Source organism: Lupinus angustifolius, chromosome LG08 (genome assembly GCF_001865875.1).
Source record: "Lupinus angustifolius cultivar Tanjil chromosome LG08, LupAngTanjil_v1.0, whole genome shotgun sequence".
In the NCBI taxonomy this organism is placed as follows: domain Eukaryota; kingdom Viridiplantae; phylum Streptophyta; class Magnoliopsida; order Fabales; family Fabaceae; genus Lupinus; species Lupinus angustifolius.
In genome coordinates, this window is record NC_032016.1 from 87448 (window position 1) to 223676 (window position 136229).

At 31.9% G+C, this 136229-nt stretch overlaps 16 protein-coding genes across 24 annotated transcripts in view; 5 read left to right on the top strand and 11 right to left on the bottom strand.

Moving 5' to 3' along the window:
* On the bottom strand, positions 15843-20630 carry LOC109353527. The gene is made up of 10 exons (XM_019595842.1): positions 20478-20630; positions 20001-20096; positions 18254-18338; positions 17758-17879; positions 17621-17645; positions 17443-17526; positions 17298-17327; positions 17101-17203; positions 16574-16638; positions 15843-16072 (listed from the first exon to the last, which is right to left on the bottom strand). The coding sequence occupies exons 1-9, from the start codon at positions 20565-20567 to the stop codon at positions 16575-16577; spliced, it is 699 nt and encodes a 232-aa protein (XP_019451387.1). The 5' UTR covers positions 20568-20630; the 3' UTR covers positions 15843-16072; position 16574.
* On the bottom strand, positions 22339-24358 carry LOC109353442 (pentatricopeptide repeat-containing protein At3g53700, chloroplastic-like). Its single transcript, XM_019595722.1, has one exon. It carries the CDS (start codon positions 24214-24216, stop codon positions 22495-22497), a length of 1722 nt encoding a protein of 573 aa, XP_019451267.1. The 5' UTR covers positions 24217-24358; the 3' UTR covers positions 22339-22494.
* LOC109354133 lies at positions 26069-27091 on the top strand. Its single transcript, XM_019596486.1, has one exon. It carries the CDS (start codon positions 26128-26130, stop codon positions 26890-26892), a length of 765 nt encoding a protein of 254 aa, XP_019452031.1. The 5' UTR covers positions 26069-26127; the 3' UTR covers positions 26893-27091.
* LOC109354048 lies at positions 28969-29661 on the bottom strand. The gene has a single exon (XM_019596401.1). It carries the CDS (start codon positions 29565-29567, stop codon positions 29058-29060), a length of 510 nt encoding a protein of 169 aa, XP_019451946.1. The 5' UTR covers positions 29568-29661; the 3' UTR covers positions 28969-29057.
* LOC109354372 (dihydrofolate synthetase) lies at positions 30781-37749 on the bottom strand. Of its 3 annotated transcripts, XM_019596833.1 has the most exons (10): positions 37373-37746; positions 36167-36264; positions 35884-36034; positions 35547-35609; positions 35280-35441; positions 33922-34113; positions 33282-33381; positions 32535-32666; positions 32097-32228; positions 30781-31420 (listed from the first exon to the last, which is right to left on the bottom strand). In XM_019596833.1, exons 1-10 carry the CDS (start codon positions 37622-37624, stop codon positions 31062-31064), a joined length of 1641 nt encoding a protein of 546 aa, XP_019452378.1. In that variant the 5' UTR covers positions 37625-37746; the 3' UTR covers positions 30781-31061. The 3 variants fall into 3 exon arrangements, with proteins under 3 accessions (XP_019452378.1, XP_019452379.1, XP_019452380.1); XM_019596834.1 differs by lacking the exon at positions 33922-34113 and having other exon boundaries at positions 37373-37748; XM_019596835.1 differs by lacking the exons at positions 32097-32228; positions 32535-32666 and having other exon boundaries at positions 37373-37749.
* On the bottom strand, positions 41428-42064 carry LOC109354373. The gene has a single exon (XM_019596837.1). It carries the CDS (start codon positions 41940-41942, stop codon positions 41505-41507), a length of 438 nt encoding a protein of 145 aa, XP_019452382.1. The 5' UTR covers positions 41943-42064; the 3' UTR covers positions 41428-41504.
* Positions 44922-61871, top strand: LOC109354273. 2 transcript variants are annotated; one of them, XM_019596647.1, is made up of 37 exons: positions 44922-45434; positions 45539-45571; positions 46599-46685; positions 46763-46818; positions 47119-47202; positions 47498-47570; positions 47847-47902; positions 48007-48112; positions 48231-48299; positions 48505-48591; positions 49187-49237; positions 49539-49674; positions 49764-49825; positions 49903-50031; positions 50266-50356; positions 50441-50475; positions 51009-51084; positions 51180-51362; positions 51457-51615; positions 51859-51880; positions 52148-52262; positions 52342-52458; positions 52886-53200; positions 53295-53404; positions 53482-53659; positions 53746-53854; positions 53961-54055; positions 54704-54802; positions 55096-55162; positions 55473-55624; positions 55725-55868; positions 56130-56232; positions 56577-56787; positions 56913-57104; positions 57215-57535; positions 58003-58267; positions 61861-61871. In XM_019596647.1, exons 1-36 carry the CDS (start codon positions 45087-45089, stop codon positions 58259-58261), a joined length of 4530 nt encoding a protein of 1509 aa, XP_019452192.1. In that variant the 5' UTR covers positions 44922-45086; the 3' UTR covers positions 58262-58267; positions 61861-61871. The 2 variants fall into 2 exon arrangements, with proteins under 2 accessions (XP_019452192.1, XP_019452193.1); XM_019596648.1 differs by lacking the exon at positions 61861-61871 and having other exon boundaries at positions 58003-58271.
* Positions 58744-62792, bottom strand: LOC109354274 (LEAF RUST 10 DISEASE-RESISTANCE LOCUS RECEPTOR-LIKE PROTEIN KINASE-like 2.1). Its single transcript, XM_019596650.1, has 5 exons — positions 62149-62792; positions 61119-61405; positions 60952-60993; positions 60695-60718; positions 58744-60075 (listed from the first exon to the last, which is right to left on the bottom strand). The coding sequence occupies exons 1-5, from the start codon at positions 62715-62717 to the stop codon at positions 58865-58867; spliced, it is 2133 nt and encodes a 710-aa protein (XP_019452195.1). The 5' UTR covers positions 62718-62792; the 3' UTR covers positions 58744-58864.
* Positions 64239-69378, bottom strand: LOC109353264 (LEAF RUST 10 DISEASE-RESISTANCE LOCUS RECEPTOR-LIKE PROTEIN KINASE-like 1.4). 5 transcript variants are annotated; one of them, XM_019595468.1, is made up of 6 exons: positions 68655-69378; positions 66763-66795; positions 66186-66512; positions 65044-65942; positions 64419-64486; positions 64340-64360 (listed from the first exon to the last, which is right to left on the bottom strand). In XM_019595468.1, the coding sequence occupies exons 1-5, from the start codon at positions 69340-69342 to the stop codon at positions 64463-64465; spliced, it is 1971 nt and encodes a 656-aa protein (XP_019451013.1). In that variant the 5' UTR covers positions 69343-69378; the 3' UTR covers positions 64340-64360; positions 64419-64462. The 5 variants fall into 5 exon arrangements, with proteins under 5 accessions (XP_019451012.1, XP_019451009.1, XP_019451014.1 ...); XM_019595466.1 differs by having other exon boundaries at positions 64419-64489; positions 68655-69377; XM_019595467.1 differs by having other exon boundaries at positions 64239-64486.
* Positions 71066-72994, bottom strand: LOC109353670 (pentatricopeptide repeat-containing protein At2g37320-like). The gene is given in 2 exon segments (XM_019596019.1): positions 71066-71463; positions 71465-72994. Coding segments are annotated over 2 exon segments (1515 nt in total). The 5' UTR covers positions 72952-72994; the 3' UTR covers positions 71066-71435.
* Positions 75727-78401, bottom strand: LOC109353702 (protein NtpR-like). The gene is made up of 4 exons (XM_019596057.1): positions 78191-78401; positions 76997-77727; positions 76452-76652; positions 75727-75995 (listed from the first exon to the last, which is right to left on the bottom strand). The coding sequence occupies exons 1-4, from the start codon at positions 78279-78281 to the stop codon at positions 75759-75761; spliced, it is 1260 nt and encodes a 419-aa protein (XP_019451602.1). The 5' UTR covers positions 78282-78401; the 3' UTR covers positions 75727-75758.
* Positions 101552-113328, bottom strand: LOC109354206 (lisH domain and HEAT repeat-containing protein KIAA1468). The gene is made up of 20 exons (XM_019596545.1): positions 113060-113328; positions 110198-110347; positions 108255-108439; positions 107325-107432; positions 106944-107114; positions 106294-106860; positions 105790-105864; positions 105588-105716; positions 105440-105514; positions 105146-105355; positions 104786-104938; positions 104476-104690; positions 104159-104276; positions 103915-104047; positions 103638-103839; positions 103457-103562; positions 103236-103376; positions 102985-103108; positions 102721-102837; positions 101552-102231 (listed from the first exon to the last, which is right to left on the bottom strand). Exons 1-20 carry the CDS (start codon positions 113265-113267, stop codon positions 101858-101860), a joined length of 3561 nt encoding a protein of 1186 aa, XP_019452090.1. The 5' UTR covers positions 113268-113328; the 3' UTR covers positions 101552-101857.
* On the top strand, positions 115016-121807 carry LOC109354821 (protein PLASTID MOVEMENT IMPAIRED 2-like). Its single transcript, XM_019597567.1, has 9 exons — positions 115016-115319; positions 115800-117509; positions 119343-119567; positions 119678-119765; positions 119876-119985; positions 120138-120228; positions 120425-120613; positions 120754-120813; positions 121444-121807. Exons 1-9 carry the CDS (start codon positions 115191-115193, stop codon positions 121638-121640), a joined length of 2799 nt encoding a protein of 932 aa, XP_019453112.1. The 5' UTR covers positions 115016-115190; the 3' UTR covers positions 121641-121807.
* On the bottom strand, positions 124365-128808 carry LOC109354846 (protein DETOXIFICATION 9-like). Of its 2 annotated transcripts, none has more exons than XM_019597624.1 (8): positions 128719-128808; positions 126994-127101; positions 126825-126908; positions 126354-126440; positions 126218-126274; positions 125744-125982; positions 125458-125663; positions 124365-124787 (listed from the first exon to the last, which is right to left on the bottom strand). In XM_019597624.1, exons 2-8 carry the CDS (start codon positions 127056-127058, stop codon positions 124722-124724), a joined length of 804 nt encoding a protein of 267 aa, XP_019453169.1. In that variant the 5' UTR covers positions 127059-127101; positions 128719-128808; the 3' UTR covers positions 124365-124721. The 2 variants fall into 2 exon arrangements, with proteins under 2 accessions (XP_019453169.1, XP_019453168.1); XM_019597623.1 differs by having other exon boundaries at positions 126557-126908.
* The window catches only part of LOC109354848 (proteasome subunit beta type-7-B-like), a 7930-nt gene continuing 7322 nt past the window's right edge, over positions 135622-136229 (top strand). The window contains exons 1-2 of the mRNA XM_019597626.1: positions 135622-135633; positions 136201-136207. The gene's annotated coding sequence lies outside the window, so the exon portion shown is untranslated. The remainder of the gene's footprint in view (positions 135634-136200; positions 136208-136229) is intronic.
* The window catches only part of LOC109354847, a 4163-nt gene continuing 3835 nt past the window's right edge, over positions 135902-136229 (top strand). The window contains exon 1 of the mRNA XM_019597625.1: positions 135902-135989. The gene's annotated coding sequence lies outside the window, so the exon portion shown is untranslated. The remainder of the gene's footprint in view (positions 135990-136229) is intronic.

Here is a 136229-nt window from a genome sequence, read left to right on the forward strand (position 1 = left end):
CTTTCACAAAATTACTAAAATCATGCAGGTTTCTAAATCCATGACAGTGCTCAAAGATGGGGAAAGAATCATATCAAATCAGGATGAATTAGCAACTCACACTCTGGACTACTTTACCAATCAGTTTTCCACCCTTAATGAGCTCAATCCTAATCCTTTGATTCAGAATGTCATCCCTCACATGGTGCTCCACAAAGAAAACACTGACCTTATTAGCTTACCTTCTGATGAGGAGATAAGATCTGCTGTTTTTTCTCTCAATGGGGATGGGGCCCCTGGCCCTGATGGTTTTGGAGGAAATTTCTATCAAAACTATTGGAGCATAGTGAGTAAGGATGTTACTGCCTCTGTCCATTAATTCTTTGCTCAGAGTTGGCTTCTGCCTAACATGAACTCCAACAATGTGATATTGATCCCCAAGTCTTCCAATGCTGACAAAATTGAAGATTTTAGGCCAATTGCCCTTGCAAACTACCACTTCAAGATCATCACTAAGGTTTTAGCTGATAGACTGTCTCTCATTGCCTCTAGGATTATATCTCCTCAGCAAAATGGATTTATAAGGGATAGAAGCATTGTTGAGTGTATATGCACTGCTTCTGAAGCTATCAACCTTCTGGAACACAAGAGTTTTGGTGGGAATTTAGCAATCAAGTTGGATGTTAGGAAAGCTTTTGATACCATGGACTGGACATTCTTGCTACAAACACTTCAGGCTTTTGGTTTTCATGATAAATTCATCAATTGGGTTAATATCATCCTCCACTCAGCTAGACTAACAATCAATGTTAATGGCCAAAATGTTGGCTTCTTTAAGTGCACTAGGGGGTGAGGCAGGGGGACCCTCTTTCCCCTTTGCTTTTCTGCTTAGCAGAAGATGTGTTGAGTAGGGGCATAACTAGCCTAGTGGTTTCTAAAAAGCTTAGCACCATTTCTGGTCCTAATGGCATTGCCACTCCCAGCCATGTTTTGTATGCTGATGATATCCTTATATTTTGCAAAGGGGCCAAAAGAGATTTGCTTCATTTGAGACAATTACTTGATGACTATGGTCAAGCTTCTGGCCAAATCATAAATCCAAGCAAGTGCAAATTTTACTCTAATGCTACTCCTAGGAAAACTGCAAACATTTCATCCTATCTGGGTTTTCATGCTGGTTCTCTTCCTTTCACCTACTTGGGGGTACCTCTTTTCAAAGGGAAGCCTAGAAAGATTCACCTCCAGCCTATTGCTGACAGAATTCTTGGTAAGCTAGCCAAGTGGAAAGGTCACTCTTTGTCCATCATGGGCAGAGTGGAGCTGGTCAAGTCAGTGGTTACTAGTATGTTAATCTACAGCTTTCATATCTATTCTTGGCCTTCTCAATTGATCAAGAGCCTTGACTCTTCTATAAGAAACTTTATTTGGTCAGGGGACATAAACACAAAGAAAATGGTCACTGTTGCTTGGTCTCAATTGTGTTCCCCAACTAAGGATGGTGGTCTTGGCATTAGATCTCTAAAGAAGCTAAACCAGGCTGCTCTCACTAAGCTTGCTTGGGAAATGAGGCACTCGAGCAGGGAGTGGGCTGTCCTGTGCAGGACCAGATTTGGCATTCATAATAGCCAATCTAATAGATATTTCAAGTCTTCAATTTGGCCAGGAATTAAGTTGAATTGGCATGCTGCTACCCAGAACTCCATTTGGTTTATAGGTAATGGGAAAAACATCAGCTTCTGGAAGGATAACTGGCTTGGTATACCTTTGGTGGACCTTCTAAGCATTCCTCAAAATTTGCAGGGTCTCTTAAAGGCAAATATTTCTGACTACATCCAAAACTCTACCTGGTCTATCCCGAAAGTGTTGGTGGACCACTTTGTTTCTCTGATTGACAAAATTGCAGCCATTGATTTCTCTGGTGGGAAGGACTTGTTATGCTGGGAGAAATCCTCTGATGGAATGCTTACTTTAAAACTAGCTTACAACTCTCTTGCCCCTGCATCCAATAATCAAATCTGGTTCTCCAAAATTTGGTCTAAGGCAATACCTCCATCCCAATCTTTTATAACTTGGAGATTAATCAACAGCAAAATGCCTTGTGATGACAACTTGCAAAGAAGAGGATACAACATGGTTTCAATATGTAATCTGTGCAGAGCTCATTCTGAAACTTCTTCACATCTCTTTTTCGGTTGTCCCTTGGCCATTCACATATAGAACTGGATAAAGGAAATTTTCAATTTAACTCTGGACATCTCCTCTATCAAGCCAATCCTGCAGGCAACTAAAAATTATTGGAGTGACCAAGTCAAGGATTTGTTCATGGCTTGCATTATTCATGCAGTAGGCACAATCTGGTGGTGCAGGAATCAAATGCGTTTTGAAAATAAACACCAAAACCTGGGATATGTTATAAACAGAATCAAAATGACTACTTCTCTTTCGGGTATCTCCTCTAAAGGCACAGGGAAACCTTCTTTGAATGATCTTTGCATCATCAAGTATTTCAAGACTACAATCATCCTTCCTAAGGCTCCTTCTATATTGGAAGTTGTTTGGTATCCTCCAATGAAGCATAGGATGAGAATTAATTCAGATGGAGCAGTCAGAGGATACCCTAGCCCTGCTGGAGGTGGTGCAATCTTCAGAGACAACAGTGGACAATGCCTGGCCTGCACTACTGATTTTTATGGAATTCATGAGGTTATCTTTGCTGAACTTAAGGCTGCAATTTCAGCAATCCACTTTGCCAAATCTAAGGGTTGGATGAAGATTTGGTTCGAATGTGATTCTTCTTTGGTGGTTGATATTTTTAAAGGTAATCATAATCCTCCTTGGAAGCTCCTCAACAATTGGCTCAAGTGCAAAGCTATAATGGAAGATATGGATTGTATTGTTTCTCATATTTATAGAGAAGGTAACTCTTGTGCTGATAAATAAGCTAATTATGGCATCAACTCCAAAACTAGCTCTTGCTGGAATTCTACGCCTAATTTCATTGTCATGGACTGTTTTCGCAATAGGAATCAACTTCCTAGTTATAGATTCACTACTTGATCTTCTTGTAACTTCGCCCTTCATCAATATATTCATGGTGTAGTTGCACCTTTGCCTTAAAAAAAAGCTATGAAAATGCTCTTTTGTAATTCTTTTAAGTATGATTTCAAGAAAGTAATTCACATGTGTAGGATTTAAATTATTAAATAAATTAGGCCTAAAATTAACAGAGAGAAAAGCTAAAATAATTAATATGTTTCCTTTTCTTTTTGTCATGAATTACATGTTTATTTCAGGAGACAATTAATCTTACTCAAATTGTGTAACATTATTGTTGATGATAAATCTTTCTAAAAACTACTATTTTATTTTGTGAGAAAAGAGATAGAGTAGATAGCTATATATATATATATAATCTAAAAAGTGTTTTTCTTCATATTTTTTCTTTAATTTAATATAAAAATTAAAATTGCAATGAGAAGCAAATATGTAAGAATAATAGCAAAACAAGTGACTCATAAAATCAAAGTTAGATATGAAATGAGATTTCCACAACCAAAGTGAAGGGAAGTTGGGTAAAAGATTGATAGCAAATGAGTGGTTATTTCCTCCTACCCAAAAGACACTTCTTTTAAGTTTAGATAGGAAATGAGGGTACATATTTATTGTCTCGCGTTTTGTGTCACTTTTTTTTGTGGGCATATGATTGGTCAGAAAAATATATTTAAGTTAAAATTTAATTATTAAATATTTTTTTGCTCAATCATAAGCTCATGGTACATTGAGTGACACAAAATGTGAAACAACAGATATACTCCCAGAAATGAGTGGTTATGTTTAAGTCAATGTCAATGCCACTCCACTACCTTTTCAATAACCGTTGTTTTTTAGTTGTTACTCAAATTCTAGGAATAATACTTTCTAAAAACAATTCTAGGATTATTAATTAAAATACATAACCACAATATATTTGTGAAATACTTTTTAAAATAAAATATAAATTATTTAATCATTTTATTTTCCCATTAAGTATGATTTCCTGAAATTAATTCACCTATTACCATGGAATTGTCATAAAAAAATTATTCAATATTTTTGGATTAAAATTTACAGAAATAAATAACAAAGATGAAGAAAGACAAAGATTAACTTCTTTCCTTTCTTTTATGTCTCCATTATGTGTGAACTCCATTATTGAAAAGAATTGTACTATACTCAAATTAACAATATAACTCTCTAATAAAGATAATTATAATCTTATTCAATAACTTCATTTTTTAGAAACATTGCATCATTTTTAATTGAGAAGGGTCAACTTCCTCTAGGAATAAGTTAAACAAGTTCTTGTCACATATTTATCATTCGTTCTATGAAAATCTAATAATTCACATGTTTTGAATTAGTTATTAGATCTGAATTAATAGATTTTTGTAGAATAGATAACTATGATGTGGAGCATGTATTTTTTAACTTACTATCCAAGAAAGTGAATTCTCTCTCTTTCAAATTACTCTCTTCAAATACTTTTCTGGATATCACAATTTAAATTATCCTGAATATTCAATTATTTTCAAACACTTTTCTATATACTACTATGTAATAACATAACTCAACTTTTGTTATGATGTCACGTATTAAAAATCACACTAAGATGTGAAATGAAATTTATACTAGCAAAACCTAATTCATTCAAAAGGGATAGAGAGCTCACTAATATGAAGTAAATAAAAGATGCTTTATCAAGAACTTAGATATACAAAACACAAAACATGTAAGAACATAAGCGAAAGAGGCTACTCTAAAATTGAGGTTTCAACAAAACAAGCCACTCTCACCAACCCAAGATGGCGAATATACATTTTTTGGGTTCGTTTTGTTCATAACTCAATCTTTGGTTTCAAAAGATCAATTTCAGATTCTAACCACATTCAGAAATAGGATAGAAGAAATCAACAATAAAGAAACCGAAAATGCATTAATAACAAAACCTCAAGAGTTGTTAAACATTAGTCTAAAATTTTACCCATACATGAAGTTGAAGAAGCAAACCGAAAATGGAGAAGAAGTGAAAAAGAAACCCTAGGAGAACTCGAAAGAAGGAAAACGAATTTTGCAATGTTTCAAAAGTAATAGAATGTAAAGTGTAAGTGAATAGAATGGGGAGTCCGAATTTTAACCCTTCTAAAATGCAGAAAACGGGAATGGGCTTAAAATAATGGGTCCAAAACTAAAAATAAATTTACAAATAAAAATTTCTAAATTAAAAATACAATCTTTACTTCAACATATCTCCTCCATTTTTATAATGCCTGAAATGCTCTTGGTGTCAATTATGATCTGAAAATGATAATAGATTTAATCAGACTAAATAATCTTAAATTAACTCATTTTAGGAATAATAGTCTAATAAATTCTAAAATACTAAACAATGTCAAACAAAGTCAATAAGGCACCAAAAATCATCAATCATGATAAAATAAGGTTATGAACATGTGTAATATATTGTTCATCATGGGATTAGTATAATTTATCATCAAAATCCTAACAATGATTACATAAATTAAGTATTTAAAATCAGAAAGTGTTAAATTAACCTTATAAATTAAGATAATTTTGACACTTAACAATAGCTTAAGTAAGGAGAAGAAATAGAAAAGGAAATAAATTGAGATGAAGAAATATAGAAAGAAATGAAATCATTAAGCACATGTGTTTCAAATGAATGAAAGAAGTTGAAGAGTCTTTTTATCAAAAAAACCTAAAAAATAACAGTTAAACAATATGGATAAAAATGACATTTTTTCATTGAGTAAATTATATTGACACTCCTTCAGTTTTGGAGAAATTACATAAATTATTCCATTTTTTAAAACTGCATAAATCACCCTTAATTTTATACATGTTGACTATCCATGTGAGAGATATAAGCATAAATTCTTAAACAAAAAAGAGTGATAATTGTAATTAAGTTCAACAAAATATGATATATTATGGTGACAAATCCAAATAGTATAAATATTAATGTTTATTCATTATTTTTTGTTTGTTAGATACTACATCAATAATTCTAAATATGTGCTTAAATCACTCTTATATTGTATTGTAAAGAAACAAAATTCATGAAGAGATATTGACTCTTATACTATTTGGACTTGCCTCCAAAAACTATCATATTTTGTTTAACTTAATTAACCTTATCACTTTTTTTTTAAGAGTTTAAATTTATATCTCCTCCAATGGTAGTAAGTGTAATGTATGTATAGAATTAGGGGTTGTTTATGTAGGTTTAAAAGATGGAAGAGCATTTTATGTAATTTCATTAAAATTTGCAGTGTCAGAGTAATTTACTTTTTTTCATTTAAAAATAGAGTTTTACTTCCTTCAACCTGTAGCAATCTTTGGACTGCGAAATGGAGCACAACCTTCATGACACCGCTTATGTGTGTGATTGACTATACAGTTTGGATGATTACAACAACAACCAAATCTCAATTCCATTATGTTAGGTCAACTAACTATATAGATCTAACAATATTTATAATAAATCATACTCACTAATAAAACATTGATTTCTAAATATTTCATAATCATTTAACAAGATAAAAATGAGAGGTGAAACACATGAAAAAGAATTCTAAGGCTTCGTTTGGTCCATTTACTACATTAACTTCTGCTCTTGCATCTTCTGGATATATGCGCACGTGTGTGGGAAGTAGAGTTTGAGAACCATACATATTACCATCAAAGAAAGGAAGATGGAGCTTAGAAAGATTAGCTATGGTAGCCAAATGTAGGGTTAGATCAACATTCCCTCTTAAATCTAACATCTCCAATGATGAGATGTGGCCAATATCTTCATGGAGTGATTTGAGGTTACAATGACTTAAATCTAAGATAGTTAATGAGGAAAGATTGGAGATGAAACGAGCTATAAGGATTATGTATTAATAATTCGATACATTTCACTCCAACACTTCCACATAGGTGTTCAAAGTTTGCCTTGAGATTTGAATGTTGGCCCACTACATCCATGAAAAAGAAGCCTTTTGAGATTTTCCAAATGAAATAGAGAAGAGTTCACTTCTCTTATTGATGTATAGCTCATATCAAGATCCTCCAAAGCCTTGTTTTCATTTATATTGTTTGGAAGTCTTTCAACTTTTCATCATCTGTATATGTTGAGAATTTTCAAAGTCTTCAAATTGCTAATTGTATTTGGAATCGAAAGAAGATTTTTACAATTTCATAAATATATTTCTGAAACACATTTCATTTTTTCATCAAAATCAGGAAGTCTCCTAAGCTTTGAGAAGTTACTAAGCCCAAGCAACTCCGGAGAACACATTTCCATTTTACTTGGCAAAGTTTCAAGGTTTATGCATCTAGAAAAGGTCATTTTCTCAAGCTTCTTGTGTAGTCCAACAGAGTAGTGAACTTTAACAAGCTTAGTACAACCATTAAGAAAGAGCTCTTTAAGATTTGGTGCACCAGAAATATCTGGAGTTTCAATTAGGTCCTCAGAAAATGATAAGTTGATGTGTTTTAGATTCCAAAAAAACTGCTCGAAACAAATAAAACAAAAGGAAAGAGGAATTATGTTAGAAAATTTGAAATCCTTACATGTATAATTATATTAAAGTTTTATAATAAGAATTCTTACATGAGTTCCATTCCAAAGCTTTTCTATTTTGCTGAAGCACATCTCCAAGTAAACAAGTTCATCTACTTGCATATCAAGTGGCAAGCTTTCAAAGGATATCTATTCCAAATAACAACATTTAAAGAACTAGAAAGACATTTCATACCAAACTGAAGGTTCAAATCACAATATATGATGAGTAATCTAATGTTAAACATTTTAGATAATGCATTGGGTAGCCAATGTGCATCACATGACATTCATTGGTTCAAAACTATTCCTTGGACTTTCTCAGTTTCCTAATTTAAAAGAATGATAAATTAACATAATATATGAGAAGCATTTCAACAAATCAATTAATCGTGATTAAAAAATGAAAATCAATACTTTTTGTATTTGTTCTCAATACTTTATCAACATCTTCAAGAGTCCATAACCATCAACGTGGAGATTCTTGGAAAACAATATTTTTACCCATTTCCTCAAGTAAATCATGCATTCTTAGTTGATGTTTTGCATCACAAGTTATGAATGATTTTTTTCAATTATAGCCTTTATTCATATTGTTGGATGCATGCTACATATGTCTAATATTATTGTCACGTACTCTTTTTTCCCATCCATTAAAAAGACAAGCAATATTCCAAAATATAGTCTTGTACTCATCTTCCAACATATCATAACTTATTTTAATTTTGTTACTGATATCTTTAGGTGGAACTCTAAGTATCTTAATCAAAGTGTCTTCCCAATCTTGCATAATTCTTCCATGAAGTAATGAACCATACACTTGAAGTGCCAGAGGAAGCCCTCCAGTGTATTCAACTACTTTTTTAAACAACTCCAAATAATTAGTCAGTGATTGATTTCCATTAAATGCTTTTTCACAGAAGTGAAGAAGATACTCTTGATCATTTAAGAGTCTCGTCTCATATATAGCAAGCAATAGTCCATGTGAAGTGAGCAAGTGTTTATCCCTTGTTGTCACTATTATTCTACTCCCTCCACCAAACCAGTTTTTGTTTCCAGCCAAATATTCAAGCTGAATTTCAGCATTCACATCATCAAGTACTAGAAGAACTTTTTTGTTGTGTAGAAGGTTTTTTATCATGCCTTTTCCTTGTCTTAAAGTATCAATTATCATGCTCTTTGGTTTCAATTGTAAAAGAAGTTTATCTTGTAATTTAACCAGACATTGACCCCCTTAATTAGAAGCCTCTCTAACATTTTCAAGAAAGCAACTAAAATCAAATTTGCTTTTAATTCTATTGAAAACAACAACAACTAATGTTGTTTTTCTAACGCCAGCCATACCCCATATTCCTATAAGGTGAGTATCTTCAACCCCAAACTTAAATGTGAAATCAAATCATTTAATTTTGTTTCTATTGAAATCAATCCATCTGTATTTATTGCTAACTTCGTTTCAGCTACATCAAGTCATGACACTATTTTAGCATCATAAGTCCCTTCTTTTTTTATCCTCTCATAAATTTTATTTTCAGGCACAACTTTCCTAGTTTTAGAGGCCTCTTCATTCTTTCCCTTCCTAGGGCACAATTTTATCAATTTTAGGAGAATAACACAACAACTCAATAACATAACCAAGTTTTAAAAGATATGGGCAAAGCACCTAATAACCAACCATCAAAAACGGGTCCAGTGCATACAAATAACATAGGAATCACATAAAACTGATTCATTTTCTATAAATTTCTGAATTTCTTTGACTAATTTAATTGCATTAGGCTTCAAAATTTGTTTATGTTTGATCTACAATACCTTAAGTACAATAGTACTGAAAGGAAAGTTTTGTATGAGTACTATGATTATATCTATTAAATTGATATAATTTTTTTACATAAATTATTGCAAAACCAACTACTACTAATACTTCATGGTGAGATATAGTTGAAAATTGTACATTTGAATTTATAATATTCACAAATTCGTTGAAGGTTTGGTCAAACTTTCAAGCCTAAAATCTTCCTTACCTAATTGTTGCCACCAACATTTTCGCATCTTTCTTCCTTCCAATGCAACTTCAATCTTTAACTGAGTATTATCAACTATATCCCATAAATAGGAAAAATGGTTCGATTCATTATTGTGATGGTAACCACTTTGATGTCGTTGAATGTATGTAACACCATCGTTCATTATGATTGTTATCACGTAGTGATTACTATTTGCAGTGGTTGACGTGATAAAGCAGAGGGGGGTTCTACCATCTTCATTGAGTGATTGAAATGCCCATGTAAGGTACATGGAATTTGTCATCAAAGGCATAGATAAAGAAATCTCAGGCTCTAAAACAATAAATAAGACAACTCCAAACCATGTACGCATACCACAATCCTTCTGAATGTATCCACTTGAATCTTGTCTTGACAAAACTGGCCCAACAATCATATAGTAAGTTGAAATGTTCACATTGTTAATATTCCTTGGAATGCCAAACAAAGAAAATGGCAAACAATCCTGCACATTTGGATAATAGATTTAAAGCAATGAATTCAATAATTCTAGACAAAATAAGAGTTCTATTATTTTAGCATTCAACATATGAAATTGAAATGATAATAATTACTATATAATATTATAAAAATGACCCTAATGAGAATTAACAATGTGCTATACTTTAAAACTTCATTCAAGAATAGATTTAAGTAGTTAAAGATATTTAAAAGTATATTTGGATTTTTTTAATTCACAAATTTTAAAATATTAATAAGAAAATGAACTCAGATAATACAAAAAATTTTAGCAATCTAGCTATTTTATGTATTGAGAATGATATAATATAAAATATTATGATTTTACATAAAACAAAAATACTAAATGCAATGTTTTAAATGATCATGCATGTACACAGTGTTTATTTGCTTTGTAGGTAATTGATAGTTGATGATGAATGGCTTGACTCAAGGACTATTTCTGCATGATGGAAGGCTACCATTGTTCAATAACCTTATTTTGTTTCATAAATTAAATATCCTTATTTCTGTTTGATAGGGTTTCATATAAAAGAAAATAATTACTTGCTCAAGAGGTTACCCATCATTTAAACATGTTTTTGAACCCCATATGAAAAAAGACAATTGTTTATAAAGCTAAAAATATTGTGTGTTTTTTATAAACTCGAAAGGGAAACTAATTATTTTTTTCCTAAAATTATAATATAAATTTAGAAGCTCTACCAAACTACATATTTAGTGCGTTATACAACAAAAACAATATTGTATGAAAAATACTATGTATAAAAAGATTTAATTATGCTAATAAGCATACCTCAATGTACTCATCCTCATTGCAACATGACCTGAACATCTGCCACAACTTTGGTCCATTTACTACATTAACTTCTGCTCTTGCATCTTGTGGATATATGCGCACGTGTGTGGGAAGTAGAGTTCTAGAACCATACATATTACCGTCAAAGAAAAGAAGACGAAGCTTAGAAAGATTAGCTATGGTAGCCAAATGTAGGGTTAGATCAACATTCCCTCTTAAATCTAACATCTCCAATGATGAGAAGTGGCCAATATCTTCAGGGAGTGATTTGAGGTTACAATCTTTTAAATTTAAAAGAATTAATGAGGAAAGATTGGAGATGGAACGAGGCAATATTAATGATTCTGTATTAATAATTCGATACCTTTCCCTCCAACACTTCCAAAAAGGTGTTAAAAGTTTGCCTTGATATTTGAATATTGGTCCACTACACCCACGAAAAAGAAGCCTTTTGAGATTTTCCAAATGACATAGAGAAGAGCTCACTTCTCTTATAGATGTATAGCTCATATCAAGATCCTCCAAAGCCTTGTTTTCATTTATATTGTTTGGAAGTCTTTCAACTTTTGAGCATCCGTATATGTTGAGAATTTTCAAAGTCTTCAAATTGCTAATTGTATTTGGAATTGAAAGAAGATTTTTACAATTGCGTAAATATATTTCTGAAACACATTTCATTTTCTCATCAAAATCAGGAAGTCTCCTAAGCTTTGAGCAGTTATTAAGCCCAAGGAACTTCAGAGAACACATTTCAATTTTACTTGGCAAAGTTCCAAGGTTTATGCATCTAGAAAAGCTCATTTTCTCAAGCTTCTTGTGTACTCCAACAGAGTAGTGAACTTTAACAAGCTTAGTACAACCATTAAAAAAGAGCTCTTTAAGATTTGGTGCACCTGAAATATCTGGAGTTTCAATTAGGTCCTCAGAATATGATAAGTTGATGTGTTTTAGATTCCAAAAAAACTGCTCGAAACAAATAAAACAAAAGGAAAGAGGAATTATGTTAGAACATTTGAAATCCTTACATTTATACTTATATTAAAGTTTTCTAATAAGAATTCTTACGTGAGTTCCATTCCAAAGCTTTTCTATTTTGCTGTGGCGCAATTCCAAGTAAACAAGTTCATCTAGTTGCACATTAAGTGGTAGAGCTTTCAAAGGAAATCGAGACCAAATAACAACATTTAACGAACTAGAAAGAAATTTGATACGCATTCTTCGGTTCAAAACTATTCCTTGGATTTTCTCACTTCCCTAATATAAAACAATGAAAAATTAGCATAATATATGAGAAAATTCCAGCAAATCAATTAATTTTGATTAGAAAAATGAAAATCAATGCTTACTGTATTTGTTGTCAATACTTTGTCAACATCCTCAAGAGACCATAATAGTTGACGTCTACCAGGATCAAGAGGAGATTCTTGGATAACAATTTTTTGACCCATTTCTTCAACCAAATCATGCATTCCTAGACAAAGTTCTGCATTAAAAGTTATCAATGATTTTTCAATAAGAACTTTTATTCCTATTGTCGGATGCAAGCCACAGTTGTCTAATATTTGTGTCACATATTTTTTTTCCCATCCATTGAAGAAACATACAATATTCAAAAATATAGTCTTGTACTCATCTTCCAACATATCATAACTTATTTTAAGTTTGTTAATGATATCTTCAGGTGGAACTCTGCGTATCTTAATCAAAGTGTCTTCCCATTCTTGTATACTTCTTCCATGAAGTAATGAACCATACACTTTAAGTGCCAAAGGAAGCCCTCCAGTGTATTCAACTACTTTTTTAGACAACTCCAAATAACTTATCAATGGTTGATTTCCATTAAAAGCTTTTTCACAGAAGAGAAGAAGAGATTCTTGATCATTTAAGAGTCTCATCTCATATATAGCAAGCAATAATCCATGTGAAGTCAACAAATGTTTATCCCTTGTTGTCACTATTATTCTACTCCCTCCACCAAACCAGTTTTGGTTTCCAACCAGATATTCAAGTTGAATTTCAGCATTCACATCATCAAGTACCAGAAGAACTTTTTTGTTTTGTAGAAGATTTTTTATCATCTCTTTTCCTTGTCTTAAAGTATCAATTATGATACTCTTTGGTTTCAACTGTGAAAGAAGTTTATCTTGTAATTTAATCAGACCTTGATCCCCTTCATTAGAAGCCTCTCTAACATTTGCAAGAAAGCAAGTAAAATCAAATTTGCTTTTGATTCTGTTGAAAACAACTTCAGCTAATGTTGTTTTTCCAATGCCACCCATACCCCATATTCCTATAAGGTGAGTATCTTGCAACCCCAACCTTAAATGTGAAATAAAATCATTTGCTTTTGTTTCTATTGAAATCAATCCATTTGTATTTATTACCAACTTGGGTTCCAACTTTGTCCATAATTGTTCAACTATTTCTTCAATAAGTTTTGATTCATGCCTAGAGAAATAGATCAAAACAACAAAACAATGACAAAACTAATATGGGTCTTAATGAATTTTGATTGTAAATATATTTGAGTTCATAATATGGCATATAAATGTCATGATGAATTTATCTAACAAATTAAACGAAATGAAGTATTTTTAATCAACTTTCTAGTTTCAACTAATTTGTAAGTATGAATATAAAGTTTGAAATTTATATACTAGATTTGGATCTATTATTCAAAGAAGAATTGTGTATGAAAACTAAATTAAGTAAAAAAAAAGAATCTCAATTAGAGTAAGTAGATTTAGTATGATACCAAAAGATAAATGATAAACTTACTTATTTTTAGAGTCCCAACCAGATAATTTGGCAACATATTTGAGTACATCTCTCCATTTTTGCACCTTCTCTTTGTTTCCTTCAAATTTATGTTCATGATCCTTGAAAACTTGTTCAAAACTTTCCCTTTGATATCCTACATGAGATGGATCTACACCATAGAAAATTGGGAACACTTGTAGTCCCAAACATTGTTTGCAATCAACAATTTTTTGTAGCTCATCCAAACACCAAGTTGAAGAAGCATAATTTTTGGAGATTATAACAATTGCAATAAGAGATTCCTCAATTGCATCAAGGAGATTTTGTGAGATACTTTCACCTCTTTCAAGTTCTTCATCATCTCTAAAAGTTATGATACCTTTCCTCCTTAAGGCTTCATATAAGTGATCAGTGAAATTTAAACGAGTGTCTTCTCCTCTAAAACTCAAAAACACATGATACTTCCCTTTTAATTTTATAGAAACTTCATCTAGTGCCATCATTTATGAATATCTATGTAATAAAAAATAGTAGCATAGTCAAATTCAATCAAAAAAACAAGACAGTTCTATAATAACATACAAAATATGCTTAATTACTCAAGAAGCTAGTTACCTATGAACACAAAACATGCATGTAAGAACAAAAACAAAAGAGGCTACTCCAAAATTGAGATTTCAACAAAACAAGCCACTCTCACCAACCCAAAATACACTTCTTTAAGGTTATATAGCAAATGGGTAGTTTTATTGAAGTCAATGTCAACGCCACTTATCTATTTAAAAATGGCAGTGATGAAGAAATACACTTGTGAGAGGGTTGAACCCTTCTTTTGTCATTTATCCCCTCGAAACTTAACTCGCAAACAAACACTTATGGTCAATGAATCATCATATTACACTTTCCTAGAAAATGAGAAAATTCTATATTGTAGGGTCCATATGTTGTAGTGAAAATGGAGAAAGTTGCTAAATTTAATAGAAAGTGTGTTAATTATAAAATAAGTGTTGATGCTGATTTAAGGACAATAACAATGTTGCCTGAGACGTGGGTGCTCTTACAAGTTACAACAATAACATCACTTAAAATAAAGACAACAACAAGGACCTTAAACATTTCCATTTTTCATTCACATTCAAAGACCCTTGACCTTGAACATTTTCTAAGGAAGAAAAAAGGAGACAAAATTAGATGACTCATTTCATATATGGCTCCACGTATTAATAATTTATGATCCATCATTGTTATTTTTTAAATTATTAATTAAGTATTTGTACTTTGACTAATTAAAAAATGTGGCACTTAGAGTAATACTTGCTAAAGATTTATTTCATAAAGAATATTCATTATTTAAGGCAATACCTTGGTGGTTGCTAGGCACCACCCTATTAAATTCTAGGAACAAGACTTTTTTAAAATAATTATAGGATTAATGATTAATATATATTTTACAATATATTTGCGAAATATTATTAATTAAGTATATTGTACAATAATTATAGGATTAATGATTATAGGAAAGATTCAACAAAAGATCTCTCTCTCCTCTGTCAAATCTCAACCCCACTCATATATAAATGATAGAGGATCTCGACGCCTAGCTGGCTACTAATCATTGTGACTCATTTACATTTTTGGAAGAGAAAAGTAGTGGAGGATGGTTTTGGAAAGTCTCGCCGAGGAAGGAAAGAGAAATATTTTGGAGAGTTTCTTAAACCTTCTAAAATTCTTTTTGATTATTCTTATAGTTTCCATAATTTGTGTTTTTTTGGAGACAAAATATCAAAATACTTCAATATTTTTGATAAAATTATATAATTATATATTATTGTTCATTTCTCATTAATATTTATATTTTTAAAGGAAAAATAAAAAATATTCTTACATTATCATTAGTTTACTCTCCTCGGCAAAATTTCATACTCCCGAAAGGAGAAGATTACATTCATTTCCCCTTCTCCCTCCCTCTTCCTAGTCTCCTTCCATTTCTGTCAAAACTCTAAAACATAGCATAAAACTCAAATGACTATAAAGAACAAAAATGTTAGCAACTAGAAGAGCAAAATAGTTCCAATGATTGGCCTGCATTATCACTTGACATTTTCAAATTTTATAAGCTACAAGTAGCTGAAATTTAAAAAAAAATACTTCAACTATATTCTGTTTTTGGTTTCCAAACAGAGGCAATTATGTAACTGTATTCCGTTTAAATATATAGTAAGTTGGACCATGACACCAATAATGATTGGTTACATAAACACAAATTTCCTATACAAAATCAAACCCCTAAATAGGCTACAAAGAATAAACCATGGGAGTAACATGAAGAGTGAAAACTCCCAGCAGAAAAAATATCTAGAACACCAATCATTCATATACAAACCATCAAATTTCTCAACAAACCTGTAAACAAAAAGCACAAGTCATATTAAAATAAGGTCAAGTTGAGAATGCATGCATTGCCTACACTAATTTTTTAATTATAGGACGTTGAAATTTAGAGGGTGGTCCTCGATGCAATGGGAAAGTTGTTTGTTTCATGACTTGGTGGTCATGGGTTCAAATTTTGGAAACAAACTCTTCGCTCTTGTGAGGGTAAGACTGTGTGGGAGTCTCGTGTATTGGGCCGCCCAACATGACACCAAAATGGGGTGCCTTTACATTATAGGTATTTACAAATTCGACATAAATTATGAAATAACTATGAAGTGTTAAGTAAAAGTCAATTCATCATGTAAAGTAAGAGTAACTTTAACCTCGTACCATTCCACTGAAACCATCTAACATTTTTATAGTTTCTACATTAAATCTAATCTTTATTTTTTGCACCCACCCATGTTGATTCAACCATAGGCAAATGTGGGACTTTTTCCTTAAAAATAATGTGTATTACTTGTAACATACCTCATGATAATATGACAAGTCCAAGGTACAAAGATCCGCAAAGAAATGCAAATGATATCATACCCCTGAAAGTCGAATTCATTACAGAATAGGAATATTAATCACGAGTAAGGAAAAAAAACAAAGACATAACTTCAGTTTTTTTGTTTCGTAACATCGCACTAGAGGCAATTCTGTCCGAGCCGGGAACATTCACAGGTATATGGGGCTAACTCTCCCAGCGGGTATGTTTTTCATCCACAAGACTCGAACCCGAGAACTTGCTTAAGGGAATCAAGCATAGCATTCCCCCATATGCTATGCTGTTATTATGTACCCATCTCAATAATTAGTTTCTGTAAAGCTTAAGAAATTTATTAATCTTTGGTCAAATCTAACAAAAACAAAGCAACATTGGCAAAATGAACTCAAGCTTAGTAGAGAAAGGGTTATATATTTATTCAATAACATTCCAATTTCAATATAATAAACTAAGTTTCAGCCAATAATAAAGGGATTCGAGTGAATTTCCGCATAAGAAAACTCACCAAATAACTCCCCATCCTATACCGTTACAGCATGGGCAAACTTCTGCAAACTTCTCAGCATCACTAGAGTTAACTCTTCGAGATATTAAATCATCGTAAATATCTGCATCGTATGAATTTAAATGATCTAAGTGATGTCATGAGATTTATAATCTGAGGTGACGCGAAAAATCAAATAAAGGTGTTTCGAAGTATACCGTAAACTGAAAACAAACTGTTCATAACACCTGAAAACCAAATGATAATTAGTCACATGTATATATCACAAGAAATGGCACAAATTTCTACCAGAAACAAGTTCTAATCATTTACAGGAGACAAATGAAAATGAGAAGAACATACCGATAAAGAGAATGACATAGCGAAGGATACGGACAGTTGTTTTCTCTTGAAGAACCCAAATTACAGCAATGAAAACAATAAAACCTGATTCCATTGGTCAAGAAGAATACTGTGAGAAATCTTGCCAATATCTTCTTTCCTCTCTTTTTTTAACGGACAAGATCATAAAATTACTCACCAATACAAAGTCCCCTGAGTGTCCACTTTTTGGACAGAGAGTAACAAGACACAATGAAAAGGAAGACGGGTCAGACATGAATTTTTTTAACAGATTCGATGAAAACATTTGCATTTCTACATCTAGCACCATCTTACGTTTTTAGCAATAAAGAGCACAATAATCAGAGCAACGATAAAGCAACCAGCAGCAATTCTTGCAGTGAGAAGATTTGTGGAAGCAAGTATCAAAGCCATTCCCCAAAACGACGAACCAAGATCTAGAGGCAAGACCAAGCAGAAAATCCGTAAATGCGACAAGTACTCTTATCAAATCAAAATCATATGCATAGCAAGCTTTACGTGCATATGTATCCATTCAAGAATTAGAATATCTGCATACTTTTAAATGGCATCATTCGCTAGCACTTTTCATTTATGCAATTTCATATCTGAATCATAACATGTGGTGCATTTTCTTTGCTATTAGTTTCATCCGACTGCTATATGCAAGACCCTCGTTCTAAATTAACTTCATAAGATTTACACAAATTATACCGCGTTCATATATCATAATCATAGTATTAACAGTGTCGTGTGGCATGAAGATAAATATTAATCATGTTCACTGAAAATGGTGAGAAAAGTGCATTACATCCGGCCGGCAAGATCACCCAGTATATACCGCCACGTGTCTGTGTTACCCCGCCCTCATTTGCATGAACCTGGATTCCCTCCACCTATTGGCAACAGATTAAAAATGATTCAGATGCAGAAGACAGAAGTAACTATAAAGAAGCTTAAAGCTTAATCAATCTTCTAAAATTTCTCAGCCTTAACAATAAGGCCACGTGTGACTCTGCCTTATGTCAAAAACAACATGATGTTAATCCATACTTTAATGTATTGTTATTAGTAACAAAAATGGTATGCAACTTAACTTCATGGAAACATGCAGCATTGATGAACTAGGAACTCAGGGGTCAGTAAGAATCGATTCAATATGAATATGTTGTCCCACATCTTAACTTAAAAACAATTGAAACCACGAACATTATCCTCAAAAACCATAAATGTGAAATCTAATGAATCCATAATTTTAAGCAAGTCAGGTAGAACAGTGAAATTGCTAGTGCTGTAATATCCACAATAGAACTAAAAAGAGACGATGACAAAAGAATGTAAAATATTCTTGAGAAACTTGTAGCATTAGCTTCTTGTCATGGAATACAACTGAGTTTATTTTGTATCTTTTCTTTTCATTTATTCGTTTGTAAAAGTATTATGATTCAAGGCATAACCTTAAGAATATCAGAAGTATGCCTTCCTATCCGTGGTTGTCAAATCGAAACTTTTAAAAGCCTCAGTTAGAGCATCACTGTCTAAGTTAAAAGGATTAAATACTTACTCCTTTAACCTCTCTTTCAAAAAAAAAATTATGTTCGGATCCTACTTGACACAAATGCAACCACGTTGAAGAAAGTTTAATTATTTATTGCTGTGTTTAATGCCTCTATTATACCATAAGAGTGACAGTACAATCACACTATGAGAATGGGAATGCTGTGATTCCTCGGTTTTTCTTTTTCTACCTAAGAGCATTAAAGTGAAACACTAGGATCGTCATTGATAAGCATTTCATATGATGAACTGAATTTACAACCTTAAATTCACCTGTGCCTTTCTAATAACTTAGTTAGTGAAATGAAACATCTTCTCAGTTAGAACTGTGACAAAGTAAAATAGATCATAACAACTTCCAAAACTCAAAGTATGTTGCTAGTGCCTCCATATTTGATGATACATAGTCCTAAAAAGGCATTATTTGATCCCAGAAATTCTTGGATTTCTGACAAAATGATATCGGAAGTGATAACACATAACTGTATCTGAAGATTATTCCGGGGTTGGAATACAGAATAAACCCTGCAACACATCATAATGGCAAAAATGTTCTGAAAAAGCAATCTACTTGTCGAAAGAAGAGATGATGTAGAGAAGAGAAACACCATCACTCTTTAAAACCTCACTTTACTTGACATTGTTGGATTTACTCTTTGCTTTTGGCTTTCACTTGCGTACTCGTAACTTAATCGTTTTTCTATATTGGCCTTCACTTCGCTCTACCTTTTTTTTCTCTTGACATTCATGAACATCACAACTACACGAGTATCCGTAAGTGCACATGATACCTTTTGATGACTACCCTTACAGTGAACTTAAACTTAGCCCCAAACACGAATAGTCCTCTTTACCGAGTCCATGTCTAGTTGAATGCTTAGAACCTATAAATCCATGAATGTGCTTATACATGATCACCCTAATCCGTAAATACTAATTAATCAAATGCATATACCAAGAAGTTTAACTTCGAAACAAGAATCCAACATTCGCATTTTTACCTGGCCACATGTGAGCTTGCAAGCAATTGCGTGACTCGCTTCGTGCAGAAACACGGTAATGAGCTTAAAAGGTGTAAGTAGAAAAGTCCTCCACAGCTATTATAATCACCACAACAAAGTAATAATTGCATTAGGGACAAATTGTTCAACAACAATAACACATAGGTACATTGTGATTGTAGCCAAAAACAAAATCTATATGATCTAAACACCTAAAAAGGGTGGCCCAGTCCACGAGACTCACATCACGGCCCAGTCCATCAGACTGGCGGCACAATCTTACCAGCAAACAAATAGACTGTTTTCAGGATTTGAACTCATGACTTCATGGTCAGTAAGCAACAACCTTAATAATGTTGCGCTAAGACTGACCATGTTTAATAAAAAATATGAAGTGAACATAGTAGATGTTATGATATGGTAATAGAAATAGATCTAAGTAAAAAAGAGAAAAGAGAAGAGGGAGAAGAAAGGAACCAAGAGGATAAGAACAGTGAAAGCAGCAACACAAGCAATGAAGACTTTCTGGTCATAGTCACAACAATTTTTGAGTTCCCAGTTAGGCATTTTGATTATTATTATTATTAATAATAATATTATGAAACAGAATAAGAAGAAGAAGAAGAAGAAAGGGTTGAAGTATTTCAAAGAATAGAGATTGAAGAATGGTATTGTGTTTGATTAGGTGGGTGGGTGGGAAAGTTGAAAGAAAGAACTAAGAAAGAGAATTATTAATTTATTATTAAAATTGAAAAGTAAAATATAAGAAAATGGGATGGGGTGACTTGGCCGTTTGTCAAATAACTTCACTCCATCATGGCTCTTCTCCTTTTTCAAACAACGTGACTTTATGTTTGCCCAACCCAATTTTTTAATATTTTTTTGGTATTATAAATGATATTTTCTCACTTTTTGTATGTAAGAAACTAATATTTTTTAGATTTGTAGTTTTTCATTCTATAACAATTGTCGTTCTCAGGAATCGATATGATCAATACGGATCAAATAAAAACTGGTTGATATGATTAGTTTTAACTGGTATGATTACATGACCAGTATTAAAATTGGTTTAACGGTTGAACCGGGATGGTACGAATCAGTTTTTATAACACTGATTATATTTGGTGATAAGATTTTTTTATTTTTTATTGACATATTTGAAAATATTTTTTTCTCACAAAATTTTACTTTCTTGACAAATTTAATTTGCTGAATAGGTAGAAAATGATAATGTTGGATTATCACATTTAGAAGATGAAAAATGTTGTATTATCACTTTTAGAAGAAGAATTTTTAGTTGAAATGAGTCTTTTCTTTTTATACTATTAATGGTAGTTTCTTTATTTATTTATTTTTGTTAAGGAACTAATATTTTTTTGGTGTGTGATTGCTCACCCTAAAATGTGTCACTCATTAGAAATCTAGCAACGTCTTATACCATTATATCAACATCTTATTGGTATGAAATGACTCTCTTATACTCTTTTTAACCTCTAATTTTTTTTATATTTTAGGGAAATCGATTATACTTTTAGGAATGTTTTACACCAACCAAAAATAGAGCAAAAATATGGAAATGTAACTTTATCAAACATCACATACTTAAGAATCACATCCCAAATAATATATGCTAAAAAATATTCTTTATATCAAACACCACCAAAATATTAAAATCTTTTTGTGTTTAGTTTTCCAACTTTTATATCTTTTCTTCTTTTCCAAGAAGTAGTAGCTCTACCATCACATTTTTAATTAGCATCATTTCTCATATATCACTTAATCTAGTTGATTTAATCAAATTGATGGTACCTTTTTCAAATTTGTTGTTAATACCACTTTAACATTGAAATTAAGAGAAGTTGTTACAAGCAGGAACACATAGAGTGACACACTATTTTGGGACAATAGATGTCTACCCGATAATAGTGCATGGTCTCAACATAGAAGTGAAGGGTTCTTTCATATGGGATTCATAGATTTCCTATGTTGACTTGAGGAAAGATAGATTAGTGTCCCAATATCATCATTAAGAGACAACAAATATTGTCAAACCAAAGTAGATTCAATACTTTCTATTAAATACATTTATAATAGCTTAGTAATTTAACAGAAATCATGGGTAAGTGAAAAGTTGAAGAGAAAAATAAGTTGGAAAAATGAACTTGCATAAGGAAGATTCTAGAAATTCAAGGTTATGTGACCTTTCTTTCCTTGATTTTATTAACTGTAGTAGACTTTGAAGACTTCATAAGGATTAATGACTAGAAAAATTAAGACTTTAGACCATATAGTAAAAACCAGTGATTTAAATTGTGGACCGCATCACCTAACGCGGCCGTAATATTGTAGTTGTGGTGACCAACACAACCGCATCACATTTTAATTGCAGCATGACTCTGAATCACAATGATGCAACTACATCGAGCCGCAACACAACCGCATTGGACTGCATTTGGATCGTATCGGATTCAAAAACTCATGCTTAAATGTGTCTCTAGTAACTCCTCAGGCTAGTCACTCTTTCAGTCTTCTCAAGTAACTCATGTGCTACTCTAAACTTGCCACACTTCTCAAACACATTCTTAAATGTGTCTCTAGCATAAGGTGACAAATGAATACCCTTTTCGATCATCGATTTTGCTTTCTCGTAAGCAGCATCTAGTTCACCTTCCTTACAGAGCTTCTGTAACTTCTGGTTTTCGAATTTTCTATCCACTTTAAGACATAGATCAAGCTGATCATGTTCTCTCAAAAGACTGTCTACTAAATTGTAAGTATGAAAATGTGGAATCAAACCGAAACCCAACATTTCCATTAGTAAGTCGTAGGCGGCTTTCCAGTTCTTCCCCTCACCATGAGCATGGATCAAGGCCGTGTATGTTAAATTATCGGGAACACATCTGTACTTGTTCATTATTTCAAAGACCCTAGTAGCATCATTCAATTTTCCCAATTTACATAACATTGATATAACAGAATTGTAAACAAGTAGCTTTGGCTTTAAGCCGCGATCTAACATCCTCCCGAATAATTTACCAGCTTCCTCTACTTGGCGGTGTTCGCACAATGCCTTGATGACAATTGAGTATCCCTCTTCCACACAAGTTAGCTTCCTTTTCTCAACAATACTTAACACTTCAACAGCTTCTTCGTTTTTACCTAAACGACAAAGCTCCGAAATAAGCTTGACTATGACAAAAGTGCTAGGTAATAAGCTGGAATCATAAGCTGCCGAAAATACCGCAACTGCAGGTTGAATTGCATCACTATTTCCTCCCATGTTAGGAACTAATATAGTATACGGCCTGCGAGTATTCCTCACTCTTACCTTCTCAACAGACCCTTCTTTTGCACTTATTAAACACAACTCCCCAATAAGCACATTCAGCGCAGAACGAGTCGGAAGTACACCAATCTTGTTCATTTGGCCGAAAATCTCGAGAGCTGTCTCTAACCTACCAAGTTTAGACAATCCAACAATCATGTTACTACAGGAATAAGTATCAGGACACTCAATCTTCCGAAAAACCGTGAGCGCGAGTTCAATCATCTCGTCAGACGATTGCTTCTTGCAGAGCACATAAAGCATATTATTAAACACATGATTATCAGGCTTACACCTAAACATAGTTCCAATTCCCTCAAACAATGACAATGCTTCCTTAACCCTCCCATCCCTACCCAAAAACCTTATACAAATCGACAAAGCCCGAGACGAAACTCGACCCTCATTATGCAATGAAACTGTCATCAACAAACACTTCATATCATCAAAAAGCTTCCTCCTACACAAGAAATCAGCCATGTACTCAACCACAGAATCATTGAACTGAAACCCCATGTGGGTCCCAGCCCATGAGAAAAATTGAAGGGTTTTAACCCTACCCAATTGCTTATAACTCATTAAAACTTCAAGGACAAGGTTAGAACTTAACTCACCCTTGTAACAATTCAGAACAGTGTCAACACTATCATTTGTTGAATTACAAAGCATTGAAACAAAAAGATGAGAACTTTGTGGGATTAAGGAGGAATTGTTTGTGGGTTTGGTGGGGATGATGGAATTGGAAGAAATGGTTTGTGGGTTTGTGAAATTGGAGTGAGGTTTAGAAGATGAAGGTTGAGATTGAGAAGAATAAAGAGTGAGGTTGAAAAGAAGAGAAGAAATAGAAAAAGGAGAAACATGATGAAGAAGTGTAGTAGTTCTAGAAAGCATGATTATGAATAAAGAGAAGTTGTTAGTTAATTAATCAAACATTTGGAAGAGGGAACAATGAATATAGTGTTTCTCAAACTATGAATGTTGTTCCTGTTCTCTGATGAAGTATTGTCAACTATGTTGCAAAAGAAAGAGAAAATCTGTGAATATTTTTGGGCCAAAAAAATAAAGAGACTTAGAAAATACTGTTTTTTTTAAATCAATATTTTTAGTTAAATTTTTTTAAGAAAAATGATATATTCTTACAAAATATGTGTTACAAAGTAATATTTTGTTTATTTTTAGTATTAATTAGTTTATAAGTGATACATGTCTAAAAATTAATCTGAAATCAGCTAGAGATCTTTAATGATCAATTTAAGTTTCAATTCTTCAATGATCAAAAATCTGTAAATACATGAGTGAGATATGTTTGTTCTACATCAATTTAAAAGTTTCAATTATTAAAAGTGGGTTTAAAAACTGAAATTAGAATAAGGATATGAGATAATCATAATTCTCATTGCCTTAGCTATGATTGTGAAGCATATCATATCAACCGGATAAACATATGTTCTCTTATAAATTGTCCTACTACCACAATCCTGTGATTTGTTGAAAAAATATTTTGAAGTTACAAAATTAATAATTAACTACTTTTCTGAGATTTTGAGAAGAGTTGCTCTTTGGGGAACACAGTACGATGAAAGTTGTAAATTGTGTTCGGGGGTATTATCTATCGTTGGTCTACACAGCTAATAGACAATGACACAATTTATGAGACATCAGATATGCATATGATACCAACCATGATTGTTCTGCATCATTATATATGGAAATGCAATTATGACATCAATGTAACTAGAAGAAGCTCAATTTAAAACTCAATTTCTACAAGTTAGGTGAATAATTTACTCTTGGTAGTTAAATTCAACTTCTGAAAATTGTTAACTACTTCCACCCAACCCAGCTTTTAGGTCCTTCTAATATGTTAATTTCTCTCAACAATAACACTCTATGCATGTCCCTTTACTAGACCAAGTTATGATCAATGAACCAATTCTGCCACGAGCCACTAGGCCGAATGATCAAGCCATTCATGAATATCGTGACCGAGACACTGGGCCAACTTACCGAGTCATCCATAGACACCATGACTGAGAAACCAAGACATTTGATCGTGTATCGCCCAAAGTCTATGACTGAGGAGACAAGCCAAATGACCAAGAAACTCACACGCCACGATTAAGGAAGTCTGATCGAGAAATCAAACCATGACTGAGGAAGTCTGACTAAGAAAGCAAGTCACAACCGAAGAAGTCTGACCGAGAAGGCATGTATCATGATCAAAGGACACACGAGCCATGACTGAGGACACCTGACCGGGGGAGTATGCACTCTAGCCAAGAGTGCCATAAACCACGACCCACACATCACGTGCACCAAACAGTCAACCATGGCGCATCAGGAAAGGCCATGGGTGATAGAAATGGCGCACCAGGGCGCACTACTAGCGTATCACACGCCAACATTCCAGGCGCATCACCATGCCACTTGGACACATCAAGGCTGCAACTTGGGCCAATTACTTCATGCACAAGTTACTTAGGACTTTCATGATATTTCATTGTAAAAGTCTATTGAGTTAGTTATGTTAGTTAGGAAATTAGTTTGATTAAGTATAATGCTTTGATTAGTATAAATAAGAGCCTATAGTCACCATATTGTATCATCTTAATATTCATTCAATATTTTCATCAATAATAAGAGAGTTATTATTCAAAGTTTCTACTCATCTTCTTCATTGATACCCTTCATAATCTCTTTTCCTAACCAAACAACAAAGTCACCTTCTCTTGTTGGAATCTCGAAAGAGATTAGTTCCTTACCAAAAGCTGAGGGATATTTGTGTATTGTGCTTTGAATGAAATGATGGAAGTTGAATTATTTTCAGAAAGTTGTGAGATTTCTTCTGTGAGTCCAAGAATCTCATTCTCACATGATATTTCTAAATCTGATTCCATGCCTATAGAGCAACACCATGATATTTCTTGTTTGAATCCAAGCATGGAATTTGATTTTTGTGTTAGTGAAAGCTTTGAGATAGAGTCATGTTCAGCAGAAGAACTTTTCTCAGATGGAATGATCCTTCCCACAGAACTCAAAAACAGAAAGAATGCACCTTTGAAGAAAAATGATGATTTAGCACCATACCCTCCATTGCATCCTTCAAATGCTACATGTACCAATTGTTGTTCTTCTTCTTCTAGTAGTAAAAACTTGAAGAAAGAGTGTCATAAGGAAAGAAAGTATTTGAATGATGAACATGAAGTGTGTGACAAGAAAAGTTCTTCAAAGTCTTTTTGGAGCTTCAAGAGAAGTAGTAGTAGCATTGGTAATGTTAGTAGTAGATATGGAAGTAGTTTATGCTCTTTTCCACTTTTACTTAGAAGCAATTCAAGTGGGTCTAACACAAGTGTTAAGAGGAATGCAATATCAAAAGAGGGTACTAACATTAAGCAAAATTCTCAGAAACATTCTTCTACAAGGTTTTCTCCTACTATGCCAAACAATTTTCATGGATATTATGGTAACAAAGTTAGGGTCAGTCCTGTTTTGAATGTTCCTTCTGCAAATCTATTTGGTTTGGGTTCAATCTTCTCTAGCAATAGAGATAAGAGCAAGAAGAAGTAGTTTACATGTTCATTTTTTATGTTTATTGTAAATTGTAGATTCTTGTTATGGTTGTGTTACATCATGTTTAATGTAATTAAAGATATTGGTTGGATTATGCAAATACTAAAGATTAAAAATAACTGTAATATTTACCACAATGTAAAATATTGAATTTGGTGACTTTGAAACTTTACCACCTTGGTGAATTTTGACCAATCTGAATTTACCACTGCCTCACTATACTGAGTTTTGAGTTTTGTGATGTGCAAAACTCTAAATAAATAAAATGTGTGCTCTTTGTTTTGGATAAAAGGGTTGGAAAAAGCAAAACAGATCAAAGGGTGTTTATCCTTTCGCTTCTGCTATTGATCTGAATGTGTTGTATATGTGTTGACATGTTTAGATCAAGACTTCATATTTTAAATGGTTTAAACAGTCAAAATCGGGCACTTGATTATGTTGATAGATTACTTATAACCTGTCTAACACAATAATATTTGATATGCAGAACATCGAATGGATAGAAGTTGGCCTAGCGGCCCTGCATTGGTTATGGATGAGCTACACCAGATGAAATGTATTCTTCATGATAGAATCATTGTGTTCGTAGAGTTACAGTTAGAATGCTCATTTTTCGGCATGTGATAATTCTCAACTTAACTACCAAAATAGATGCATAGAGTGTTTGCTATTGAAAGTTAACAAACACCAAAGTTGATTTTTCATAACTCTTACACATGATACCATTTCATGGATAATTAGTGTCTTTCTGCTGCAAATTTCCACATTTGTAGCTGACTAGCATTGTTTACCTATACAAAATGAAATAGTATTTCCTGAAACCTGTGTATATGATTAGATCTTTTGAGCTTTGTTTTTACTCAGTTTGAGCATGATCTATATTATATACTAAGACTTCGTGTATACCAAGTGAAATGTATTCTTGATATAACCATGGCGTCCGTAGAGCCCACCAATATCTTGCATGAGCCTTACAGTTAGAATGTTCATTTTTTCGGCATGCGATGATTTCTGGCATGAGCCTTACCGGGTGATAGCTGCGACACACGTTGATGAATTGTTACACATGTTATATTAATGGAAAACTCCACCACAAACACCTTAAGAATAGAGCCTATATTTTGTCCTTTGTTTAACTGTTCTGTTCTTCAGGCCAAATTCTCATGTTGATGCCTGCGATCCTTGATTTAATCATAGGGCATCGCTTTCACCCTCACTCCACAAATTACTCATATGATGGACTGGATTGTTTGGAATATGATTATGATATTTTAGATTTTGCAATTGGCAAAGGGAGGATATGTTTTGAGAAACTAACTGATCTTGTCAACCAAATTCCGAAGATACTACAAAGTTTATATTCTTTCTGGACAAGTTCGACAACAAACAAGCTCACTCATATGAAACATGTTATCTTGAATGATGAATTGGTGCTTGGATTATCCACAAACCACAGTGAGGATTAAGTGCCACGACTTCTAATTTCTCGGCTTCTCTTCGATAAAATGGATGCCATGTGGACAGGTTTTGATGTCTTCGTTGGTTGCGAGGATTCTAGACAGAGAGGAACTCAAGGGATTTCTCTTTGACTGTGCTGTAGAATATCTAGAATCTAACTGCCGCTGCGCACAAAATCCGAGATATTAGCTTAAGAGGTCATGTATGGTTGCAATGGTACCAGATGAAATAATAGAATGGGAGATGAGCCACTCTATAGGGAAATGGACCAACTTTGATATGGAAGAATTTGAGGCTAGTGTTGATATAGAAACAAGAATTTAGGGACAAGAAGTTAGTTGAATTTGTTTCCATCTCAGTTAAACAAATTACTTCACATCTCAGTTACACAAGTGTGGATATGTATTAAGGTATGACATGTTACAAAATAAACTATACAAATATATGTAAATGTGATTTATTCAAACATGATAGCTGAATACAAAATGTTTCAAATTGTAGATCACATCACGTGCAGCGACCACAGCGCAACTACATTGAACCATATTTGGACTGCAATTCGTATTGCAACGACCGCAATCACAGTAACTGCAATTGCAAACGCGAAAACCAAGTAGAAAGAATGAAAAAGCATACTATAATAGCTATAAACCCAACCAACAATGAAAAAAAATCAAACTTGAAGAAATTCAATCTCCACAAATTCAAAACTGTCTATACCCAAAACCAGTTCTACTCATCACTCTACTACTACTCCTTCCCATTACTCTACTTTCACCATTAATAGCATTTTCAGTAGCCTTAGAAAAACTCTTGAGTTCATCAATACTAGCATAACTCTTCCTTGCCATGAAAACCTTCCTCTTCTCACCACTTCTACTTGCTGAAACACTTCCTTTCTTCAATGATGGAGGTGTTAACTCCATCACTGAAGGTATCATATTCACCATTGGCTTTCTATTTTCCTTCCTCAAAACTGCACTGAAATCTGGCACTGATTGAGCAAGAACTGAATTTGAACAAGACCCTTTTCTTCCTGAAGCTAAATCACCTTGGAATCTTACTTGTTTCCTTGGTGGAGTTGGTATTTTTGGTTCCACCATTTTCTCATATTCTTTTTCTTCTTGTTGTTGTTGCCTTAGGTACTTCATTAGAAGCTTTTTCTCTCTCAACTCAGAATATGCTTCGTATCTTGATCCTCTTTCAATATCCATAGTAAAGTTTTGATTTTGATTTTGGGTTTGGAAGAGAGAATGCAATGAAGAGAAGGGTTTTGTGGTTGTTGAAGAGAGACGTTGGTGTCTGTTATTGACATCATGTGTTTTTGTTTTTGTGGCATTTTATAAAGTTTTGTATTAAAATATTTGATATTGCAACGGTCGAATTAATGTAAGTAGGAGAAAATCCATGTTTTCTGTTCTAACGTTTCTAATGGAATGGGTCCCATTTGAATTTAACAATGGCTAATTGATTAGTCCTATATCATTCATAAATACATGATTGATTGTTACGTAATAATGAAGGATTAATTGAAGAACAAGAAAAAAAACAATGCAGTATTTTTATCTAGCTAAAGTATCACAATATGACCCAACAAAGGATTGTAAAGGAAGGTACAACCCAAAAATGTCACCCATAATTAACATAACCAATTGGCAAAAAGTGTCTCAATGGTTTGAAATTCATCTTAACTTAGCCATTAACATTGTTCATGACACAAAATATTATCCTATGTTTAAGAAATATTGTCTCCCAAGATGCTATAGTGATGAACATTATATACCAACACTTGTGCATATGATGTACCCTCAATTGAACTCTAATAGAACTATTACTTGGGTAGATTGGTCAATTAGGGGTCCACATCCAAGAAGATATGTGTGGGGTGATATAAATGATGAGATTATGAACAAAATAAGATTTGGATCAAAATGTGATTATAATGGTAAAACTACTAACATATGTTTCCTTTTTGGTAGAAAGTTTCATCCAAATACATTGGAGCCTTTATTGCATGTGTCTCCTTCTTTGCTTGGTGATTATTATCCTTAGATCTTAGTAGGTTTAGATTGTTTTCAGTTTTGTTAGGAATCTATTAAGCTCTCATTCATAAATTTGTGTAGAATTGTTCATGTCATTTTTGCAAGACCTTACATAAGAATAATATGAACATTGTATATGTTGAATTTTCTACTAACATGAGAATAATGAAATTTTGTTTTATTAATGAGATATTAGTGGCATAATAAGTAAATAGGTCATTAGGTAAGGACAAATTTTCTGTCAATGAAGATAATAACGAAATTGAGACTTAGCACAAGAAATGAGATTCAAATTAATTCATACAAAAAAATATAATAATTCAAATACAAATATGTTATACATGACATAAACAACAAAGCCTAAGCATAACACTTAGCAAATGTGAACAAGTACAAAACTTGTAATGCAATATAAAGTTAAATTTTAATTTGTAACAAGAAGCTTCACGCTTATGTTTACTAATACTAACTACAAGAGTACCTTTGCATTTTCTATTTTTATATTTGCTCGTTACATGTAGGAGTAATAAAAAAGGCTGCTTAATGCACGAGGTTCCATCTAGCAGGATTCGGGAATGGTTGATGTACGTAGCTTGACCTTTGGTCATTAAGCAGCAGCCTTACCATTGTGTCGAGACTTATCCTTCCATGCCGGACTAATATAAGTTAACCATTGAGGGAAGTTAAAACTGAGGATACAATATGCAGAGATCCCGTGACCACAATAACACCAATTTCATCTCCTCTTCTTCTGTTGAGAACCTCATTTGCAGTTCTTAAACAACCCTTTAAAGAGGACTCAGTAGCCAATATAGTCTTACCATCATTACCCAAATTGCTTTCATAACTGAGTGTCTGAGTCTTTAGTAATTCTCTGTATTCTGCCATTCCATCATGAATAATCTCAATTCCAAGCTCTTCATAAGCTTTGATCCAAGAGTTTCTTAACAAAGAAGCTGGAGTTGTTCGAGTTACGCCTCCAGCAATAGCAGCTTCAGTCAAAAGAACAATATCCACATGTGCCCCTGGACAAATGTATGACCATCATATTAGAACTGATATATTCCACAATGATACTAGTTTTATAGGTCTAGCAACAATTTGCATTTTAGAATATTTCAAGTCCCAAGATCAACAACTTCAAACAGCATTAATATTCGTCCGGAAAAAAAATAGAAATTACTCTATAGGTCCCCGTACTTTCTAGGGGAAACTCATTTAGGTCTCTGAAATAAGAAAGTTTGAAATCTGGTTCACAGACGCAAAGAAAATTTGTAATTGGACCCTTTACTTTTCTGTTAAGGTTATGTTAATTTCCATTAGGAGTCTGTTAAGTAGTTCATCCACTCGGTATGTGTGTGTCCCTGAATATTTTGGAAAAGTTCAAATAGGTCACTATAGTTTTTGGAAACACTAAAACTATGAGGGACCCAATTACAGATTTTCTATGCATTTAGGGGCCCAGTTACAAGCTTTTTTAATTCAGGGACCTATTTCAAATTCCTCAAAATAGTACCGGATCTACTACCAAAATAAAACCTTCAGGCAATTGGGTATAAACCATTTTCTCAATAATGGCATTATAGGCATGCTCACCAATTTAGGGTTCTGATAGGATGAAACCAATTGCTTGATATTTATGTCATGGAATTAACTTAACACTAATAGTTTAATAAAATCATTGCGCAAAATTCAGTTTACCTGAGAGAATCTCTCTAGCAAAACCCACATGGTCTTTGTCATTCGCCATTGCAACAACAAAAGCCAATCGAGCCTCTGGAAATGCCATTCTTATTGAGTTCACCAGTGCATTGGCAGATTCTTTGGTGTGGGCTACAGCATATATACACAAAACTAATAAGAACTGGTATTCTTATTATTTGTTGCACCAAGCAAAAAAAAAAACTCTTATATCATCCCAAAGTACCATAAAAAATATATACATATTCTAGACTCTAGAAGGACCATATGAAATATTAAGAATAAGGCTTGATTGTTGAAGTTTATGCCTTTCTTTCCCAGATAAATTCATAGGAATTATACAAATTCTATCAGAACAAATGAAGCCAATTTTGTTTAACAAAAATCAAGTCACCGGTTAATCCCATGGTAATAAAAAGTAAAGTCACAGGTTCAAACCTCCATCAAGCAGTATTGTTGCTCCAGTGAGTCCTAATGCATCAGCTTCTTCAGATGTTAGGAATTGACTCCTTCCAAGAAGGTATGTCTGCTCTAAACCAGCCCTTATAGATTCATCAGAAACTTTCCATCCTAATCATCCAATAAACAAGGATAAAGTGCCGGGGAAGTCATATTATGAATAAAACAAAAGCTTTTAGAGAGAGTCAATATGAAAAACCCAAGAGTCTGATTTGATTTGACATGGTTATAATAAGAAAGAAAATGGATCAAGAGGAGAAACTAAAACAGTTATATTAGAGCAATAAAAATACTTTATGTGAGGGTGAGCATCAGCGCAACTTTAAGGTTACTTGTCTTGTGAACTAGAGGCCATGGGTTCAAATCCTGGCAACAATGTCTTTGCTTGGGAGGGTAAGGCTGCATACATCTACCCTCCCAATACCCCACTAGGTGGGAGCCTCAAGCAATGGGCTTCTCTTTTTTAATAAAACTATGTATGTCTTCTCAAAACGCAAGAGGCATTATACCACATAGTACAAATATTTAATAGAAGGTTTGGCAAGGATGAAGGCTTTTAACTTTCACTTAAATCCTTAGTAAATGTAATCCACACATCTGAACCCCGGGTAACTTATGAACTAGAGTAGCAATGTATTACAAGAAGACTAAGAAAAGACAAAAAAACTAAGAAAAGAAAAGGCACATGTTTAAGGTAAGGCCAAGTAGAAGGTAGAGAAGTTATACCTAAATAACGAAGACAAAGTGCAACACAAGTAGCAGTTGCTGCATTTTGAAGTTGGTGACTTCCGAGCATTTGCAGCTTCACATCAATTAACTTACAGGACTACATGAATAGCAATACTATTAAGCTGCTTTTCACATGATCAAAAATAAAAAAATAGATGGAATCTGGTAGAAAAGCATAGTGAGGGGCTAGAGAAATGGAGTGCACAAATACTTTGGACATTTAGAAGATGTAATGCAATACAAGACATGAGATAACATGACATACAATGTTACATTCCAAACAGAATGGAGAGCAAAAGAATTAGGACGGCACATGGGAAAGGATGAGAATGTGGGATTAGAGTTTAAAATCAAGAGGTTTTTTCTACTAGGTTATACTTTTAGACTCCCAAACTATTATGTTAGATTGTCGTATTCTTTTCAACTCTTATTCACAATAAAAGATGTTATGCCAAACATAACATGCTGCTATATTTAGACTGTATTAAATCCATAATTGGACACCATTCCTAACATGCATCCTAAAACACTCAGTTCTTGCAGGTAGCCAAAAGCTGCCACCTCCAAGGTATGTCCCTATACAGTATAGACTGCATTGTCTAAATAAACACAGAATCTAAATAGTACAACTTCATACCAGTTTCAAATCTTTCACAAGTTGTATCTCTATATCACAAATTTGACTAGGTCTGCCGTTGAGTATGCTGAGACTTTTTACAGTAGAACTATTCCCAGTATCAGATGCTAATATTACAGGTGAATCCATGGCTTCTGCTTTATCTCGAATAATGCGCTCAATATGAGGAAGAAATGGACCACCCAGCACCAGCTGCAATGTATGTGTTTAGTCAGCATAAATTGAAGGAAAATTTAAATGGAGTCTCTAGTGGAGTAATAACATTTCAAAAACCAAGTTATGCACTAAAAGAAAAGGAACAAAGGTATTGTTTGATTTTATTTCTTTTGTTATTTATTTGATGAATGAAAGTTCAAAATATGGTTACACATTAACAACAATGATAAATCAATAGAAAACATATTTGACTTCATCATAGAAAAAGGAAACTGGCAAAGCACTAAAACATGCACACATCGTCACAGCCTACATTTTTAGGATATCTTTGTCTTATAATGCAGACTGCAGAGACTCAAAGGTCGAATACAAGGGCATATCAAACCAACTGATAGTACATTTCTTTCAAATATTGGCTTTATGTAATAATCCAACTTTTGCTTTACAGTTTTGACTCATTGTGTACGGATGTTCTTTGTTTTGATGATGATTGGGTATGCTGCAGCTGTGTACCCAAAATAGAGGGTCAAGTTGTAGTCATGCTAATTACGTATTTAGTGTATGTTGCTACTTCAAGGTAATATAAGTACATTTTACCTATAAAAAACAGCAAATAAAGAATATTTCAATCAATCACTATTTTGCTTGCTTACATTTATTAAAAAGCACTAGAACTATACATGCAAAACATATGACAGTTTTCTTTTTGCAAAAAGAGACCACATTCTCTCTTGCTAGTAAAAAACAAGCTTATTTTACTTAAAATTAAGTGAAGGCTAAAGCAGTATTTCAAATTGTGAACTACATCAAACCACAACACACCACAATTGCGGTGTGACACCGAATCACAATGATGCGACCGCAACAGGCCACAATGCAACCGCATTTGGACCGCAACTGCATTACTCACAAAATAGTTCACACTGCAACAGCCGCAATCCGCATCGCTACGGCCACAATGATCATAATCACAGTCGCTGCAACCGCAATTTAAAACACTGGGCTAAAGGACAAGATAATAGGAATGCAGCTACTGCTTTATCTTGTCATATGAATCAAAGTTGGATCATATCTTTCTCATTATACTCAATTTTTTTAATTTATAAAATGTAACCGTTTTCATAAAAAAATGGATCATATCTTGCCAATTTCAGTATATCACAGTAATGTATGCAAATGAGATCTAGAGAGAAACACCTAACTGGGCGGCTTTGTTTTATGATTCCTGCCTTTGCCATTGCGATAGTTTCCAAGGAGCCCCCAAGAGCTGCCAAATGTTCCTCACCTACAGTGGTGATGACTGATGCAGCAAGTCCAGAGCTGGATATAATATTTGTTGCATCCCGTGAACCCCCCAACCCAGCCTGTAGAATTGAAAATATATAAAGATGATATAATTTTTGCAATATTGAAATTTTTTAAATAATAAAATAAGGAAGTTGCTGGATTAAGTGAAATAGATTATTAACCTCAATGACGGCAATGTCAATGTTCTCTTCAGCAAATAGGATGAATGCCATGGTGGTGAAAACCTGAAACATCTCCATACGTGATTAAAGTTATCAAATACAAAAGCTAGTTATGTACATGATTTCTAGCATATTAAATAGCCATATAAAAGTCATGCAGCAATATTTGATAGTAACAATGGTGACAATAACAGAGAAGTGAAAGTGATCAGAGAAATTGTCTATTGTAATTACCAAACTCTGAATTGGTCAATATGGAATCTCATCAAAATAACACCTTAAATTGGCACAACTTATAAAAAATAATTCAAAATGTTGATGAATCTTAATTCAATACCTCAAAATGGCTTATGCGACCATTTTCCTCTCTCATTGCTTGGTCAAGATTCTGCTTGATCCTGTGAAAAAGATTATTCAACACTTTTGCTGACACAGGATTACCAGATCTTCCTAGTAAAATGCGTTCCCTGATAGTCTGGATATGTGGACTGCTTGAGAAAAATAAAGCTTGTTATTGTCAATGATACAAAAATTGTAATGAAACTAGAGCTGAAGTTGAACTTGCAAGCTGCTGCAAATATATAAAATTCAAACCTAAAAAAGTGATAAATAAACTTTACCTAGTATAACAACCAACGGAATAACCTTCTGTCCTCAGAATATTAGATATAAATGCAGCCGTTGATCCCTTTCCCTTTGTCCCGGCAATATGAACAACCTACATCAGAAGGTACTTAAAAAATTATCATTTATTTCAACATGCATAAAATTGACTCTAATGCTACGAATGTCTTTAAAACACAAAATGTGCTCATTTTAACATGGAACAGTAGTTGGTTTCTCCTTAAAAACAAGTTAAAATTAAATCATAAACTTTAAACAAAAAATGTAGTAAAGAGTTGCACATGAATTTTTCGCCACAATTTTAAAGGCAACCTGACTTGTAGATTCAAAATTGATCGGAATATAAAATTTCCAACTATGTTAAAGCAGGAACTCACACTAGCCCTTGATAGTAAAAGTTCCAACCTCCAAAGCTATAAACATGGAAACCAATCAAAAGAAATCAAATTTTTCTAACTCAACATTTCTCTTTACTCCATTTCACATAAATGCACATATTACACTGTTATTATACTACATCTTTTAATAGTACAATAATACACTTATTTTTGTATCCTATAGTATCCTCCCACTTGATAGGTAAGAGACTAATTACAGTCAGGCGCCTAAACCGGAAATCATCCCAAAAATGTTTTCTTTCTACACACATTGCCTATGTGGAGTCCTGCACAGCCAGTCCCAAGGTAGAGGAGGCTTGTGTTACAGTTAACCACTATCAAATCTTCATAACATAGACCCTACTATGATAATTATACAACAATCACCATGCCTTTCCCCATAGATTAGGTCAACCACATGGATCAAACAATGCAATAACATTGTATTGTAAATAATGTTATCGGCATCTAAAACCTTATTAATGCTTTTGCCTATATAGTTTTTTGGAACTTCTAAAGTTCTTCTGGCACATGCCCAAACCATTTAAGTAAGATTCTACCATTTTTATCTAACAACTTTCTTTTTTTTTGTACTACCACCCCTCACCTTAGTAAGCAACAAATCTCTTTGGGATGTATGGCTGCTCCTCCAACAAGTGTCGCTCCCATGAATGACTGTTTGGTCATCGTGGGATCTAACAGGTCTTACACGATTACACGACTAGACCAACGCCTTTTTTTATTATTAAGAACTTTCTATTTAATGCATATTTACAAAAATTCTAAATACATAAGATAAATAAAAGAGTAAGAGAAAAAATAAACCTTGAATTTGGAGTGAGGATTACCAAAACGGTTCATGAGTCGTTCCATCCTACCAAGATCAAAGCCTTGGTTGGAATCGGTGCCAGCAGCAGTAGGTACCCCTGATTTCTCATAGTTTTTGAGGGAATCAATGTAATCAAGAAATTCTTTCAATTCTGGTTCTGGATGCGAAGACAAGGTTCTCATTTGCGTAATGAATGTGATTCTTCTTCCTCTCTGCAAGGACAGAAACTTTCTGCAATGGAGAAGCATTGAGTTTGTTCTAGGAAAAGTTCAAACTGCGCCGCCGGAAATGATGGTGGGAGTGATTGTCGACGCCGGGAAGGAACGGCGGTTGCTGTTTTTGAATTTGAGCACCCAGCGTGGCTGCGCAACCGCGACTAAGACTAAGTGCATTGAGTAGTCACAAGTTTTATTTTGACATGTGTGTATTTTATTTTGATTAAATACTCATTAGTTCTCTTATTTTTTGAACTTAACAATTTAGTTCTTCAAAAAAGAAAAATATAAAATAGTAAATATAGGTTAAATTAATCCATTTAAAGTCAAATTAGTCTATAAAACATGTTAAAACTAATAATTTGACTTACGTCTCAACTTTTTGTAGATCATTTTAGGTTTTTTCTATTTTGAAATATCAAACTGATAAAGTCGAAAAATAAGAGGGATTAAAATAAATATTTACTCTTTTATTTTTAATTTGGTGTTATGACCCAAATATTATATTAGAATTAGTAGATATTGTTGATTTATATCAAAAATATTATTTACTTTAATAATATATTGAATCATACACATCATAAAACCTCAAATATCAAATTTTGATTCATTGGAGTCCACTTGTTACCATGGGTGTAATTGGGTATTTCATAAGAGATTAAATTCTTATTTTTAATTAATATCAAAAAAATTAGGTAATACCACAAAATTGACTTATTTAACCATTTTCCTCTTTTTAATTACTTCATCAAGATTTTTGGTATCTCATAAGTTGATGTATATAGTTTTAGAGAAGTATGTTGTTGATCGGATAATTCAAAGAAGTATATTATTGACATGCCTAAATCCAAGTGATAGTATAGGGGATGACCACTTTTGCCGCATGAACAACTTGCATTTCATCTACACATTGACCCAACTTTCTACCCGACAACAAAGACATATCTAGAATATAACTATTAAGTCTATTACATGTTATAAGTCAACTATTCATAGAGTATGGATTTGTCAGAGCCGCCCAACATGGATAAAGCAACCTCTACTTGTCTACAGGAGATCCGACATGATAAAATGTTCGATCATACCAACAGCATCTACCAGAAAATATTTCATGCACATCTTCATTATAAATAGGGACTCTCCTTAAGATATATGAACTATCTAATTTACTCTTGCATATTATTATCTATATTCATATCTCTCTCATATACTAACTTGGTTGTAGGAGAACTTTTTTAGATACATTCATAAACACTCCCAGACCGACCTCAAGTAATACCTAAAAGATTTCTTATCCAACAACCATGTATGCTCCAATATCTTTAGGAACATGTTTATAATAATCTAGAGGGTAAAAAGATTCCTCCTAACGTGTCTAAAAGAATTTAACACAAATAGTAGACTTAAAGTTGAAGGCAAATCAATATGCGAAGCTCCATGTATCTCTTTCTATTATTAGAATAATCCAACAGACAAGACCCTTTAAAGTGTATAAAAAAAAGTCTATTAGGTATCCTCAATAATGCACATGGTGGGTCTCTTAAGATATTTAATTGGATTTTATAGGGCACAACAATATAAAATATATAGCCTTTAAAGGCAACCATCATAGCTAGATCCCTAAGAAAATAAGAAAGATTATGAGTTCGATTCTTGAGAACGATATTTATAAAATGTGGCAGTCACACACCCTAAAATAAATTAAGTCCTTATTTAAAAGGATGAAGGGATATCCATAGTAATATGACAACCTTCGTATAAGAATACAAACAAAATTGCAGAATTGCTAATATTGATATGAAATATTTATAAATCTTGTATTTTCTAATATTTGTTAGACAATACAGAAAATAACTCAATCTACAATCTCTTTAATTTGTTTTTATTTTTCCCCAATCAATATGATATAAATTTGATGCTAATTATTTTATATATGCAAATGTTATAACTCTTTAACTTTGCAAATATAAGATTGCACTTAGGTGGCAAATCTGATCCTGTCCCCTATGCGGCAAAGACAAGATAAACAACTAGCAATTAAAATTTAAGACTTAAATATGAATTTTAATAATTTAAAATATCACTTTTCAGTTTGAGTATTTCATGTTTAACCTTAATCATAAAGGTCAAATAGTTCAAAGTAATTTCCTTTTACTAGTGACCTTGTGTTCACCATTATAATTAGACATTATATTCAAATTATTAGCATTGAGAATTAGATGTACAAAAACATATTTTGACATTAATTTATCAAATAATAAGTGATTTTAAGAAAATATGAGGAAATGTATTATTCTCTTTCCAAAAATAGTTTTGTTATTAGACAAGATGAGAAAGGGGTGGGAGGGCATTAATATTATCATTATTTGCCAACATTGTGCTCAACATCATAATTTAAGAAACCCATATTATAGTTTATAAAGTTTCTAAAACTACACCCAATGAAGACCTATAAGAGCCAAAGAATGTTCATTATCTTTCTATAATTCTATAGCTATAATATAGTTCCATGCTTTATATTAATTTAAGTCAAACAAATGAGAATGTTGCCACCCACATTATACACATCTAACATGAGCTTTTATCTAAAGTAAGAAAGCCATGACAAGTCCACTTTTTAATTCTATAAATGCATAAAAATCTTAACTCCTTCAATGATCTAAGAATAACATACATCATAAAGTGAAGTAAAGTAAAATGAACATCCAACAAATTTGTATATTTCACAACAATAAAATATACCAATAATATTGCTATATAAGGGGGAAATGTAATGTAACAGTATTAGAGAATCAATGATAATTAATATATAAATGACAGATAATATATCAATAGTATAAAAATACTTATAAAGTCGGTGTATAGATATTAAATCGAGAATATATTTAGAAGCAATGGGTAGGACAAAAAATAGAAGAAGGAAGATAGTAAATAAGAAGAAAAGATATATGAGCAAAGACACATGTAAAATGCAAATAGAGACAGATTTATAGAAAAGCATCATAGTTACAACTCATTCACTATGTCTCATCCTTGTCCCATTTCAAATCCATAGTACATTCCAAGATTATCACATCCTATGCTATTCATCATTGATAAACAATAAATAAGAAGAAACAGACAAGTTACAATGTTTAATTAGTTTGAAGAGATTATCAAAAACACTTCTTGTCACAACTACATGGTTATATTTATGAATCGTCACACAATAAATCAATATATTATTTATTATTTATTTGTATTACTTATATTTAAAAATTAATAAATTAATGATTAAATATAAATGGTATATAACTCTTTTAATATTTTTTGGTATTACAAATGATATCTCTTACTCTTTGGATAATAAGGAACTAATCTCTTTTGGAGTGTGTGATTGTTCATCCCTATAAGTGTTGCTCCTAGAAATCAAACCCTTAATATTTTGGTCATCCTGGAGATCTAGCAAAGTCTCAATAAACCAACATTTCTTTCAGTATAATTGCATACATTTTTTTCCTTAATTTAAAAGACCAATTACCATTTGCACTATCAATTGTATCATTTACACTAAATTATTTATTCTTCATTATTCGATCTTAGTTATCCATCTTAAATAAAATTAGAGAGAAAAAATAGTTATCCTTTTGAAGTATTTTTGTGAGGAATTGATGATGATTGAAAATAAAAATGGACAATGCAATTTTTTTCTCATAAATCTTTATATATATATATATATATATATATATATATGTTAGAGTCATAAAATTATTATTACACATAAAACAACTTTACATAAATAGTGAACTCTATTATTAATATTATTATTACTACGTTTTTGTTCATCCAAAACCAAATAATAAAACAATAAAATTCGTGAATGTAACTCATCCTTACACTTACGGTAGTAGAGAAATGAAGAGAGTGAGAAAAGCTACTCAGGGATTGTTAGCAGCATCGGTCGCCAAGCTCTTCTAATTAACCTGTATCTGAACGCCGATGACACCGGCCGGAGAGAGGTGGCGCCGCCGCGCCTGAACGGTGATCCGGAGCGGAAGCGTGGGAGGAGAATCTCCTGCTCTTCCTGCTGCTGTTGTTGTTGTTGTCGGTAGCTTTTGTCGTCGTCTTGAAGCGGCGATGGCGGCGTTGGCGGCGAGGGTGAAGATACGAAGAGGTCCTTGAGCTTGTTACGGACTCTGACGACGTCGTTTTGGTGGATCTGAGGGGGATCGTCGGAGCGGCGGGAGAGGAACATGCGGAGGGTTTTACGGCGGCGGAGGTGGATGACGGGGCTGGCGGTGGGGCTGCGCGTGGGGCTGCCGGAGACGGCGCATTGAGTGGCTAAGAGCTTGAATTTGTGGAGCGTAGGCATTGGAGAGTGGAATTCAGTTTTGTTTTCTAGAGAGAGAAAGTGAGTGAGATTTGATTCTGTTGAAGCATAATTGTTGATGGTTGTAGAGAGAGAAAGTGAGATCTAAGGTATGAGGGCTTTATCGGAAGAATATAAAATGATGGATTTGTAACGAAATTGTACTACTTTTTATATGGTATATTATTTTAGTGTAATTTTTATATATTTATTAAATTTGGACTTATTTAATCTTTTTTATAAGATATATATCGTTTGATATTAATGTATAAATCTTTTTAACACATTTGTTATGTTCAAATCAACTAAATCTATAGATCTAATATCTTTTTAACTCGAGTATTATTTACACATGTAACTTTTTTTGACTCAACACTAAACAATATTTTATGTTAGAAGGAACTTTACGAGTTTTTTAATCATATTCAATAGTGAAAATATTATGGAACAACTTGTAGGTTTTGTTCCAAATAGGCAAAAGTTGTTTTTCGTGTATTAGACGGCTTTAGCAGATCCGTATCCTCTGAGTACTTGACTCGTGCTTGTTATAATCTATGTTGTTGTGCCATAGGTCCACTTTGTGTGCTGCTGAAAGGTGTAGTATAGGGAGATTTGTGTGGTCTAGGGGGCGTGACAATCCTATGTAGGGGATGTACCAGTGAGGTGTGAGAGGTTGTCTTGGTACTATCTTGTCGATTGAAAAAATGGGTTGCCTAAACTCGTTCAAGTAAGCTCGACTTGAACCCGATTTTAATATAACCCAATTAATTTAGGTTAAAAACTAAGATTCAATAAAAAGTATCAAATATGATACCAAATCCTATGAACCATTGGGTTTTGGTGAACCCACCCAACCAAGATCACTCATTTTGACAACATGATATTATGTGTTATCTTACAATGATAATTAAAAATGAGAGTATCACTTCTTATTTATTTGTCTCATAGGATATTTTGTCTTTTTCATGTGTCACGTTTAAAAAGAATAAGAGTTTAAAATATGCACATTTACAATGTAAAGTTTTTTATACTGTCAGTACATCATATACCATTTATGTATATTACTTTTATTTGAAAGTCAATAATAATTAATAAATCATAAATAATTAGAAAGAGTAAAAAATATAGAAGTAAAGACTTTGTTAGATTCCCACATAGAGTAAAATATAAAAGATTCGATTTTCATACATTTCAAATAAAATTAATTTATTACGGAGTGAAAGTGTAATAATATTAAGAAAAAAACACGTGTAGTTGTTTTATTACCTCTCCTTGGATCCATGTCCTTTGTTTCACTTGTATTATCATCATTTGTTTTATTAATAACTCCAACAGTCACAGAGAGAATTCATTGCAAACAATCACATCTATCATACTCACAACTCATCAATGGTTAAAACAATTTCTTTGATAATCTATACTTAGATGTCAAACCATTAATGGTTACAAATACCATCACCACAACAATTATTTAAACCACACCACCACTCTAACAAATACTTTTCTAGATAGAAAAATATTCATTGCGAGAGTTAGTCTCATATATCTATGGATGTTTTAAGCTCGAATATAATTGTCTACAGTGTGAGAATAGCTATGAGAAAAAAAATACTTTATGCTTTCCGTGCCGTTTTGCCTTCCCCACTCACATAGGAGCCCATCTTCTTTTCCATGTCAACTCTATGTATCACGAGTTATGATTAATCAGTTGAAAAATATATATTTAAGTTAAAAATTTAATTATTAATTATTTTTTGCTAATCACATTTATCACATAGAATAACACAATATTATGAGATAGAAGATTGGTTCATTCACACTCATTCACTCCTTGTATTATTGACCCTTCCTCTTCTTTCTTTACTAGTACTAATAAGTTACGTGTGTATATGCACACGATAATATTTTGTTGTCGCACGATTAAAACCATATATGTTAGTCATACATTAGTTATGTTAAAAACAGACATGTTAACTTATGCATTCACATAATTAAGAACATACATATTACATGTGAATTCACATGATTGAAGTCGGTTCAAATATGTGAGAGTTTATGATAAAAATATGGATATGCTTTGGAGAGAAAAAAATAAAAAGAAGTTGACGAATAATATTTTTTTCTTGTATAGGTAATAGGTTAACATTATTTTACTCTGAATATATTTCTCTTCTCTTCACGGGCCTTTCATCTTCTTTTTACTATATATATACTAATCTAATTTCCATATTTCTATATATTCTGTCATCTAAATATTCCTTAATTTATCTATGGGGTTTTAAGGCCCTGTTATTGAAAAAGCATGTTATAGTTAATTAGTTATACACAATTAATGTAAAATAGTTGCTATCATTTATTTATATTTAAAAGTCAAGTAAACAATAATTAAATATAAAAAACAAATAATACAGTAAAGTAAAAAAAAAACTCTTACTTCTTCTACTTGTTTACTAACTTATAAAGGTTCAAACTTTAATCGAAAGTAATTAGTATAGTAGTGTAAAATTTATTAAATACCCATTAAATCAAAGAATTAAAAATTTGATTTTTTAAAGCGACTTTTGTTAGAAGAAACAACATCTTAATCCTAAAAAGATTTTCAAAAATAAAAAAAGATTTAACCTTTATTTATACCTGTCTTTTTCAACTTCAACCGCATACTTGCCTCATAAGTTAAATAAATACAAACATATTTTATTACCGATCATAGTTAAAATTAATATTATTTTTACTCATTTTTTTTTGGATTTAATATATATACACTGACGAACGGTGTAATTGATTTTTATACAGTCAGCAAATCCTCCACCATTCATATATTTCTGTTAATATTGACTTTTAAACAAAAATATTATTACAAATTAATGGTGGATGATAGGTGGACAGTGTAAAAAAACTTTACACTATCAGTGTAAAAAAACTTTACGATTTTAAACTCTTTTATTTTTCAATGCTTATTTCTTTTTTAAGGTAACCTTGTTCTTTCTGTCATACAAAAAGCTCATTTCTGAAAGCTTGTTGCACAAGTTTTTGCTACCCTTTCTTTTTAAGCTGATTCTGAAGCTCAAAATAGCTTCCAGCTTTTGATCATAGTTGTGTTATTAGTTCTTACTCTTCACATAGTAGAAAAGTTTCCAACTTTGAAACATGGACAAGACACAAGTTAACATTAAAAAAAGGAAAATAGTGTCATTATCTCATGATGTTGATGATGATGTTGAGAAAGGGAGAAGATTCAAGATTCTACTACCCAATGGAACTAGTGTGGAGTTAACAACATGGGACCCTGACCCAGAAATGTTTTTTGCTGAATTCATCACTTTGGTGAAAGGGAAATACTTGAAAGAACAAAAGCATTTGGGTTCAACAAACAAAGGGAGTATCAATTGGAAGAGTAATAGTCTTTATCTTCAGGATTCTGATGATGTCAAGATAAGAGATGTTGTTAAGTTGAATAAGTATAAACCTCATAAGTGCCATATTTTAAGGCTCTATGTGAGTTCTGTTTGTATAGTTGGTTCAATTTTGCATTTGTTTTTATTGCTTTCCTTTGCTTACTTACTGAATATTTTTTGTGTTTGTATGGTTTTCTGAATCAGGATGGGAGCAGTGATGTTGTCAAATCTTTTAAGGTAATAATTCTGTTACCGCTGTTTTACGAGTGGAATATCTATGTACTGTTGGTGTAAATATTTATACACATTCGGTACATTATCTACAATTTATTTGTTTTACTTTTGTTGACGAGTATTAAACATGAATGATGAATGATATGCTGCATTAGCTTAGAAGTGATGAAATCAGCAAACAACATTTCAGGGTAGATTAGTTTTGAAACATAATAGTAAGTTAGTAACTTAAGGGCTTGATAAAAAATAAGCTACTATTATCTTTCATAAATTGACTTATTTCAATAAGTTACTTGAGCCTTGAGGTAGCTTATGGGCTTATAAGCTAGAGAATTATCTTATGTAGACTTATCAAGCAACTAAGCTTGCTAAACAATTTTGATTCAATCATCTAGCTTATTAGCTCTCAAGTTCAAGTTCTTAGCTTATAAGCTTATCACTAGTTTATAAGCTAATTGTGCCGAACATCATCATAAAAATGACATAAGCCCATAGTAAGTCCATAAGCTACATCACTTATCAAATAGGAGCTCTTAAGTTAACTAAGCTTTGTTGTGGTTTTGTTGGGTTTATTCAAGTGTGAATTCCTACATTGGATATGCGAGGAAGAGCGTAATAGTTTATAAGTAGAAAAAACTCATTGAACTAATGTCTTAAAGTTTTGATTCAAGACGTGGTGTCTCACTTGTGACTCTCCACTCTTTCCATACCCAATAACAATGAAACTCCCCAGTGGTTGGTCCAACAAGTGGAATCAAAGCCGATGGTTCAGCTGGGTCATGATGGACTTATGGGGGAGTGGACTGCAAAGTGTGTGGATACCCACACTCTTGAGCGGGACGTGGGGTCTCGGTTGTGACTCTTATGGGGGATCGGACCAGAAAGTGTGTGGATACCCACACTCTTGAGCCAGTTGTGACTCTCTACTCTTTCCATACCCCAATAACAATGGAACTCCCCAATCGTTGGTTATGTACGATTTTTTTTCATTTGTTTATGTGGTACTATAATGGTTATGTATGAAATGCAGAATATGTGGGATTTGACACCAGATACTGACCTGCTACTAGAGCTTCCTGAAGAATATACTTTTGAAACAGCTCTTGCAGATTTGATTGTGAGCTTATTAACTCAGCTGAGATTACAATATCCCATTTTAAATGATTTTCACTAACTTTTCTATTCATTTTTCAGGATAATTCCTTGCAAGCTGTGTGGTCTAACGGGGAAAATGATAGGAAGCTTATCAGGTAATGTATACTTTGATTGCGTATGAGTTTTATACACTATCACTGCATCATGTAACACATTCATGCATGTTTAATGACCATTGACTCGTAAAAAAAAAGTAATACAAATGAATGATGAATTGAGTGAGTGTGTATAAATCTTTACAGTGGCAATGCATAGATATTTCACTCATTAGTAGTTTTAATGTATAGTAAACTTATATAATATATATTTAGTTTCAATCTCCCTTTTGTTTACTTGGTTGGTGTTTCTTATACATGTTCAATAATCATTATTGATATGTATTCTATGATTTGCAGGGTATATTTAGATAAGGAAAGGATTGTAATTTTCGACAATGGTCCGGGAATGGATGATAGTGATGAGAAATCACTGGTTAAATGGTATTTGATTTTGATTCACCCTCTTGACATGTTATAAATGTGTTACTTTCTTGGTTATTGATAATGCAGAAAGTTTTATGTTGAAGAAATTCTAGAATTTCAGTTTTGATCACACATAATAGTAGTTTGATAAAATATACCCGTTTCGAACATTGCTAACTTTTGATCTTAGTTGTATTTCGATCCGAAAAGATAAACTTGAAAACATGTAAAAGAAAATTCACATTTGAGGACTTCTATCTGCTTCATATTCATCTGTCTTCTCTTGATTATAGACACATCATCTTTTGTGCAGGGGAAAGATAGGTGCTTCACTTCACCGATTATCTAAATCGGAGGCTATCGGTGGAAAACCTCCATACTTAAAGGTTTAATTAGTTTTCACTTTTCAGTACAATTTTGCCTGTAATTTTTGTTGAATATGTATGTACATAATATATTTAAACAGTACAAGTTCTTGTATGCTATAATTGTTGGATTTCCTTCACTTTGCATTCATTTGGAAACTATGTAGTACTTCATTTACTTTTAAGTTTCGGTGAATATGTGTAACTGTTGCTTATGCATACAGAAGGATAAAAAAATTAATGAAAGGGGAGAATTACAGATATTTGTCTTCTAATGCATTTGTTTCGATTGTGCAGCCTAATTTCGGAATGTTTGGATTTGGTGGACCTATTGCAGCTATGCATTTGGGGCAGTATGATTTATTTGAAGAAAATCTCTTTAGTTCTGATTAAGTTTTGAGCTCCTAAATCTTTACCTATCCCTCTTACTTATTCATATTTACTCGAAAATTACCAGGCGCGTTATAGTTTCGTCGAAGACGAAAAATGTCAAGAAAGTCTACATGCTAGTCCTTGATAGAGAAGCTTTGCTAAGTGCCTCTAATTCTAACCGCACATGGAAGGTATTCATATTTCCCTAACAATCTCATGCTCGTGGTTCTTATTTTGCTTACTATTATTTGTTTGGTCTCATAACAGATTGTAACATGTCGCTTATGGTTATTCATTTGTGTTATTCAGTCTAATGGTAGCATCAGGGATCCAACTGAAGCTGAAATCCGGGATTCTAATCATGGAAGCTTTACAAAGGTAGATAGATTTGTCGCCTTTTGTTTACTCTTCCCGTCACATCCGTTCTCACGGACAACTTACTCTTGTTATTATATAAGCTACATGTGCCTTTTCGTATGCTTTGATATTTTATATGGCCCTGACAGCTTTTTGATTTGTTTTCTGATATTTAATTCCGAGTATGAATGCACGATATTAATATTTGTCCTTGATACTGTTGCAGGTTGTGATTCGTGGGCCAAAAGTAAAAGATGTGAATATATCTAGACTCCAGTGTCACCTGAAGGACATCTATTTTCCCTATATTCAGGTTTGTTTCTTCACCAATCCAAACTAAACTAAACCGTGTCTTTAGCAATATATTATCTATGCCGCATTTGTTAAAACGACCCCGTAGAGTTCTATCATAATTCAAGTCCTCAAAAGGTGCATTTAGTTGTAAGTCTTTTGTAATGGTATCCCTGTGGTTTTTCTTGGTCTCACGACTCTTGTTCGTAGTGGTTCTAATGGTCTTCTCCTTATGCAGCGAAATTACCTATTGTTAAATTCTGTGGCCAAGCTTCCTATGTTCTTCTCCTTACATGGTCAAATATACATGTGCTGACATTCTGTTATCTTTTCGTCCATGATAGCCTAAATCGTATCTTTTCTGATCCTAACTTATCTTGTATTTCCACTCGTCTTGTGCAACATCCTCATCTTTACAACACAAAATCTTTGCTGTTATTGTACTTTTACATCCCAACAGGAACACTCAGCTATACCTATATGCTTTGAGATGTATTAGTAAAACTAGTTTCAGAACCGGATGATGATTTTTCTCGTGTATTTGATAATTTTGTTGGAAGAACATCGTTCTTTCTCAAATAGAATAAGATTTGTTTTAACTTGTTTTCTTCATGCAGAGTGATGATATGTTTAACAAAGGGAGGACAAATACTCCCATAGAATTCCAGGTTCTTATTCTAACATTTTCAGCAGTTCTTTACTTCTGTTGTAGCATAGTCTGGTTTCATATTATCATACACGAATAACAACAAAAACCATTGTTCTAGACTTTTGTTGTTGTAAAAGTTATCAAGTTTAACATTACTAAATTATATTAACTAAAACTATAAGATATAATATATTTTTGTGTGTGTTAGACTACTTAGTATTATCTCCATCCGAATCCCCAAGTCAGAAGATAGATTGTCAAGATAGTAATTGGAATGATGAGTACTGTTTTTATATGCCTTGAATTCTGTTTTTGCGCAGGTTAATGGCGATTGTTTGACCGAGATTGAAGGTGGCGAGGTTGCAATTACCAATTTGCTTTCTTGCAATGGTCCTGAGTTTATTGTACAGCTTCATCTATCCAATCCTCCCAAATATGATGGCATCAAAAGTTCTAGTAAAACTTTCTTTCTCCCTGAACTATTTTTTAGTGCAACTGTGCAAGAAACTGTATAAACAAATTTGCTGTGCTTGAATATATTTCAGGTTCCAAAGACTTCCAAGAAGCAAATGGACGGCTAAGATTCGTGTATTTTCCATTTAAAGAGGTCACAAACATTGCATACATTGCTCATTTCATGAATATCAAGTTTAGGACCTATTAAATGAAAAACTTATATCACAGGGAAAAGAAAATTTAGAGCGGGTTTTGGAGAAGTTAATTGCGGATGGTAATGTAACAAGAGAAAACTTCCAAAGCTTTAGTCGTGTCTCCGTCAGGCGACTTGGCCGTTTACTCCCTCAAGCACGCTGGGTATAGTAGTACAACAACCTTGTATTTGAACCTTGTAGCTATGTTTTCTCCTATAATTGAGTTCCAGTAACTTTCTTTCTTTATCAAAGCTACATAATTTCTTCATCTTAACTACAGTGTGTTATTTTTTTCTTGGCAAAAAATATATATTTTGTTATTTTGCTCAATGGTTTTTACTATCATTTCAACATTTTTCTTTTTGTGTTTGCCATTGACTTTCTTTTTGTAAACCAGAGTTTTCTTCCTTTCATGGAAGTTAGGAACAAAAAGGGAATCAGAGGTCAATTACTGAAGAGATGTTGCTTGAGGGTGAAATGTTTCATTGGTACCCTACAGTCATGATGCTTTATTATATCAGCATTATTTGTTTCCTTACTCAGTTTTTTGAGTCCGACTTTCTAATTCGCAGAGACTGATGCTGGTTTTAAGCCGACACAATCCAAGGTGTAACTTGCTATACTTGATCATATTAGTGTTTCTAGTGAATAATGTGCTGTCATGTTTCTTAATCGTTGATTTTTTGTACTAGCAAATGAAGACCTTATTGGATTTTTTTTTTGAATTTTGACATATTTGAACTTGTCTTTACGTCTATTCTATTTGTCAGCTGCTTGATATTTTGAGTTTTGATTGTCGAAATTAATGCCAACTGAGATGAATTTGTCTATAAATCTACGAAATAGTATAGTAGAGTAGTGTCAGCCTGTCAGGTACTTCACATGTTCGTAAATTCATATTTAGAAAGGAATGAGGTTTGATAAGTTGTTGTATACACTATGCAGCCTGCATAATATACGATTCAGAATCAATATATTATACTCATATTAGTGTCAGCCTGTCAGGTCACATGTTTTTTGTAATCGCGTATACTCGGTAATTGGCTATTGAAGAATATCTTCCATGTAGCCAGTAGGTTGGATATATCAGTATAACAAATGATGTTTAAATATCTTATCATCAATTTCATGGCTTTGCAGACTGATCTAGCTCACCACAATCTCTTTACCTTAGCTTTGAAGAACTTCGGGGATAAAACACCAAACCAAGTGAAGGGTATTGTCTTGTTATATTAATCCTAACCATCACACTTTCCTTTTCTGTCATCTTGGTTATAGATATCCGACTCATCAGTTGTTTTAAAAAAATAGATATTGAAGTTGAAATAAGAAAGGATGGAAAAGTGTTAAGTCTTCTACAGCTAGAACGTGACTACGAAGACTGGATTTTAGGAATGCATGATCGTTATGACGAAGAAGTTGGTTCTGGCGAGGATCAGCCAGTTATGATGGTTAGCCCTGCAAACAAAAAGGCACTTGGCATCTCTTCAGAGGGTCGGTATCACAGACTAACTAGATTGGAAAAATATTATCTTATAATACATTCAAATCCCATTTAATGTGATCTTTTTTACTTATCAATATGCAGTCATTAGAGTTCATCAGCAATTAAAGAGAAAAGAAGAATCATGGAAGTCCGGCCAGAAAATCAAAGTGTTAAAAGGAGCATGTGCCGGGTTTCACAAGAACAATGTGTATGCTACTTTAGAGTACTTTTTGCTTGAAGGATTTGAAGGAGATGCTGGTGGTAAGTTTTTTAATATAGCACATATGTTAAAGAATCTTGTGTTGTACTAGAAAACATGATTGAAGCACTAACCATTTCTTTTGGATCCCCTACCTGTGCCGAAAAGACAAAGATGAACATTTGATGATATGTGGTAGACTTATAGTTATATATAAGATTGTGACTTTTATTTTTGAAATTTATCTTTTGTGGATTGTTTACTATATGAAGAAGGAAGCTGACCACTTTTTCCATCTTTTTCAGGAGATGCCCGAATTATATGTAGGTTAGTTACAAACACTCTTGATATACTTGGGGCAGCCCAGTGTACGAAACTCACACCTATTGGAGTCTCGGGAGGATATATATGTATATATATAGCCTTATTTTCATTAGAAGTTGTGTTCAGGATTTGAATCTATGACCTCCAGGTGGTAAGCGACCTCAGTGTTGCGCCGAGGCTCATCCCTTACTCTTAATATACTTGGTGTTCTTAAATTATGAGTCCTGAAAGGTGTTATTGCTGATAACAACTGTTTCATTGATGTTAAAGGCCTGTGGATATCCCTGATGAGAATGGTTGTGTCCTTTCATTGGATGATGAGAATGCAAGTTTGGAAATTCGTGGATCAGTGTCGTTGCCTTTAAGTGTGATCGACAATGGGAAGGTTCTCTCAATTATGCTTTAAATTTCTATGTTCCAAATAGTTGAAAGATTTTCTAAAATTCAAGCAAATTTTTATCCAGCTTGTGCCTGTTGAAAGTACTGAATGGGATACTCATCTGAAAAGGAAACAACTTAGATCTCCGGCTACAATCAATTTGTTGAGTTCACACCATTGTCAAGTTTTGGAGGTTGATGGGGTTAGTATTTTCTTTTAGTTTCTGTCCCATGCTCTTGTAATATAAGTTATATAACCTTTTTAGTTTCTAAGTTTGGTACCTTTTTTTGGTTTGATTATCTTTAGAATAAGAGTTTTAAGAATGATCACATAAAATTACTTATTTCAATTACGTATTTATTTTATTAAAAGTTACATTAAATTTTCGTGTCCGTGCTTCAATAGAAATCGACTCCTGCATAAAAATGGTATTACAGGACCTTGTTGAAAAATTTGTGAACCTAAATTGAATAGTTAATTTTGTAGGACCTGTTTGAAACCTCCATATTTGCTTATTTGGAAATGAATAGCTTAGTGTTCTTTTTTCTGCAGTGGTTTTATGAGTTCTTGTGTGTTTTTTTTTCTCAATTGTTTTATTTTATCCTTACTATTTCATGTTTTGATTGCAGGCATTGCCTGTTGATGATCCAGTTTTTGCTGGCCATGTGCCTCCACATCAAGTAGTGTCAGTTATTCGGCCGATAAATTTTATTCCCAGTGCTACGGAAAAGTTAGACCAAAAGGATATTTACAAGAGCAACATTGAGATGATAATGGAAATAAAATTTAAGAGCGAACACATGAATGATAATCATGTTATGCATATCGATCGTGCATCACCAGAATCCAGAAAAGGGTTTAGTGGTTTATATTTCTTTCCTCTACGACGCAAAGCTCGTGATTTATTTAAGAAGGCTGGCACTTACACATTTTCATTCTCTCTTGTAAGAAGTCACAATCTCTCTTTTTTTAAAGCCGACACAGGCTGTTTCACCTTTTTATAATGTGTTATGTTGTGTTGGGATTTTTGGCTGTTAGATTGACTCAAGCTGTAAAAGTGCTTGGAAAAGAGTGACTGTGAAGCCTTCTCCTCAAGTTGGGAAGTGGAAACCTTTGAGTGATGACCAAAATCGGCAACTTGTTTTGAGGTAGTATTATTGCTCAAACATTGATTCACGAAGAATTTGTCATATGTTTTACTTTTGTATGTTCTTGTGCTGGACAGGGTTGGTTCAAATATTCCAACATTAACCATTGCATGCTATGATATATATGACAATCGAGCACCGTTTCCAGATATTTCAGCACTGAAAGTCAAACTTCTAGCAGAAAAGGGCATACTATTTGAAACAAACAGAGTGAAGTTTAGCCTTTCAGTCAACAAAATGGTTTTAAGTATTAAGGTATTATCAAGAACTATCATGTACTTTTTTACTCATTAAGGTAACACCTTTTGAGTGTACTTCTTAATACACGAGATTTGACACAGGATGTATTGGTCAAAAGTAAGGAACTGGACAAGATAAGGCCAGGTTATGGAGCCACGTTGGTGATTGGTTCAAGCAATGAGCTTTTATCCGTTTCTGTTGCATGCCAAGGTGTCTGTGATTGATATACACATTTATCTTTGAAGGGGATATGATTTGATTTTCTGTATGTATAGTTTGTTCTTATTCCATTGTATGTTCTATATTTGTTTTTCAGTTTATCCAGGTTATCTTAAGAATGTTGAACTGCAGCCTCCTATAACCGAAAATCAACTTCGTCCAGGCTTCGTTTTTGAGAAGCTAGCCTTGGAGGTATCGTAGAATGTACAATGGTGCCTGATAAAATTTGTCGTGTAATCTAATCTGCCTATGTTTAGTTCAATGAAATATTGCATGGATGCTAGAAAGATAAAGCATAAAAGAGCTAAAAGCATCAAGTAGCTAAGATACTAAGAAGACAGCTATCCTAGAAAAGAAATAAGCTTTTGACTCGGGTTATTTGCCACGCTAGATGAGGGAACGTACAAGAAAATATACGATCTAGGATGATTATTCTAGAGAATGTTAAAGTACCACCTAGAGAAAATGATAGAAATTCAGGTGTTTTGTTGATGTGATAAGGTCAATAGAATCTCTAGTGATAAAAAGTTGATCAATTAGAGGATAATCTGTTTTGATCAAAGTACCATTTTCTGTACAACTTTGCTCATTTAGGTTACCTTAAGTATTTCATTTCACATGCTTTGCATCATCGTACAACGTATATTCATGCAATGCTCACTTTTCAATTCAATGAAATTGTTTGTTACTTCATTATTTTTTAAAATAGTAATTAGAAGCAAGAGCTAGTTGTATTATCTGTTAATGTAAGTATCTAATTAAGTTTCAATGTCTTAGAAGGAATCATCACACTCTAACATAATTTTCGACAGAGCTAATTGTTTGGTGTTTATCTTTCAGATGCTTGATGCATATGGAAACCATGTGTTGAAAGGACCGGAGGTTACTTTGTCTGTGGATGGATTCAACATTCCAGATCATGTTGGCATGATACACAAGGTAGTTTTGGTGTACAATCGGTGAATAAATCATTGCGAAATCTAACTTTTCTTTTCTTGTGTAAACAAGATAAAAATATATTGCATGATGTTTTGTCTGTTATTATGCTCTAACGAATAGGACATATACGTAAATCCATATTTTGTTTGATGGGTATTTGATATACTAAATTCATATTTCAAAAGTAGTATTGATGATTTTTTCTTCTTGATTCCTATTTTGTATAATATAATTTACATGGTTTTTGGGACCATAGCTGTCATATATAACTTGAATCATTAACAAATATTCAGGTGGATGATAATGGAAGAATTGATCTTAGTGGTCTGCTGAAAGTAACAGCGGGTTATGGACGAAAAGGTACGAAGCGTTTAATTCTGATGTAAAAGATTTCTACTGGATAGTATGTAAATTTATTATCAGCTAATGCACATATCTTTCTCCCACATTAGTTTTTTAACTTTCAATGTACTACTTTGTTGCAACTTCCTACCTTTTGTGAGGGCTTCGATGACGATGCAATGTCATGTACATAATGCATGTTTCAAATTTGCGGTTTTAAACTTATAATAACCAAGTTCAAGTGACATAAGTTTAAATTATACCGTGTAATTGGTGTTTTATTATCTTGTTAGTTTTCTTAGTCTTATTTGTGTACTCAATGGTGCAGCATCCATATCTGTTCTATTTGAGGGTAAAACAATTTTCAATCAGGAGTTTTCAAGCAGGAGTCTTCAACCTGATAATATTATAATGCACGAGCCGGAGTCGCCATTTAATGAAGAAATGAATTTCATGATAAATAACGATGAGAATGTACAGGTGATTACTTAAGCTATATCTGATTGCGAAAAGTTGTAATGTTTGGTTTTAGTAAATTTTGGCCTATCTGTACATCTTAATTGGTTGGATTCTCGTGCAGGTTCCTGTTGCGGAAACACAAAACATGGTGGTTGAATGTTGTCAAAAACCATCTCCTCTTAATGTTATAATGCAGGAGCAGGACTCACCGATATTTAATCATGAAAAGAATTTACTAATATCCCTTGTAAATAATGATGAGAAGGTACAGGAAATTACTTAAGCTGTGCTTGACAGGCTTGAAAGTTAAGATGGTTGACCGAATATCTGTTTTTGAATATGCTTCAAAACTCATGAGGGTATTGAATTTGATTAACAGACTCGAATATCTTTCTGAAGGATGAGAGAGTCAAGTGAATACTTTTAGTTTCTAGAAATTTTTGGATTATGATTTGGAAACATCACTTAAAAGAATTCCATTTTCATCAAAATTAGAGTTTTATTTCTCGGGGTTCCTTTTATGCAGGACGTGCGCAAAATTGCCGAGGCAATCGGAGACTTGGAAGATGGTCTTGATCATCTTAATAAGCTGAAGGATAAAACCGAACAAGAGATGGATAAGTTACTAGGTACTCTCTCTTTCTCACACACACAAATTGTGCTCTCGGGTTCGAGTCTTGTGGATGGAAAAAATGCCCGCTGGGAGAGTTAGCTCCACATACATGTAGATGTTCCCGACTCGGACAGGATTGCTTCTAGTGCGAGGATACCTGTGGGAAACCAACAAAAATTGTGTCTTGTTTATTTTTACTTAATGATTTACAAATATGTGGTATATGTTTGAATGATCTAGTGAATGAACTCAATGTATTGACTTTTTCACTAGGCTAAAAATTCCCAAAATAATATTTTAACTTAACAAATTTTGTAATAACCATCTTTTTGTTTTGGTTATGGTTTGTGTATTCCACAGAGAATGTTGAACCTCAGAATTTGATCTCTAATACCTTTATATTAACCAAGGAGGAATTGAAGTTGAAAATAGAAAGAATGGAAAACACAGCAGCTTCTGTACTCTCACTCTGCAGTCTCTCTGCATACCAAAAGCAACCGAAGTGTTTCCGAGATGATATAATTGGCCTGGTTGTACTGTGTGGTACTGTGCAGAGCCCTGATCTTAGCAGGTTGTCTAATATCTTTCTCCCCCATACCCCTTCCCTCCTCTCGGATTTGATCATACGGTTTTCGATAGAGAAAATTTTCTTAACTTTGTTGTCTTCTGACTGTGTTTATGGTAACTTACATACAGAATATTGGCAGAGTATCTTGGTGAAGATAAAATGCTGGCTGTTATTTGTAGATCCTTTGATGCTGCTAGTTCCCTTGAGAGTTACAAGCGAAACGGAGCTGTCGATTTGGAGAGTGGTTTGCACGCTGAAGCAGCTACTCTTGGAAAAGCTATACGTAACCGTTTCCTCGTTTTTTGCCTTGAAGATATAAGGTAATACAAAGCAAAACAAATGTAATTTCCGTTATATGATATTTTCTAATAAAAATGAGTGTTTAACTTTAGAGAAACTATAGGTCATGCATATATAATCTATTTGACAGGCCTTACACCGGGTGTTTCCAAGAGAATGACCCTCAGAGGAAGTTGGCGTTGCCGGATCCGATCTTGACAAATGGGAAAACACCTGCAGGATTTATAGGTTATGCAGTCAACATGGTTGAGCTAGACACCAATCACTTACAGATTAGGACAGATTCCGGCCATGGGCTCCGTGAGACGGTGTTGTTCCGCATTTTCGGAAAGCTCCAGGTTTATGAAACAAGGGAGAGTATGTTGGCTGCTTGCGCTTGTATAGAGGACTGTGCTGTTTCGTTGGATGGTGGTATTTTAAGGGAAAATGGACTCCTTTCTCTTGGTTATGGGTATCTTCCTCCATCCTTTCTCTCATGAAAATTCTCTCATGTTATGCATTTAATCATTTCAGTCCATGCATAGGGACATGAGGTATGATATTGAGTAAAGTTTTTTCGGAGTTCAACCTCCGAATTGATCAACCCATATAGTTCTTTTTGTAAAAGTTACATCCAAATTCATGATAGCACACTTGATTTCTTTGCTTTAAAAATTCACCCCGATAGTATTTTGTGATACTACCAATGGTATCCTCTCACCTTTTGGAACTAATCCTTTTCGGGTTTCGTGGCTGCTGGTTACCGGAAGCAATATATAACTAGAGCTTAATCTGATGACACTGTTTACATTTAATGTTCTAGGAGGTGCTTATAACTTATAGCTTAAGCTTTTGGCTGAATATAATGTGCATCTAGACTCATTAAGAATACATTGAATACTGTACTTAATTTCCTTCAATGCTTTTAACTTCTTCTAGGGAACCTTGCATATATTTTCCTTGTGAGAATCAAATAATCCCCTCTTCGGAAACCGGAGACATCGCGGAACAGATCAAGGAAAAGAAAGCGGAGCTGACGTTAATCGAAGAAGAGTTCAGAAAATTGGCTAAATATCATAAGAAGTGTCTGAAGAAATTTGAAAGAAAGAAGGCTCATTATAGTAATCTTTTGGACAGAATAGAATCATTAGAAAGTAAAACAAATGCAGGAAACAAATCAAACAAGCCAGATAGTTGAAGCAATGTGTGGTATTCTTTTTTGCATGTGAAGGTTCTATAACCATTTTGCTGCATTGCAGTGTGATATTAAACTACTCAGCATTTTGAAATTAGCATCCATTACGGTTACTCTCCCGGACCTCACCGAGTCTCATCCACTGGGTCGCCCTATTGTTAATATTATCTTTTCATGTTATTGAGAGAAAACACTTCAATCATTTATGAGAATACAAAAGTAGTAGGTTAAAAAAATGAGCAGTGACATTATTGTTTCTTACACAGGTTATGTGTATAATCATAGTTGTTCTTTCCACTTCCCTTTTATCAATAGTTCAGTTTCTTCTAACAAAACATGGCATTTATTTTAGAGGAACAAAGATTTTAGACTCGGTTTGAGACAGTAGATCTCCGTTATTTTCAGAGATACTAAATATTTTATGTTTACATAGCTAATTGTTAATACAAATTTTTATCCGATGGAGTTCGTAAACTTGTAAATCTCACACCAATTCTTTCTTTTGTCTTGGTGGGAATTACCATATTAAGATGAAACTTCATAACAAAATTAACATAGTGTATTTAGAAAGGGAAATAACTATAAAGTAACACTTTAACAAATACATTACTCAATATAACTTGTAGAACAAGTAGAATCATCTGATTGAGTTTGCTCTGAGATCTTTTCTATATCTTCTTCGATCTTTTGTTGTGGATATAAAGAAGGTTTTGGTGGCATTTCAATACTCTCACTTTCTTCTTCAAGCATCTCTACTACTTTATTCGTCGAAGGACGATCACTTGGTTTTAATTGTATACACCAAAGTGCCACTATAATCATCTTCTTTGTTACCCGATTTTCCTCCTTTGTAAGATTCTCCAATTCTATATCTTTATCTTTATCAAGTTCATCGTAAATCCACATAGGAAAGTAAAGTTGATCAGAACTTTCTATATTACTTTCTACACTGGAAATGAAATTTCTTCTTCTACTTGCCATTTCCATCAAAAGCATCCCAAAGCTATAAACATCAGCCTTATACGACACTCCACCAATGTTGTGGTAATACAACTCCGGAGCCATGTATCCAAGTGTCCCTCTTACTCCGGTCACAGTGACAACATTTTTGTCAGTAGGGTAAAGTTTCGCTAACCCGAAATCCGAAACCTTAGGGACAAAGTTCTCATCAAGAAGTATGTTATGAGGCTTGATATCAAAATGTAAAATTTGCATCTCACAACCATTATGTAGATAAGAAATAGCATGAGCCACTCCAAGAGATATCTCATACATTTTCTCACATGTTAACAAAACATTGTCTTGTTTTGAGAAAATATATTTATCAAGAGACCCATTTGGCATGAATTCATAGACAAGAGCTTTGGTTGAACCTTCAACACAAAATCCAATAAGTCTTACCACATTTGCATGGTGTATTCTTCCTATGGTTGCAACTTCACTAATGAAATCTTGCCCATCATCTTTTGATTTGTTCAACATTTTTATGGCTACAAATGACCCACTTCTTAGTTTTCCTTTATACACTAAACCAAACCCTCCTTGACCCAATTTTTCTTTAAAACCATGGCTCATTTGCTTTATTTCTTTGTATGAGTATCTTATAGGCATGAAGATATCTCCTTCCAAAAAATGTTCAATATTTTCATAGATTGATTTATGTCTTATTCTCCATTTGTAGATCAATAGTGCAATGAAAGCTACAATACCAATTAGATATCTAACTATAATGTATGGTGGAATATACCTTCCCATAGCTTCTCCTATATTGGCTCCAATTCCATCATATTCATCACCTCTTTTCACATGTTGTAAACCTACATGGTTATTTATCAACAACAAAAAAATTCTGAATATGTTTAATAAATTATTGTTTAACTTTATCATAAATATTTTGGAAATTTATAACTTGGTTTCATATTAGACACCTATATAATTGTTTAATAATTTGATTTGACAAGCTACAAATTTTTTAATTTCTTTTTGGGTAAGAAATATTCATACTTCTTCTACTAACCCAATAACTTAATGTGACAAAAAATCTATCAATCTAAATTTAAAAAATATCATAAAATTGTGTTGATAATTTATCTCAATTTTATATTTTGAAAAAAAGCACAATAATCTTTTTGGTACCATTAAGGGTATTCATCATCTTATAACTAATAAATTAATATATTTCGGGATACGTGGTTATTCCTCTTAACAAATATCACTCACAAGAATTAAATTCTTGACATTTCAGTATTTTTGAGGATTTAACGATATCTTACATCATTGGACCAACACCTTACTGATGGCAAGAAAAAGGCTATTTCACTTCACTCTAACTCAAATCCAATTACCCAAATTCTCATATGTGTATAAACTCAGTTCTCAACAAATATACACTAAACCAATAAAAAGGAAAATATTTGCCATGAAATAGAATCTTACCAGCATATAATCCAACGGCATAACCTGTAAGAAATTTGTCTCATGTCAACAAATTGAAAAGAGAGCTAAAACAAATCCACAATTTATAGAAAAATAGATGAATATAATTTAATTTGGTTTATTCTCAAAATATATATCATATATATTCAATAAAGTTTTATATTGACTATCAACTATCTAATATAATTTTCATATTTTATTCGAACTTAGGATTTACTATGTATAACATCAACTATATTATCGTCAAGTATCCTTACCTACAATAAAATCTCCGATCTTGTACCAAATTCCCGAGCCACCTACAAGAAAAGAGTAACATATAATAATTAGAATATAGATTATATTATATAAAACAATTTTGTTTGTCAAACATGAACTCTTATACTAAACACAAATTATTTATGTAAGTATTATTCTAAGTTACCACAATTGTAGGTGAATTTGTTTGGGCCATCATAGACATAAGGACATAGTTGATCTTGATTACATTGAACTTCTCCTATGGATTCATCTAGAACATGGCATTCAAAACCCTTTCCACATTTATCTTCACAAATAACATATAGCCATGATAACCTAAATCCATATACCAACATGTTGTGAATGTCAACATAGGAAACATTATTGTTCTTGTTCTTGTCATATTTGATTGTTGTCCAATTTGCAAAAGTAGATACCTTAAGTTGGCACCCAATCTTTATGTCCTTCACACTAATAGAAAATAAGAGTGCATGTAAGAACATATGAGCATATTCTTTATAACCAAATTTATCGAGCAGTGTTTTAAATTGCATTTCATAATCATAGTTGTGGCCGGAGTATTATTGTTTAAAGTAAATATATCGATAGGACTATTTCATAATTACAATAAATATAATATGATTGCAACCATCACAATAATTTCGGAAATTGAAAAAATGTTTTATGAGTGATGATCCTATTCAGTACTGGGCACTAAAGTACATCAAAAGCAAAAGGAAAAACATGACAAGATATTTTTATCCTTTAAATAGAAGCAGATGACATTTTTACCTTTAAAATATAGAATAAAAAAACAATTTCCCTCTCGAGCTACCAAAGAGGGTTATTTTCCCTAATATTAGGTTTTCACCTAATGGGGATATTCTCATTTCTAGAATTTGAATCTGTGACCTTAAAGTCATTAGGGTAAACAACTTTATCATTACTCCAAAATCACAAAATTACAAGCACTAACAATAATGCTAATCTTGTATTCTATATTTATTACATAAAATAAAGCAAAAAAATAGAACATGCTATTATAGCTTAGGGGTGATAAAATGGGGAAACATATATGTTGTCCCATTAGTTTATGTCACTCCTCATATGTCAGGAGATATTATTGGTCATAATTTTCAACCAATGAGAATTGATGGCAGTACACAAAATAGTATAAAAAGTGAAACATCAGATACATACTCGATAAAACGTACCTAAAATTACGATTTGAAGAATTATCAAGAACAACATAGATGTGCCCTCTTGAGCCACAAGGAGTAGCATCCACATTCACATATTTATCATCATCAATGATCATATTGGAACAATTGAAGTATGATATTCTCATAGTATCATCCAATTTAAAAGGGTTGATTCCAGGACCAATGAAATTGTAACCAAAACTACCTTCATATAAGAAATAGCTAGGAATGAATGAGCAAATATTATCCTCAATAACACCAACATCACTAACATGAATTGTATATTTCTTGTAATCAATATCTTGTACATAATATTTGCCTGAAAATAGAGTTAATAATAATGTCATGTTGTTGTGGCATTCTAATTCATATCTTGTATCTCCACAAGTGTTTGGATCAGTTTTGAGTCTAAAGGGATAAGATATATTGTGAATTTTGCCACAAGAAGAAGAAGGACATAGTTTTGGATCATTATTAGAAGGTGAAGATTGGTGAAAAAAGAGTAGGATTGTAATGAAAAAGATTGATACATGTTTGTGTAGATAGAAGGAATAGAATGAAGCTTCATTTGCATTCATCATTCTAAGATGATAAGGTTTGGTTTGTGTACATAACAACAAGTGGATGAGATCTCTTATGAGAGTCAGAAAAGCATGTTATCTCATTCATTATAAATAAAATATAAGTGTTGTTACATTTTGTTTTGTTTTTGTTTTTTTCACAATAATTTTCTCTTCAGACTAGAGATGATTAGAAATCGAGTGGCACGAACACATGTAGTGCTTTCCCATATCTATATCTACATTATTTGTGGGTATTTATGTGAGTAGGGCGTGGTACCAATGAGTTTCTAAGTCTCTATATATATTTATTGTAATAATTGATATATATAAAACAATTATTAGATTAATAATAAATTTTATATACATGTTAATTATATCATTATATTTTGATCACTAAAATTCATTATAAAATAATAATAAAATAATAAAAAAGTGTAAGATATATAAAATAATTAAACAAATTTATAAATATATTAGTATTGGCGGGGCGGATATCATAATATTCATTATCACTCATAAATTATTTTTGCAAGTATCCATTATAAGTATTTTAGCTGTACCTACCATACGAATATTTTTGTCTAGAGAGGATTTTGGCTAATCTTATTAGTTATTAGGTGAAAAAATGTACGCACTAATAGTATATAAGTTTTATATATTATCATTGTATTATCCAAATCATTAATTTTTAATTATTGTTGACTTTTCAAAAAAAAAGTGATCTAAATAAATGGTGGATGATGAAGTTCATATCTGTAAATTTTTACACCATAAGTGTGTATATATTTTACACTCTAGTTATTGTCGCCTAACATTATTGGAATTTATTCCATAACTAATTATAAAACTACATACACATGTAATATGTCATATATGAAAACAAATATATTTTATGATTTTTGATGCTCTTATTTAAGATTAAATTTAATTAAAATTAATTAAAATTAAAATATTAATATGTTGTCATGATCTTATTGATTATCTTTATATGATTTCGTCTCCACGCAAGTCTTTATCTTTTCTAAATCACATAGATATAGGACATGAGGAGACATAAATGTCTCTTACAACTATTTTGCTAATGTTAATATATTATTATATTGTGAATGAGATTTGAACACTTAATCTTTAATAATGTTTACATAATAATATTAGTCATTAATAATGTTTACATAATAAAATAGATAAATAGATCAACTACTAATGTAAAGTATGATTGGATCCCTAGATAGACGCAAAACTAATGATCTAATTTCTGAAAGCGATATTTGTTAGAAGAAACAATTACCTACGCATCACGAAAATGATTTATTCCTTACCCATAGGGCGAAAAAATACCTTAATTATATAAAAAAACAATTAGATAAAGTAGTTACAATAATATACTAATAGATAACAAGTGAGAAAACATTCTTTACAAACTAACAGAACTGCATAATCTTAGTATTATCTGTAATTAAATCATAATCTTAGTATTTTCAAATGCTACTTCATGCTCCAAAATCCCAAATATACATTATTCCTATACCTGCCATAAGGTAAGTCCATTATAAAAGCTGAATTAAATGTTAAAGTATGGTCTCAAATAATCTGATACATTCCTCAAAAATAGTCCAAGAGTTGTTTAGTATTAGTACTATAAAATGAGCTAAAGATTCACCACAACATACATGTCTATATGCATCATATAACACCAAAACCTACCTACTAATGTAATTCTGAATGCTTATTAAGAACATCCCTCTCTTCAATTGCACATGTTCTTAAGCTGTTCTTCTTAGCATCTCCTGCTGTACCAAGATAAGGGAAATTCAGTACTTGTCATGTATCTACTACTTTTTTCGATAAGGAAAAATTGTATTAAATTGAGCACAAGGGGTACTGGAAAACAAAGCTACTAAACAGAAAGAAGACAATAACAATAACAGTTAATTGATTAACTGTGTAGTTAATCGATTAACTGGGTAAGTGTTAATCGATTAACTGGGTAAGTGTTAATTGATTAATTGGGTAAGTGTTAATCGATTAACACTATAGTTGATCGATTAAGTAGTTAGAAAATGACACATTTTACACATTTAACACATGTTGAATTGTTTTACAATATGTGTTTATTAGTTAGTTAGGTAAGTTTGTTACCTATTCATGTACTATAAATAAGGCTTTTCATGCCTTGATCGATAATGTGAATTCATCATAATATTCATTTTATGTTTTCGCAATATTTTCGGATCTAGCTCATTGACACCAATACAATAATTTTAGGATCTAATCAAGGCCTTGATCAAAAGAAATTGAAATCTTATAGAAATTAATAGGAACTAGATGTAGAAATATCACTAACCTGTTTATCATCAAATGAATCTGTTGAAGAAAGTGGATAATGTACATTGTTCAAAAGCATAACTTCTTCTGTCCTAACATTCACTACATCAGCTTCCCTTGTTGCACCAAATTCATCACTCTTGATTCCTCTCAAGACCTCCAACACTTCATCCATAGAGGGTCTCATGTCCCTCTGCTGCTGCAAACACCGGAATGCTAATTCGGCAACTCCTGTTGTCATCCTCCGTATACCGTAGTCTTTGTCATATCCAAGATTTGGATCAACCAAGTCATGAAGTTCTTGGTTTTGAATTTTATTAACAGCCATGTTGGCTAAATTCACATCGTTGCGATGCCTGCTAACATCCACGGCTTGTAGCGATGATATAAGCTCAATTAAGACAACTCCGAAGCTATAGACATCACTCTTATCAGTGAGTTGGTAGCACTGATAATACTCCGGGTCAACATAGCCAGGTGTTCCTTGAGGAGCAGTTGACACATGAGTAGCGTCAACCGGGAACAACCTTGACAGGCCGAAATCAGCAACCTTCACACAAAAATTGTCATCCAGGAGAATGTTGTTCGATTTAACATCGCGGTGTATGACATCTGATGCATGGAGGTAGGCTAGTGCCTCAGCTGTTTCAATAGCAATGTTTAGTCTTACAGGCCAAGAAACGAAATTAGAATTCGCTCGATTTCCATGAAGATGGTCATCCACTGTTCCATTTGATATGAATTCATAAACTAGGAGAAGTTCTCGGCTATGTCTCGAAGTGCATCCGAAAAGTGTTACCAGGTTCTTATGCCTTAACCGGGCCAGAATCTCAACTTCATTCATGAACTGCCGAACTCTTTTAAAATTGCTCTCATAATGGCGTTTCACGGCAACTACGCGTCCATCTTTGAGTTCACCTGATCAACAATCCGAATATAGTTTTAGGAAATCATTAAAAGCATATACTGAACAATGAATTACATGAGAAATGGACAGAATAATTCTTTTATATGCTTTTGTTCACTATGTTTAACAATATATAAATTTCTAGTTAACTGCACATATAACATGGTTAGTAATCAATAATCAACATTGTAATCCATTAGGTGCAAGCATTATTTTCCTTGGCCTAAATACAAATGAAATTATCTTCTTCTTACCTTTATAAACAGTACCGAAACCTCCATCGCCAAGCTCTCTAGAAGGGTTAAAATTATCGGTAGCTTCCTCTAATTCATCAATGGTAAACACCTGGACACCAAAGTAGAAGCTCTTCATCGGCGGCACAGAGTCAGTCTTGGAAGAGGTGTAAGAAGGGACGCTTTGTGACATATTAGTTGTCGAGGTAAAAGCACCATTGCTCGAAGGAGGCGTGAAGAGGTCTTCGCTTCTTGGTTGCTTAGCAGCAGCGACTTTTTTCTTTCGTTTCACCATAAACCAAACAATACCAAGAATGGCAACAAGGGCGACGGCTCCTGCAGCAGCACCTAAAGATAATGCTAGAAGTTAGTAAAACTTATGTTTCCAACAGGAATGCTAGCGATACACTCTTTTCAACACCGATTATTTTTGGTGAAGTTCATGCGAAAACCACTAAATGGAGTGTGGACTCGTGTAATTAAGTGGATCTCACGCGAAGCTCGCTCGATCGTAAAAAAGTTTTGGTTGAAGATAGAGCAAATATTAGCATTTCTGTTATGAAAATTCTTTCCATGTAATAACAAAAATGAAAGTTACCTATTGCAACACCTACTTTGCTCTTTTTTCCACCTGCAACATTCATATAAAAAGTAAGAGAACAATGTCGAAATAAGGAATTAGATAAGGACAAAACCATAAGAAAGGGTACTTCTAGATCCAGATTTGAACATCTAAACAAAAAAAGCTTCATTTTCTTCCTTAACTGAAATAGTGAATTCTTAACAAAACTGCAAATTATGTTACAAGAGAAAATGGTAACTAGTGAATTTCCTTAAAACATATGAGTATGCTGTATGCATATATTCTATCTGCTGATCCGCACGCGATCAGCAGCCTCCGACCACTGAGGACTACATAGTTATCGGGCATGGGAAAAGCAAAGAACGACAACTAAGATATTGAGTCTTGAACAAAAATGTTAAGACAATATTTCCGAGTTTTTTCTAGTTATAAAGTCTTTCGCTCATCCCCTCATATCCGATGTGGGACTTTACACTTGAATATACCCAACACACGACTGAAACACTAAATCGAACTTTTTATAGGAACAAACAAAAATACACCTACAGGACTCACCTAATGGACATGAAGATGGAAAAGAACCATTCTTGCAATAGCAAGTGATGAATAACCCTGTCTCTGGGCTATAACTACAGCTCCCACCAGAGATTTTGCATTCATCACATAAAACAGTATTCTTTTTGACAATTTCACAATCAAATGAAGTGCATGGTAGATCATCATGCACATCACAAAGCAGTGTTGGAATTTGACTTAGTGTGATGCTTATGAATATGATTAAGAATGAAAAAAACATGGTTGGATGAATAAGATGCATCTTCAGAAACATAAAGATTGGTTTAGAAATACAAAGTAGATTGGATACTGAAATAGATAACAGTACTATTGATGCAAATGCAAATTTAGGTAACCTATTAATCATTGAAGACTACACTAAATATGTATTACCTAACTCTACTAAACATTAAAAAAATGATATAATTTTGGAGCATGGAGTCAAGAGTTGAAGCTAATAATGACCAAATTTTATATCTAATCTAACTACCGCAAACAACTCAACCAAACTCTATTCGATGTTAGGTTTATTCAAATATGAAGTCTCATATTAGATATAAGGGGAGAAATGAAATAGTTTATAAATAAAAAAGACTCATAAAACTAATGCCTCAATATTATTTTAGTGTCTCACTTCTGACTCTTCACTCTTTTAATATTCCTATACCAATGGAACTCTCTAATGATTAGAGGCTATTCAACAATCGATGAATACATCCAAAGTCAAATGAGGTGTGACATATTTTAAATTTTTTATCATAGATATTTAAAGTCCAAATAACTTATGGAACCAAATATAAGGAGGAAAAACCAAAACCATTGAATTATTGAACCCCTTAATTTGTATGAGTCATATTAGAAATGGTCAATAATTTTCTACTTATCCCAAAAGTCAAACATGACATGGACTTTCTTGTGTAACAAGTAATTGCTGACCCAGTCTTCTAGGGCATTGTGACCATTTTGAGAAACTGTGTGATCCTAAAATAGTATTCTTCCACCATCTTGCCTTAGAAAGATTTTAGAGAGACATATATATTCAAGTGTGTGAAATTTACAAGAGTAATGTATATAAGTGATTCAGTATCTGATAAGCACTAATGAATAAGTGAACTAATAAAGTACAAGTCAATTGAACTGATCGATTTGGTTTGGAACAATTTGATTTGTGAAATTGGAATAAAAAATTCAATTAAATTGATCGATTTTATAAAAATCAGTCTAATATCATGTAAACAAATTCGTTTATTGTGATTTCAGTTTCTATTTTAGATCGGTCTGTATCAGAATACCCTAATCGGTCTCAAATATTGCTTATAACATTTGACTCTGCATGAAATTAACAATAGTACCTGAGCCTGGACATGAAGTTCCATCATTGCAACAACTGAATTTCCCATCATAAACTATGCACACCCCACCATTATTGTTCATGCATGTGTTGCACTCATCATAATTTTCCCAATCCAACCCAAAACCAACTCGTAATGCTTCTGGAATCAGATCCATATTTGAATTCACACTTCCAACTTGGGACAATAAAATAGGAACATAAACACTTGTGCAATACTCAAAAGCAAAATTCCCTAAACTATAATACACACTTTTATCACCACAGGTTTTACTATTACTCGCTGGAGGATTATTTGAAGTGCAATCATATAACAATGTCACGTTTTGTAGTCCACCATCAAAACGAAATATGGTGCCATCAAAGGTTGTTGTATGGTAACTAGTTAAACAAAGGTTGTCCCATAAATCATCCCTAGCAACTGTGAGATTTTGTGTTTTCAAGTCCCAACCAAGAATCCTATATGTCACCGAATTTACGCTGAACTTCGGGACATTGCTTTCGCAACTTACACTTACTTCGCCGCAGTAGTCTGGCCTGTTTCCACCCGAGAATGGATACGTGAGGTTTATTATGCTTCCACAACTATAAGCATCATTGCACTTGGTGTAATCATTGGCAAAAACATATGTTGAGATCATAAAAGTGAATAAAATGGAACAAGATTGGTGAAACAAGAGGGTTTTCATTCTTGTAAGGCTTAGAAGAATGGTGGAGAATATGAAGATTAATATAGTTAATAAACTAGCACGCGTAGAAGACTATAATAATGAGATTTAAGTAATCAATTCATGTTTCACATTCAATACATGAAAATTTCAGGAGTTTGAAGTTTCTTCTAGGAACCTTGATGAACACGGCAATGTATTTGAATTTGTTAATTAGTTTTGGAAAAAGTCTTATTTTTTTTTTGTATAACTAAGTGTATTCTCTCACTTTTTGCATAAGAAACTAATCTATTTCAGGGTTTGTGGTTGTCTCTCTCAACAAGTGTCACTCTCAGAAATCGAACTATCGAATTTTATTCTAGATTGGTTGTTTCTCTGATTTCAAAGTTCCTAAAGTATCCTTCCAGAAGGTCCATGCCCAACAAACCTTTCTATATTTATTTATATATTTGGACAAATTGTTTTAAGAGTATAATATATGCACCATAAGTATAAATATTTGTATACAATAAGTATATTATTCATCATTAATTTATATTATTTTTTAAATATGAACGGTGGACGATACAATAACAATATATAAGACTCTTACATTCTTGTATATACATTTTTTCTTCTCTTTCTCTTGCATTATTTGATTTCTTATTTATGACATTCATCTTTTCTATTTAGAGGACACATGTTTATGTAATTTCAATTATTAAACCTTATGAGAAGCAAGTACAAACGTGGGGTGTAGTTTATTCTATATCTTGTTAAGCTTAATCCATATTTTACAACTATCACTTACACTTTTAATACTTTATATTTGAATAATCCACAAAACCAGAAAACATATATTAAGGTTGAGTGTGAAATTGAATAACATAGTAAGGTCTACTCAATCAATCAAAAACCTACCAAAATTCAATACTATCATGACGAAAACTTTGACTCTACACTATATATTTTATATGATTCTTGACAACAATGGTTTTATTAAATTCCTAAATAATACTAAAATAAAAATACGATTTGGAGAAACTATAGATTAAGTCCAACAATCAATGGGTTAGAGTTGTTATGTTCATATTCCTAGTAATTCTATGAATGTGTTTTGTGAAGTGGATACCTCAACCTGACTGTAAAACTTAATGTTGATGGGAGTTGTAAAGATAACAATCGTAGAATTGGTTTACGAGCTTGGTTTTAGAGATGTAGCTCGCCAATCTAATTCTATGGATACAATGAAACTCGAACAACCACATTTGATCTGTATAAACATTACCCTGATAGCATATGAAGTTCCTTGAACAATATGATATCTTACCACCGATAAATCCTTAATCCTCCCCCTTTTACTATAACTTCGGAATGTTCTTATAAATATGGCTAATAATAGGTAAATAAGTAGTGATTTCAAATTCAGAGGTTAAGTATATTCTGACAACTTTATTAAGGCATAATTTGATTTTTTGGATAATAGTCCAAAAGTTATATAGTTCGTAGTACTGGTTTTGGTGTGTCAGACGTGGTTCTATGTGGTTCGTCACTTTTATAAGAAATCGCTATATTTTCCCCTCAGAGTCTACTTACGAGTTTTATGTGGTTCTTAACTAATATCCAATGCAGCAAAACTTATCACAAGATGTTACACCAACCAAAACTTGAGATACCCTTCAGATTGTAAATAAAAGTATAAACCCCACAGCTATGTTTTCTGAAATGAAATTTGCATAAACAACATAATAGTGTTTCATACATATACAAGTACAATGATATTCAATATTATTTCACTGCTGTCAGCTTCAATGTAACAGTAACAGTTGATTTTGTCCATGAAAACTTTTCCCCTTTTCTTTTGCAAAAAATGATAATTATTTGCATATCATGCTTGCCCAATGTACTATGTCCAACTTAGCCTACAAAAATGTCTATTTTTCTTCCTGGCAAGGTGCATAAGCGCAATTTCAACAAGTATCATAGATAGCACAATCCATATTGCATGCATTGCATCTTGAATGCCCGTCACGCATGAAGATTTCGTGGACCAGAAAATTTAGACCCCCAGTTTCCGCCTATGCCAAATCGCAAGGTGCTGGAAAAACTAGAAAGCCGTGACCACGGAATTAGCATTACGAAAACCAAATATTTTCGTCCTCATACGTGTGTCTGAGGGCCTAAACTACTCATGTGGTCTATCAGATTATGCATTATCAAACTAATTTCAGTCATTCTACTGTTTGATTTATCTTGGGCTTCAAATCTGTGGACTTTGCTTTTGACTTCAATCCAACTACAACCAGGATTCGGTTTTAGACCTCTGTCTTTCATCAACTTTCGCACTCGTGCTACCTGATTCCACCAACCGACGCTGGCATACAGATTCGCCAGTTGTAGAAGTGTCGCAGGGCACCCTGGTTCCAATAATAGCCTGCTCTCTGCTGCCTGGATCCCAATCCAAACATCTCCATGAAGCCTAGAGGAATTGAGCAGTGAACCCCATATGACAGCATTAGGACAAACAGGCATATTTCGGATGAAGTCACGCGCCTCCAAAAGAAGACCAGCTCGACCTAGAAGATCCACGATGCAAGAATAATGATCTAGTTCCGGTGGAACACCATGCTCAACCATAGAATTGAAGTAAACCTGAGCTTCTTTGACAAGACCTCCATGCCGACACGAAGATAAGACGCCAAGGTAAGTAACTGCATCCGGACTAACACCTTGCTTCATCATCTCTTCAAAGAGATCAATTGCATCTTGAGCAAGTCCATGCTGTGCATACCCAGCAATCATCGAGTTCCATGTGACAACATCACTTCCAGCCATGTTTTCAAATATGTACACGGCATCATCAATTGCACCACACTTCGAATACATGCTAACGAGAGCATTTTCAACATGGAGGTAAAAACAAAAACCCATTCGCAATATTTGACAATGAACACCTTTCCCATGTCCAAGTGCTCCACTTCCCATACAAGCACTCAAAAGACTCGTGTATGTAAAATAATTCGGTCTCAACCCATCCAAACCCCTCATCCGACAAAAGAGCTCCAAACAGACATCAACACGCCATTCTTGCGCGAACCCAGCAATAATCGCAGTCCACGAAACAACATTTCTCTCAGGCATTTCGTCAAACATTTTGTACGCATCACCCAAAAACGCACATTTACTATACAAACTTATCAAAGAAGTTCCAACATAAACATTAGCAATAAACCCAGTTGTTATAACCAAGCAATGATACTGAATTCCTCCCAAAAAGTCACGGTTGGAAGCACAATTGCTCAATGCATATGATAAAAAGCACACATCAAAACCCAACCCATCATGTTCATGTTCCATAAGAACAGAGGAATGAGTAGTAATTGCAGTTGTAGTTTTGAAAGTAGAAGAATCAAGAGGCTTGATTGCATAATTATCATTATTATTTTCCAATATGTGATCAATGAGTTGAAGGTGAGTTCTAAGATTGTGAATATCAGTGGAACGTTTTTTTGGGGTAACAAGGTTAAGGATTCTGAGTGCATTGGTTAATTGTTTGTTTGGTTTTGTGGGTGATAATTTGTGGGAAGAGAAAGGCCTCAAAATTTGATTTTTGAGACGAAGTTTGGTATGGTTTTTGAGGAATGCATTCATTACTTCAATACTGTGAAAACCATTGTCAACCAATCCATCAGAGATAAACATATAAAAGTAGTGTGAAATAAAGAGTTTCTCATAGAAATTATTTTATCTAGGAGTGAGCATGGCCGACAAAGACTTGTCTTTTATCCGATTCAAAATGTTATTGAGTTATTTTTGAACTTTGACTTGATTCTAGACCCGAAAGTAATCTGATTTTAAATGATGATTGAGTTAGATTTTATACTTGGATCCGTTCCTAGACCCTGATTAAATGTAATGTGTATTTATTTTAGATAAAGTATTCTCATTATTAATTATTATTATGAATATGTAATTCGACATATAAAATTATATATATATATTGTTAATCAAAATTATTAATTCCGTCTATAGACCTTTTACATCAAAATTAAAATAATTATGTGGATTGGTATGAATTTTTCACAAATGCTACTTTTTCAGTAAGTCTAGCTTTTTTCAGAATATTTATAGCGTCTTTTTTCTATAAGCTTGTTTATTCAGCTTTACAAAATTTGAACTCACTTAATTTAGTTGAAAAAAATGTTCTTAAAAAACGGTTGCAAATAAAATATAAAATGTTATATATGATTGATCATATAATCGGGGTTACAGAGAGGGGAGATTCCATGCCACCAAGAGGCGTGTTGGTCTAATATGGTGGGGATAGGTGGTTGCCCTTTCGTCGAAGACACAGGTTCGATTCCCGTAAGGGTTGGCAACTCTTTCCCTTCTCCCTAATCCATGATTACTACTCTGATATAGAAAGAAGGTTATCCTTCTCCATTTACTTTTTCTGGCTAAAGACTTTTCTCAATCAGAAAGGCAAGAAGGTACCATAGGAGGTTATGTTAATCTACTAGTAGACATGATCAATAGCTCTTATAGAATGCAATGTAATTGATCAAATGGGGGGCAACTACTTCGACGTCTTCAGAGTTAGAGAAGTGGACAAATGCTACTAGTCTTCTCATCGAATTAACCGTGGCATTTTAATTGTGTATATATTATAAAGAAATTAAAAAATCAATGATACTTTTGATCAAAGATATGACATTGTTTTGTACATGAATTAGGACACAAACATAATAAATGAGTAACCATGGACTAGTTGGGCTAGCTCATGTTTATCCATAATCTGACCTTAAATATTGATTGCATATAATAATAACTTCTTAAAATAGCTTATTTATCAAATAATCTCATATAGTTTATTTTAATCAAATAAACTAGCATTTACCAACAATGTGTTGGTATACTAATGTAAGGTTCCACTAGTTTATTTTAAACAAATAAACTAATATTTATTAGAGGTCAAATATTTGATTCTGGAAAGCAACATCTTTTGGGAATAGGGATGAAAGACTGAAAAAATATGGGTAGTATTTTCCTATACCTATATCCACATTATTTATGAATATCCACGTATGCTTTCAATTTTAATTATATATTTATATATTTTCTAATAATCAATATATAAAAATAATTATTACATTAATATTAAGATACGTATATGATAAATTTATGATTATAGTCCAACTACTGAAATTTATTATGAAATAAAAATAATATAGATAATGTTTAATATTAAAATAATTAAAAAAAATATAATATAAAATTCATTCTAACTCATAAGCTACTATTACAAATACTTATTACATACATTTTTACGTATACTCATATGTTAATTTTTGGTCATCTGTTGGAAGTAATAATCATGCATCTTGAAAAATAGGTCTTGTGATTCATAAGATATTTTATAAACCCTATAAGATATTTATTATTTTCAATTTGCTCTTGTTATATAAGTACCTTATATGAATCAAAATTAATAAACCATTTCTTATTATAAATTCTCTTTTATTTTGATTCATAAGAATTGATTTTTCCTACAACTCCCTCATTTCTTAACTAAAATTAAATTGAAGTGTCATTGGTTCATAATATGGTTTTACAAAATCTCTATTAAGTGAAGCTTGCTTATTAAAGATCCACATTTACTCTCTTATTCTTTTGTATCACTCCATGTGTTAGGACATATAATTAGCTATAAAAACATTTAATAATTATAATTTTAACTTAAATAATTTTTTCAAACTTTGCTACCTTACCTTAGTATTCACAAGAATCTTCTATTTCTTCCATTCAACTTTCAACCATTCTCATTCCATACATTAACAATGAATGGCAACGTGAAGAATAAATTAAGTAGAAACCTTCATTCTTATATAGCTTCAAGATTCTAAATTGTGGTTGTGTACTGAAATCATGAAAAAATGCTATCGATGCGTCCACAATTATGGTCAAAATAATGTTATGGAGATTCTTAAAACTATAATATATATTATGACCACAATTATAGTTACAATGTACAATTTAAAATACTACATACAACAACGTATAAAAACAACATAACAATAATAGAATTGAGAAAATATGAACCCATACAAAATATTTTAAGCAAATATGAATTTTCTTTATTCAAAATATATTACATCTTGTCTCTTAACACAGAGTGAAGTTTCACACTCTAGAGAGAAATTAAAACACACATCCTCTAGTTAAAATTAAAAAAAAAATTATATTAGAGAACCTCCTTATCAAAATATAACATGATGGAATCACATCTTCTATTCCAAAGTTGTATTACTCCATGTACTCTTTACTTTTTATTGGTCAGGAAAATAAAACTAGAATTAAATATATATTGACTTTATATTTTCTGAACAATAAAAACGAAAAAATATTAAGTGGTACATATTTTAGGACAAAGATGTATTCTCATGCATGATGAAATACAATTATTGAAGGCCATGTATCTTTATTTCCATTACTTGTGAACAAATCTGAGCCATTGTGTTGTAGAAAGACAAGAGATCAGATAATTGTTCCACAGACATTTTTGTCATTACATTTCTTGCCAACTTTTCTCTTTCTTCATTTAGCTTCACTCTCTCTTTGTATGATCCTGCATTCCTAACTGTTGCACCCATTTGTTTTAGCCTTATCTCTTGTTGCACACTCAAGGCTTTGTTTGACTGAAAATTTATACATAAATCATTACAAAACAAGAAAAAGGAAACTCAAAATGAAGAAAAAAAGCTGTGAAAAGTGTTTTCTAATTGCATGTGTGACTGCAATATTATGGGTTTGAATCATAGTCACATGATATGTGGTTCTTTGGTATAAGTGCGGATACGTAGTACGTGATACGTAGTACGTGATACGCTAGGGTATCTGCAGATTCATTTTTAATGCTGTTTTTGTATGTTTGAATCAACTTTTGTTTCACCGTATGAGAAATATACAAGGATAAAATTATTTCTTTTTTATTGTAAACCATTCACGTAAATGAGTTTATCAGTTATTATTCTTTTCTTTATCGAAACCGTAGCTAAAAGTTCGGCCCATTTCTTAAAGGGAACCAGTTTGCAGAAGAACTACGAATTGGTATACGAGAGAATCAATTTGCTACTAGAGTTGTGTGATAGTACCTCAAGAAATTCTGCCCCAGCTTCAAGTTCAGACTCTTGGATGGAGTTAATTCCATGATTGTAGAGATCTTTAGCAAGTGAGAAACTACGCACTATACTTTTTCTTTTGGTTTCCATTTCCTTATTAAGCTTTAGAGGCTTTTCTACAGATATTAAGCTATTCTGCTTCTTCTGGTAAGCAACCACTGCCTTCACAAATTCCTGCATCAGTTTCCATAAAATTGTAAATATGAACTCAAGATCAAACCAATGTATTAAATATTGGAGCAATAATATGTCTTTTTATCAATGGTTATAAAGTAAGATAGCGGCCACACTATTGCGGTTGTGGAGACGCATCACACCGCAATTGTGTTGAGACTCTGAATCACAATGATAATAACGTATCGAGCTGCAATACAACAGCATTGTGCTGCATTGAAGTCAAAAATGATTTTTAATCATAGAATAATTGACATTTACAATGGCCACAATAGCCGCAATCGTATTAATGATAACTATGACTACAATCACAAGGACAATTTAAAACAAAACTATTTTCATACCTTATAAGCAAAAGGGCATCCTGGGTAATCAAATTCTTCAGAATCAGGCTTCCTCATACGTTCAGGGTGAAATTGCAATCCCATTATAAACTTACCCTCTTGAGGATTATAAGCATCTGGGTCATAAAAACCTTCTATCAAACCATCTGGTGCAAATGCCATTGGAACAAAACGTTGTGCCAAACCCTTAACACCTTGATGGTGATAACTATTAACACAAATATCCATTTCCCCTTCTTCCAAAGAATCCTTAAACCAATGATGCAAAGGTGTGTTTTCAACCACTTTAACCTCATGCCTATGCCCATCATAATCATCATAGTTTATATGCATCACTTTTTCATTCTCTGGGTACTTTTTTGAAAGCTCTTTCCCTATATCTTGATATAGGGTACCCCCACATGCAACATTAAGAATCTGTGATCCTCTACATATTCCCATGTAAGGAATGTTTCTTTCTAAGCAAAGCTTGGCTAGGCTTAACTCTATTGAATCTTTCTCTTTATCAATACTTGTGTCACTAACATGAAGTCTTCTAATTTCATCTAATTCTTCTTCAGAAAGATCTATGGTATCTTGTTCATACCATGAAGGATCTATGTCTTCTCCTTCACATAGAAGAACACCATGTATTGGTTCAAAACTTTCCAACAACATGTGTACTCCTGATACACGTGGAACAATGACAGGTACTGCACCATATTCTACTATAAGATCAAGGTGGTATTCACCTGAAAAATCACATCATAACTAATTAACAACTTTGATGAAAAAAGATGTTATATTTTTCATCTTTTGTTGTGTAATATACAAGAATTCCAAATAGAATTTATACAATAAAAATGAATAATATGCAAGAATTGTACTCATAACATAATAAAAAATGTATCACTCAGCAATTGTTTCTCACTCATTTTTTCTAGAATTTAATTAGCACAACCAGGAACATTAGAACCACAATTATAGTCGTGATAAAGTTACAAACATTATTATGACTATGATCTGATATGAGAATGTATGTTGTTATCATAATCTAATTGTTAACACTATCAAAATCATGTTGTTAGGGTTGAATATCACAATTTAAAACCATATTTTCACACAGTGGAATAAACACAAAAAATAGAAGAAATTATTTTTTTTCAGCATTACAAAACATGATTTGATTGAAGGGTTGAGAGAAAGGAAGGTTACCCACGAAATCAACGAATTTGTTCTTGCGAACGGTTCTTCTAGAAACAATTAGAACACGAGGGAGAATAGTAGAGAGATCTGAAGAGGTCATTATATGTAACTATTGAGTTTATAGAACTATAGTAATGGAAATCTTTATCTCAAGAATTTGTGTTCTTATTATAATGAAAGGATAATGGGTACTTATAAAAGAACTAATCTTGTATTATACCAATTGATTTCTTGCATCTTGGCTTAATATTTATATATACATGATAAGGACTAGTTTGCGACGACAACTTTTCCCCACGGTTTTTTTTGCGACAATATTTTATTGTTTTAATTGAGAAATAATTTCAGAGCTTTCACTTTTTTTAAGTTTTCTTAATGTTGTTGCTTGTTGACTTTGACTTAGGGAGCATTGCAGTATTGCACTGAAGAATATGTATAATGGGTTTCACGTGAAAATAAATTTAAAAAATAAGTATTTGATATGGTGTATTTGTCTTTTATATCCCCATATTTTTTTTATATTATTTATATTTATACACAATAATTTTAGGAAAAAAATACATACATGTGTTGTATATATACTCAAAACATTTTTCAATAAACAATGTGTGTTTATTAGGTAGATGGAGCTTGGGTCCCTTTAATGTACCCATATATATGAAAAAAATGTCTAGTCACATTTCACTCCCCATAAAACAATCACTAATACAATATCAATAATATAGTATCAATAATTAAACTAACATGGGTATAGTGGTAGAGATTTATATTTGATGATTCAATAATTAAGTTATACTACTGAAAAATAATAAATAATTTTATTTACATCATTTCACAAAATAAAGGTGGTGACCATGTATTATTGATCTAAAAACAACATTTTGATAAAAAAAAAATCACTTCCCTATATATATAGAATATGAAGGAGGAAGGTTGGCTAGTCAAAAATAGAATTGGAATTGGTATATAAAGGATGTGATTGCGCAGATAAATGAGGATTTATTTAGTGTAATACTTATCCATTTTTTCTAGATTCGAATGAAATGCCTTTTTTTCAGCTTTGTTTGTTACCTTATATACAATGTTTTCATAATAGCATAACCATGTTGACTTTTCCACAAAAGGAAATCATATCCATTACCTAATTAGAAATACAATTTGAATTAGGATAGATATCTTGCTTAGTCATTGCCAACGCAATAGTTTTAACACTAATAATTATAGTACTTTATTTCACATAAAAGGTTATAGCTAGATATTCATTTTCTAGTGATGATAAGATCCAATATTTACTAGCTACCACCGGAAAGAATTTGGCTGAATGCTTAAGGGATAATGCAATTATTTATTGATTCGAAAATCAACTACTGAAATTATTATAAGGTATAAACACTATTTTACTTTGTAGATGTGATAGGGATTTTAGTTATGTTGTATTTATCACAATTATGAGAAAATATAACAAATATGTTCCCAATTTTTTAGTACGATAAGGGTATTTTCTTACCATTTTGGATAAGTAACTAATCCTTTTTGGATATGTGTTTGTCTCTCATAATAAATATTGCTATTAGAAATCGAACTATTGACATTTTGATTATCCTATAAATCTACCAGTGCTTTATATCTTTAGACCAATATATTGTTGGTATACGTCCCCAATTATGGTCATGATATTGTTGGTACACCTCCTCAATGGTCATGATATTGTTGGTACACGTTCCCAATTATGATCATGATATTATTGTGGAGAATCCAAAACCGCAATATTATAGTCGCAATTATGACAATAAACAGGGAAATTTAAAATTAAAAATAAAACAAAAAATTAGTCCAAAATATTAATTGAAACAGCAAACATTGAATATGGTTAGATTGTTTTATTTTAAAACCAATCAATCCAGATTGACTTTTTATTTCAACTCTAGGAACCAGACAGATCCAAATTAGTCTGAATTAATTTGGCTTATAAAATATGCAATGTTACTTTTCTTATGGTGTAGGAATTAGTAAAAGAATATATCATTTTACTATTACAATTATTGGGTTTAGAAGAATTGTTGATGGATGGTTTGTAAAAGAAAGTTGTATTTTTTTGTACTACTAAAAATATATCTTCATTTTTGGGTATATAATTGTCCATCTTATAAAATGTCTCTCTCAAGAATCAAACTTATAAATTTTTAGTCATTTCAATAGTTTAGCAGGTTTTATATTACTAGATCAACGTTTTATTGATTTACAAAAGTTGGGTTTAATAGTAAAGAAGGGGTTGATCACGTGTTGTTGATGTTTAAAGAGATTATACACGTGTCATGTGATGATAGGAGAAAAACATGTTCAGTATTATCTAAAGTTTTGTCCTAAATTATACTACATTTTTGAAAAGCAGAGAAAAGTTATCATTTCGATATTATTCTCCTATTTAGCTAACTGCATTATACATATTTTTCAATTTACATATCATCATTAATTAAATAAATGCATTAATATGTTTATGAAATACAATTTAACATTGAGTCCATATATATATTAGAGTAAATTATACTGATATTCTTTTAGTTTTAGTGAATCATTTCTCCATTTTTTCACATGCAAAACCCCCTAATTTATATACATACATTACACTAACTACCACTACATGAGAAATAAGTGTAATTTTTTAAGCAAAAAATAATGATATATGTACATAAATTAGGATGGTTTTTGTAGGTGCAAAGAATTATTGATGAATGGTCTATGGTTTATGAAGTTAGATTTGTTTTTGTACTATTAAGGATATTCTCTTATCTTTTTGAGTAAAGAATTAATTCATTTTAGGGTGTGTGATTGTCCCTCTCAATAAGTGTCTCTCCCAAGAATCGAACACTTGAACTTTTAGTCATTTTAGGGATCTAGCAAGACCTTACACCATTAGATCAACGCTTTATTAGTAGGGATGGCAAAAACACGTATCTGTGGTTAAAACCCATATGAGCACGGGTACATGTCACAAACAGGTACCTGTGAGTTTTACAAACGGATTTTTAAAAATACACGTCGTATATATGGGTGAGTATGAGTATTATCAGTGACAAATCTTTGATCTAAAATTTAGAGGGGACGATAATATCTAATTACAATTTATAATTAACATTACTTGGGTAACAAAACATATAAAGAAATATATATAACTATTTCAATGTTTCAAAATAACATATTAACTCTAAATAATAATAATCAACAATTAAATACGATAAATAAAAAATATACATTCACTAAAATATTCTTCATTCTTTTAAATACTTAAAGTCATTGATAATTGAATTAAAGGTAAATATTTTAGGTATTTTTATGTGCAAGAAATTCTTCTTTTATCTTACTATATAATTTTTTTGTTATATTTGTTGTAGAAAATGATCTTTTCGTAGTAGCTAAATCATTATAATTAAGATAAGATAAACAACTCATTCAAGCAAAAAATATGCATTCGATTTCTCCGTATTGTCAAAGTTATACTTAATTCAGAGATGATCGAGAGTTTTACAAACACGAATGACGAACGATATCAACAATGTTAAATTGACATTTGAAGCTAATATTCTCTTGCTCACTAAGATATATATGGTGGAATTTTTTCACAAAAATACATACATTATCAATATTAAATTATTTATAAAAATCCTTAGGATATTAGAACTTTTGCTGCAAAGTTTGACAAAGGCAATTTTCAATCCTTATAATTTATTTTGTAACTATAATCATTACGAATTCAAATGAAACCATAGTGAGGAAAGAACCGCTCTGATACCATGTTGTAACGCCCCGAACATTACTCCAACAATATTGTCCAAAAATGGGCAAAAAAAAATTGTAATGTAAAACTTCTTCATTTACATTTGACTCCTTTTCAGGACATCACGTTAAGTAACCTAAAATATGGAAAAGACAACAATAGTTACATAGTGATAACCAAAATCCACTTTATATATATATATATATATATATATATATGTATGTATATATATATATGTATATATATATATATGTATATATATATATAAATATAAGAGAATTTGATTCATTATCTATAACTTAAGGACCATATAAATTACATTGTATATATTTATCAAGATAAAAAAATATGAGCCTCAAAAAATATTTTTATTTGGGTGTATATAAAAAAGTAAAATAATATTTTAATAAATTAAAAAAAAGGGACTAATTAGGTGTTTTCAGAGGTGTCAAAACAGGCTACTCGGATGGGTTCGGGGTAGCACAAATCTGGTTTGGGTTAAACCGGATCGGGATAAAAATTCCAGATATATTTTATACATATCAAAATGTAGCTCAAATCCTCCCTAAGCGGGTTGTGGCAGGCTGGCCCGCATAATAATAAAAAATATTTATTTAAATTTTAATAAATTTACTCTATTTAAACTATATATATATATATCATTTGATATTAAAGTATAACTTTTTTAACACGTGTTATGATCAATGTAACCACACTTATAGATCTAATGTCTTGTGTTTAAGATAAGACATGATGTCAAGTCCATGTATATGATTTTTAACATAACTCAGACAAAATATCTTGTTTCTATTAGACTCTGATCTATTTCCCTAACATAATATTATTTGTAACTTTACTTTAATATATAAACATTTGGATACTATCAAAATATTATTACTTTAATTTATAGTAAGAATATTATAGACTCGAGTTTAGAATAAATTATATATGTCAAAGTATAATCAGTATTGTAGTATATGATCGTTATTTTTTACTTCCAGTATGAAGATCATTTATATGCTATATTTATCAAGAATTTTAGTGTGAACTATTATGTTAAATTTAGTTGTATAAAGTTCTCTATGGTAAACAATTATGTTGTCTTTTAGTTTTGTTTTAAAAATTATTTTATTTATTATGTTTTTGTTGCAGAGGTTAAATCTAATTAAATACACAATTAAGAAATAAAAAGTGGAATATATATGGTTTAATGTTTCTTATTTGATTTGATACACTATATTGGTATTGTGTTCAAAAGGATATTATGCATAATAAGAATAATAATATAATACTTAACTTTATAACATTATTGTAATTTATAAATATTTGTTATAGACATTACTCTATTTTTTATTCAAAGCTCATAACACAATATTTATATATAATTTTTATCATAAGTTATTTTGTAAGATAATTTTTACCTAAGACTTATTATCAAGTAAAATGTCCCAAAAAAATAAAAATAAAAATAAAAATAAAAAAGTGGGTAGGCCGAACCTACCGGTCCGGTTTTAATATAGTCTGTCTGTGCTAAAAAGTTCAGATTCAATAAAAAATATCTAAAATGATATCAAAGCCCTATAACTTTTTAGGCTTTGGCCCGCCTGAGCCCACCTATTTTACACCTCTAGGTGTTATTGATGTTTAAAAAAAGTATACACATATCTGAAGTTTTGTCCTAAATTATACTACATTTTTTTAAAAGTAGAGAAAATATGTTTAAAGTTACCATTTCCATATTATTCTCCTATTTAGCTAACTGCATTACACATATTTTTAATTTTCATATTATCATTAATTAAATAAAAGCATTAATATGTTTATGAAATACAATTTAACATTAAGTGTATATATATTATTGGCCGAACAAATATATATACTTAATTTAAATTTAAACTATGTGACTTGTTAATATTTTATTTTTAAATTATTAAAACGTAGAAAGTTTATAATATTAAATACTAAAAGTTAACCATTTAAATAAGATGTGAAAGCAAATAATTTGCGTTTCAAATAACTTTTAATAGTAAACTGGTTAAATTTGTAATTTTCATGTCGACTTTTTTCTTTGAGGATATGTTTTCAATGTAATCATGTTCCAACCAAATACAACTTGTAGATTAAGTTAGAACTTAAAACAATTTACGTGTTTGTATTTATGTTGTTTTCTTTAAAAAGAAAACATTATTGAATTAGCAATAAATGGATACATATCCTCCATTTAAGTATTTATAAATACTTATCCTCCAAATAAATAAAAAATAGCAATAAATGGATACTATATTTATATCCTGAAAAGGAACCAATCAACCCTTATTATATATTAAATAAATAAGAATGAATGACAATTTGCACTTATATTTGAGTATCCACGTGGGACTCTCTTTTAACACATGGACAAGACCAAGGAGATTAAACCTAGAATATTGGTAATAAATATATAAGTTTATAAGACATGTGTAATATCCGAGCATTGTTAATATAAAAATTTGTATATTATTATTGTATCATTCATTATTCATTTATATTATTTTATTTTATTTAAAAAATTAAATAATAATCAAACATGAATGATGGATAATACAATAATAATATATAAAATTCATATTTTGACATACATGCCGAAAAACATGGATGCATGACTTCAAGATGTTTTACTCTTATGTGTCAAATTTATTTTTTATGTACCAAAAAAAGAAGATGATAGGCTATTCATTATATATCCTTAAAAAAGTCAAGCAGATCATGATCAGGCAATTCGAATACTTACTTGTGTAAAGTCTAAAGTGACCCTTCTCAATAACAAAAAAAAAAGTGACCCTTCTCAATAACAAAAAAAAGTGACCCTTCTTAATAATAATTAAAAAAATGACCTTTCTCAATAAAAAAAAAAAAAAGTGACCTCTCTCAATTTTGAATTAGGATCTTCTCTATTAACGAGAGATAAATCCTTAAAAAAATAAAAGAAAATATGCAATTACCTCTCTACTAATATAGAGGTAGGAATATGATGGCAATGAGTATGAATCAATTCGGGTAATGTATTACCCGGACCCATCGCGTTGCATTATTTTTAGACCCAAACTCACCTCAGACCCATGTTGATATCCGTTGGGTCTATTACCCACAGATTCTTGGGTACCCAGTAGATATCCGAGTAGCCACAAATTCAAAAATATTAAAAAGTAATTTATGTAATTGTGTATTTGTTTCGATAATCTTATATGTTATTTAGGCAATCAACAAGAGAAAAAAAATTATAAAACATAATTTAAATTGACTACAACTCATTTTACTCAAACAGACATACAAAACAAAGTCACAACTTTAAAACTATGATGTAAAATTGATTTAATAAGAATTGTTTAATCAACATAACATTAGATTATTATCCATATGAATTAACAACATAACATCACTTCAACCTCCTTACTAATATAACAACAGTATTTAACAACATAACAATCACATTTATGAATTAATATAATATTACAATTATGGATTGATAATATAACATTACAATTATGGTCAATATGATATTACAATTATGTTGTTATATATAGATTTAGAAAGGAATAGCGAGTCTAGGTACCTCATTACCCGGACCTAGACCCATCCAACAGCTGATTTCAAAATCTTGGGTCCCAATTAACTATGAGTCCAAAAATATGGACCTACACCTGACCCGTTGTGGATACTTGCAAGCCCAAGTAAACATTGTCATCTCTATATAGAGGATCCTAACTCCTGAACTTTGTTGTTATATAAATTACTCATTCTTTTTTTTAATATACGGAAATAACCCCTAATATATATATATATATATATATATATATATTGACTATATTTGTATAGATGGTGAGTGAAGTCTATTAAATAAACGAAAAAAAAGTTGATGGATGTAATCTACTATCTTATCTTCTTATATCTTCTATATAAGAAAAGAAAGTACTATTGAAATTACTAAATTAGATACTCTACATTTGTGACAAGTGTATAAAATAAATGGCATTTTTGTCAATATGAGGGGTTGCTAGAATTACTTATATGTTTATATCATTATATTATTTAATTAAAAGATAATAATGATAAATATATTCACGAAAAAATATAAGTCCTTTTGTTAGGATGATATAAAAATAATAAATCAATTATGAGAGTCTTTCTACTATTGTGTGGATAATTACAAGGAAAAAAAATCTCATCAAATCCTAATCTAATCTGTTTTTCAAATTGATTAGAAACATTATCTCATCTGAATAGTTCATCTAAGTCATTCAATATAACAAAATAAGATATAACAATAATATTGAAATTAATACTCAATGATTTTAAATATTATTAGTATATTTGAAACTACAAATTAATACAGGTACACATAAGATAAATTATAAAATCAAGAATTTGTATATAAATCAAATACTATAAAACTTAATGAGCCACAATATGAATTAATATAATAATAGTCTTATTTTTATTAAAATTATTGGAAAAATATGTCCTTTATTTGATTTTATTTTTATTTTGTAATTCACTCTTCTACCTCTATTTTATTAAGAGCAATTATTATATATACAAATTTGTATACATTATAACACATATTTGATTTATATTTTGTGTGAACTATTTTTTATTCTTTACTTTTAGGGAACGTTCATTATAGATATATTTTGTTTGAGGTTTAGTGCTTGCTTCTAATATTGAAATTTGCAATGTTACTATTACAATATTAAAACAATAATAACAAGAAGTATAACATAAATACAATATTAAAGATACTACATTAAGAATATTAAAAACCATAATAAATTTTGAATATATATTAATATAACATATGAGAATATAATGAATATGAATTTTTAGAATATTTAATTACTATCATTATATTGTTTGATTAAAAAATAACAATGATAGATATATTTATAGGAAAATATAAGTATTTTTACTATGAATATATAAAAATAATAAATGAATTATAAGAAATTTCTTTGTATTTTGATTAAAATTATGAAAAAATATCATGTCAAATACTAACATAATATGTTTTTCGAATAAATTAGAAACATTATCTCATCCTAATAGCTCATCAAATTTTTTATAATAATAAAATAACATAAAACAATAGTGTTAAAATTAATACTAAAGGATTTGAAACATATATTTCAAACTAAAAGAAATAACAATTGCACATAAGATGAGTTATAAAATCAAGAATTTGTATATAAATCCAATAGTATAAAACATAATGACCCACAATCTAAATTTACTATAATAATATTATTATTTTTATTAAAATTAATGAAAAATAATATGTACTTGATTTAATTTTATTATGGTCATGTAAATGATTTTTCTAACTCTATTTTATTAAAAGCAATCATAAGATATATATAAAGTTGTATGCGTTATAACACATATTTGATTTATATTTTGTTTGGATTATTTAAAAAAAATTAATTGTGGGCAACACTCATTATTGATATATTTTATTTAGGGTTTAGTACTTGATTCTAGTATTGCAATGATATTATTGCAATATTAAAATAGTAATAATATGAAATATAATTTTAAAAAAATATTAGAGATAGTAGATTAACAAATGTTTCAACCATAATAATTTTTGAATTTTATTTCTTTGTATTCAGTTTAGAATCAAATATTAATAATGTGTATTTTAAACTAATCTTATTTTAGAATCAACTAATAGTAAGATTATGAATTTATTGATGATTTTTTAATTAATAGGATAGCGATGTGCTTTTCACTTCTTTATATAGTTTCATGCCCTTTATCTTCAAATAGAGCAATCTCAAGTATAACCAAGTCTTTAGCTATCTCTCAACCACTAACATTCCTTTTTCCAAGTGAGTTTGTGCATCATCTTATCTATATTGTTATTTTTTAAATATTTTCAAATTTAATTAATTTTTTCCACATTTTAATGGAAACATCACGCCCATTTGCTATTATTATTTCCCTAAATTTAATTAGTCTTCTATTTCAAATTTATGAGCTTAAATATAAACTAGCAACCTCCAAAATTACACTCCATGATATTTAACATACAAAAAACTCTTTTTCCTTTTATTATACAACCTTAAAATTTAATTCTTTATAATCATACCAACAATAAAAAAATTTGTCCGTGCAAATGCACTGGTATTCTACTAGTTAACATAAACTTCAAGGAGTATTTGTGTAACTTACTTTTATTTATTTAATTATACATTAACTATGATAAATTAATCATTTTGTAAATTTCATAAAAAAATTGATTATGAAATTATATTTTGTGTCTTGAATTTATCAATTAATTATACATCTCTTTAAAATATTGATGCAATTTATAATAAATAAATAAAAAATTATAATTTATCATGATTTTGCTCCCTTTGTATTATGTGTCACTTGTCAAGATAGAATTGTGACTAGATAAGTTTTTGCAAATATTACATTATTAAATATGACAATAATCATTTATTTCAACTTAATGGAGAAACTAAAATTTAACTTTCATTGGATCAATCAACTTGTCCTGTCTTCATTTATTACTTTCTCAATTATTTTCAAAATATACTAAAAATATTTAAATAATAAGATAAGTTTAAATATTTTTCTTTTTCTTAATTGTGATATTTTATTATAAAAATACGTTATTTTATTTTATCTCAATTTGTATATTCTATCTTTAGTCATCACCAATAAGTCTTAAAATAATAATAATAAAATGATAATTCTTGCACTATTATTTCACTTAAATAACTTCTTGGTTCTAGTCTTATATCTTTAACGACAACTAATTAAGTGTGAGGAATAAATTAAAGTATATTGAGATTGATTTTCTGGATACTTATGAGCCATCATTTATTTTACAAAAAATATATCTGCCACTTATAATGGTCACAGAGAAGAAATTATACAATTTTATCTAATCATCAAAGGATTTTTACTAAATATGGTAAATTATATGGAGTTAAGTCCAAGTAATATAAGAGTCAAAATATCTTCATTGTTTTTTGTTCCTTTCAAAATACATCTAATTGATGTTGCTTTAATACAAAAATAGAAGAGTGACTTACAATCAAATTCTTTATAATCAATAATCCTAGCTAATGTATAATGAATTAATTATGAGAAAATTACAATCACCCTATGAAGTTTAACTTTATTATATTGATCACATTTTTTTGTTTAAAAATTACATTCATCTCCCTTATAAGGTTGATCATTTTAATATATATCAATTGGGAGCAATTTATGCAAATGCAAAAATTTGAGAGTGATTTATACGATTTTACTAAAATTCATGGATTATTTGTTTAATTTACTCATAGAAAAAATTATGACCTTGATTACACCATTAACACCAGATCAAGAGGTATAAAAATGTTAAATCTCCCAAAAAAAAAATAAATAAATAAACATGTTAAATCTGCCAAATAGTTCAGATAATTTATTTAATATAAACTTATATCATTCATATTTTATACTTTTTCCATTATATCATCATTCATACTTTCTCAAGCAAATATCACAACTCCATTATTTCCTCATATATCTAAATATACTTTGTAATAGGTTATAGATAAATTCTTAAATACCATACCCCATGCACCACGTTCAACTATAGATAGATTTTTAGGTATACTTGATTAATACCCTTACCAAGGTTGAGTAACATATTTAAGGGTATATTTAGTAGTTGATAAGTGGTGGTGAACAAGTTGGGTTTGGAACCCCACAAGAAGTAGAGATCCTTCTAGCACCGGGAGAGCTAATATACTGCTTTAGGTTAGGGTCTTTAAGGTACCCACATAAGCATGGTATTTGTTCCCTTATCTTCTGGCAACAAATGCTTGGAGGTGGAAGATTTCTAGTGATTGCTTGAAAACAAGGGCTTAACTCCTCTGGGATACAATTAACAGCATCAACTTTGAAGGACAATTCCATAAGAAGCAGTAACACTAGCACCATTCCACACACAACATAGACCTTCTTCATCATTGTTCTTTGTCTTTGGCTTTTGTGACTACACACAACACAAGTGTTTGTGTAATAACTCAGTGTAGGGATGAGTTGAAAGTGAGATTCTGAGTCAGTTTATATAAGCTGAGGGTAGAGGGTTTGATTTGGTGTTCAATAAATGATCAAATTGTTTATTGATTGATGCATTAAAGGCTAAGGCCCCACAAAGACTTTGAAATTGAGCTGTAATTGTTTTGCAATAACTTCACTCATATATCATGGCAATAGCATTGAGTGTGTTATAATTGGCAATTTAGTACTCATATACTATCTATACTACTATATAAAGGTAAAACATATTTAAGGGGTATTTAGGTAATTAAATAAACATAATTTTTGTGTTCTTATTGTGTTTTTACTACTATTAATTATTTCCATGTTTGCAATTTTATCCATTTGTAGCATCTCATTAATAACTATAATAAACTTCCACATGTTTTTTTATTCTTTTCCATCGATGCATCACTATTATTCTATACATTCTTCTACTTCTATTCTCTCTCTTAATCACCCTAAGAAGAAAAACTTTTACCAGAACGAGAAACATCCAATAACACATTTATTGAAAATTTATGTACACACTTGATACCAGAAAAGCAAGAATGTGAGTCGAAAGACACATTGTATCGATCAACACATTAGACCATATAAATTACAAAAGAATTGTATTCACTAAGTGTATGAGTTTTATACAATGTCATCATCTTATCTAGTATCTACCATTCATAATTAAACATAATTTACTAAGCAATGGATTATATATCAAATATGTATAAATTTCTAGTATGATGGTATATATATATATTCTATAAATTAATTATGATGTTGCATATCCTCCTTAATGAAAAATACATGGCCTTCCCAAAATGTTTCTTTACAAAGTAAATAAAAAATAAAAAAATACATAAAATTAAATTAAATTAAAACACTCATCTAATAGTTTATTTTTTACAGAAAAATGTATATACTGACTGTATATGATTTTTATAGACTGTCAACATATCATTCACCTTTTATATTTTATTATCTTTGATTTTTTTTTTTAAATTACAAACGAATGATAGATGATATAATAATTGCGTATAAGTCTTTACATTAACACTGCATAAATATTACAAGTTAATACATCATCTACCATTCATGTTTAATCATAATTGACTCTTTAAAAAGGTAATAAAAAAGGAATAGTGAATGATGTATTGAGCGTGTATAAATATTTACAACGATAATGCATAAATAATACACTTATGAAATTAATGTTTTTCTCTCTCTCTCAATACAATCATAATTGAAATGTGAAATTTTTAATTCTTACTATTTACTATTGTGAAGTTTTTAATTCTTATCATTTACTATTGTGGAATTTTTAATTCTTATCGTTTACTACTTTAACTTTAATCTGAGGCAGTATATTTAACACATTTTTATATCTTTATGGACCAAAAATGTATTTCTTAATTTGAGCAATACTATCACTAACAAAACATGAGACACTTTTTAATTTCCCTCCACAAAAAATGAAAAATATTCAATTTGAATATTTAACAATTAACAGTAAAAAATATGCACGGGAAAAACATGAAAGAGTAGGATAACAAATGATTTGCCTTCTCTAAGACCAAAATTTGTACACTAATAACATTTATATAAAAATATAAAAGAGAAATGAAATAGAAATAAACACAATATCATATAAAATATCAATTTTGGTGTACAAATAAGTAAGCAATCAACATGGGATTGGTGTAGTGGTTTAAGGCACTGCTAGATCATGAGGATGACTAAAAGATTAAAAGCTCGATTCATGGGAGCAAAACTTGTTGGGAAGGGAAGTCACAAACCCAAAAATGAATTAGTTCTTTACCTATAAGGTGATGGAATATCATTGGTAGTACCAAAAAAAGTAAGTTAGGTAACCAACTAGCTAATCGGGTGAAACATGCACTTTATATAGTGACATTTTACTTTTTTGGTGCAACGAAGAGTATCATTCACCCTTTAGGTTTATACAAGTCAATGCATCATCTACCATTCATGTTCAATCACAATTGACTGTTCAAGCATGTAATAAAAATGAATGATAAATAATATATTGAATGTGTATATATCTTTACACCAATAGTGCCTAGATAATGCACTTATGAATTTAATGTATTTTTTATCTCTCAATACATTCATAATTGAAGTGTGAAAATTTTAATTCTTATCATTTACTATTGTGAAATTTTTAATTCTTATCATTTACTATTTTTACTTTAATTTGAGGTACTACATATTTAACACATTTTTATATCTTAGTGGGGCCAAATATGTATTTCTTGATTTGAGCAATACTATCACTAACAAAACATGAGACACACTTTAATTTCCCTCCACAAAAAATGAAAAGTATTCGATTTGAATATTTAACAATTAACAATAAAACAATATGCCTGGGGAATAAACGAAGGAGTATGATTTCAAATGTTTTGCCTTCCCCAAGACCAAAATTTGTATACTCATAACATGTATATAAAATAAAAAAGAGAAATGAAACATAAACAAACACAATATCATATAAAATATCATTTTTGGTGTACAAATAAGTAAGCAATCAACGTGGTATTGGTGTAGTGGTGCAATGCCCGATTAGATCAGCGGGATGACCAAAAGATTATATGTTCAGCGAAACTTCTTGAGAGGGGCAGTCACGAACCCCAAAAAGTATTAGTTCTTTACTTGTAATGTGAGGGAATATCCTTGATAACTAAAAAAGGAAGTTAGGTAACCAACTAGCTATAAGGCGAAACAAGCACTTTATAAAGTGACATTTTACGATTTGAAAAGTCAATTGTGATTAAAGGTGGTCATTCAACCGCATTTTTTAGAACAAAACTTTTAAAAACAAGGCAGAAGATAACCAATAACGCTCATTAAAACAAACACTTTTATATTAAATAGGCGGATATAACATCAACACCTCAATCATGAACGAGCATTATTGAATTAGCATTGGCTTGAATGAGTATTTTTTAACAACACACCATTAACCAAGTGCTGTTAATTTATATCAAATCAACAGCGCAATATTTAGAGAGCTTTGTTGAATATAACATAGTAACAACACTTTCTTAAATGAGCAATGTTGCTAGGATACGACATTTAAGCATCAAAAGTTGCTTAAAGAGCGTTGTTGAAGATGACATATCAATAACATTCTCTTGAGTGAACGTTGTTGAAGTTGTAATATCAACAATGCTCTCTTGATTAGCATTGTTGAAGATGTCATATTAACAAAACTTTCTTAAATGTAAGCTATTGATTTGATATAGTGTTTAAATATGAGAAAAATTAATAGTGGAGTATTTGACCTAAACGATATTCTCTCATTTATACGTCTATTTGTTTCTATGCATATTCTTTGTTTCGTTGCTTCTTGATATGAGTTGCACATGTGCCAATGATAATCTTGAAATTTTGGCAACATATATAAGTGTTTAATTTGTGGTAATCTTAAAAAATTTGCTCTTGTTTTACAATATATCTCATTAAATATTCCTCATGGTGTACTAATATGTGTATGTGATTTTTAGAATATATGTGTTGTTGATAATTGTATATGCATGAAACAATAATGCATGCTCTATGGCAAGTGTTGTTGTATTAATAATATACAACAACGTCCTTTTATACGATGTTGTTGCATATGATTAATACAACAATGCTAACATATAATAACACTCATTGGAGGTAGTGTTGTTGTATATAAGACATACAACAGCACCTGTATAAGTGTTGTTAAAGCATGTCGTATTCTACTATGCTTAAATAGACAACGCTCAAAAGTGTTGTTATATATCTAAAATACACGCTTTTAAACTACAACTCTGTCGTAGTGGATATTCACTTTATGCATTTGAGTGGATAGAGATTTACGGTGCAGAGTTAGAAATACATATTATTTTTGGTTCTGGCCGTCCTCGGATGCTTTTGCCTTGTCACGAAGCATCTCGCTAAAATTCCTCATTATGGAGTAAGATGATTAGTATGAGAATATATTATTTTTTTATTACAATAATTGTGTTTGGAAGAATTGTTGATGAATGGTTTGCGGTTTATGAAAATTGAGTTTTTTTGTACAATCAATGGTAATCCCTCGCCTTTAATTATATATAATTAATGATAAAAAAATATTAACTATGTATGAAATCACCCGTTCAGATCAGACGGTTTAATAACATTGGTCATTACTTCAAATTCGTTTAAAATTCATCAAATCTCATTTAAAGGGAATCAAATAATTATTGTAATTATCAAATAATTGTTGTAATTATCAAATACTGTAATGGATTATTCCTTTAATTTTCTTATATGTTTTTAAAAATTAATGTCAAATTATTTCCTTACCATATTTTTGAACATTAATCTGATATGAGTATCGTACATCATAAATGATTTTGAAGGACCAAGTTTTACGGTACTAATTTTAGTACTATATGATTTCATAACTTCTCTTGTTACAGTTTTGCATAAATCAAAAATATATTAGATACTCTAAATTTTAGTGAAATATATTTAATTAAAACATACATACTATACATATACTACTATATCTAACGTGTAAAAACATAAATATTAGTTAGACTAAACAATAGTATATTGTAAACCAACAGAAAAAATAAATCTAATTTTATCCTAAACGTGAACACAAAGAATAATAGTTACTCAAATCATTATAAACAATTGTCTATGTATCCAAGAGATAGAACCTAACATAAACTTCCACATGAATATCTTATCAGACAGATTACCCATAAATGGCATAACCATGTCAATAATGATGGAGTTATGAAGAAAATGTGAGCTATATGAAGAGTTGATTGATGGAGTTATAAAGAAAATGTGGGTTAAGAAGAGTGATTTTTGGAGTCTTTTATCTTGCATGAAGTAGGGAGCTTTTAGAGGAAAATTTTGCATAAGGTGTTGACTGCTAACACATGTACCCAGCTGATGTGACAATAGAGGTTATATGTGTATTCGCACGAGACGTTATCAATAATTTTGGACACTAAAATTAGAAAAAAAAACACTACAATGCTCCCTACATCACCTGGAGATAGATGATTGTAACATATTGGTTATTCAAATCAAAATTATTATAAACAAAATCCAATTAGAAAAAAAAATGAAATAAAAAAAGTCAATAAAAAAAATTAAAGAATAAATATAAAAATGTAGTAAAGAATCAGAAAAATGGGTTTGTTAAACAATAACATAAACAAGGAAAAAACGATAGTGGTAGAAAAGATTTAACAATAAATAGATATAGTATTTATCCTGAAAAGGAACTACTCCACCCCTATTATATGTCTTAAACAAATAAGAATGGATGACAATTTGCACATATATTTGAGTATCCATGTGGGACTGTCCTTTAAGATATGGACAAGACCAAGAAGATTATACCTATAATATTTTTAATAAATATCTATAAGTTTATAGAGAATTGTGTATTATTTATAAATTGTCAGTATAAAAATTTATACATTATCCATTATCCATCATTCATTTGTATTACTTTAGATAACAAAAAACAATATTGGTGGAAGGCTCTTTGGTTTCCCACTGGACCATTTGGCACATAAGGAACAAATACATTTTTAATAATATGAGGTTCAATTTAGATGATATGATGAAACTTATTTTTTTGAATTCTTTAAGCATTCTCAACGCTCGCTTTTCATTGTTCTCTTATTCTTTTATCGATTGGGTGAGATACCCTTCAAATTGTCTATCTCTTTGTTAATTATGGGATTGTATGAATAGGAGTATCATTTGTTCTCCTAATTACTTTATCTCTTGTTTAATAAAGATTTCATTGTTGATAAAAAAATAACTAGTTAAGTGTGTGGAATAAATTAAAGTATATTTAGATTGATTTTGAATTTGAGTTTCTGGAATCCGTCATTTATTTTGAAAACAAATATATCTGCCAATTATAATGGTCATAGAGAAGAAATTATACAATTTTATATACTCCCTAAAGGATTTCCACTAAATATGGTATATCATATGGAGTCAAGTCAAGTAGTATAAGAGTCAAATGATATTTATGTTTTGGTCTTTTAAAAAATATATCAATAATTTTAAAGATGTATTATTTTAATAAATAAAAAAGAGAAGAGTGATTTCATAATCAAATTCTCTATATAAATTTATAATTTATCAATAATCCTACCTAATGTATAATGAATTAATTATGAGAAAATTACAGTGACACCCCTTCAAATTTAACTTTATTATATTGATCATCTTTTTTTTTGTCTAAAAATTACATTCATCTCTCTTATAGAGGTGATCAGTTTAACATATATCAATTGAGACCAAATTATTATGCAAGTGCAAAAATTGAGAAAAATTTATAAAATTTCACTAAAATTTAGGGATTATTAATGTAATTTAATCATAAACAAAATTATGACCTTGATTGCACCATTAACACCAGATCAAGATCTATAAAAATGTTAAAACACCCTAAAAAATAAAATTAAAAAATAAACATGTTAATCTGCCAATCAATTCAGATAATTTCTTTAACATAAACTTATATAATTCATATTTTATACTTTTTCCATTATATCATCATTCATACTTTCTCAAGCAAATATCACAACTCCATTATTTCCTTATACATATATGCTCAGTAACAAGTAACAGGCTATAGATAAATTCTTAAATAAATACCCCACACACCATATTCAACTATATTATATTAATACCCTTGCAAGGGTTAAGTGACCTATTTAAGGGTATGTATGGTGGTTAACAAGTTGGGAAGGGAACCCCACAAGAGGAAGTGACCTTTCTAGCACCAGGAGAGTTAACATACTGTCTCAAGTTAGGGTCTTGAAGGTACCCACATAAGCATGGTATTTGTTCTCTCAACTTCTGACAACAAATGCTTGGAGGTGGAATATTTGAAGTAATTGCTTGAAGACAAGGGCTTAACTCCACTGGGTTACAATTCACAGCATCAACTTTGAAGGACAATTCCACAAGAAGCAGTAACACTAGCACCATTCCACACACAACATAGACCTTCTTCATCATTGTTCTTTGTCTTTGTCTTTGTCTTTTGTGACTACACACAACACAAGTGTTTGTTTAATAACTCAGTGTAGGGATGAGTTGAAAGTGAGATTCAGAGGCAGATTATATAAGCTGAGGGTAGAGGGTTTGATTTGGTGTTCAATAAATGATCAAATTGTTTATTGATGAATGCATTAAAGGCTATGGTCCCACAAAGACTTGGGAATTGAGTTGTAATTGTTTTGCAATAACTTCACTCATATATCATGGCAATAGCATTGGCCATTGTGTGTGTTATAATTGGCATTTTCATACTAAATTTTTCTACTAATCTTCTTACATATAAGAAAGTGATATATATCAGTTGTAAATTAATAATTAATAAATAAATTATCAACTTCTGACTTTTTTATGGGTATGAGGATTAGTAGGAATATATCATTTTCTAATATTCATATAAATTAGAGAGAGAAAATGTATTCACTGAGTGTATGAATTTTATACACCGTTATCATATTATCTATAATTCATATTTAATTATTATTTACTAAACAATCCAAATGAATGATAGATTATATATCAAATATGTATAAATTTGTAGTATGACAAAATATATATAAATTACACTCTATAAATTAATAAAGATGTTGCATATCCACTTTAATGAAAACAATACCCAAATATTTTCTTAAAAATGAAAATAAAAAAGTACATAAAATAAAAAATTAAAACACTCATCTTATAGTTCATTTTTTTTAAAATAAATGTATCTACTTACTATAATTTTTATATACTATTACTAGATATTTACCTTCTATATTTTATTATTATTGATTTTTCAAAAATATTAAAAATGAAAAGTATCTAATATAATGATTGTGTATAAAGTTTTATAATGTGTTATTCTCTTTCTTAAATTACATATAATTAACTTTCAAGTAAATTTAGAAAGAATCATAGGAAAAAATAAAATGAGTGTAAAACCTATACATTGATAGTATAAAGATTTATGTACATGTAATTTATCATTCACTATTCATTTAGATTACTTTTTGAAAAGTCAACTATAATTAAATATCAATAATAGATGATACAATGTCAGTATATAAAACTCATAAACTATCAGTGTACATCATTTTCACAAAATAAAAATAAGATATGTTTTGAGAATGTAAGAGGTAGAAAATATAAATGAAATATCTCAAAACAGCTAACGAAAGTGTAATATTTATATATTGTCAGTGTAAAAATATATATTATTTTTTATAAAGAGTTAATGATAATTAAAAATAAATAATGAATAATTGATTGAGAGTTTATAAATACATGCATCATTTTCTCAAGTAATGGACCGTTCACCCTTTGTAGAAGAAAAGTTAATGGGTGAAACAGATTAATAGACATAATTTTCATGTATTCTATTAACAACGGTGGATGGGTAACAACGGTGGATGGGCGGGCCCCACGTGTTCGCCCATATTTCCAAGTAAAATGTCACATTAAGTTTGCTCCTACTTGTGTATTCTATTAAGTAAAACGTCACATTAAAGTTTGTTAATTTCATCCATTTCAGATCTTGTTAGTAAAATGTCACTATAATAAGGTTATATTAGATACTTAGACCAAAAAGTCAATAATTTAATTTTTATGAGTGACATTTGTTGGAAATTACAACACACTCTAAAAGGAATTAGTTATCTACCCAAAATGATGAAGAATATCCATCGTAGTACCAAAAATGTAAAATGTCACTATATAAAGTGTTTGTTTAGCACGATTAGCTAGTTGGTTACGTAACTTTTTTTGTAATACTAATGATATTCTCTCAACTTATAGGTAAAGAACTAATTCTTTTCGGGGGTTCGTGACTGTCTTTCCCAATAAGCCGCTCTCATGAATCGAATATTTAATCTTTTAGTCATGTTGAGGATCTAATATGACTTTACATTACTAGACTAACATCATGTTGATTGTTTACTTGTTTTACACCAAAATTAATATTTTATATGATATTGTGTTTGTTTCTATTTCATTTCTATTTTTATTTTTATATACATGTTATTAGCAGTGTTATTAATATTGTATTGTTCATCAAACCGGTTAGAGTAATAGTATAATGGTATAGCGGTTGAATCGATGGTTCACTAATTAAACCGCATACGGATAAATTATATATACATATAATATATTAACATTAATGTTGAAAAATCAATAAAAAACCAATAGTTTTTTTCATTTTCATTAAAGATTAATTTTAAATAAAAACTCGCCGGTATAACCGCTACAGTTCAATTGAAAACCGACATGTATAATTATTGTACTATATCAGTATTGAAACCGGTTTATCGATTCAACCAGCCAATATGAATTGATTTTTACAACACTGGTTGTACAAATTTTGGTCTTAGAGAAGGTAAAACATTCTTAATCATACTCCTTCGTGAATTCGCCATACATATTTTTTTATTGTTAATTGTTAAACTTTTTGTGGAGGGAAATTAAAAAGTGTCTCATGTTTTTGTTATTGATAGTATTGCTCCAATTAAGAAATCCATATTTGGCCCCACAAAGATATGAAAATGTGTTAAATATACTACCTCAAATTAAAGTTAAAATAATAAATGATAAGAATTAAAAACTTCACAATAGTAAATGATAAGAATTAAAAATTTCACAATAGTAAATGATAAGCATTAAAATTTTCACATTTCAATTATGATTGTATTGAGAGAGAGAAAATACATTAATTTCATAAGTGCATTATTTACGCGCTATTAGTATAGAAATTTATACACACTCAATATATCATTTACTATTCATTTTTATTACTCTTTTGAAGAGTCAATTGTGATCAAACATGAATAATAGATGATGTATTGAATTGTATAAAACTCATATACTTTTTTTATTTTACCAATGATATATCCTCACCTTTTAGGTAAGGATCATTCACATGAATCGAACTCTTACAGTACTAGACCAACACATCATTAATACTCATACACTTTTGGTGCATACATTTTACCTCTAATTTCCTTTCGTCATATTTCAAATGACGTTGATTACACTTTGTGAGAAGAACTATGCAAATAATTAAAGAGTGTTTATATTTATGCATTATCAACATAAATATTTATTTGTATTACTTTTCTTGAAAAGTTAATGACGATTAAGAACAAATTGTAGATGATGCATTTACAGTATATCAAACTCATACACTATCATTGTACATATCTTTTTCTCATAATTAAATGTGATAAAACAACGATACTAACCAAGTCTTCTTTTGAGTTTATCCTTTCTGCATTCCATTGTCATGATCTTGTAGCCTTTTTTTCTTCTTGATTTGACTTATTTCCTTTAAGTTTTACATCATCAAAACATCTTTATATTCCTGTCATTGTGAAGTGTGTTTGAATCTTCACATACAACCATGTTCTTAGGTCATTGGAATCAAGAATTAGTCGCCAGAATCTAGAATTTTTCACCATAATTTGGGTTTTGGTCTCCTACAATTACTATACAACCTCACCTATCTTTCCGTCGTTACATCATCTAGTATTTATTTTTAATCATTATTGACTCTGGAATAAAAGTAACACAAATAAATGATGAATGATCTACTGACTATGTATAAGTCTTTATACTATACTATCAGTGCATAGATATTACACTGTTCCCTAGTTACCAACATTTCTCTCCTTATGCATTTTAATAGGATTAACTTCTTACAGCATTATTGTCTTAACTTCTCCATTTTTATGTGTAAGAAAATGTCATCGCTGTGTGCACATTTTCTTTTAAACTTCAACTTGAAGCTCTAAGAATGGAACTTGGCTTCTATGAAGAAGAAATTGAAGGCAACATATATGAACCCCAACTGGGTTTTACTTGGTGTTGTGAGAACCATGCCGTACTAGACGATTCGACCAATTTGACCACTAACTGGATTTGAAAATGACTCTAGTTTACAGTCTTAACCGAATGAGAGTTGAACCACTTTGAACCGAGAAAATTTCAGTCCGACCATGTTACACCCGGTTAAACCAGGATAACCCAGGAAGTAAAGCGGACAGTTTACTTAAAATTAAAAAAATAACACTACTTTAATCTTTTATTTTACTTCGGTCCAAAAATATATTGAGAAATGTTATTTCAATATAATTATACATAATTATTAATTATATAAAATGTTTCATCTATATATAATTATATATTTATTGATAAAAAATATTAATTATATATGAAATCACTTAGCCCGACTAGACGTTTAAGCATTAAAACCGGTTAAACCTAATACGGGACCTCTTCCGGTTTGACGTCCGACTAGGGTTTCACCATTTTCGTAACTTCAATAAGTGTAGTCTTTATTCTTCTTCCTTATTTTTCTACTGTGTTAAAAGCTACATCTATGATTCTACATCAGTTTATCAGTGTTTTCCATAAAAAGAGTATCTCACTTTTAATAAATCACAATCTAAATGTATGTCAAACACAAAATATAAAGCCAAAAATAACTCAATGAGCAATTTACAGATTCTACAATAACAGTACTCTTCATTCATTCAAATATCTCATAAGAACACAACAAAACTGCAATAAAATCTATTTTTATCACCTATCTCAGAAAAACCACTATATAAGGAATTAAAAAATGTTCTTGTATATAATGGGAAACAACAATGGCCAACCCCACTTAATGGAATAAGTCTTGGTTGTTGTATATATGGGAAACAAACACTAGTGATATTCACCTTATGCATATGAGTGGGTAGAGATTTACTATGCAGAGTTACAAATACATATTATTATTGGTTCTGACCTTCCTCACGGGCTTTTGCCTTACCGCGAAGCATCTCGCTAAAATTCCCCATCATGAGGCGCCTTAATCTAGTGTCCTCCACTGGTGGTGTTGTAGCGTTGGGGGACACGGCTGCTTCAGATGGTGATTCCACGGTTTCTTTCTTTCCAAGCAACCCGCTATCGCCAAAGAAGTTGCTAACGGATGATGGAAGCCCGAGATGAGCACCCATTCCTTTAAGAGTGTCGAAAGTTCCCCCGGACCTTTCCTTCATAATAATTTCAAGGGCTTCTTTGTGTGCAGGATCAAGTGCATCCAAGTCTTTCAACAGATTATGTATCGCAGGCAGAAGGAAATCACGAACACTATTTACAGGAAGATCTATAAAAAGAAAAACTAAGAATTAAAAATACTTGAGGGAAGAAAGAGATATGAAAAAATAAACATAATAATCTGTCTGAGAAATTAAAACTTGTAGACTACAGATTTTACACATAATGTTGTATTCTAGACTCCATAGTATGGGGTAGAGCATAAAATTGGAATAACTAATGATTTGCTAATAAAAAAATGGGAAAAGACTTTTAACAAAAGAATAACACATTCCCAAAAAAGCAGCCACTTAATTTAAGTAAGATTTGGGATTGTTTTCCTATTTATGGGCATTAAATTGAACACACTCGCTTGGCTAAACAAATTCACAGAAAATTATTAGGCTCGGGACGGGCGAGAAAACTACCAAAATGGAAGCTCCAGGTGTATATTCTGTAAATCAACTAAAAATCTGGAGCCTAACACATTAGTACAAACTACAAAGATCTGGTATATATATATTACCACAACCTTGATATCTAATTATTTATAACAAACCTGTAGCATCCAGAGCACGAATTGCCTCACAAAAAACATCAACTCTCTCTCTCCGACGCATCAAATCACTTGCTGCATTTGGCATAGCTGTAAGTTGGAGAATCTTCGACAAAAGATGTATGTCAGGTTAAAGAAACAAATTGCAAGCTTAAAGAGACCTTGAAAATCAACAGAAAATGCAGACTACAAAAGCAGAAATTAAAATGTCAGGACATGAAGACTTTCCAAAACAAAGTGCTTTTCCAAAAGTAAGGTTAAGGATATAATCTCTGAGTCTCTCCGTTGTATGCGGCACTGCAACCACCAATGCCCGTATAACAGCAATTGTAGCTTCATGAGAACCATCTTCAAGAAATGCATCCATTTGAACACGTATCTTGTCAACAATCTGGAAGATATCTTATTTCATCAGAATTTTAAATATGGTGCTGCATTAACTTCACAATTTCAACTCCTAGACAAAAAACAACTTCACAATTTCAACTGAAACCGGGGAGAAATACTGTAACAGCTACCATATCATTTTTGAAGTGTTGAGCCACAGAACCAAATGCGTCTATGCTGGCATACTTCACATACATGTTTTGGTCAGATCCAAGAGTAATTAGGGCGGGCAAAACATGAGTCGAAGCAACCTTTGCATCAATATGTGGCACCTATTGATGAAGAACATATGTTAGTTTTCTCATTTATGAGATGCAAATGCAACAAGAAACTAAGAAAACATTATTCTTACAATAACTTTCAGAAGCTTAGCAGCATTTATTTTCATGTTTACATTAGAGCTGACAACCATTTCCCACAGTATATTAAATATCAAGCCATGGTTTTCTTCATATATGCTGCATTATAAAGAAAGCTCATTATGAATATTGAAGGAAAATAACTACAAATTTTAAGGATGTTAGTATTCAGACCAAATGAAATGGATAGCATTGATAATCTCAGGAGTGTGCTTTGTTGGTCGATTCTCCACGGAAGTGTCTTCTAGTAGCAGCTTCCTCAAATATCCTGATAATTGCTCACTTTTTCCAGGAGCACCCAAAACACCAGCCAATAGAAGCGGTAGGACACACATTGTAGAGAGCCTATCAGCAATAGCAGACCTTGGTCTCAAACCTATAAGTTAAATTAGTATATAGTGATTAGAAACTATGCAAAAATTTCACATAAAAATTGAAGAATCTCCATTACCTCTAATTCTTGAATGGATGGCACTAGGAAAATATGTCAAATTGGCATCGTCCCCAACCGCTATTAGAAATACAGGTAGCATTATGCATGTTGTGTAGCAATCCCCAAACCATTGCGAAACAGATAACAGAAACTGCACTTTACATGAGTTTGATCAGCAAAAACCTAGAAATATCTATGATCAAACTTCAATCAGGAGTCATACAAAACAGTTTTTAAAATAATCAAAAGGCAGGCAAGCGACCTTTGAAATTCGGTTCCGTAAATTATCGTCTTTCTGTGGTAACAAGCAAGCCAGCTGTATCAAATTAGGAAAGCACTCAACATGCATCCATTCAAATGCATCCCATTCAACTTGTCCCCTAGCAAAAGTGGAAACCATGAAAGATCATTAGCAGCTTTAACAAAGCTGTCATGCTAGTTTGTCTTTCGGTTTATGCATATATATGTGTTTATGCAACTGTGCATTCTATATACATTCAACATGACTCAACCATACAAAGCTAGCAAGTTACAAAGGGATAATATTACTTCAAAATCAACTCTTCTTGTCAAGCTTACCTGGCATACAAATCAAGCAATGTGGTTGATAAAATAGCTTGTGTAGTTTCTGTGGTAGACGAAAATGGGCATGTCTCAATAGCTTTATGGTGTACAAAAGGAAGCAATTCCATCAGCAATCTTAACAGAATGTCTATATTCCAGCGCTCTCTTTCACCCAAGACACGGAGATGTGACTCCATAGACCCTTCAACCCCAGAAAGAGGTGGACAACGCTGCAGATTGGGGAGCAAACTCCACTCAAAAATGATTTCTAAGCATGGAATACTCAGTAACAAGAGAGAAGTTAAGTACAGAGGAAAACAAATACCTGCGCGGAGCTTAAAATATGAGAAAGTAAAACTTTCAAAACATGATCTAAATTGTTTCCCCACTTAATAACTGCAGGAACCAAATCCTTGAGAGTACTTTCCACCACCACTCCCGACGGGTCACATATCAATTGGAACATCAACTCTTCCACCTATTAACAAAAGAAAACAAAGAATTGGAGCAACTCTTCATATTTAACTATTATTTTTTCTCTAAAAGTTGTCAGATTATGGTAATGGTAAAAGGCCCCATTCCCTAGATCATGTCTCGTCAACCTGTTCTAGAGCTTACATTGTAGCCAAGTCTCAGGTCAGAAACCTTCTCCATGATTTCCTCGAAGCAAAATAGTGAGGCTGACCTTGAAATATTTATCCACGTTTGGGAAAAGTGGAAGCAGCATAGACAGATTACGAGCTGCAGCCTCTCGAACAACACTGGCAGAATCTTCTATTAGTTGCTGCACGATAGATAAAATAAGAGAATCTCGAATCTCATGCCGTACAAATCCTGCAAGCTCTCCGCATGATTGAGCAACAAGCAGTCTACGCTCTTCGTATGTGTGACTGATCTAAACATCATAACAGCAAAAAAATGAAAACATGTTTCCAAAGTCAGAATACCAAAGAGACGGAAAAAAGAGGCAAGAATATACTTGTTCCCAACACTGTGGAAGCAGTTCTGTTTCTGTTCTCATCTCTCCAACATTCTGTGCAAGGCAGACACATGCCTGAAATGATGACAGAAATTCAAATTTGCGTTCGAAACTGTTCAGTAAAAAGAGTTAAGAAAATATGACATACATCCATTATTATTCGTCTCTGTTGTTCATCAGGACGCTTGATTAAATTAAACAATGTGTGGGTCAAAGAATCTCGAGTGCTGCTATCTGGGTGGCGCTCGATTGCACACATTATTAGTGGAAGGAGCTCCTGCAACCAAACAAAATTATTGCAGCCTATGCAAGGCAATGTATAAGGGAAATAGATTTATCGAGTAGAACACCTCACGATGATTTATCAAGACATAAGGAACAATTTTAGGCAAAGCATCTGCAAGTATCTGAATTGTTCCCAATCCCTGTCAAAATAAATAGATATATAAGAACCAAAAACATAATTACATTATGATGTAGAAAAACCTTTTTGTTAAAATTCTGTCAGTTTGATCTTTTCCTTATTTCTTTTTGAAGAGAGATTTTTTTCCCCTCTTTTTCATAGGCAATGAGGTCACAGGTTCAAATCCTGGAAATAGCCTCTCCACTTACGAGGGTAAGGCTGCATAGATCTACCCTCCCCAGACCCCACTAAGTGGGAGCCTCGTGCATTGGGCCGCCCTTTTCCATAGGCAATGAAAGGCAGAAGCAACACTGTTAGTTAACCATTTTTAACATGAAAACAAGCCCTAACAATACTAGTCCCAATATTCACTTTCCCAAAATTAGAAAAAGGTAACCAAAAAGTAATGATGTTTAAGGATTTCATTAATCCAAGAGTAGAATGGACTTGCCGTCTTCTCAGATATTGCTTCACCATTTACAGTATCCGGTCTAACAAGTAATGTGCTATCCAATGCTTGTTGGCCAATATCTTGTTCGGAGACATGATGGTTGTTTTCAAAAGCACTACTTGTATGTGCAGGAATAAATAACTCAGGCAATGTATCTTCATGCTTATCAGCATACTCATTAAGAGTTTGGATAACTGGTGATTGAGCATCCTCATTGCTTACAACACCAGAAGCTACATCACCAGGGTTAGAGATTGCACCCCGGTCTTCATGAATCTCTATAACTTTATCTTCTGTCTGCAAAATTTCATTTTCAGAACCAACAAGGGTTCCATTTTCAGGACCTCTAATATTCTTTTCTTTCAACCATTCAACTTCCATCCGCAATTTCTTAATTTCTTCCTCATATTTCTCCACAGATTGAGATTGAACATTATTAACATCGCTAACAACCAGATTATTTCCAGAATGAGACGCTGCAATAAGCATTTTTAGCGAAGTGATCTCAACTCTGCAATCATTGAGCTCCTTTCTTTCGAACTCCAAGGATTGCTTTAAACCTTGCACCTGAAAATTTAAAATTAGGGTATTATAACTTTGAAAATATGCATATTGTTTGATAGCATCTTTTAAAACTAAGAAGGAACTACCAGGTCATCTTTGTCTTTAAGATCCTTCTGCATTGCCTCCAAGGATTTAGTAAATGCACTTATTTGAGCATCTGCCAAATCATTTTTTTTCAACAAGGTATCCTTTTCTTGAGTCAGCCTTTTATTCGATTTCAGCAATGTTTCATTTTCTCGGAGTAGATTAAATTTTTCCTGCATTAGCATTCATGTATTATTCAGCAGAAAAAGTAATTTGAAATGAATATTACAGGATTAATTTAGTAAAATTTATCTAAATCTTCAAAGACCTATCAAAAATCAAAACAACAAATGCCTCCAAACTATAAAGGATAAAACTTAACTTACTAAGCAAAAAGGAAATTCTTAAATTGAAGTTTAATACAAAGGAAGCAAAAGAATCACCTCTGCAGCCTCAGACGTTGATGAAAGATACTGATAATAATAATGACGCAAGGCATCTGGTACAGATGCAGGTGTGTTGTGCCAAATATCCAAGTTCTGGTCAGTAACCTACAGGAACAGTTATAGCAGATCAGATATTGTATAATACATTAAGAACCAAAAAATAGCAGGGGTAACAACATAATGTGATATATGATACATAAATGTGAACACCTATATTTAGTGTTTTACTAGGAGAACTCTGTGGACAGCGTTACCTTCACTTATGGTTACAATAATATGGTTGTTCATTTATTGAGTCTCATTAAGTTATTAGTCTTCTTTGGCTGGACCAGTAGTAGTTATATGACATTAGAACATGACCTAAATTATTAGTATGGATAGGTTTGAGTGGTTTATATAATATATAATTACATAAAAATTGTAAAATACAATTAAGTAATATCAATCTAATATTTACTAACAGTATTAGGAGTCTCTCCTCTCCTCTGCCATTAAATCCCTACAATTTTGATATTTGTCATACTCTCTACATTGTTGGCAATAATACTAACTGTTGGGTGATTGTTGAACAAACCTTGCAGTAAAGTCTAAATGTAGGAGAATGACGAGATACCACAAAAGAAAGTATCATAGAAATCTCCTTTTCAGTTTCATTATTTTCTTGGGGACAAAAGGATATTAATTAGATTAAAAACTATATTAACTAGAAAGAGAAGGAGAGAAGACAGAAGAGGAAAATATTTTGTCTCAAAGCAAATAAAAATAAAATCGATAGAACCCAAAAAATATAGAACAGGTTCCATAAATACTAATCAAATTGCAGCCTCCTGTCCACATAGCAAGCTGTTTGAGGAGTTTTCAATAAAAAGAAAGCAACTTTTTTTTTCTTTTTTTCGGGGAGGGAGAGATCAATTCCAGGGAACCAACCTCTTCATAAAATGTCATTGCAGTAAGACGGTAACCAGCTATAAGCAAATATTCCTTCACAGCACAGTTAAGATCTCGACGTTCGGTATCCTTTAATGGACCTAAATCAGTGAAGGAAATATCTTTCTTCTGTGGAAGAATTTGTTGCCCATCATTCACTGAAACATCTCCACTTGAATGTGCAGCTGCATCCAAAATAGAAGTATGCTAGAATTACAATATTGTGGATAGAGCAGTTACAATTACAACTGGAGAATATTTTAAGTATTCCAAGATGCATTATTTTTTAGGCTAAAACAAGAATTTATATATGAGGAAGAAAGAAGTATAAGTGCAGAACACTGCGAACCCTCCTATAAAGCCAAATTGTATCATTTTCCAAAAGGTAATGTCTATACAAATGTGCTTGATTCTTTAAATGCATTTGATTCTTTAAAATGTGTTTTTGGGAATATATTAAACAAGACTAAATCAGAACTGATATTCAGCATTGTATGAGCATTTTAAATGAAAATATCAGATAGAGAGAAGATCAGCCTTATGACAGGAAACCACGTTTGTTTTTCCTCTAAAACTTGCACTGGCTCAACTGATACAGCAAGTCAGCAACCTCACAGTGACTGACATTGCACATGTCCCTCTAGCAAATCAACAAAACGTAAGTTGAATGCATATTATTAACTTCTTACATACATATATAGTCAATTATTTATTAAAATAACAAGTGGCACTTCTCGCACTGTGCTGCTTTCCCTGCAGTGCCTTTTTCCAGTGTTCTTTCCTTCACACAAAAAGGTGTGCCTTGTCAACAGAGTTTTTTTAATCACCTACGGCTTCCCAGTTAGATCCATGGCCTCCTAGCTATTACTGGTGCTTCTTGCAGACAGTTCTGCATATTCCGAGCAGCTTGCCAATGGATGCCCAAACTGCCTTGCCTAAATTCCAGTGTGTTACTGCTGCATCCTACATTCTCAACAATTACGTAATAACCAGTGGTGTCTTGCTCTATTTCTATTTCTTTATTTGGAAAGATCATTTTAAGGTCCATGTCCTTTTTTCTAAGTTCTAACTTCCCAGAAGACATTTCAACAAAGATTGTCGGTGGCCCTTCTCCGGCTAATCCACCCCTTGTGTCTCAGTCCAGGGCGCTATTTGGCTGTCTGTCCACTGCCGATTATCCTCTGTGTGGGTCTGCTTCTGTTTGAAATGTGTGTCAAACACATTTTGCTGCAATGTGTGTTGAGTCTACTTGGTCTTAACAATGCCCATGTAGTTCCAAATTTAAAATCTACAGAAGAAGGATCATCCTTCACTCACATCCACTGAGGCGTGCGAGTTTTTCACAGACAACCTTGATGCCGCTTATGAAGATAATGAAGGTTTGCTACTGGATGAGTTAAGGGCACAATAAGATGAACAGAACATTCAAGCAAACTATTTAATTTGATGGAAAATTACAAAGAATTGAAGAAGCTTTATCAACTTAATGAACCTTTTAGTTTTGGACTTCCAAGTTTGTAGAAAGTTCACGGTAATTTTTTAAGATGATGAAGGTCTACTTTAGAAGGATTAATTAGGTTCATTTGCAACTTTGAAGTTGTCTACTTGATTGAAGAAAAAGGGTGTGTTGCTTTTTTGCAGATGTTTTAGTGGAGGGAGTTTCCTATGAGAGTTTTGGGGCAGTAATGGTGTTTTCATTTTTTTCCTCCTTGGATTGTGTTTATTTCATGGTTTCCTATGGTCCTTTTACTTTTATTTGTCCTTCAACTTTGTGGCCTCATTTGGAGGACATCCTATCCTCTTGTACTGTCCCTTCTTATCTTCTAATAATATTTCTTTTTCCATTTACAAAATGAACATCTTAACTGTGTGACATAGAAGGCAAATTGGATATTGCATAAAATTAAAAAGATCAAACGGTAAAGTGTTTTGGAAAAAAATACCATTTGGTTCACTAGGGCTCTCCGCCTTCTTCTGCAGTTCACTTTTCAGTTTTAAGATATCTTCTTGAGCCAAACGCAGTTCATAACCACTAATAGCTAATTTTTCTTCTGCTGCTTCTTTCTCTTCCAGCAAAGTTTGAGGATCTGCCACTGCAATGCAAGAATGAAAATGGACAAGAGAAAGTATCATAAGAAATGGAATATATATGCATTCTAAACCACATTGTACTTGATAAGTTAATATTTAGAATAAATATACAGTTGTTAAAAGTGCACCTTCTTTCAGGAGCCTAGGTACTAAAAGATTAGGCAACATGCAGAAACGATGCCGATGTGAAAAATAAAAACAAAAAGTGTATATTGCACAAAATGACACAGTAAGTTGATATCACTTCAATCATTACCTGAGTATTAACCCAAAAAAGTAATCATAATGTGAATTTCTGAAAAGAAGAAAGCATAACGAGCTGACTTTTAAGATTATAACAGACTCTGAAGGGATTTCCATCAGATCACTGCCTAATTAATTACCACATTCAATTACGCTATCTTTTCTCCTAGTTCACTAGTTTTTTATTGCTATCATACTAAAGGCTTGACTTTTCTTTTCAGATAAGCAGAGCCTTAGTTCTTTGAAAATAATATTGCTGTATTTCTCCTCTCTTTCAATGCAAATCTCATTCTTTATTAAGCCTTTTTTGTCTGTGTAATTCGGGTTTGAAATCGAATTAATTGAAAGGGAGCACCCGCTTATTACCAAGTGAATAACCACCACGCCGAAGGCATAATTGCATTAAGGTTGTGTTTAAGGCTTCCTTGTCCTTTTGCTATTCTTTCTTACAAATTACAACAATAACCTAGCCTTTAGGGTTTGCTACATGGATCAAACAACACTATAATATCCTAACATAAATCATTTATGTTAGCAAATCATTAAATCTAAATTTGTCTTCTTAATCATTTTGCTTATAGTTTTTCTTGCTCTACCTCTAGATATTGGGCTACCCTCCTATTGATCTATTCTCCCAAAGGGGCTTCTACGGGTCTTCTTCACACATAATCAAAAGACCTGAAGTGAGATTCTACTATCTTTTTTATAATAGGTTCTAGCTCAACTTTCTCTCAAGTATATTCATTCATAATTCTATCTTGTCTAATGTGTCCATTCTTGTAACACAAAATTATCACTGCTCTTAAATTGAGTTTATTCACTCATTCACCTTTTATCTCTTCATATTTGGTCACATACAACATTGCAGGTTGTGCAAATTAAACACACAATAAGAACAGATCTAACAAATAGCACCCCATGCACACACAGAAGTAACACATCACATTCAACAGAGCAAGGTTTGGCATAAGAATCTTCAAAGGCAATACAGTAACACATTCAACTTAATAACCCCGTCTTAAAAGCTCTCAGTTCATTAGTATAAATACAGTAGTGTTTGGTAGACATGTTATACCAGTACTGAACATAATATGTAAATTCCATTCAACGTGTGACACCTTATATCAATAAACCACAACAGAACATCAGGTTAAAAAATGAGATATTTTGGTGTCGATACAACGTGTAGAACAAAAGAGAACAGAATAAAACCACTCTATTAATGTCATTTTCCTTCCTATTTAATTCTGTTAGCATGCCAAGTATCACCTAAACCAACGTCCCCAAGTGTCCACTTGTTGATTAAGCTATGAAACATAGACATAAAATATGAGTATCTTGGTTCAAATAAAATCACAGGCGCAACATTAAGGTTGTAACCAATAGGTTCATATCCCGGAAACAATCTTTCTCACTTATAAGGTAAGATTGCATACATCTATCCTCCTTGTGTTACACTAGGTGAGAGACTCTCGTACATCAGCCTAAGGTTTTCCTGGAAACAACCTTCTCAACTTATGAGGGAGGCTGCGTACCCTTCTCATACCCCTTTTTCTATCCAAATAAAATGAATATACAGAGTGTATTTTTTTGTACTACTAAGAGTAACTAATTCTTTCAGAGTGGGTGGTTGCCTCTCTCAACAAGTATCGCTCTCATCTTGTTACTACATAGAGTGTATTTGGAGGTACAACAATTAATAATGTCCAATCAGATATCTAAGGCACAACAATAAGGTTGTCGTCATGTAACAGCTTCAAATTTGGAAAACAATCTCTTCACTTGTGAGGTAAAGCTACAAACATATATCATCCTCAAGTTCCACTAAGTGAGACTCGTGTAATCGCCTAACATTCTCATATCCTGGAAACACTCTTCACTTGTAAGGTAAGACTACATACATATATCATTATCACGTTCCACTAAGTGAGAGACTCGTGTACTATCCTAACATTCTCATACCTCAGAGATGGGAAACTTGTAGGCCCCCTAATTTCTATCCAAATAATTAATAATGTCCAATCACATATCACACTTATTTTATAATTTGTTACAACTTTCCATGAAATAAGAACAACGTCTACTTTTTTCTCACAATGACAAATATCATTTTATTCTTATTTGGGTCCACAACATCCACATTTTCTCACACGGATGGACATCTACTGTCTCGAAACAGAAACAGTGTGTAACTCCATGTGTCATTCATTGTGATTGATCAGAAAAATAATTAACTACTAAAATTTTAATCGAAATATATTTTTTCAACCAATTACAATTACAAGCAGTGGCACATGGAATAACACATTTTGCGGTACAGCAGATGTGCTCCCTTCCCACACCATCCAGCCAATCAGGAAATAAGAATGACACAGAGATAACAGAGTAAGAATGTTTAATAATTTAACAAGTGTCGCTCTCTTAAATCGAATAATTATATAAAATAGAAAATAGTAAAAAAGGGGAGGAACCTCGAAGAGAATTGAGACGAGAGATTTGATGAGGAGGGAAGAGAGAAGAATCAGAGAAATAATTCTGAAGACGAATAGCTTGATGATCACGACCATCATCGAGAAGTTCATGAAGAAGTTCGAAAGCAGTGAGAAAATAATGATGTTCGAGAAGAAAGTTAACAACCAAATTACATAGCGAAGTTCTTTCAACATCCATTTCTCTCATTCACAACAATTCAGATCTCATCTCTAACACTAATAGTATGAGTCGTGGGACATGTTGCGTTGTCTTCGTTCCTTTGCGGCAATCTTCGCCTTTTTTTTATTTATTTTCACTATATTTTCTTCATTTCTTCTTCCTTACTAATAAATATAAATATAGTATATGGTTGATTCCTTTAAGTAAGATCTTGGTTTCGAGTTTTGTGGACGGAAAAAATGTATGTTAAGAAAGTTAGTCTCACATCTACATACGTGTGAATGTTATCAGCTCGGATAGGATTGCTCCGGTGCGAGGATAAAACAAAAAAAAATATAAATAGCTATCACTTGATATGTATTTCGAGCAGGATCCACGTACTCCAATAGAAAGTCTTAGTCATCAATTTTAGGATAGTTAATAATTTAGATCTACTCACTAATTCAAACTATTAGATTTATTCGATAGAAAGTCTTAGTCCTCAATTTGAGAATGGAGTGAGTGGATTCATTCTCATGAATTATTGGATCAGTTTTTTAGGTAAAAAAAAAGTTATATTTGAGTAATGAACTAATCCTTTTCGATGTGTGTAGTTTTCTCTCTCAATAAGTGTCACTCTCAGGAATCGAACCATAGACATTTTGATCATCCTACGAATCTAGCAGAATCTTACACCATTAAATCAATACTTTGTTAATATGTAAAAAAATCATAGGATCCGAATATATAATTAACTGTTGTTTACTTTGCTTTGGTTTATTTACTATAACAATTTTGATACAAATATTATATACAACTAGATGGATTTTATAAAAATTGACCATATACTTTAAAACTTATAAAAACATAACTAAAATGATAAGTTTAATACACTTTAAAAAGCACACTTACATGGATTCATGTTGATATTGTTTTTCTCTAACAACATGTTTTTTGTATTACCAATGATATCTTTCATCTTTTTTTGTTAAAAAGCTAATCTTTTTTTTTGAGTTCGTGGTTGCTTCTCCCAACAAGTGTCGCTCACAGGAATCCTATCATCGACATTGTGAGTCTAGTTGGGTCTTACACCATTAGACTAACATCTTGTTAATAGCAACTAGGTAATATAAACAACTATGGTATGAATTTAAAAAATTATTATAACAAAGGTCACAAGTTGTTCTCGTTAAAAGAAAGAACTAGTTCATTATCCATAGAATGATCAATGAGAGGATACTCTTGGTAATATTAAAAAAATCGAGAAAGGGTCGTCTAATGGGATGGAGATTGTTTCATTCATGTCTTATTTGGTGTCTCAAGCCAATGAGAAAACTTCATTCATTTAAAAAGAAAAATTATAAAAACAGAAATTAATATTTTAATATTATTTCGTGAAGTTTGGTTGGTTCAAGATACATGGACAAAAAAATTATGGGACAAGTGATCCTTATCCATCTAAAATGCAGGAGTAAATGTAATAATTATCCTTCAGAAAACAACTGCATGGTGCCATAAAAAATTTAAGAACAAATTTTTATATGTGAATTTAGAGAACAAATAACTAAGAAATGTCATGTAATGAAAAATCTATAATAAAACAATAAAATGATAGGTACTAAGGATATATCCAATAATAGCCATTCATTGAAACTCCTTCCTTATTCATGTTCCACCCTTTCTTCATTTCATTTTACAATTCTCATCCACAACTTTCACCATTCACATTTTCACATTCCAAGCATAGTTCAGGTATAACCAATCACATTTATGCTTCATATATAATTATAACTATATGTCATGTTGGTTAGTTTAATGTAGCAGCAATTAATGTAAGTATATGTTTTTTTGTTTGTTTTATCATGTTGTTCTTTTAACTCATACTTCAAATTGATGCTACCTTAATATAAACTAAGAGTGAATAATAATGATTATTATTTGAATGAATTTTTAAGGCTAAAGTTTTTGTAGATGGATATCACAGATATTGGTAATAGAAGGAGAAGTGGGTCAGTTAAAGATGTTGTTAACATTTATGCTGATAAGGTTTCTGATATTGATACTACTACATTGAAAAAGACCAAGGTTGATTTCTCACTGGTAAGTAAAAGAATCCATCTTCATATGTATGTATGTGAATGGAGTATCTCGTGATACAAGGAGATAAGTTATCTCCTCCTGCCAGTGAAATCATGACATGTGTCATGTTTCACCATTTCCTAGAGGAGATAGGTCACATTTTTACTAGCTAGAGGAGATAAGTTATCTTCTGATATGAGGGAGATACATTATTCTCTTAATATTAATGGCTAATATTCACGGTGATAATATGTATTGGTTTAAGAAGTGTGTTAAACAAATCAGAATAAAGTATTTCCTTATACTAAGAGATAATTTATCTCCTTAAATTCACTCAGCATTTGATATGCGTATTCTTATGGTTAAAGAACTAATCTATTTTGAGGTGTGTGATTGCATCTCTTAACATGTGTCACTCATAGGAATCGAACTTTTGACATTTTAGTGTACCTTTTATAACGGCTTTGTGTCTTATTCTTTTCTTCCTCACATATTCCTCAGAGTCCTTCAAGAACAAGAGATCTCCACATGGCGCGAAAGGATATCGGGAAGTACAAAGAGAGTAGATGGACTGCAGAATCTGCAAAAGCTGATGCAGAATCTGAGCTTTCTAATGCAAAGAACAGAGTGAAAGATCTATCTTCATTGATTGATGAGTCTAGTTACAAGGCGAAGGCGCAAATGACGGATGTAGAAACACTTGATCGAAGGGGAAAGCGCGAATATGGCCTATTGGCCGAGAAGAGGAATGAGAATTATGAGTATGCAGGAATGATGAAAGAATTAGGATATGTTAAAAAGGATTTGCTCAAACTTAAGCTTGATGTTGCTTTTGTGTTGGATGAGAAGTCCAGAGCAGAGAAAGAAATCGAAGAATCGAGCTCGAAGATGATCTATTGTTCAAGAACTGCAGAGGCACTAATAAAGGAGATTGAGGAAGCCAATGAAGAACAAGTGCTAGCTGAACTAGCAAGGCTTGAGGCTTTGAAAGAATTGGCAGATGTCGAAGCCGAAAGAGAAACGGAAGCAAATGACTATTCGTCGAAATTGGAAAGCACGAGAATGAAGCTGAAGGAGGTGATGGAAGAGATAGATGAATCAAAAGAGCTTGAAATGAAATTATCTGTGACAATATCAGATATTGATGCCTTGCAGAATGAGTTGAACTTAGTTAAAGAAATGGATAAAGGAGTTAAAGGAGATGAGAGTACGAAGCAAGTTTTTGCGAGTTTCCGAAACGAGGAGGAATCACCAGACTCTAGTATGTTGCAAACTATAACTAAAGAATTGGAAGCAGCAAAGAAATTATTAGCATTGGTTAGAGAAGAAGGTTTTCAGTTTATGGCCTCAATGGATATTATAAGGAATGAACTGAAGAATCTAACTGATGAAACATCGCAGTTGAAGAAGCAAAAAGGGAAAGTTGATTCAACACTTCAAAATCTCAATTCCAAGCTTTTGAGAGCAAAATCGAAGTTACAAACTGTATCTGCTGCCGAGGCTAAGACGAAATCTATCGTCATTAGTCTATCACATACTCTTGATAACCTGAAGACCGAATCGGACGAAGCGAAAAAAGAAAAGGATCTTATAAGGCTAGAAGTTACAACAACAAAGTCTGAGATCGAAAAAAGTGAGTTTAAGATTGACATGATTGAGGAAAAGATACAAGGCCTAATGCAAGAGCTAGAAGTAACCAAAACATCAGAAGTTTTAGCCTTAGAGAAGCTTAAGAAACTCACTGAGAGTACAATGAGAGAAAGAGCTTTAGAAGCACAACATTGTTCCATGATTACTATATCAAAATTTGAGTATGAATATCTAACTAATCGCGCATCGGCCGCAGCCGAAGTTGCTGATAAGAAAGTTGCAGCAGCTGAGGCATGGATTGAAGCATTCAAGGCAAGTGAGAATGAAATTATGGTTAACACAAAAATAGCACAGAGAGAACTAATAGAAGGTAAAATGGTGGAAGATATGGAGGTTTATGCCAAGGGGAAGTTGCTTGCAAGAAGAGTTAGTAATGATGAGTTGGACAATTTGCCAAGAAAACGCGAAAGGAGTTCTACGAAGAACTTATCGAGAGGGATGCCAAGAAAAACCATCAAGTCTAATGGAAGTGTAACTCCTTCGCCGCGAGTTAAGTTTCAAAAGTCGGCTTCGCCAGGATATCGACATGTCAGTCCTTTTACTATTAAGAAGAGAACTAAGGTCGTCTCAAATTTTGGGAAGTTTTTTAGAAGCAAGAATAACATTGTGACTACGTAATGTAATCAAAGTAGAAAAGAATGATATTTTACATGTACAACAAATCCATACAACTTTGTTATAAAAATAAATGTTGTGGTGAAGGTATTGAGAATAGATATTCACAAAATATTCTCGAATAATAATATATGATAGAGCATTATGACATATTCTATTTACAAACTCATCAATACTTAGTGAGATAAAGACTTAATTGTTGTGGTAATTAAAGCTGAGAAAAAAGAGACAAGACTCGCTACTTTTATCCCAATTGTACTATTATGTTAGGCATACTAAGATATTCTTTGAAAATTATTTCCTTTCGATGGATATGGTTGTCCCTCTTAAAAAAATATCATTCTCGAGGCTCGGGTAAACTAAAAGGATTTAATATGAATCAGTCATTACTTTGGGTTTGGTTGGTTCAGTAAACTAAAAAGGATTTGATTTATTAACCATTCTTAACTTTCAAATGACAAAAATAATACAAATGAATGACAGATAATGTGCCGAACTTTACGCTTTGAAACATGAGCTAAAAATAGAAGCAGACAAATACTACCGACACCGCATAGCATTGGCATGATGTCATGTCTGGTCTTGTTGTCTTTTGGTTGGAGTCAAAAGGAAATATCCTTACCCAGAATACTTTATTCCTTACCCAGAATACTTTATTCCTTACCCATTTCTCTCTTTCTTTTCAATGCTTACTTCTTCACTACACAATGTCTTCCTCTCGTTTAACATTTCTCATTCCTTTCAACTTTCTTATCACACGTTTTCAGGTCACTCCTACTTCCTTCTCCTTCTTCTTTATCCATTCTTCTTACATTTCTTTCATTTGAGTAAATATCGACAATGTAAAAGTTTTATATACTGTCTGTCGGTACATCATCTGTCATATTCATATTTAATCATTGTTGACTCCCGGAGAAAAAATAGTGTAACTAAGGGCTAACTACATTGTGACCCTCTTTAGTTTAATTATACTATATATTGTTATTGTGTGTGGTTGTTATGAGTTCAAATCTCGAAAACAGTACAGTTTAGACTTTCTTTCAATACGTAATGGAGATTCTTATAGTTGAATCAGTTTGTGCAAAACATTCTCTGAGTTCCTTGCTTCAGATTTTCTTGCAACTTTTGAACACTGAAATGCTTATTGATATTTATTAGGCAAAGATTTCACTTTTATATAAGCATTCTAATTGATCATGTAACATACATACTAGGTTGTTAATTGCATTTCCCATGTATGCAAAGAGATACAACAGAAACTTATTTTGAAAGGCAAGCAGAATTGTATTAATAGGAGCAAAAGACCTAAAAGGTATTGGTCTAGTAGTGTAAGGTCCCACTAGATCCCAGAAAGACCAAAAGGTCAAGGGTTCGATTTCTGATAGCGACATTTGTTGGGAGGGACAGCCACACACTTCGAAATGGATTAGTACCTTACTTATAGGGTGAAAGGATATCTTTGATAGTACCCAAAAAAAAACAGGAGCAAAGGGGGTGTTCAATCCAAATACAAATGATAGAGTTAAGTTAGCCCAAGAGAAGTATGAACACATGAGGTTATACAAGAAAGTGGGTCGATACACACCATTAAGCAAAAGCTAAAAGAAAAATGACCCACAAAGGAAAATTTTGCCAGGGAGAACTCGTATTAATTTCGGCGGTCTGATTTTTTAATATAGATTTGATGCACATCTATTAGTGTTTATGAATAATGAGAGGAGTGAAAGTTTCCACTTCTTTATACTTCGAATCTCAAATGTAGTTTTTTGTTTGTTCTAGGAATTCAGAATGAGGGAAGTCCAGCGTGGTTCCCATACCGTGGCTTCTCATGGATATACAGTTGCAAGAACACACAAGCATGATTGGTTCATACTCTTGCTCCTTGTGTTGATTGAGATCGTCCTATACATTATCAATCCGTTCTATCGCTTTGTCGGGAAGGATATGATGACTGATCTGAAATATCCCCTCAAGAGTACTACGGTTCCATTTTGGGCTGTTCCGGTAAGTTTATCACTTCGTATATAACATGCACAGATATATTTTCTTGAATAATTACACTAGCAAGGTTATCTTGCCACTTACTATACCACTTACTATATTTTCGTGGTTAGATATATGCAGTTTTATTGCCGATGCTGATCTTTCTTGTTGTCTATATCCGAAGGAGAGATGTCTACGATCTTCATCATAGCATACTGGGTACTAATTTATAAATACACTTCATTTATTAAATTGCTAATAAGTGTATTGTTCTATTTGCTGAAATAAAACAGTTAGAGACAATGAGAGGAAGTTGTTTGCTCGTGCAGGTCTATTTTTCTCCATTTTAGTGACAGCAGTGATTACTGAAGCAGTAAAAAATGCAGTAGGTCGGCCTCGACCGGACTTCTTCTGGAGATGTTTCCCGGATGGAAAGGATGTATGCCTTCCTTGAATTTTAGGTTTTCGACTCTTGTTTATGTGAAAGATTTTATCTTCCAACGCAGGCAAATTTATATTGTTAAATGTGCCGGTCTTCTGATTCTTAAATCTTTATAGCATCCATATTTAACGATTGACATTTCCCGATAGGTTTATGATACTTTCGGAGGTGTCATTTGTCATGGTGACAAGAATGTGGTAAAGGAAGGGCATATGAGTTTCCCAAGTGGCCATACTTCGTGTATGTAGCATTTATTTTATATGCTGATTATACCGATGTCTACAAAAAAGACTGATTTTTTCATGCTTATATAACTTCACTATAATTGTGTTTCAGAAGAAATGAATAGTGGAATTAGTTTAACTTGTTGAAAGCATGTTTACTCAAATTTTATTTCGTGTGTCGTTTGCTTCAAATAATTTCAATTTATCTGCAGGGTCATTTGCTGGTCTCGGGTTTTTATCGTTGTACTTATCAGGGAAAATAAAAGCATTTGATAGCACAGGTCATGTTGCAAAACTTTGCATTGTTCTTCTACCACTAATTTTTGCATCACTTGTTGGCATTTCTCTAGTCGATGACTACTGGCACCACTGGCAGGACGTGTTTGCTGGAGGTCTTTTAGGTCGGTTCATCTTTAGTACCGTAATTAGTTGTAATAGTTAACTAGGCGTTGTGTGTTACCGAAATATGTGGAAAAAGAACTTACCTTACCACTGCTTTAGGTTCTTGACTTGTCTGACTATGTAAGAATTCTTATTTTAGGGCTTGTCATGGCTACGATATGCTATTTGCAGTTTTTCCCTCCTCCTTATCATTCTGAAGGTATGCTTCAGTTCATATTATATTCGATAATGTACCGTATAATATAATGTTCTGGCACATGTTTGTTTATATTGCTTCTATGTGCATTGTCTGGTTTTGTTTGTTAGTGTTAAGTTTTAACCCATGTGTTTCGCATATGCTTGATGATATATCTTTCCCCTCCGAAATAGCGAGGTTTAGACTCTAGAGGATTTAAACCAACCACACATGTAAGTGTGAGAGTCATCAGTACAAAGAATTTTGTCGGCATTGTTAGATATTCATTGAAGGAAAGCCTTGACGCAACAATAAAGTTGATCCCTTGTGTCTTAGAGGCCACTGGCCTGCTTGCGGATATTAATCTACGTACATCTATCTTTTCCAGACCCCGCCAAGTCGGAGTCTCATTTATCGGGCACCTTCTTGTTAGCTGTTTTATCGGGGACTTCACATGTTTGTATTATAATAAGGGGGAGAATTGAAATAAGTTTATGGTTCAGTTCATTTAATATCAAGCTTTTATTCCTAGTAAACATTAATTTTGAGTCGAAATTATTTCCCCTCATTAAATACCAACCTTATAAATTTGATTTTGTTATGAAGTATTCTTCCAACCACCTTAATCTCTAGACATGTTGTTTTTCTCTGCAGGCTGGGGACCGTATGCTTATTTTCGGACGCTCGAAGAATTGCGAGGTACGACACAAACACCTAATGCTCAAACCCAGTTACCAGAGGCTCAGGTTGAGAACCAGAATGCACAAAGTAACCATGGTTGTATGGGGTTAGGCTTAGCAAGGGATAACCATGGTTCAACATTGGACGAAATCGAAACCGGGAGAAGATAAGTTTTTTTGTACATCTCATGATCTTGCTATTTGTAAATCAGATAGTGTTCTTATCCTAGGATTTTATTACTGTCTTTCAAAACATGTTTTTAAGAATTAGATTTGTGAGTGTTCCAAGTTTGAATTGATTATAGATGTTGAAGAGGGTAGTGTGAGTCCACTTGTTACAGCTAAGGAATTATTTCTACAGCATTTGATGGTTTTAGTAATACAAGGTTTGTTTTGAACATTTGTATTTTGAGAAAAAAATATAAACACTGACATCGTATGAATTTTATACATTGTTATTGTATCATTCATCATTCATTTTCAATCCTACGGGGTATTAGCAGCCGTTTCCAGCTGTTATTCCTCTACCAAGGGCAGGTTCTTACGCGTTACTCACTCGTCTGCCACTGGAAACACCACTTCCCATCTGACTTGCATCCTTTTACCACCTTCTGTAGAAATCGTTGATAATACACAACATATAGCTAATATAACAAAACCCATTAATTTGTGTATTGGATTAGAAATTGCGAGAAATTGCGATTTGTTAGTGTACAATGTTTTTTTTGTTGATAGTTTTCATAGTTTGAACAATTTTTAATCTAAAGTTGTTGCAAAAAAGCACTTATCTATATTAGATAGTTGCAATACCATTGTGTAGATGTTATGTTAAGAACTATAGTCCTTGCAAATTATAGTCTAAAACTGTAAATATGGTAGTAACATAAGAACTATAGACAACATTATTTGCTTTCTTTCCTCAATATCCATGAAGATGTTAAGATTTCAAGGATATTACAATAAAAGGGAATTTCTGAAAAGAAAAATTTAGTCCTCTAGATTATCAAATTAATTTGTTTAAGACAAATTTTAGCTATGAGAGTAAAGTATAACATGTGTATTATTTTATTAAGTTTTAGAAATATTTTATTAAGTATGTCATGTCATAATTTTAGTTTTAGTGGCCTAAGAATATAAATTATTTTCTCATACCATAATATTTTATTTTGTTGCTATATGTATATTAGTTCATATGAGGAACAACTTCGTTAATCATTTGACATGTTTGAGGACTAGGTTCTGAATTTTTATATCCTTAACACTAAATTGGAATGTCTCTCGTTACAAGATAAGATTGTCTATGCTTATTATCTTCATATATATATTATATATATTAGTACACACGAGATATAAAAATAATATGAGATCACAGAAACCAAAAAGTTGAAGGCCACATGAAGTTAAGTTTGACCCACCCACCAAGGCACCAACCCCACTAAGGAATAAGGATGATTATAGAAAGATAGTGCATATGTTGTCCCACAAGTTGTGTTATGGCATATAGCACTAACTTGTTATTAGTTGAAAAAATGTATTGAAGTTAAAAAATAATTATTTTTCTGATCGATCATAATTAATGACACATACAGTAACACAACTCTTATGAGACAACAGATGTGTACCCTGTAGAAATGTGGATCCTAAATTATTTTACTAGGCATAGTCAAATTTACATTATTAGTATATTATCTATAATTAATTTATATTACTTTTATTTGAAAGTCATGATAATATTAATAAGGGATGATTTGAGTGTCTATATTAGGCATAGTCAGATCGTCGTGGCTATGAGAATATCGTAAGTTCATTTTAGAGAATCTTTCTCTAGGATGATTGAACAATGATTATATGTTCCACAAATTTTTTATCTCTATGTCTCAAGCCAATCATATTACGATAAGTAATCAACAAAATTTCTTATCTGTTTTTATAATTTTTTTTCTTAACTAGTTGGTATTTTTTGATAGGATTGATACATAATAAGACACAAAATTTTGGAACAGATGATCTCGATTTTAAGTTGATGTTTTAATGTGGAAAATTTTATTAGTGAAAACGAGTGCCACTTCAGAACCAAAATTCATGAGTGCTACCATATATAAGAATCAGTTAGCTTAGTAAACAAATCTTGTTACTCACCTACTTCTGTATCTACACCACCATTGTGTATAGATTCATTCATAAAACATAATCTTCCAAATTGTATACTAGACAATGGAAAAATCCAAATAAGTCCCTTAAACTTGTCATATTTGATTTGCTTCTTCAGTTTTCAAATGAGTTTAATATTTACACATTGGTATACGATGTAACAGATTATTATATTATTAATATATTATTCATATATTAATTATTAATTAAGTAATACATATCAATGATGCAATATTCCAAAATCCCTAAACTTCAAAACATGTATAAAGAAAAACCAGAAATCCAATCCTTAGTTGGTTATGTATGTACACTAGCATTGTGCCTAGATTCATAATGTTGCAAATTGTATATAAAGAAGATAAGATAAAAGTAAAAACACCCTAGAATCCACTATCATGTATTTAATTCCTCAACACTAATACAAATGCAATCATTCTGCTATTAACTAATGATGAAGAAAAAAAATGTATATATCAATAGTGTATAAGTTATCTTACTATGTCACTCAACATTCATATTTAATTATCATTTATTTCTAAATAAGTAATTTAAATGAATGGTGAAGGATGTGCTGATTATGTAAAAACCTTTATACCGACAATGCATAGATAGAATTATGTGTGAAGCATGAATAATGGCATTGGAAAATAAGAGCCTCTATCCATATACATGTTGCAGGAGCATGTTATAAAAAATTTGAGATCTCATTACTTTTACTCATATGCCATAGGCACAATTCCACTTCAAAAATCACATAAATATATACATACAAAGATAAGTTTTATCTCTTACACATAATTAGAGCTCTCCAATTACAATAACAAAACACACCTTCTAAACAAAAAAATCGGGGGTGACTAGTACACGAGCCTCCGACTTAGTGGTGAGAAAAGTAGATATACGTCAATTTACTCTAGCAAGTGAATACTATTGTTTCTAGAATTTGAATCTATGGCTTCCAAATCACAAGTTAGACAACTTCACTATTACGCCTAAGTTCACTCAAACAGAAACAATAGAAAATAAACTTAGCAACTTTTTCAGTAAATATACTTTTTCTTCCACTCTTTTCTTTATTCTACTACCTAGTTTTCTCAAATTTCATACTAATACTCCATCATGAGCTTTAATTGACTTTTCAGCTAATCTTTGTCTTGCTTTTGCAGCCTGCAATAACCACAAAATACAATCTTTTTGAGCAACAAACATCTCCAAGGAATGGCAACGGGGCGGGGTAGGATCGGGTTTGCACATACCTAAACCTGAACTTGAAATTCAAAAACTGAACCGAAACTCAACGGGGTCGAAAATAAAGATACCAACCCTGAACCCATCGGGTTTCGGGTAACCCGAACTTGAAAAAACCCGAAAATTATATATGTACTAAAGAAAGTATGATATCATTTTCATTTCATTTTTCTCTAGCATTTCTATTTTCTCTTATATTATTTCATTTCTTTTATATTCGAAGATCTAATAGTATGTATAGTAAAATTAGAAATTAAAAACAATGGGCACATGATAAAAATTTCAACTTTAAATTGAATTACATCACTTCGAGGCGGATTCGGGTTAGGGTCTTTGCTCTACCAAACCCGAAAATTAAACCCGGGTAAAACTCGAACCCAAAAATTAAACCCGGGTAAAACTCGAACCCAATCACATCGGGTTTCCCCCGTTAATTTCAGGTTCAGTTCGGGCAGGTACCCATGGGTTCGGTTTTCATTACCGTCCCTATTGACTCCAACAATAACTAATAGTTACAAGATAATTGGAAAGAAAAGTAAAATGACACAAGCAATGGAAAAGTTACATAAGAAAGTTAGGATAAACCAACCTCTTTCTCCCAATTTGTTAATGCAATTACCACAGACAGTATAATTATTTGTAGGATAGACCCTATTAGAACTCCTATCCAAAGTCCCTTGGCCCTTAGTTGTAGGACAAAACCCAACAAAAATGCTATAGGGGCTCCTACAAGATAATATGCTCCAAGGTTAACACAAGCTCCCATTTTCTGAAATCCTCCACCTCTGGCAATTCCTACAAAGCATGAAAGAAAGGTACATGTTATGCATGCAGATAGAAATGATCATAGATTGAATTGAAAAACCGAAACTTACCCGAAAGTGCTCCTATTATACTGTCTGCACTAACAGAAACACAAAGAAGAGGAACCATCTCTGCAACATAGTCTACAACTTCCTTATCATTGCTGTATGCATATCCTAGTATGTGTCGGCAACAATAGAAGAATGTGCTGACAATAACAGCCTCAGCCATTCCGATAATCACAACAACACGAACTGTGCCTTGCGCTGCCTTCGGATTCCCTGCTCCTATTTCGTTTGAAACCCGAGTACTGCAAATCAAGATTCATAAGGTCAAGGTTTATCAGCGGATGGTCGCACACGAGGTTATAAACTTAGGTAATCACAATTGTGTCTGCAATAGTGAAGTTTTAGTGATCTCGACAATTGCATTGCGACTACAATGGTGGTAAAATGAACATAACTGTAGTCACATTTAATAAAACCATGACTCTTCAGTATCATTGTGTGAGATTATGAGAACAAACAAATGAATTTGGATTGAACCTTGCCGAAGCTCCAACAGCATAAGGAATGAAGTAGTGCAATGTAGTCATGTTAAGGCTGCAAAAGTTCGAGATAAGTTAAAAACCTGAGTAATAAGCAGAAGTTCAATAAGCAATGAGAACTTGATTCCACTTACCAGACCGAAAGAACCGAGGTCTCGAGTTGCGGATTAGGTAAAAGCCCAGCAAGTAATGTAAGCAATTCGAATGACCACCATTCAAAACTATGAAGTATGAACATCGAAGTAAGACAAATAATTAAGAGAAGAAAAGAAAAGGTGAAAGTGAAAGAAGCATTGTTTAACCGCATTCCGAGAGATGCGAAGTTGTCATATATTACCAAAACATTAGTCCAGAAGGGATAGCAAAGTGCAAGAATTCTTTAATGCTTGATAAAGCATTACTAGAAAACACAATCTTGGTTTTCTGACATGCCGAAGAATACTTCATATAAAATCCAAGGCCAATGGCATTCAACCAATATGAAATTGCAATAGCAAATGCTGCTCCAACATGTCCCAGTCCCAATTTAAATACCAAACCCCAACAAATAGGAATATGCAAAAACAGAACCGAAATTGAGCTGAAAACCATGGGAAAGATCATACTCTGAGTCTGGAAGTAGCGAATCAGAGATTGAAGAACGGCATAGCCATACAGTGCTGGGATCAGGCAAATGCAATACTCGCGAGCTGCACGAGAAATTTCAGGATCTTGACCACATAGCAAGAGTATTTTATCCATGAATATCCACATGAGAGATATGGGGAGACAAACCAAAGTAAGGGTGACAATTGCACAGCAAGTGTAGTTTCCGAGCTTTCGATATTCTTCTGCACCATAGTTTTGGCCGCATAACGTTTCCAATGCACCAGCCATTCCCAGCTGCAAAGTTTTTCAAAATTTCGAGTCAGACATCAAAACTTACATACATATGTAAAGTAATTTAAGGACAGATTAGAGAGTTGAATGAAAAGATATCTTCATGTTTGCAACTTTAGCTTCGACTATTTCGAAATGAAAATGTTACGCGGACAACATTTGTTGACATTTGACAAAAATGAGACATCAAATGTATGCTTCCTTGTTATTTTCGATCTGTTTGTATATATAGCATATAAAATGTAAATGAGAGTCAGAGTTAAATGACTATTATATCAAATACAATGTTCGAATAACATGTTCCATTTCCGAATGCCAATAACAGTTGACACAACTAGATACGATGAACCACAACAACGCTTGGCAAAACTAGCGCGTTCATTTCTGCGTTGCATCATGGGTAAACCAGCGTTTGCAAGAAGCTACGCATTGTCGCTCTCACATTTTCAGCGCTACGTGGTTTTCGCCAACTCAAACCTAAATCGAAACATGCTATAAATAAGCTTGTCGAGGTCCAAACCAATCTAGCATATGTTGTTGATGAGGTAATCATCCTTACCTTCGAATTTTTCATTAAGAAATAAACCATTTTTTGCAGATCATGTCTCAAAATTTTGTATCAGACTGAGAAAGTGTCATCGGCTAATCGAACACTCTATACTTCAAACATAGAAATAGAATTCTTACTTTCAAAACAAGGAACACAATCTTCAAGATCATATGCACTAAGTGAAGAACTAAACCTGTTAAATATCCTTAGTTTCATTTTCCCCCTTTCAATCTAATTCCCAAAGCCTGATTAAGTGTTAACTTAGAAAAACTATTTAGGATAACATCATCTTTGTACTGAGTCACAATTAAATCTGGACAAAAACTATTTACAACGCTTAATCAACTAAGGGTTTCGTAATAAAATGATCGGAATAAGAAAAGACAACTCAACCAGACTCCTGAAAATAATGTTTCTGGGATTTGAACTCACGACTTTTAGAACACAGGACTTTCAGGTCACAAGATTTGATCATATAACCATCATGTCATAAGGCAATCAAACTTACCGCTGCGGATAGACTTACGGCCTTACGTCTCCTAAATGACCAGCATCAACAAGATAAAAATAAAAAAAACAAAAAATCATTAAATGGTTAATCTGAGTCACACTAAAATGTGCAGAAACACTATTTTGACAGGGGAAAAAAAAGTTGGTAATTATATTTGAAAAACATGAATGATTAAATTAATCTTTGTACTAAATCACAATTAAATTTGCACAGAACCTCTTTGGCACAATTAATCAACTAAGTCTTTCGTAATAAAATGATCAGAATAAAAAAAGACAACTGCTCAGGCTCCCACCTAGTGAAGTCCGGGATTCGAACTCGTAACCTTTAGGTTATATGACTTAATTTCAACTCAGGACTTTCCGGTCACAAGATTTGATCGTCATGTCATAAGGCAAACAAACTTACCAGAACGGATCGACTCACCCCTCTTAAATGACCAGCATCAACAACATAAAAATTAAAAAACTAAAAAATCATTAAATGCTTAATCTGATAAAAACATGAATATTAGAGAAACAAAAACAAGGTACAAAACAATAACATGATAAGTCCTTACAAGTACACTGAAGCCAGTAACTTCAGCAAAAGAAGATGCAATGGCTACCCCAGAGAAGGACACAAGTACCCCAATATGTCCTACCATCATAAGTGACACAACTTGTAGAAGATACTGTGACACTGTAACAGCTACCATTGGTGCAGCCATGGATCCTACCTTCTTCAGTTGTATAAAAAATGCATTCTTTAATGGTGCCACCCCATTATTATTATTATTCTCATTTTCTTCTTCACTCTTTGTTGTTAACAGTGCCACTGTTTCTTCCTTACCCATCTTCTTCTCTATACAAATTTCAATGCAATGATGCTATTTGTTATGATATGAATGGAGAGTTATATAATAAGATTAACAAAGAATATTCTTCTATTTTTTTGTATGCTACTTTCATTCATAGATACAAAACAAATTGTTAAACTAATTTGTAACAAATGTTACCAACAATATTATTTATCTAGTATTGTAAGATCATATTAGATTCATCAAAGTTGAAGTTCGATTTATTTGATTATTGATAGTGACATTTGTCGAGAAAGACAGATAGACAAACTATAATTACTTATAAAAAGGTGAATATGTTACCAAAAAATAAAAGAGAAAACTTTATTGGGGATCACGAAAAATCAAACTTTATTAAAAGTTTTCGGATTGGAACGAGGTTATTTTATAAATTTTAATTTTAAATAAAATGTTAATTTGGCAAAAGAATTAAAGATAATTGAATTTATGCTGTTCTAGAACATTCGGTTCTTAATATATGTATATATTAGACGTTGTTTCATAGCTTTTGCCTTTTATATAAAATATATTTTGGTATAAAGTAAAAATAAGTCAAAACAGTCTCCATGTACATGAGTCATGTGAGAAATAGTAATAATTATGAAAAAAATAAAAAGAAAGAAAAAGAATTGAGAAAATGAAGGAGGAAGCAGAACAATCAAAATTGTAGTGTTATACATATAGTACAATATAAAAAAAATGTATATATTGATATTGTAAGAACTTTTTATATTTTCACTGTATTATTCATTATTTATTATCATTGACTTTTAAAAAAATAATGCAAATGAATTGTGATTATATACTAACTGTGTATACATCCTTACCATATATTTAACACTCATATTATAATATGATAGATAGGTTTTGTTTAAATTAAGGTAATAAGACAATGATATGTCACAATCACTCGGATATGCCTAAACCACAAACGACCCACCCTCATATATGCCTAATAAGATATTCATACGTTACAATCACAGTGCAATTATTTATAAAATTCAAGGGTAAAATATTTATGTATTATCATTACAATTTATGTATAGTCACTATAATATATATAATTTGGATTACTTTTTGTGAAAAGTCAATAATAATTAATATAACCCGTGAATAATAGTCATAGTATAGTTCATACAATGTAAGTACATTTATTTTTATTCTCAAGAAAAACAAATAGTTAGATACAATCACAGGCAGTGCACTTTTTTTACTTTTACAAAATACTATAATATTTTCATTTTAAAAAATCAGTTATCATTTTATCATTTTAAAAAATTCACACTTTTAACTTGAGAATTAAATTCAAATTTTTATTTAAAAGATAGATACATATCATTTCAATTTTCAAATGAATGACATGTGAATTCACTTTTATTTATTCATTCATATATATTATATGCAATCATGCATCATTTATTCAGGAATGATCCAAACAAAAACAGCTCAGTGAACTTGATCAATTGAATATGTGATCAATGATCATATAATTTCATGTTCCCTTAAATCCACCAATCCATGTTACTTACAACAATTTGAGTATTATTTTTATATTTTATTATATTTTAAAATTATTAAATAAGAAGAAGAGTAGTTGCATTTTGTTGTGGGTCAATTTTGAAGACAATTTTATTCAAAGTAAGAATATTCATAATATAATATCATGGGCTATCAAGTATTTCTATATGAGAACATAGGGGTTTGACTTTTTACTAAATGAAAAAGTGATAAGTACTACTTAAATATATTGATGGATTTTCTAATGAATAATCTTTAAACTAACTACGGAAAACCTAATGATCAGAGCTTTGTTCCTATAACACAATGTTTATGCTCATACATAAACCTGAATGGAATAACCCTGATCCAGACCGAATAAACTCCAATTGATTTCATGGTGAAGAAGAAAAGCATACATTGATTAGCCATTTGGAATTTCGAAGGTATGCGGGTATGATGATCTTCCAAATGATAGAGCCTGATGGTTTTTCTTCTGCTTCTCTAGAGGGGAATGAGAAAGCCAATGAGAGCTTATGTATTCTGATGATGAGAGTCCTTATGGAATTGTGATGTTGTTTTATATCCCCTTTTGGATAACTCCTTACAATTCACCTTTATTCTCATCAGCCTACTCAACAAAACTCGTTGCTCTACAAATGGGGACCATAACCCATAAAAGTAACCGAAGCGGTTACTACTTAAGTTGTAATAATTCTAATTCAGTCCCGTCATCAAATCAGAAATTGCCCGAAGGTATCTACACTTATAATATTTCATGACATATATGCCCTTAGCCACCAAATTAATTCTTGAAGACCATTTTATATTTGGCTAATTAAATAATTGTCATAACACAATTATAAAATTATATTTGTGACCTATGAATTGTCAGAAATTCTAACATATATTACTCCTTATGATCTATATATTTGGTGATTTATTTTTTTTGATGTTATTTTTAAAAGAACTTCAATTACCTCTTGAAAATAAGATGAAGTGAATAACATTTCTATGAAAGAATGTGAAAGAAGGAGAATCAAAGAAGATGAATGAAACTTTTTATATTATTGATTAATGTATTTTACATGTATTAACTAATCTTATTTATATGAAAGATTAGATGATTAGCAACCTAACAACCTAACTATATCATACTTCTATTAACACACATGATTGAATAAAGAAAAATAACTTCAATTGAATTGCTTGTTGCCCAAGTAACTTAAATTGTCATCACCCAAGTTCTTCTAGTCTGATGCCTTGGTGCATGGCTGATCTGGTGCAAGAGTGTGTGAGTGAGGCCTTATGTTTTAGGTCATGTGGGCCTTATAATGGCTAATCACCTGAGTCATATCATTTGGCATGTTGGTATAAATCCTTTGATCAACTTTGGTTGTCTTGGTCAGCTAGAGCAACTCAGCATGAAATTTTGATTCATCTACCTTGATTTTGGCTCGGTCAGGAATTCCTGCGTCTTTGTCATCTGGTTTGGTCTTTGGCTTGGCATTTTGGTGCATTTCCCTCGGTCATGGCAATATATTTTGACACATCTTCCTCGGACATAGCACAAGCATCTTGGCACAATAACTTGTTCATGTGGGCAATTTGGTTCAATCATGCAACATGTTTTGATGGATCATAATTTCCATCTAATAATTTTAAATCTTTTACTATTTTAGAAATTCAATAGACATTTATAATTAATTTTCCAATTATACCTTTACCACTCATCTTTTTTACATTTATTTCTCTATTTCAATTTTCAATATGTATAAAATGTAGTTATTTTAGCCAAATTATATTCAAATTTTACATAATCAATTCTTAAACTTTTTGCATAACATACAAAATTTATAATAGAAGGGCTATCGATATGTTTAATGTCATACATCAATTTTCAAAATTAGGAAAGATTGAATTCCAACTATCAGGTAAGACCAAAGAATACGATTTAATCCTTATGAATAATATTAATTATGAGAGACAATCAATTACAATAAAAGGATTAGTCCCTAGTATATATAAGTGTTATGATTTATTTATTCATATAGAAGGTATACATTCATTAAGCTAAAACAAAGAACATACTAAACGAAAACATGTGTTTCATTCTCTATCCGGAAAAAAACATTACAGACAAAGTTAATTAACACATTTTATTCCTTGTGTTCAACTAATATATATTCAAATAAAGGAATAAGAACCAATAAAGTGTTGATTTAGTGATATAAGACTTCATTAAATTTTTAGGATGACTAAAATATCAAGAGTTCGATTCTTGGGAGTGCCATTTGTTGGCAAGAGCAGTCACGAACCCAAAAGATGAAGGAATATCCTTGATAGTACCAAAAAAACAAAGGAACAAGACAACCCCTAAACATTGGTCATGTTATGTTTATGCTAAATTGTAGGCATGCCTATCACATTGGAAATGTATTGCAACATATAGATCATTCTTAGTAATGTTAAAGTATAATTTTGATATTATTATTGATATTATATGAGTCTATATGGTCACACAATTAAAATAGTACGATTAGAGATATGAAATGGCAAGTGTTCTTTAGTGGTTGGATTGGATGTCCGAACAAGAGTTCTTTTGGTATGTGGTTTGAGTAGACTTGGATCCGCTAATAGAGGTATCTGAAAATGTTTTCTAGCGATCAAGTCAGTAAGAGTATATGATGGTAGGAAGCAGAGAGTATAACTTAGAGAATAAGTATGAAGGAATTATAATAGTTCTTGTTGGAGTGAATCCCCTAATTATAGTGTGAGGATGGACCATGTACGCCTTCGATTCTCGCTGATGTAGTCGACTATTTGGGTTTGTCGGGGGTTGCTTTTCCCGTATCAGACGGATTTGCATGTTCATACTCTGTGTATAGTTGGCTTACTGCTGGTGGCAGGTCTGTCCTTGTCACTTTGTTAGGAGGGTAGATGAGAGTTGCAGTGGCGTGACAGTGCATTGTTAATGACATGTCAGGCAAGAGTAGTCCCAACTCCAGTCTAGTGTGCCCGTCCAAGTGCTTGACCGATTATGGTCGACTAAGGAAAAGGTCAATCTGAGGATCAAAATGTCCGAGTAAGTGAGGTGGAACAAGTATCTAGGTTGAAGAGTTTCTGACAAGCAAAAGGAATGTGCACAACCATGCACATCATGTTACAACAACAACAATGAAATTATAGTTATCACTGCCTATGGTGGTTACATTATTATAAACACTAGTGCTAAATATCTTTGAATAAATGTGTGCAATCTTAGGTCCTATGAACATAATCTTGGGATTGACAAAGCATTAGGTAGAATGGAAGATTGAAATGTTCTTGATTAATTAGCAACATAAGAATTCAAAGTTCTTAAATAAAAACACAGATTTTATGGTTACACACTTCAAGAGATAATTAATTGTAAACTTAGATAATTTAATTTTGCATTAGTATTTAGTGGAAAATACACTTTAGTAGTATATTTGGATGGATGTAAATGATAGGAAACGAGTGAAATATGAAATAATTAAAATGATATTTCATTATTTAGGAGTTGTTTTATTAATAGAATGAAAATGAACTATCTTTTCAATCTCTCAAATTTATTTCTCCTCCAATTTGAGATGAAACTAATGTAATAGAATAAAAAACAATTTCATTCCATCCCCATCAAAACTCCATCACATATACTAAAAAAGTTTGAAAAATATTTCTATTCCAATTTATTTGAAACTTATGCAAAAAAAGCCTTAAAGTATATACCATGAAGATGAGATGATTCTCAACTATAAAAACATATACCAATTATGTTGTAATTTGTTAATTAATGGTAATACTTTTTAATAGAACAAAAACAATAGTACTAGATTTATGTGGATTTTTTTTTGAAGTTGATAATGTGCAACATCATACAATTATTTTTTTAATTAAACATGTGATTATACTACAATTAAAAAAGTTACCTATTAATGTAAGACTCAAGATAAATAAGGAATATTGTGACAAAAAACAAATAAACCCTTCACTAGTTGCCACCCTATGCAATAAACAATGGTTAAAGTAGCCAACTCATTATCAATGCTAAGCAACTATCACACTCATGATGGTGAAAGTAACCAACTCTTTTTTAACATTTCTCCTAAAAAAATATCCCTCTTTGTAAACTATATTTTTAAATAAATTATAAAGGTATATTTCCATAAGTTATTTTAAAATAAATTTTGAGTGCATGTTCTTGCAAGTTATCTTTAGATAAATTCTAGAAGTATATTTAAAAAATAAAAAAGTTACAATTTTTTTGGATGTGTTAGTAGCACCCATTTGTCCTTACATTTATGTCTTTTGGACCCTGGCCCGTTTTGGAACCTAAAATAGAAAAGTTGTTAGGCAACATTGTGAAGGAGACCCTACTAGGGATATTGGATCCTTTCCATATTACCTTTTTCTATTTAATAATTTTATTCTATATCTATGGAAAGAGTTGAGAAACGGCTCAAAGTTCATGTGTTGTCTCGATATATTTATATACATAATCATGTGGTCTTTAATGATGGAGCCTTAAACCTACACTATGTGATTAGGATGACCGAAGATATTTGTGTAAGTGATAATCTCAAAAGCTTAACTCCACTATAAACTTCTCCCATGCATAATCAAGTTGTGATAAGTTGGGATCCTCCCCCACTAAATTGGTTTAAATGTAATATGGACAATTTGTTAGGGGCAAGGAATATGGTTGTCTACACATGTCTTATGGGTGGAACTTTGAGCCGTTTCTCAACTATTTCCATAGATAGGGAAAAATCTATAGCAAAAATAATCATTAAGTACAATTCTCAATTTAGTCACACAAAAAAGGTGTACCCATCTCCACCCGTATGCCTGTTTGACCCATCTAATTAGAATGTAGTTGAAAATGGATAAATAATTCGATGTGTCCATATTTGGAGAGAAGTTAATCAAGTGATTAATTGTTTAACAAATTTATCAATTAATATGGAGGCTAGGTATAAACATTTGGAGAGATCTCTTCTATTTGACTTTTTTTGGTACAATTCTTCTATTTGATAGTACAAGAGGTTATTTTTCTAGGAATGCTCTATTGCAAATGTGTAATTTAGTGGAACCATATTTACTATCCCACTTTTTGTACAATTCTATGTATCACCAATTCTGATTGGTTGAAAACATTATTTAAATTAAAATTATAATTATTAAATATTTTTCTAACTAATCACATTTCTTAACACGTGAAGTAACACAAAGTTGTGAGAGTGCAAATGTGCTCGTAAGTTTTACTCCTCTCCTTGTAACAAAAGTAACACCTAATAGTGGGTATATATATATATATTTAAGGCCCAATAACAATAAAGTTGAAGGGTTTGTTTGCAAACCCGTTTTATCTATTGAACCCGCTTCCAAACTTTCTGACCCTTTTATTTTGTTTCACTTTTTCCTTTCATTCTCGCCGCTTTCACCAACTTCCTCATATTCATTCTCTTCTTGTAATCTCTCTCTCTCTCTCTCTTTGTCTTTGTTAATGTTGCATTCATGTGTTATTCCTTCATTGTGCTTATCAATATTGCTTAGGAATATAGGATATTTTTCACTACCATACTAGAGTTATTAACTTCACTAAGACACACTATTACCATTCTTTAAACTATGGTTAAATTACTTACAGTTATAAGTATGTTAGAGCCTCGTTTGTTTCAGCTTTTTCCACAAAAAAGTGCTTTTTTTAA

What these genes read in the sequence shown, in the direction of transcription:
- LOC109353527 (XM_019595842.1), bottom strand. Translation starts at nt 20,567, where the DNA reads ATGCCTAACTGGGAACTCAAAAATTGTTGTGACTATGACCAGAAAGTC. An exon ending in GCAAGCTCACATGTGGCCAG is followed by an intron (nt 18,339 to 20,000) that starts GTAAAAATGCGA and finishes TGTTGCCAATAG; the next exon opens with GTGGAGGGAATCCAGGTTCA. An exon ending in TGCTCTTTATTGCTAAAAAC is followed by an intron (nt 17,646 to 17,757) that starts GTAAGATGGTGC and finishes CTGTCCAAAAAG; the next exon opens with TGGACACTCAGGGGACTTTG.
- LOC109354846 (XM_019597623.1), bottom strand. Translation starts at nt 127,072, where the DNA reads ATGCGGCCAAAACTATGGTGCAGAAGAATATCGAAAGCTCGGAAACTA. An exon ending in ACCTCGGTTCTTTCGGTCTG is followed by an intron (nt 126,275 to 126,353) that starts GTAAGTGGAATC and finishes GAACTTTTGCAG; the next exon opens with CCTTAACATGACTACATTGC. An exon ending in GCTGTTGGAGCTTCGGCAAG is followed by an intron (nt 125,983 to 126,217) that starts GTTCAATCCAAA and finishes CTTGATTTGCAG; the next exon opens with TACTCGGGTTTCAAACGAAA.
- LOC109354821 (XM_019597567.1), top strand. Translation starts at nt 115,191, where the DNA reads ATGGATATCACAGATATTGGTAATAGAAGGAGAAGTGGGTCAGTTAAA. An exon ending in TTCCATTTTGGGCTGTTCCG is followed by an intron (nt 119,568 to 119,677) that starts GTAAGTTTATCA and finishes TTTCGTGGTTAG; the next exon opens with ATATATGCAGTTTTATTGCC. An exon ending in CCCAAGTGGCCATACTTCGT is followed by an intron (nt 120,229 to 120,424) that starts GTATGTAGCATT and finishes ATTTATCTGCAG; the next exon opens with GGTCATTTGCTGGTCTCGGG.
- LOC109354373 (XM_019596837.1), bottom strand. Translation starts at nt 41,942, where the DNA reads ATGCCTACGCTCCACAAATTCAAGCTCTTAGCCACTCAATGCGCCGTC.
- LOC109353702 (XM_019596057.1), bottom strand. Translation starts at nt 78,281, where the DNA reads ATGACCTCTTCAGATCTCTCTACTATTCTCCCTCGTGTTCTAATTGTT. An exon ending in CAAATTCGTTGATTTCGTGG is followed by an intron (nt 77,728 to 78,190) that starts GTAACCTTCCTT and finishes GTGATTTTTCAG; the next exon opens with GTGAATACCACCTTGATCTT. An exon ending in CTGGGGCAGAATTTCTTGAG is followed by an intron (nt 75,996 to 76,451) that starts GTACTATCACAC and finishes ATAAATTTTCAG; the next exon opens with TCAAACAAAGCCTTGAGTGT.
- LOC109354372 (XM_019596833.1), bottom strand. Translation starts at nt 37,624, where the DNA reads ATGCTTCTCCATTGCAGAAAGTTTCTGTCCTTGCAGAGAGGAAGAAGA. An exon ending in ATCCTCACTCCAAATTCAAG is followed by an intron (nt 36,265 to 37,372) that starts GTTTATTTTTTC and finishes CTTCTGATGTAG; the next exon opens with GTTGTTCATATTGCCGGGAC. An exon ending in TGCTAGAGAGATTCTCTCAG is followed by an intron (nt 31,421 to 32,096) that starts GTAAACTGAATT and finishes ACATTTGTCCAG; the next exon opens with GGGCACATGTGGATATTGTT.
- LOC109354048 (XM_019596401.1), bottom strand. Translation starts at nt 29,567, where the DNA reads ATGGATATTGAAAGAGGATCAAGATACGAAGCATATTCTGAGTTGAGA.
- LOC109354133 (XM_019596486.1), top strand. Translation starts at nt 26,128, where the DNA reads ATGATGGAAGTTGAATTATTTTCAGAAAGTTGTGAGATTTCTTCTGTG.
- LOC109353264 (XM_019595464.1), bottom strand. Translation starts at nt 69,342, where the DNA reads ATGAAAACCCTCTTGTTTCACCAATCTTGTTCCATTTTATTCACTTTT. An exon ending in TTTCGGTACTGTTTATAAAG is followed by an intron (nt 65,943 to 66,185) that starts GTAAGAAGAAGA and finishes ATTGTTGATCAG; the next exon opens with GTGAACTCAAAGATGGACGC. An exon ending in ATTCATTTGATGATAAACAG is followed by an intron (nt 64,490 to 65,043) that starts GTTAGTGATATT and finishes ATCTTGGTACAG; the next exon opens with CAGGAGATGCTAAGAAGAAC.
- LOC109354274 (XM_019596650.1), bottom strand. Translation starts at nt 62,717, where the DNA reads ATGATGAATGCAAATGAAGCTTCATTCTATTCCTTCTATCTACACAAA. An exon ending in TCTTCAAATCGTAATTTTAG is followed by an intron (nt 61,406 to 62,148) that starts GTACGTTTTATC and finishes ATTTTCTATTAG; the next exon opens with TGTGAAGGACATAAAGATTG. An exon ending in TGCCGTTGGATTATATGCTG is followed by an intron (nt 60,076 to 60,694) that starts GTAAGATTCTAT and finishes ATAACCATGTAG; the next exon opens with GTTTACAACATGTGAAAAGA.
- LOC109354206 (XM_019596545.1), bottom strand. Translation starts at nt 113,267, where the DNA reads ATGAGAGAAATGGATGTTGAAAGAACTTCGCTATGTAATTTGGTTGTT. An exon ending in CAATGACATTTTATGAAGAG is followed by an intron (nt 107,433 to 108,254) that starts GTTGGTTCCCTG and finishes CTGTTCCTGTAG; the next exon opens with GTTACTGACCAGAACTTGGA. An exon ending in AACACTTCAAAAATGATATG is followed by an intron (nt 103,109 to 103,235) that starts GTAGCTGTTACA and finishes GATATCTTCCAG; the next exon opens with ATTGTTGACAAGATACGTGT.
- LOC109354273 (XM_019596647.1), top strand. Translation starts at nt 45,087, where the DNA reads ATGGACAAGACACAAGTTAACATTAAAAAAAGGAAAATAGTGTCATTA. An exon ending in TCTATTTTCCCTATATTCAG is followed by an intron (nt 48,592 to 49,186) that starts GTTTGTTTCTTC and finishes TTCTTCATGCAG; the next exon opens with AGTGATGATATGTTTAACAA. An exon ending in TTGTAAATAATGATGAGAAG is followed by an intron (nt 55,869 to 56,129) that starts GTACAGGAAATT and finishes CCTTTTATGCAG; the next exon opens with GACGTGCGCAAAATTGCCGA.
- LOC109353442 (XM_019595722.1), bottom strand. Translation starts at nt 24,216, where the DNA reads ATGCTTTCTAGAACTACTACACTTCTTCATCATGTTTCTCCTTTTTCT.